Raw genomic sequence first — 110003 nt, 5'->3', positions numbered from 1 at the left:
CTGGAGAGGAAGAGGAGGGAGGCAGAGACTCTGCTGCAGAGCATGGGGATAGTGGACGCCTCCATGGGTACGAAACACAGCAAAGCAGCATGAGAAAAGCTTTTCTTATTAGTAAACTACAACCTAATGAAAAAAGGGGTCATATTGGAAGAATATATATATATATATATATATGTATGTATATTCTGTCACTTTCAGAACTCAAAACCTCCTTTCCAGTGAGAAAAGACTGTTATTAACATCATAAATCTAGTAGCAACATTTCTGTTTTTACATTTTTAAAAAGTCCAGTGGACATTTATGACGCTATACTCTGTGTTATATATTGCACAGAAACTAGTTAACGCTGCTGCGTGAATGTTGAGTGTTGATATTTTTTCCTCTTTTGGAAAAATCATAGAAATGCTATTGGTGGACTGGAAATGGGTCCTAAAAGGACAGGTCCATGACCTGTTCTGAACCTCTTCAGCATTTTTCTGTTCTTCAGACAGATTTACATACATGTTAAAGAGATTCTGGCATCATTCACTCACCCTCCACTTGTTTCATACCTGTATGAGCTTCTTTCTTCTGCTGAACACAAAAGAAGATATTTTGAAGAATGTTAGAAACCAAACAGTTGACGGTAGCCATTAACTTCCATTGTATCTTTTTCCATAATATGGAAGTCAATGGCTACCGTCAACTATTTGGTTTCTAACATTCTTCAAAATATCTTCTAAACAGGTTTGGAACACATGAGGGTGAGCAAATGATGAGTGCATTTTCATTTTTGGGTGAACTATCCCTTTAATCACGGCTAAAATCTTGCTCTGGGAGATAATAAGGAGAAATGATATGACCTGATCTGATGTGACCTATTTAAACCTGCCTAAGCTGGTTTGGCTGGTTGGTTCGCGGCTCACCTGTCCTGACCACCTGACAGAAACCCAAAACCTTCAAATAAACTCATTTGTTTAGTATGTTATCCATTTCTGGTTTCAATGTTCATTATGTTTTCTTTCTTGATGAATTAATTTGGTCTGGTTTGGAATGAGCACTGATCTCTTTTTAACGCATGTGGATCCTGCATGAATATTAACCACTGTCCTTTTTGTCTTCTCTTTTTTTTGCTCAATCCTCTTTGGTTTTGCTGCTTCATCGTGATTATTACACCACCCTGCTCTCGCTTGTTGTTGCTTACCTACTTTTTATTCTCATGTTTTTTTGCTCTTTTCTTTATTTCAAACACCCCCTTGGCTTTGCTTGTGCGTGTGGATGTGTGTGTACGTAGTGCAACCTCTGCATGTGGTAACAGAAGATACGTGTCTGTTTCACTATTTAGTCCCCCCTCCCATGTCCCCCTCCGCCAAATCAGTGGACACTCCCAGCGAAACGGGCAGCCAGGACTCAGGAGACGGCGGCACGGGGCCGAGGTGAGGCACACACATGTGTACACTGCCATCAGAAATATCATATCACGGTATCAGTACATTTATATCAACATAACTGTATATACACTACCATTTAAACGTTTGGGGCCAGGAAGATTAAAAAAAAAAATAATAATAAATTACTGCATTTGTTCAACAAAGATGCATTAAATTGATTAAAAGTGACTTTAAAGACATTTATATTTCTATCTCAAATAAACACTGTTTTTTAACTTTCTATTTATCAACAAATCCTAAAAAATTATTCTACTAAAATATGAAGGAGCACAACTGTTTTCAACATTGATAATAATCAGAATTGTTTCTTGAGCATCAAATCAGCATATTAGAATGATTTCTGAAGACTGGAGTAATGATGCTGAAAATACAGCTTTGATTACAGAAATAAATGACATTTAACTATATATTCAGATAGAAAACTGGCTTTTAAATTGTAATAATTTTTCACAATATTATGATTTCTACTGTGTTTTTGATCAAATAAATGCAGGTTTGGTGAGCAGGAGAGACTTCTTTCAAAAACAGAAAATCTTAATGACCTCAAACGTATGAACGGTGGTGTAGTTCATTTTGCTTGAAATTCTATTAAAATATAGTTTATACTTTAAAATACCACATGATAATGCCTGTTTTTTGGATAATTAAGTGAATTAAATAATTACAAATGAAAGATTCTGCATCCTATTTTTCATCATTATTCATGACAGCTTCACAATGCAAAACATAATAACATCATTATTTTAATATGTTGCATGGCAAACTTAAACAACTAAACTTTGCTTCCCGCTCTGTATTTCACATTCCTTTGATGTTTCACTGTAAAAATGTTTTCATCATTATGTTTTAACATCTTTTCATCTTTGTTCCCCATTCTTATAATGTCACAAAATTAGTATAAAATTCTAATAAATGGTTTGAGTTTTCAGAATTTTCTTTATTAGTATTTTGTTTTAAAGTGTTGGAAAAACGTGCAATAAACTCGTCACTGCAGGCTGACACTGTTTTCAGTTTTAGTGAGTTTATTTTTATTTTTTAGTCTATCAAAATGTCAAAATGTTACATACAGTACATTAAGAAAGTATTCATTTACTTTTTCACATCTTAAAAAACTGAAAATAAAAATCTTTAAAGCTTTTTTTTTTAAGCATAAGTCCTATCATAATGTTAAAAAAACATGAAAAAGAAGGGATTTTGATACTTTCTCCCACGGTGGACCTGTTACACCAGAAACAGTTGGCACATTTCAACAATCACATGTTTAAAAGGCCAAGACATGCAGATAAACTTTATTATATTACAAATGTGAGTTTCTCTATATTGTATTGTGTAGTATGTGAAGCGTGTGTGTGCATGCACAGGTATATTTGTGTATAACAGCACCTCTTATAACTGCTCTCCTGTGTAACTGTCTGCATGCGCGTCTGTGTGTGTGTGTGTGTGTGTGTCTCTAACAGGACTCTTCATTGGGACTCTGACCCCTCTACTCTACTGCTCCATTCAGACTCTCAGCTCGGGTACTTCTCTCTCTCTCTCTCTCTCTCTCTCTCTCATTAACCTTCACTCCTGCTGCACTTCTCCTGCATTCTCTTCTTCTCCTTCATTTATCCTTCTGTCAATCTTGCTGTCTTGCTTTTTTCATGGATGGACACCCTTAGCATAGCTAGCTAAATGCTCTCTAACTATGTTAAAGATAAGTTCTTCAGAATATAAAGATTGTTTTCGAACATGTTTCCATCACTCCTTCTGCTTGTCATTAAACAGAGAGTCCAGGAAGAGTGACTCATGATTTGTCAATATAGTGTGCAATCTTGTTTCCTGTTCCTACTGTTGCTGTATTTACCTTTTCTGACCAACATGAAATGTTCCTTGTGTAACATACCGAATTAAAACTATATTTAGCTTAGCATTTACTTCATAAGGCTCCCTCAACCTTTTGTTTTTGACATCCTTGCACAGGTTCAAGTCTCCCATAAACCTGTAATTCACATACTGACATTGTGAACATGTTATCACACCTCAGCAGATGAAATTGTATTAATTTCGGGGTTTTCGGCATGCTGTTTGTTTATTTATTTATTCGTTTTAAAAATGTAGTTATTTATTATATTAAATTTAATTATAATTTTTTATTTATTAATTTTAATTGAGTAATTTTTTTAACAAATCAATTTTAATTAAATAATGAATTTTAATTAATTAATTAATCTACTATTTATTATTTATAATTTTTTCTAATTAATTTAGTTATTTATTGTTTTTACTGTTTCGTTTTTGTAATTTATTTATTTGTTGTTTATCATTTATTTTAATCAATTTATTTAGATATTTGCATTTTTTATTGTTTATTTATTTTTAATTTAATTATTTATTGTTTTTCATTTAATTACTCAATATTTCTTTTCATTTAATTATTTATTATTACAGTATCCCACAGTTTTTTTCGGTCTAAACATATGCATCTGTGTTTTCTGCAGACGTGGCCCGCTGAAGTTGGGCATGTCAAAGGTCACGCAGGTGGATTTCCCGCCCAGAGAGCTGGTGTCGTACACAAAAGAGACCCAGACGCCCACACAGACTCATCACAAGGACGGTAAATCACACACACACTGCTTTTCTTTAATGCATACGTGTGCGAATGACACTGAACTCCTTCACTGCTGTCTGTAGATGAGGAAGAGGAGGAGGATTTGGCTTTGACGCAGCCTGCTCTGGAGCATCAAGAGGAGAAAGACTCCCAGAAAGAGGAAGAGGAAGGTAGCGCTCTCAAACATAGTTAGTCATGAAATATAGCTGAGTTGCAGCTTTTCAACTGCTGAAGGAAACTTCGTTTCTGTGTAGCGCCTCCTCATGAGCTGACGGAGGAAGAGAAACAGCAGATTCTTCACTCGGAGGAGTTTGTGACTTTCTTTGACCACAGCTCTCGGATCGTGGAGCGCGCTCTCTCCGAGCAGGTGGACGTGTTTTTCGACTACAGCGGACGGGACCTTCAGGATAAAGAGGGGTGAGTGTGTTTATCTGTCAGCAGACGCGGCTCGTCTCTGGTGTGTGATGTGTCATTTGTGGTTGCTGTTGATTTGTGTTTGTTTCAGAGAGTCTCAGGCTGGAGCCAAACTCTCGCTGAACAGACAGTTTGCGGACGAGCGCTGGTCTAAACACAGAGTGGTCACCTGTCTCGACTGGTCACCGCAGGTACATGATCATGCAAACTTAGTTCTGTGACTGGAAGCATGTAACACTGCTTTTTATGACTATTCCAGTGAAGTTCCCCTCTCTTGTCCTGTTTTCTGTGCTTCCCATCAGTACCCTGAGCTGCTGGCGGCGTCATACAGCAGTAATGAAGACGCTCCACATGAGCCCGACGGCGTGGCTCTCGTCTGGAACATGAAATATAAGAAAACCACACCGGAATATGTCTTCCACTGCCAGGTGATGAGCTTAATGCATATCTCAGTGAAAGATATGCATTAAAAATGTAAAGTATTGTTTTGTCTTGGCATTATTCTGATCTTGTCCTCAAGAGCACATCTTATTTATCTCATGAAAATTTTAAAGATTGTAAATCAGACTGGGGCTTTTATTTTTGCAATAGAAACGTAATAATGAAAAAATAATAAATATTAAAAAAATTAATCAATGAGTTAAAAAAGAGGACAAGCGGTTTGGATGGATGGATTAATTCAAGTAAATAAATAAATAAATAAATAATAAATAATATTTAAAAAATATTCAAGTGGTTTGGGGATGGATGAAAGAATGGATTAAAATAAAATAAATAAATAATTGATGAAAATGTGTGTTCAGTCTGCAGTGATGTCAGCAGTGTTTGCACAGTTTCATCCTAATCTGGTGGTTGGAGGCACGTACTCGGGGCAGATCGTCCTGTGGGACAACCGCAGTAACAAACGCACCCCTGTGCAGAGGACGCCTCTCTCCGCCTCGGCTCACACGGTACACACAGACAGACACCTCTTCATCTGCATCATCTTCATCATCTTCATCATCTGTGTCTGTGTCTGCAGCACCCGGTGTACTGTGTGAATGTGGTGGGGACGCAGAACGCTCACAATCTCATCAGCATCTCCACTGACGGCAAGATGTGCTCCTGGAGTCTGGACATGCTGACCACGCCGCAGGTAACACAGCTCATGTGAACGTGATGTGAATAAGCATAGCTAGCTAAATCCTGTCTAATCAGTCATTTCTACTGAATAAAAAATAAAAATAAAATAATAATAATGTTTTTGAACATGTTTCCTGTATGTTATTTATTTAATTATTTGTTGTTTTAATTTAATGTATTTTTTAATTTAACTATTTATTGTGTCAGTAATTTATTTATTTCAATTATTTAATTGCAAATAATTTATTTAGAATTTTGTTTTTAATTAATTAATTTACTTTCATTTATTTATAATTTATAGATTGTTAGTTACTTCTTATTTATTTATTTGTGATTAATTTAATTAGGTAACACACAAGGCCTCTAGATAAACTACTGTTCAAAAGTTTGGGATCTGTAAGTTCTTTAGTAAGTTTGATTTTTTTTTAAAGAAATTACTTTTATTCAACAATGGTGCATCAAAAGTGACCGTAAAGATTTAAATAAATGCTGTTTTTTCACAAATCTTACCGACCCACACTTTTCGCAGGCAATGCATGAACTGATCAAACATATACCTAAAACAAAACAAAACACATTTTAAAAAAAAATCTACCTAACGAATTAATAAAAAAAAAAAATATATACAAAAAAAAAACAAAAAAAACAGTCAGTAGAGTTTGAAACGGAGCCATTCATTGGCTGTCATTCATCCAGTCACACAACAGCAGTCAAACTCACGGCTCTTTGTGTGTGTGTGTGTGTGTGTGTGTGTGTAGGACAGTCTGGAGCTCATGTTCAAACAGTCCAAGTCAGTGGCCGTCACCTCCATGTCATTTCCTCTGGGTGACGTCAATAACTTTGTGGTGGGCAGTGAGGACGGGTCCGTCTACACCGCCTGCAGACACGGCAGGTGAGTGTGTGAGCGCTGATGTGTTTGTGTCCGCTTCACATCCGCACAAGTGATTTATATTGGTGCTTTGTGTGTGTGTGTGTGTGTGTGTGTGTGTTGTAGTAAAGCGGGCATCAGTGAGATGTTTGAGGGTCATCATGGACCAATCACAGGCCTCGACTGCCACACAGCGGCAGGACCGGTCGACTTCTCTCACCTGTTTGTCACTTCCTCTTTTGACTGGACCGTCAAACTCTGGAGTACCAAGGTGCCAAACACACTACTGATATAAACACTACAAACATTGTTTATACACTATTATACTATGTATTAATCATTTGAATTACCCTTTATTTTTTGTTTTAATTTTCATTTTAGTTAATTTGAGTAATTTTGTTAAAGTATGCTTTGTCATTTCTATTATTTAGTTTAACTTTATTTTTTATTTCAGTTTTAGTATTTTTAGCATTTTTCATTTCATTTACATTTACAAATTTAAGTTTTCACCTTATATTTATATTTTATGTTATTTCTGCTTTATTTTAATGAACACAAATTATTTTTAATAGTTTCAATTCGAAGCACTGGTCTGTTTGTGTCTCTTCTGACAGAACAATAAACTTAAATTTATTTTTAATTCAGATTTTGTAATTTAGTACTTCAACTTATTTTATTTCAGTTTTTAATTTTCATTTAACTTTTTTTGTAGAATATTTATATTTTAGTTTTATTTAAATTAATGAAAAAGTTTTTTAATAGTTTTAGTAATTTTAGTCCTTGAACTTATTTTATTTCATTTTCTAATTTTTCAATTAAATACTTAAACTTTATCTTTTCTTTTATTTATTAAATAAATTTATTCTTTATTTATTCTTTTATTAAATATCTTTTATTTATGTATACAATTAGCAAAAACAGTTTTTAATAGTTTTAGTTAACAATAATAACACTGGTCTGTTTGTGTCTCTCCTGACAGAACAATAAGCTTTAATTTATTTCTTATTTATTTCTAAAGTTTTTATTGAATAAAATAAAATCTTAATTTTTTTTTTTTTTTTTTTAGTTTGAGTCATTTTGGAAACTTAAACTTTAAATTTAAAAGCTCGACTTGAATGTAAAGGTTTTTTTTTCTTCCACTGAATATTTTTATGTAATATCTGCTTTATTTCAATGAACGAAAGTCATATGTAATATCTTTAGTCAACAATAACAACGCTGCTCTGTCTGTGTCTCTCCTGACAGAACAATAAGCCTTTGTACTCTTTTGAGGACAACTCGGACTACGTGTATGACGTCATGTGGTCTCCCACACACCCCGCGCTGTTTGCCTGCGTGGACGGAGTCGGACATCTGGACCTGTGGAACCTCAACAACGAAACTGAGGTACAAAAATATCATAGAAATACAATCTGAACAAATCCACGTCTTGACTGAATGATTATCTGCTGCTTCAGGTCCCCACAGCGAGCGTGATGGTGGAGGGAAACCCTGCGCTGAACCGTGTGCGCTGGGCTCATTCGGGACGAGAGGTGGCCGTCGGCGACTCTGAGGGCCGAGTGCACATTTATGACGTCGGAGAGGTGAGGATGCTTTCAGTTATCAAAAATGAAATGAAGTTTTGCAGCTGTGGGCATTGAAACACATTTATCGTTTATTTTTCCTGCAGCAAATCTCAGTGGCGCGGCAGGACGAGTGGACGAGGTTTGTGCTCACGCTCACCGAGATCAACGAGAACCGCGAGGACGTGGAGGAACTGGCTGCTCAACGATTGGCTGCATGATCACCATAGCAACCCCTGCTGACCAATGACGTTTCCCCTGCATTTGCATATCTCCACCCTCTCTGAAGTTATTTTAGCGACCGTCTCTGGCTCTTTTTTAATTCTAGAGACAAATAGATTATTTCAGACAGCAAGACTTTGCTATTAACAAGTGAAGCACTTAGTGTTGCTAAACATTTATAGAAGTAATAATCGTAATGAGATGGGATGTGAAAGTAGATTACTGTATATCAGGTGGGAATTATAATATTTTAATCTATTTCTAGGATTAGAGGCTGATTTGGAGGAAAGGGAGAATAACACTACCAATATGCAAACTATTGTACAGCATCTTCAGACACTGACGTATCCTGAGTAACAGGAGAAATGTGCTTTTAAAGGGCTGGAATATTTTTAACAGTCCCTTCTGTTGGATGAACTTTCATATACTGGATTATTTATAGCTTTTTAACAAATGCATTTTGTTTTCATAAAGACTGAAAGCACGTTTAGTAAAAACCAAATCAGCACACCTTTCAACATGTAACTCAGTTCTTACTTCTGGATGCCTTAAAGCTAATTTTATAACACACACACACACACACAAGTATCCACAATCTTCCATCACACAGCATTGTCCTTTTGGTGCTTGTTTATTGCAGCACTTTATGACTGAAAAATCTTTTTTTTTCCTTTGCAAAACATTGGTAGAAATCTCTAGATCACGGTTTTAAAAATATCCCATGATTTGTCATTTCAAAAACCGTGGTCCTTTGATTAGCATTAACCTAAAACTTCCCTTTGGCACATATTTAGACTAATAGACAGTGTTATTATTTTACCATTTTTCCTTTAACGGTTACCCAAGTCCGCATCCTGTTATATTTATGTATTTTTACCATTTTAATGTGTAATTTGACATTTATTTTTAATTTGAATTTAGTGACCTCCCAGCCAATAATGCGACTGCTCTTGCAGAAATTTTTAATATTTCAGTTTATTCCTCATCTGTGGATTTTAGTAGTATTTATGTAATTTGTGTATTTTTCTTAATATTGTATATGCAGCATTATTGAGTGACAAAATCTCGAGACCTAAAACAGCTTCCCGTTTACATTCATATAACTTGTAGTGTAAAATCATCATAAAAACACAGATCAGATCCGGGAAATTACAAAATCTATATATTAACAGCTCCAGGAAATTTGTGTAAATAAAATTTCTACAGCTTGGGCTGTCATAGTAATGAGCTTTTGGCTAATGATTAGTTGTTAAATAATATTGAAGAATTTAATACTAACAGCTTAATATCCAGACACCGTTAATGGGTTAATTTATTCATAATGAATAGGAAACATTCATAACTACACATGACAATGACAATATAAAAAAATATTAAAAGCACTTTAAAATATTTTAGGTATTTCAAATGCATATCTATTCATATTTGCTTAAATTTCCCTTATTTGGATATGATTGGACTTTCAAAAGCACACCGAGCACAGTCAAAAAAATCAATTACATCGCAATCTTGAGAAGCCTAACCATATGCAAAATATTTCCTCAGCTAAAAGTTGTGCTTTGTGCATGCATTATTTTTCAATCCAGTAAATATGAATGCCTGACGACATCATAGAAAATCCATTGGATTTACGTGACCAGGACAAGTGTGTGATCTTGCATGTGTGTGGTCCTCCAGCGACTTCACTAACTCACTTTATCCGACCTCGTTTGTAACTTGCAGTAATAAACTCAATAAAAACCATCACAAAATAGAAATAAAATTGAACTGTGTTGATTTATTTCCATAAAATACAAGAATGAAATGAATTTAAATTATTTTCTACATTTCAAATCAACCATGATTGCTCGGATCAATCAGTCAAGTTTTGAAACCTCTGTACATCATTCACTGGGATGCAGACAGAGAGAGAAACACGTCTCTGTGCATGAGATGTACGTGTATATACAGTACATGTGCAAGCTACGCAAAGCCTATTGAGCAAATGAAGAGCGCTACAGCATGCTCCAGTCACATCAATACATCATAATCATGAGATTAAAACTCAAAAGCAGCGAATGTGCATCTTGGGGATCAGAGGAACACAAAACCAACAGTACGTGTCATGGTTTTCCTTTCAGGAGTGTTTCATGAAAAGCTCTTTAGCTTTCGTTTCAGTGGCTGATGAACTTCTCTAGAGCCCTTGTTAGGTATTTCACTGCGAGTGTCGCTTTAGGTCTCGATCGGTGTGGCAGACGTCTACCCTGTGCATCAGAAAACACACTAACTATGAGCTTTAACCAGTGTTCTTCATCAAAACTGAGGCACTGATATGGGTTAAAGCCACCAGACTCTGAAAACGAGTATAATTTCCCATGTCCCCCACCTAAAAACTCAATGAAATGAAGAAGAAAAAAAGTGAAAAATGTAGGCAAATGTACTGCGGGAGGGAGGCATGCAGCCACTGGAGGACAAGGGTGTGGTGGGCGGGGCATGACTTTACAAAGCACCATCTTGTTCCTTGGGCGTTTCGGAGTGAATGGCCGTGACCCCGGAGGATTTGAACTTGGGCAGGTGCAGTCCGAACTTGTTCTCCACGCCGGCGAAGGTGGCGGCTGCCAGACGGTAACCGCCGACGTGCTCAGAACTGACAGGAGGAAGCTCAGAGATCCGGGATTTGGGCGTTGGTTCAGAACCAGTAGGGCGACTAGAAGGGGAAGAGAAGAAGAGGGTTTTTTTCTTACAGCAGATGCTTATCCAAAGTGACTCAACACGCCATATTTCTCAGTTGTTTTGAGTTGTTGCTTTACCAAGTGCAACAACACACTTTCTCCAAGAAAAAGACGACCGTTATCAGGAAACCTTTTTTTGGTCAAGTAATAGAGTCCATCAACAAACATTATTCTATGCATTCTATCAAATTTCAATACATGCACACACTAAAAATCTGCACTATTTTTTAAAATGCTTTTGAAAGCTCACATAAGACATGGCTGTATTTATTTGATCAAAAACATACATTAAAAACAGTGATATTGTGAATTACTGGTCTATTTGAATACAATGAAAAATATAACTTATTCCTGTGATCAAAGCTGAATTTTCAGCATCATTGCTCCAGTCTTCAGTGTCACATATTCTTTAGAAATCAATCTAATATGCTGATTTGATGCTCAATTAACATATCTGATTATAATCAATGTTGAAAACAGTTTATATATTTGTGATACATTTTTTCAGGATTATCTGATGAATAGAAAGTTCAAAAGAAAAGTTTGTAACATTACAAATTTCTTTTCATGACATTTTTCATCAATTTAATGTAATGAAACCTTGCATAATAAAAGTGTTAAGTTTCTTTCAAAATGAAAAATCTTACTGACCTCAAATGAATATATATGAATTAACATTTTAGCCATTTTAATGGATTGTAGCAGCAAAGTTGGTACATTATTAAGATTTCAAATGATGCGCAAAAACACTTGTGTATATCAGCTATTTTATAGCAACCATGAATGAAGCTCATCCATCATATATTATATTGCCTAATCTTTCCTATTTGCAAGCATGATGTGTGAATCTTCTCATGAGAGGTTACTTCACATTTTCTGCGGTCATGCAGTAAAAAGTGTGCTTAACTTGATCAGCACTTACTGTCCTCCGAAGTCAACGTAGAACCATCGCTGCAGGAGCTCGTAGGTCACCAGGGTCACACCGAACTGAGGGGACGAACGGAACACGCGAGCTACGGAGAACACAGAGAGAGGACTGTGTGAGTGAGTATGGATGTGTAATGACATCTGTGTCATGATGTGTGTGTGTGTGTGTGTACCTCCAGCTCCCTTCCACAGAGCTCGGAAACCTTCCTCGTGTAAGATCTTCCTGAAGCAGTCGATCACTCCAGAGTAAGTCGTCTGACCGGCGCGGGCAGCCACCTGCAGTCGTGTTTTGATGACATCAGCAGGGGTGACGAGCGAAGCAGCCGGGACACCTGTAAAATAAAAACATCCAGACATCTGTTAATACATAGGCAGATGAATGCAAGCTTGAAGATGGGGTTTAAGAACACTAAGTCGTCCAGCATACGTTATCTTTTTCCACAGAAGATCGAGCTCAGACATTTTGATCAAAACTACAAGGTCAAAAAAAGTTAAAAATTAGATGTATACATAAATTATTTATTCACAATAAGATTAATATTATGCATTTAAAAATATATAAGGGTGCATTTTCATTTCATGAAATTTAAAAGTTACAAAAACAATAGATCAAAATTGTTATTTTTAACACTCTGGTACTCTTCAGTCATTTTACACATGAAATCTTGCATTCTTAATTAGTTTTTTACTTTATCAGAATGTTATTGTACTTGGAGACTTTTGTGGCACTTGCTATGTGAACACTAAAAAAAAAATCATGCAAATGACTCAAAAATAGTAACTTGTACTGTTCTCGGTCAAAATTGATCACCATAAGAAATTCATGATAAATACGAAAAATACAAAGCGATTTTGGGGGGTACAATCTTCAAATCAGCCATGACACGGACAAAAAGCACACAGCAATGAAGCAGATAAACTCTGAAACAAGTGCAAAATAGACAACCACTCACTCACACATGCACGTGTGTGTGTACAGTCCTTAACTTAACTGGGTCAGCATCACAAAGTTCAAGCGAGAGTCATGTTCTGACCTGCGATGGCTCCAGCGGTCAGCAGCTGCAGAGGCCCCACCCTTCCATCCTCATCTGCCATACTTGCCTTCGTATGGGCATAAACAGGGAAATAGATGGCAGAGAAGGGGATATCACGCAGGAAACAAGCCTTCGCACCCTGAGAATCAAAACCAGTAACATTTATGTGTTACAGTTCACACCAAGTCATCGATTCGGGAACAGTGAGCTACAATGTCAAATTTGGTTGGATACAGCGTTTTAAAGATAGACGCTTTCCCACCTTGTAAAGGCCAAAGAAGCCAAGGTCTCGAACCACACTGAGCGCGCTCACTCTGGGGCCAGTAGTGATCTCACCGGCGACCTGCAGACGAATCTTAACAATTTCCAGAGGATTGGTGAAGATAACCTGTGACCCACCGGCCTGGAAAGACAAACACAGAAAGTTTAGCCATTTTAGTACAACATAACCCAGTTTAAGAGTTCTGTGAAGTTTAGTATACTCACACATCCACCAGCGAGAATCTCAGCAGCCAGAGGTATTGTATCTTCTTTTGTGGTAAATTTGTCTCTCACAAAGTCATTCACCTAGAAGACAGATACAGAGAGACTCATGTAATTGGCTTAACTGTCATCTGCTCAGAAACTGCTTTCTACAGCATGTTTAATGACACTCACAGTGAGCTTGATGGCTTTTTCTGGAGCCACTCCGATGAGCTGGGGTACAAGACCTGTAGAGGAAACACACACACACACACACACACACACACACACAGACAGACAGACAAAAAAAAAGAGTAGGAAAAAAAAAAGTGAGATCAAGGTTACGAAAGCTGAATACAAACACTTTATTTCATTTTGTTCTTTTGAAGCAGCGATGATAGCATAAGACAAATCCAACCTCTATAAAAGCCGAAGAAGCCCTCGTATCGCAGGACTTTCTTGGCGCAGTCAAAGCTGTTCTTGTACATGAGCTCTCCTACGAAGGAGCCGGTGGAGCGCTGGTTCTGCATACGGGTCTTGACCAGGTCTATGGGGTACACAGCTGTGGCACCAGTGGCTATAAACACACACACACACACAGGATCAACTACATTTCAGTCAAGTGTAATTACATACTCATCCATGTAAACCAAAAAATCTTGTGCATTCTTTTTTCTTTTCAATTTTTTTAATTCTTGTTGATTTGAAAATACAGTAAAACCAGCACTATTGTGAAACATTATTGCAATTTAAAAAAAAAAAAACAATAATATATTTTAAAATGTAATTTATTCCTGTGATCAAAGCTAATTTTTCTTGTGTCACCTGATCCTTCAGAAATCATTCTTATATGCTGATTTGCTGCTCGAGAAACATTTCTTAACAACAATGTTGAAAACAGTTGCTGCTTAACATCTTTGTGCAACTGTAAATTTTTACTATGAAGTTCAAAACAATTGTTTAACTGAAACAGAAATCTGTTGTAATTTTGTAAATGTCTTTCCTGTCACTTTTGAGCAATTTCCTGTGTTCTTCCTAAATGAAAGTATAAAATCAAAAAAGATAGCAAAAAAAAAAATAATATCATTCTATTAAATACCATTAATCTTTTAAATAAGAACTTTAAACAATTTCAACTAACTTTAAATCTATGAGCATTAAAGTCAGCCATAATGAAAATTATTTAAAATTAACTGTTTAAGACTTAAAAATTAACACACAAAAAAAAATGGATCAATAACTCGTCTTGCACACTGGCATATCCCAATTTTTGCCACTAAAATGCTTTTTAGAAAGGTAATGACCCTCCTCCTGATACCACCTGAACAAATCATGGTTTATAACTTTGATTTGAATTAAAAGAGGGAATGACCCCTTGACACGTCCTGTTATCAACTTCCTTTGTCATATGGAAATACATAACACAGAATGGAAAACTGTACTAATTTTGTGGGGTCTTTAAACATGAAAAACTCAAACCTCCAGCAATGGATCCCAGAGTAAATCTGTACGCTGACTCTGCTGCCTGCAGCCACACGGGCCGAGAAACATCCGCATGTGAATGCTGCAATGACAGAAAGACAGCAAGAAATAAGCATGTGAGGCACCAAACTACATGCACAATAGTTTTGGGCCGATCTGAATTTGAGACGAATGACTGAAAAGTCCTAAATATTCATTTTAAACCTGATTTTTAGAGTGGTATCAAATCCCTAGTAGTGAAAGTGTGTTTTGTGCCATAATTAGTGCTGCTAGATAAGGAAAGCTCACTGATAACATCACAATTTTCAACTTCCGCTCATCAAAACATCACAATTTTCAAGTATTAGACACATTAAAACAATAGTATCCTAAAGGTCTGTTATCTGGCTGTTCATACAGATAAGCTCACCTGTCTCTGCACCTCAGCTAGATTATATGGCAGGGCTCCTTCCTCCAGTGGTGCTATCCTCTCGATATCAGCCAGGTTTAATCGTCTACACATCATAACATACACAAACACATGATCAGCTGATAATGCTGCTTATGGTATGAGTGGATGAACTTGATTTTTAAAAGGAAAGTACCCTGTTTGTGAGTGCAGCCCTGCTAGCTGTGATAAAAATATGGGATGCTCGACGTTCGGAACAGTTTGATGTCCCTGACCAGTCGCTCTGCAGGATGTCGATTTCCATAGGGGTAATCTGACCAAACTTATTTTTAAGCAGAATGAACAAACTGTTTTTGGGCACACCAACGCTCTACAGATGAAGAAGATGTTAAAATAATAGTTTAATATCCTTGCGAGACCCAGCGAAACACCCACATATATTAACTATCATATCCCAGAAATGGATATGACAGACAGCACGCACCTTTAGTGACGAGCGTATCCTTGCGAGACCCAGCGAGAGTGCTGTAGATTTTACGTATCAGTTCCATGAAGCAAGAGCTGGGTTCAGGCAGGAGAGTATGAAGGAGTACACAAGATTGAAGTAGGAGAAGCTCACCATGTGAGAGGTGCCGCCACCTGCTGCCTAAGAGGACACAGACATTTAAACCTTTTACAACAACATCGCAACAAACATCTTACTAGATGGAAAAGAGAGCGGGACACTTACAGACACAAGGTTTTCTTCCACAAAGGGTGTGAGCATGTGGTGTCTGATGGTGGACATGATGTCACTGAAGTCCAGGGCAGAAACAGCGCCGCTCTTGACCTTGTCTTTCTGCGCGAACGCCTGTCTCGCATGCTCCAGCTGCAGCTCCTATGACAACAAGCACAGAAATAAGATTTTTGTTAAAGGATGAACTTATACAGAAGTTTTGCTAAAGAACAAAAGGTCAAAATTGTGCTGGTACTGAAAAATAAAATATTGTAGTATAAAATTAATATTACATTATTATAGTAAAAATCATCAATATTATATAAAAAAAAATATTTTGTGAAAAGATTTCATTTAATTGTATTATTAAAATATAAAATATTATTTTTATAAAAAAAGAATAATAATTTTAATACAATTATTATTAATAAAAATACACGTTTTAAATATTAATAATTTAATATGGAATATTTAGTCATATTAAATAAATTATATAAATTCTACAATTTATTAAATCACGGTAACATTTCATTAAGTTTATTATATATTAAAACTTCATTATATTAAATGTATTATTATTAAAATAATAATACTAGATAATTATATCACAATATAATTATATTATTTTTTATCAAGCATTATTTAAAACTTAAATAATTAAAGTATGAAATATTTTATAATAACAACAAAATGTAATATGATATTCATCATGACTCGGAGTGTGTATAATTGTTTGGGTGTTGTACCTGCAGGAATTGGGTGAACTCCAGGTAGCTGAGACTTTTTTTTCTGTCATTGCCGAAATGCAAGCGGATGAACTCGCAGTCCCAGTTGAAGGGGATGTGGTGGTGCACGGTGGTCTGGCTGAAGATATCACGCACGTTCTCTGTTAACACACGGATAGGGGCAGATTTACACTCATGAAGAACATAACGGGCCTTGCAACATTACTGACAGTGTTTTAAAGGTCCTCTGAACACGTGAACATGTGAGAATGAATGTCTCTGTGTGTTCAAGGTTAAGCTGCTTGTCTGTTTAGCATAACTACATTATAATCAGCTGACTCTGTAAAAGGAAATAAAACACTACGGGTCATTTCAAAAACAGTGTCTACATACTGTAGGCAGCCTTAAATGAAAATATGAATGAACTGGAACAGCATACATACAAATCTCCATACACCACACAAATTCTCAACTCTGAATTGATTTCAATGGGGTTTGATGTTAGCATGTACAAATACAAAAGTCCACTTTAAGTAAGACTGAACATTTCTATACAGTCAATACTGTTCTCACCGAAGGACACATATCCAGTGCCTGTCTTGTCAAACAGCTGGAAGGCCACGATGAAGAGGGCATCAGGGACACACAGCACCGACTCAAAGGCCAGAAACTCCTGAAACGAGATCAGCCTGAAAAGAAAAAACAGAAGAAACATTAAAAATACACAACTTGTGGTCATTCTGCGATCTCTCTCACACACACCCGGCAATTGAATACATAACACTTTAAAAGTTTGGGGAGAAATTAACACTTCTATTCAGCAAGGTTGCATAAGATTGCAGGCAGAAATGAGAATAAAGACATTTATAATGTCACAAAAGATACAAATAAATGCTGTTCATTTTCACTTTTATCTAAGAATCCTGAAAAAAAAAAAAATCATGTTCCCACAACAATAAAAAGCGTTTTTTAATGTTAATAATAATTGCTCTTGAGCAGCAAATCAGCATATTAGAATGATTTCTGAAGGATCATGTGACACTGAAGAGTAATGATGCTGAAAATTCAGCTTTGCATCACAGCAATAAATAACATTTTAAAATATATTCAAAAAGAAAGTTTTTTATTGTAATAATATTTTAGTTATTTTAAGTACTATTTCACAATTTCTCTTTTTTACTTTATTTATAATCAAATAAATACAGTCTTCTATAAAATCACTAATTTTTCGAATCGTACCGACCTCAAACGTTTGAGAAGTATTGTATATGCAATACAGAATTTTCTACATTTTTTGCCATATTCATCTGGCTGCTACTGCAAAAAAATAATGTACACAATTTAATGAAAGTGGGAAAATTTCTTGATCTGAGCTGAAGTTTAGGCGTCATATCAAACCATTAAGAATTATAACACAGAACGATTACACAGATGTCCGTCTCACCCATCTTTTGTAGTATCGGCCACACCGGCGAGCAGCTGCACAGTTTTAGGGTTGTAGTGGAGCTGCGTGTGGAGGCCCAAATACTTCTGCACGAAATCATTGGGTGTCATGTACCGCTCTCCATCCTTATCCACCACACTGGCATACTGAGAGAAAACAACACAAACATAATTACAGCAGCAGCTGATCAAAAACCTAAAGCGAGATGCCCCCTGACCTTATCGAGACATTCTTCACTCATCCATCTATTGCCCTGACATTCATGTCTTCCTCCAAACATCCATCTCACACGCTTGCGTCCTATTAATAGAGCCACATCGCATCTGTGTTACCAGACACCAAAGTGGCACAAGAAACAACTTCTCTCAGCTGACAGAGGCACACGATCTCAAAGGCGGAAGTGATCACAACAATTAAAAAGCCCTGACTGACAGTTAATGAGGGACACATATTGGTATTTCCCTATTCGTGATACAAAATGAAACATACACACAATAAACTGTTGTCCCACAAACACACACAGGTGTCTAGACTTTCTCGAGCATGCCAGTCTCTTTAAACTGCTTTGGAAAAGAAGAGACGAACACAGAGTGGCAATTAAAAATGCAGCGTCACTAAGAAATAAAGATTTAATGACAGACAACGACAACATCTACGGTTGCAGTTTCTCATTGGAATTGACTGCGGTGTAAAGGTTGGGGGGGATACATCCTAACCTGACATTACACCAAAATTAGGCTTTCAAATAAAGGGTTTCTGCGGTTTAAACTTACCTTTTGAAAGATGCCCTTCAGCTCATTGGGGTCGGCCCTTTTAGTTAACTGCACCTGCAGAACAACAACAGCACAGAATAACAGTTAAATAACACTATAAAGATGAACTAAAGAGCTACGATCTATAATTATAGCCACAAAACCACAACCACATTGAACGAAATATAGTGCAAGTTTTACAGAGCTATCTGTATCTATTAAATGTTTCTCAGTGAATCCCCAAATGACAAGGTTTTAATGAACGAATATCATTTCTGTTGTTCAAAATTGCATTTATTCCCAAATGCTCATGTATATATCAAATGCATGCATTCAGCATTATTGGGACTGTCTGGCACAGAATGTATGCAAATCTAAATTAGCTTAATCTTTGCAGTACGCAAAGTAACTAGTGACTAATCACTCAACACAAATACACACGTGAGTGTCGAGCCCCTGCAGAATAAAATTAGCGCGATTTCGCCCACAGCATGATCCTCACACGCCTGACTACACTTTACGAACAATTCTTAACCTCTAACGACACAACAGTCTGCTAAAGAGCTGATTAATGCTGTTTGACACACAACTCTGATATTATTTATGATTTTATGATCCTCACAGACAGTAAATTCAGACAGAGTCTCAGACCGAGCGCAGCGATAAGCTCAGTGATGCTCGCGCCGGTCCGTTAAAAACACTCGTCGCTGTCTCTACTCATCCCAATTACGGATCTATTAGACCTTCTCCCGTTAATAATCAGCAACTGTGATTAAAAGTCGTTGGCTATAAAAATAAAAACAAAAATTTTCAGTCAAACGCGGTGTCGCCGGAGTCACCTTGGCCGCCATGCTGCTGTCTGACGTCACGTGGGGTCGCGCAGGCGCGTGGCCGATGAGAAGAACCGCTAACAAGATATAGTCAAGTGGGATACGATTATAATAAGGTCTAGTCACCAAGAGTCTCTATGTCTGGGTTCTAGTCAAGTGGGATACGATTATAATACGAAAATAAATACTGCTTGAAATTCATTTTAAATCTATTTCAGTGAATGAATGAATGAAATCTTATCTGATTTATTTTTTATGTAGTTGCTAATGTATCCTTGTGTGTGTCTTGAGGACCTACTGGAATGTTTTGTATTTTTAGAATTCAACTAGATAAAAAAGTTAGTCGACACACTTTAGGTTGGCATGAGAAAGCCTAGCCTAAAGTTTAAAGCAGTTGTAAAAGCTTGAAGTTTGAAAATTTAGTTAGATTAGACAGATGATAGCATGTTTATAACATGATTAGCATGTTGCTAGCATGGTTATCATGCTACTTTCGCGTTGGTAACAGGATTACCATCTTGTAAGCATGTTGCTAGCATGTCCCTAACATGATTAACATGTTGCAAGCATGATTAGCGTGTAGTTAGCATTTTGTTTATCATGTTTCTAACATGATTAGCATGTTTGTATGAATAGCATGTAGTTAGAATGTTGCTAGCATAATTAGCATTTTGTTAGTATGTTGCTAGCATGTGTCTAACTTGATTAGCCTGTTACTAGCATGTTTTAACATGATTAGCATGTTGTTAGCATGACTGACATGTAATTATCATGTTGCTAGCAAGTTATTACGATTATTAGCATGTTGCTAGCATGATTAGCATGTAGTTAACATGTTACTAAAATGTTTCTAGCATGATTAGAATGTTGTTAACATGTTGCTAATGTTTCTAACATGATTAGCATGTTGATAGCATGTTTCTACAATGATTAGCATGTTGCTAATCATGTTTCTAGCATGTCTAACATGTTGCTAGCATGTTTTTAACATGATTAGCCTGTTACTAACATGTTGTTAGCATGTTGCTAGCAAGTTTTTAACATGATTAGCCTGTTACTAGCATTTTGTTAGCATGATTAACATTTTGTTACCATGTTTGCTAGCAAGTTTCAAACGTGATTAACATGTTGAAAGTATTTTTCAAAGACAATTAACACGCTGTTAACATGATTTACATGTAGCTAGCATGTTGCATAAGATAGATGATAGCCTGTTTATAACATGATTAGCGTGTTGCTAACATGATTATCATGCTACTTTTGTGTTGCTAGCAGGATTACCATTTTGTAAGCATGTTGTTTATCATGTTTCTAGAACAATAGCAATTATTTAAAGAATATCATATAATAATAATCATTCTATCAGTATGTTGCTAGCATTTGTCTAACTTGATTAGCATGTTGTTAACATGTGTCTAACATGATTATCATGTTTTAGCATGATTGACATGTAATTATCATGTTGCTAGCAAGTTATTATGATTATTAGCATGTTGTTTCGATGATAATTGTATTTTGCATGTTGCTAGCATGATTAGCATGTTTAGTTAACGATGTTACTAAATGTTTCTAGCATGTCATGATTTAGAATGTTGTTAACATGTTGCTAATGTTTCTAACATGATTAGCATGTTGATAGCATGTTTCTACGATGATTAGCATGTTGTTAATCATGTTTCTAGCATGTCTAACATGTTGCTAGCAAGTTTTTAACATGATGAGCCTGTTACTAGAATGTAGCTAGCATGTTTATAACATAATTAACATGTTGCTAACTTTGTTAGCATGTTTTAACTTGTAAGCATGATTTTTTATATTGCTAGCATTTTTAGCACACTGCTAGCATGCTTTACCTTTAAGGTGCATCCCGAATTGTGTACTTCTTAACTATTCAATGACACTTTAGTAGCACATTCACACTAAGAAAGTGCACTTTAAATACCCGGATGATGCACTCAAATAACCAGAAAAACGAAGTGTGGAATGTTGGACACTTCATGCACTCAACTGTTGCGTTAATTATGTCATGAAGGGGGAGGGGCTATCAGACTCCATTATGAATGACAAAATAACCTTATATTATTCATACACTACATGCATAAGTACATGGTGTATGTGTCACTACACACAACGCAGCTGTTGATACCATGATTAGCATTAGATTAGAAACATTATAATGGAAGCTTAAGAAATAGTACACAGAAGGGGATTTGACTGAGTCTCAATGAAGTCTTGGCTCATCTGAACATTCCATCAATGTAAGTCTATGGGATTTTTAATCTTCAGTTGTATGAAAAGCCTAAGTCGGATCAGTCTAAAAAGATAAAGCAAACTAAATCAGCCGAGTTTGGTGGTTATAGCTTGAAAACTCTAGGAGTAGCATTTAGAAATTTAGTCCAAGAAGAAGAAGCAGCAGCTTAAATAGCAGATCAGTAGGTTGACTTTCTCAAGCCAACCTTATAAAAAAAAAAATTAAATAAATAAAAAAGAGAATCCTTTACAGTTGTCAATAAGTACCTGAATATGTTATCATATATGCATCTGCCAATGGAATAATAAATTTCATGTGACTGAAACTATATGCATACATTTACATTTCATGCATTTTTAAATACATTACAGGACAACACTAAACAAATTAAAAATCTGTTTCTTTAAAAATATCTTTATTGTACACGTTTTCACAAGTAAACAGTGCAGCATCATCTAAGATACTGAAACTTTTCCCCAAGCTTGCGTTTTCAAATCCATGTCACAACATTTAATGAGGCTTGGGTCTCAAATTAAGAAAAAGAAAAGGTTCATGACACCGTAAACAATTGAAATTCTTTTCCTCTACAACCAAACAGATATTTACAGATTATACAAAAATCATAAAGTCCCAAGAGCGACAACACACTTTCCATCATGTGTTTTGCTGTCCTTTACTGGACCCTGTGCTTGTAGAACCAGCAGAGTCCTTTAGTGAAGTTCCAGCCGAGCGAAATGGAGAGAACATACAGGAGCCCGAGCAAAGCGAAGGGATACAGAAGCACCGCGGTGTTCTTTAAGAACGGAAGTGCTAAAGAAACAAGGGGAGAGAACCAGAGACAATGTTCAGCTTGTAGATACATGTCATAAAACACAGGGTCGTGACCAGAGATCGCATCACTTACCATTGTAGCCCAGGAATGTGATGTAAATATAGTAACCGATTGCAATGAGCCACAAGGTGTTTCCCACAAAATAACCCAGGAACCAGTCTGAACTTATGACCACAACATCTGTCAAGAAAGAGTAAAAGATGTGTTCACAAAGTCCCTGTTCATCATTACACACATGTATCCACCGGTTCACTTACGGTTGATGAAGAACAGCTGTAGAAAGTGCAGAATGACCAGGAGAGGGTAGAAAGCGTTTAGATGGACGTCAAACGCGTAGCCCCACTCCACATCGTAATCTCTGCTGGGATGTTTCAGTAGATATTTATTTGTGACAAACCTGGAGAAAAAAAAACAGGGATTACTGTACAGTGATACAGTAATAACTCTTCATGACTTATTCTAGTAAATTAGGCTGATTTATTACCATTGATACATGATCTATTACGGTATTATACATCATCTAGCATTACATATGGCTGATATATTGTCATTATTATTATTGTGTAAAGTACTTGATTCTGACTGGTCAGTCACAGCAAACATTATTGTATAACCACCACTAAACTGTTCAATCTGGCAACCCCAGACAAATGATTTCCTGATTATAATCATATTGAAAAACTAAGTCACACCAATATTCCATGTCTATTTATTTATTTGGTAAGAAATTATGTATTATACGGCCAAACAATAAAAAAAAAAAAAAAAAAAAATATATATAATAATAATAATAATAATAATAATAAATATATATTGTATATATATATAGGTCCTTCTCAAAAAAATAGCAATATATATATATTATATATATATTGTATATATATATAGGTCCTTCTCAAAAAAATAGCATATTGTGAAAAAGTTCATTATTATTTTCCATAATGTAATGATAAAAATTAAACTTTCATATATTTTAGATTCATTGCACACCAACTGAAATATTTCAGGTCTTTTATTGTTTTAATAACATACAGTCTCTGAGATTTTAATAATCTCAAAAAATTAGCATATCATGAAAAGGTTCTCTAAACGAGCTATTAACCTAATCATCTGAATCAACTAATTAACTCTAAACACCTGCAAAAGATTCCTGAGGCTTAAAAAAACTCCCAGCCTGGTTCATTACTCAAAACCGGAAATCATGGGTAAGACTGCCGACCTGACTGCTGTCCAGAAGGCCATCATTGACACCCTCACGCGAAAAGCCGGAGAGGTAAGACACAGAAAGAAATTTCGAACGAATAGGCTTGTTCCCAGAGTGCTGTATCAAGGCACCTCAGTGGGAAGTCGACTCTGTGGGAAGGAAAAAGTGTGGCCCAAAAACACTGCACAACGAGAAGAGGTGACAGGCCCCTGAGGAAGATTGTGGAGAAGGACCGATTCCAGACCTGGGGTTACCTGCGGAAGCAGTGGACTGAGTCTGGAGTAGAACACAATCCAGAGTCCACCGTGCACAGGCGTGTGCTTTTTGAACCAGAAACAGCGGCAGAAGCGCCTGACCGTGGGCTACAGAGAAGCAGCTTCTGGCCTGTTCTCCTCAGTGGTCCAAAGTACTTTTTTTTGGATGAAAGCAATTTTGCATGTCATTCGGAAATCAAGGTGCCAGAGTCTGGAGGAAGACGGGGGAGAAGGAATAAAATGCCTGAAGTCCAGTGTCAAGGGTACCCACAGTCAGTGGATTTGTCTGGGGTGACCATGTCACAGCTGCTGGTGTTGTCCACTGTGTTTTAAATCAAGGGCAGGGTCAATGCCCCCCAGCTAGCTATCAGGAGATTTTTGGAGCTCTTTCATGCTTCCATCTGCTGTGAAAGCTTTATGGAGATGAAGATTTTCGTTTTTCCAGCACGACCTGGCAACTGCTCTCAAAGTGCCAAAACCACTGGTAAATGGTTTACTGACCATGGTATTCTGTGCTCAATTGTCCTGCCAACTCTCCTGACCTGAACCCCATAGAGAATCTGTGGGATATTGGTGATAAAGTTGAGAGACGCAAGACCCAACACTCTGGATGAGCCCCCCTTACGCAGGGCCGCTTCGAAGCATCCTGGGCCTCCATAACACCATCAGCAGTGCCACAGGCTGATTGCCTCCATTTGGTCCACGCCGCATTGAAGCAGTCATTTCTGCAAAAGGATTCCCGACCAACTATTGAGGTGCATAACTGAACATAATGATTTGAAGGTTGACTTTTTTTGTATAAAAACACTTAAATTTTTTATTGGTCAGATGAAATATGCTATTTTTTTTTTTAGATAGGAATTTTGGTTTTCATGAGCTGTATGCCAAAATCATCAGTATTAAAACAATAAAAGACCTGAAAATATTTCAGTTGGTGTGCAATGGAATCTCAAATATATTAAAGTTTAATTTTTATCATAACATTATGGAAAATAATGAACTTTTTCACAATATGCAAATTTTTTGAGAAGGACCTGTATTTATATATGGTATTATATATATATATATATATTACAGCATTTATTAAAACGAAATTTAAAACTAAAAAATTTTTTAGTCATTTTGTCATTTGCTTTTGCCATTTTTATTAGTTTTGGTATTTTTTTATATTTCTATTTAACTTCATTTTTTATTTCAGTTTTAGTTATTTTAGCACTTTAACCTAAATGTACTTATTTCAGTTAGCTGCAGTTTTTAAAGTTTAATTATTTCATTCAATATTTATATTTTATTTTTTTATATGTTTTTTGTTTACTAATTTTTTTTTACTTTAATTTTTTTTTTCAGTTTTACTAATTTGAGTACTTTAACTTACAAACTTTTTTCAACCAGTTGCCAAGGCAACACTATTTATTTGAGTTTTTAAAGTTTAAGTTTTATATTCAGCATTTATATTTTACTTGATTTCAGCCATATTCCAATAAATGAATAATACTTTAATTTCAGTTAATGATAACAACTTTGCTTTGTGCTGGGGTCATAACCACCCTGTCCGGGTTTATTTTATGACAATGTAAACTTTTAATAAAAAGTGAAAACTTAAAAAAACCTAAACAATAAATATCCATCATCAACCAAAATCTAAAATTAACAATAAAAAAAAATCAATAATAAAAAAAATGCAAAAATCCATAACCCAGAAATAAAAACTGAATCAATACCATATCAGCAAAGTCAACATTAAGGAAAATGGACACATTATTATTGTGTTTGTGAGTGAGTGTGGCTCCTCACCACATGAGTGTAGATATGAGCAATCCGACTCCGACGCAGTCGATGAAAACAACCCACAGCAACAGCTTCAACGTCTCCACAAAACCCATTTCTAGAACCAGACCAAAGCCCACCGTCGACACTGCAGAGAAAACATGATTACTGAGCTGATGCAAGTTTACTTTCTAAACCCTTCCTATGTTTCCATCAAAAGTGCTCACCACACAGCCAGACGCTGAGCAGCACCAGGAACGCCGGGTCGTCCCGGGCCCACTGGTCTTTAGTCTGTTTGCGGTACTGGAAGTTGCGGTAAACCTTCTGCGGTGATGTGAACAGGTAGAGCATCTGCCATATGGCAAACTCAAAATCCATCTGTCTGAAATGCAGCAGTCGCCGCAGGTACTTGTAGCGCTTGGCGCCGGCCGTGTGCCGGGCCGCATCCCGCGCGCTCAGACTGCCGTTCCGGTGGATCGGCACGGAACTCGTCGGCAACATACTGTTGAGAGACGAGAGAGAGAGAGATTTAGTTATTACAAACACAGCAAGGCTGCAAATAAACATTAGAGCAAATCAGAGAAAGATCCATTCATTTCTAATTGATATAATAAAAACAGAAGCCCAAGTATAACACAAACCTTCCTAAATTTATTCCTAAATCACATTAGGAATATATTATGTGGCTGACAAGTCAAACTTATTTTTTATTTCATTGCAGTAAGTGCTGAAGTAGCCAGTACAGTAGATCTATTAACTATTTATGAATTTAATCTGAAAGAAATCAGCCTGAACTGTAATCTATCATCAAGAATTCAGCTTCATAATCAAATGTATTGTCAGTTCTTCAGTTTTTCTGCTTCCTGTAAATATAACCTGCTATGTAAACATGTAGAGCTGATCCAAGATCAGTCCTGTTACTCTTATTTGCTTTAGACAACTGACAGCAATGCTACAGTAGTTCTAAAACCACAGCAAACTCAAATCACTGTTTTAAAATCAAACTAGCGATTGTAAATGTCTCGGTGAAAGGTGATGCTTTATTAAGAACAAACAACGTAACACACCCGAAGCACTAGAGTGGCTCGATGCCACATAATAACCTGATAAACACGTTAGCTATCATGTCGCTTCTGCTCGCTGTGTGTAAATACGACACTCACCTGCTCTGCAGCAGTATCAGCAACTAATAAAGCTAAGCCCTTTTTAATCAGTGAGTAAAAAACGATGCAGCAACGGTGACATGTCAACTTCCTGCCTTGTCCGAACACGTAGCAGCGCAACCGATACAGTGACCCAGCTTCCTGTGTCAAGGCCTTCTGGGAAATGTAGTTTTGGGGAGAGAGCTGCGTTTCTATTGGTCCGTCATCTTTGTTTGTGTTCTTTCTGAAATATTCGCTGACATGTTATCTTTTGAAATATTTCCTTAAATGTTTGGTCGTCTGATGCACTGTAATATAAACCAGAAAAGATAAATTATACAAAAGAAAATGCTTTGTTATAAGGAAAATTATGTTAGTCATATATCAATTTTTTGTGTTTTTATTTTATATATATATATTATATATTATATATATATATCTTATATATATATATTATATATATATTGCACTGTGAATTAACATGAACTTACAGTGAACAACTGTCTTTTCATTAACAAATTGATAAATACTGTAATAAATGTATTGTTTTTCATTGTTATTATTGTTATTGTATATATATAGTACAGGTCAAAAGTTTGGAAACATTACTATTTTTAATGTTTTTGAAAGAAGTCTCTTCTGCTCATCAAGTCTGCATTTATTTGATCCAAAAATACAGAAAAAAACAGTAATATTGAGAAATATTATTACAAACTTAAAAATAATAGTTTTCTATTTGAATATACTTAAAAAAAATTAATTTATTCCTGTGATGCAAAGCTGAATTTTCAGCATCATTACTCCAGCCTTCAGTGTCACATGTAACATCCAGTCTATCACATGATCATTTAGAAATCATTCTAATATTCTGATTTATTAGGAGTGTTGGAAACAGTTCTGCTGTCTAATATATTTGATGAATAAAAGGTTAAAAAGAACTGCATTTATAAAAAAAAAAAAAAAATCCTAATAATATATATTCTAATAATATATTTTCTTTACTATCACTTTTTATCAATTTAACACATCCTTGCTGAATAAAAGTATTGATTTTATTTAAAAAAAAGAAAGAAAAAAAAAAGTACTGACCCCAAATTACACCAATATTTATATTTTTAAAACAAAATATTTATATTTTAAAAACATTTTTTTTTTTTTTTACTTTTTATTCATCAAAGTATCCTAAAAAAGTATCACATGTTCTGAAAAAATATTAAGCAGCAGAACTGTTTCCAACTTTGATAATGAATCATCATATTAGAATGATGATTTCTAAAGGATCATGTGATAATGATCCTAAAAATTCAGCTTTGCATCACAGAAATAAATGATAATTTAAAGTATAATAAATTTAAAAACTATTATTTTAAATTGTAAAAATATATCACAATATTAAATTTTTTTCTGTATTTTTGATCAAATAAATGCAGGCTTGATGAGCAGAAGAAACTTCTTTCAAAAACATTAAAAATAGTAATGTTTCCAAACTTTTGACCTTTACTGAATGTATATATATATATATAATATATATATATATATATATATATTATATATATATATATATATATATATATATATATTCTGATCTGTGAAGATGTAAAAGACACTGCAGGTTTCAAATAACTGATTATCACGATTGTGATGATTAAAATCATTTTAATAAGCCATTGACAAGCTGCTTGCTGCATGTTTAGAAACAACAGATGGCGCTCAAGTATTTTATACCTTTCCTTCCTGTCACTTTGATAACGTTTTTCATGAATAGCCATGACTTTTTAACAGGCCTATAAAAGCAAAAAATTATGAAAGTTATGATTTAAAACAACAACAACAATTCTGAGTAATAATTCTAAAACAAATCTTGATTGATTTCTTAATACTGAGAGTTATAATATAATAAGATGAAATACTGAGAGTTAAAAGCAAATAGTTCACCTCCTGTAAACCTGTATTTTGATCGCTGACAGATTTTTAGTGAGCAGTGTGTTTAGTTTACTTTTCCCCTGCAAAAGAGTAAATTTCTGTTTTAAGTCTATATTCACATGTCTGTAAAAAAAAAAAAAAAAAAAAACTCCCAAAAAACTCCTTTATTTTTACCTCCACATTTCTTGCAGGAGCAGAGCTCACCTGAGAGAAGAGCACATCACTTGGAGCAGTTCCTCTTTCAGAGGCATTTAAAAAAGCGCAGTTTGATGTTTTCCTCATATTTATTTAATAAGCACCACCACTTCATTCTGCTATCCCTCATGACGACCCGCAGGCTATTCATGTGGTGGATTGTAAAACACTTTGCACATCACTTCAGAAACAAGGTTTATTCGTGTCATTGTGGAACACTGACACAGTTTTCAGTTTCCATCACAATGAATGAAAAAGTCCTTCTTAGTCTTTCCATCTTTCAAGTGTTTAGTTTAAACCTTCATATTTTAAAATATTTAACAAAATAGGGAAATAAAATATAAAATGTATTAACATTATCATTAGTGAACATTAGCTAACATGAACCAGCATTTATTAATGTTAATTCCAACATTTACTACAGCATTATTAAAATCAAAAGTTGTGCTTGTTAACATTAATGCACTGTGAATTAACATGAACTTACAGTGAACAATTGTATTTTCATTAACATTAACAAATTGATAAATACTGTTATAAATGTATTGTTCATTGTTTGTTCATATAGTTAATACATTAACATTAAAGGAACCTTATTATAAAGTGTTACCAATTGTGACCCTGGACCACAAAACCAGTCTTAAGTGTCAATTTTTCGAAATTGAGATTTATACATCATCTGAAACTGAATAAATAAGCTTTCCAGTGATGTATTTGTTTGTTAGCATCGGTCAGTATTTGGTCGAGATACAACTATTTGAAAATATGGAATCTGAGTGTGCAAAAAAATCAAAATACTGAGAAATCACCTTTGAAGTTGTCCAATTGAATTCTTAGCAATGCATATTACTAATCAAAAATTAAGTTTTGATATACAAATATAACCAAAATAACAAAATATCTTCATGGAACATGATCTTTACTTAATATCCTAATGATTTTTGGCATAAAAGAAAAATTGATAATTTTGACCCATACAATATATTTTTGGCTATTGCTACAAATATACCCCAGAGACTTAAGACTGGTTTTGTGCTCCAGGGTCACAAATATATAAATTTTCCTGACATATTTATGAGCATTTATCTGTATAACACACAGAGAGTCAATTAAAATTCAGTTTTATGTGTATGAGTGGACATTTATTTATAGCCTAATATTACCCATAGAAAGCATCAAAATGATTATGATTACATTAATAAACCCAGTCAAAATGAGAGTGTAGTTTATTTTGGTGAGCTTAATGTGCTTTCAAAGACTTCAGAGCAAAGCAGCTTCTTGGATTAATTGAGCTGTTTTAACATGTTCCAGTTCAGTTTACTATAACTATGACACTCTTTCTTGTCCAAACCTGTTTTATAAACAGTCCTGGAGACTGATATGAGAAAATATGATTTTTCAGCTGCAAATAAAATAATGAAAATAATTTACAAAAGATTTGTTAAATGTTGCTCATTTTAATTTAATTCTTGAAAGGGAAGAATTGCCCTTAATCTGATGATGGGACAGATCAGTGAATGACTTCACTGTGACAGAGACACATGTGAACATCATCAACAAGCCAGTTATTTTAGTTTGTGCTAAATTTATAGCACATTTCAGCTCCAAAAATACAGTCTAGATGAATAAACCCTCTTATTCATTCCAGGCTCTTATAATTTTTGCAGTCATGTGTAGAATGAGATCACAAAAGTTAGCAAATCACAAAACAACATAGGATTAAGAACGTTTAAAGCATTTAAAATAACTTTAAGCTTTAAGTTTAAAGGTTTTACTCAGAGAATTCAGAGAATAAAATATTACCAACATGTTTTAAGTCATTGCAAACATGTTTTGGCACACTGCTAGCATGTTTCCAGCATGTTTTAACACATTACTTGGATGTTTTAGCACATTGATAGCATATTTTAACATGTAGGCTAACAAGTTGCTAGCATGTTTAAACACTTTGCTAAGACATTGCTGTATGTTTAAACATGTTTTTGCACATATCACGTGTGTTTCGGCACAGTAAGCGTGGGTAAGCACATTGCTAGTAGGTTTTTGCACATGGCTAGCAAGTTTTAACAAGGTGCTATCATGATTTAGCATGTTGTTAGCATGTTTTAACATGTTGTTAGCTATGAAAGATAGATAGATACACATAAATACTGTGTAAATGGGGCAGACATGAATCTTCATGTTCCTGAAATCTGAAGTTGAGAAGGTTTACCGCTCCTGTACCTCTAGTGATGTCCCTGCATATGCTGGTTAGGTATGTTTTGACGCTGGGATGCTGGTTTATGCTGGTCCTATGCTGGTTTATGCTGGTCCTTTGCTGGTTTATGCTGGTCCTTTGCTGGTTTATGCTGATCCTTTGCTGGTTGATGCTGGTCCTTTGCTGGTTTAAGGCGGTCCTTTGCTGGTTTATGCTGGTCCTTTGCTGGTTTATGCTGGTCCTTTGCTGGTTTAAGGTGGTCCTTTGCTGGTTTATGCTGGTCCTTTGCTGGTTTAAGGTGGTGGTTCCTTTGCTGGTTTATGCTGGTTGCTGGTTTTGCTGGTTTAAGGTGGTCCTTTGCTGGTTTATGCCTATCCTTTGCTGGTTTATGCTGATCCTTTGCTGGTTTATGCTGGTCCTTTGCTGGTTTAAGGTGGTCCTTTGCTGGTTTATGCTGGTCCTTTGCTGGTTTAAGGTGGTCCTTTGCTGGTTTATGCTGGTCCTTTGCTGGTTTATGCCTATCCTTTGCTGGTTTATGCTGGTCCTTTGCTGGTTTATGCCTATCCTTTGCTGGTTTATGCTGTTCCTTTGCTGGTTTAAACTGGTCCTTTGCTGGTTTAAGATGGTCCTTTGCTGGTTTAAGCTGGTCCTTGCTTGTTTATGCTGGTCATGTACTGGCAAAGGACCAGCATAAACCAGCATCCCAGCATCAAAACATACATAACCAGCATATGCTGTTTTTTTCAGTAGGGGTTAATGTCGACACATGTTAAGAAATGGTTTGATCACACAAATCTATCACGGACGGTCACCTTTCAAAGTATGAGGTTACTAAAGTACAGAGAGGTGAAGATTAACCTGTTTTGCTCTTGTTTAATTCCCATGTTGACAGCAATGTTGTGTCGGTGTGATACACATTGCATAAAGTGGCTCTCTTTTGACTGATCTATGGCTTTGTCAAACGGGCCAGACACTGAGGCAGTAGAAATCTGGGTATGACTTGAAAATATCAACAAGAGATGTTTTTAAAGCCAAAGAGGTTCATAACAACTGGAACTATCCCTTTAGAAATTGGTCCTCTAATTTTATGCCAAACCATCAGCTTTTATTTTCATAACATTCCCCTCTTAATTTTCCTCAGAATTGCTTTCTGAACTGACAGGCTCAGAACATTGACATTAGTTATGAAAATTAGTAGCAGAAGATTTAGCTGTAATGGCTAACTAATCATCTGTCCACCCAGGACCAGAAGGGAGTTTTGATGGATAATACACTATTTGACTGAAAAAGAATGATCAGTATGTAAGCACTGCTCAACATTGCTAATATTATTAATCACAGTCTGTGTTGTACTGTGAGACTGGCCTGGAAATCACCCAGCAAACTCTTTCTGGAGGTATTTGAGTTTGCAGTGGACTGTGGACAGTGAACTTCTCTCCTCCTGAAACACTGCCAAACTGGCTTTGACTAGTTACTAATAGCCCACACAACCTATTAGATGTCAGCAAGAGAAGGAAGATGTTTCAGGGTGGGGCAAGTTTTAAATTTTGATGAAAGATTGAAAACTAACATCTAACTGATGAATTGCACACAGTAAGACCAATGCATTTTAAATACACTACCATTCAAAAGTTCGGGGTAAGAGATATTTTTTTAAGAAATTAATACTTGGTTTAAGCAAGAATGCATTATACTGATCTAAAACAGAGGTGTGCAAACTTTTTAATACGTAGGGCCAAAAATCAAACTTGACTGAGTGTAACGCCACGCCAGAAGAGGGAGCCCTCGCCTGAGTACTGACTGTGTGCAGCTCCCTCTGCTTCACCTGTCATTTCCAGTTTGGTGGACATTTAAGCATGGCCTTAGCCATGGTTACTTTGCGAAGTATTGCCAGCCTGTCTGCCTTACTGAGCGTTATGCCCATTGCCATTAGCATTGTTTGCCTTCGTCTGTATGATCTTTGCCTGGTTACCCTGTTTTCTTTTGGATTGCCCACTGTTTTGTTGCCTGGATTGGACTGCCTATCTGTGTATGTACCTCTGCCTGCCTCACGTTTCTGATTCACTGTCTGCTGTTTTGGATTTGTTTGCTGTGGATTTCATTAAAACTGAAGCAGAAGTTATGAATCTACAGGCCGCGTTTGCTTATCAAAGCGACGTTCTCAAAGAGTACCGTGATCAACTGGCTAAAGCTCAAGCGGCTAATGACTACCTCACTCAGTATCTACGATCGCTGCCACCACCTACACCCACGAAGGTAAACTTTGCACTTCCTGACAAATTCAACGGTTCTGCTGAGCAATGTAAAGGTTTCATTCGCCAAGTTGAGATCTTTTTCATGCATCAAGGGAGTAGCTTTGACTCTGATGATAAGAAGTGTGCTTTCCTCATGTCATTGCTAACGGGCAAAGCGATCGAGTGGGCCGCAGCAGTAAAACAACTCAGAGATGTGTTTGAATACCCGGCAGGGGGTAAGGATGTTTCCACTCGTTTGATGTAACTAACTCAAGGCCGCAAATCTGCCGCTGAACATGCTATTGAGTTTAGAACGATTGCTGCTCAGAGTGGTTGGAATGACGTGTCACTCAAGGCCATGTTTCATCGCAGTTTGAATATGGAGTTACAGGCAGAGCTCGCTTGTAAGGGTGAGGATCATTCCTTTTCTGATTATGTCACATTAGCCATCAAGATCGATAAACTCATATGTACTCACCGCCCTCAAAGCAAGTCAACAAGCGTCATGCATATCCCTCAAGTTATCCAGATGTCTGAATCAAGCCACGCCAATGATCATGCTAGTCCCGAGCCCATGCAACAAGGAGTTACAAGGCTGTCATCTGAAGAGCAATCGAGACGAGTCGTTCAGAATTTATGTTTCTATTGCGGTAGTGCAGGCCACCGCAACGCAGTGTGTCCACTCAAGTCCCGGAGAGACTTCGCCGACAACAGCCGGGTGAGTGTTGATCACATCTCCATTACCAACGCTAAATCTCTCACTACCATTGTTGAGATTACTACTGAAAATGACTCGTTTGAATTCACAGCGCTGATTGACTCTGGCTCAGCATTTAACCTCATTCATCAAGACCTTATTACAACATTCAACATTCCCGTACTACAATGTGATCCTCCTATCAAGGTGAACGCTGTGAACAACAAACCCATTGGAAGTGGCATAACTCAACAAACTCAACCCATGAAGATGCAAGTAGGCCAATTTCACCGAGAAACCATCACATTCTATGTCATCGACTCTCCATGCCATGAAATCATCCTTGGATATCCCTGGTTATCTGTTCACGACCCAGTCATCTCTTGGCAGAGTGGTGAGATCAAACATTGGTCACAATTCTGTTTTTCTAAGTGTCTAAATAAGCCTTGTCTCACTACCAGCATGGAAAGTCCAGAGTGCAAGCCCGTCACCATACCATTCCATTAGTGACGTGACATTCAGCCAAGTATGGTGACCCATACTCAGAATTTGTGCTCTGCATTTAACCCATCCGAAGTGCACACACACAGAGCAGTGAACACACACACACACTGTGAACACACACCCGGAGCAGTGGGCAGCCATTTTATGCTGCTGCGCCCGGGGAGCAGTTGGGGGTTCGATGCCTTGCTCAAGGGCACCTCAGTCATGGTATTGAAGGTGGAGAGAGAACTGTACAGCACTCCCCCCCCCACAATTCCTGCCGGCCCGAGACTCGAACTCACAACCCTTCGATTGGGAGTCCGACTCTCTAACCATTAGGCCACGACTTCCCACGACTTATCAAGACCTTCAAGAAGTATTCAGCAAAACCAAAGTTACTCAACTGCCACCTCATCGTCCTTGGGATTGCACCATTGATCTCTTACCAAACGCCATGCCACCCAAAAGTAAAGTCTATCCACTGTCACGTCCAGAAAGTAAAGCTATGGAAACATACATCGAGGAAGCTCTCAGCTCTGGTTTCATCCGTCCATCCACTTCCCCAGCTGCAGCAGGATTTTTCTTTGTGGAGAAGAAGGATGGAGGACTACGCCCATGCATCGATTATAGAGGTTTGAACAATGTCACAGTCAAGTTTCATTATCCACTACCACTAGTTCCTGCCAGTGATGGAGTACTCTAGTCCTGGACTCGGACTCGAGTCCGACTCGAGTCACTATTCTTTGGACTCGAGTCCGACTCGAGACTCCATTCTCTGGACTTGTGACTCGCGGACTGATGACTCGTACTTGGACTCGGACTCGAGGATATATAAAATCGGACTTGAGCATTCATCACTCTGTTTTTGACTAAATATGTTATAAAAAATTATATAAGGTGTTACACTTTTCCTGTTTCGTCCCCAAGACCGGCCGAGACCGGCCCAAGACCGGCCGAGATCTATTTTTTCCCCTCACAGACACTGCTACCGCTCGCTCTCTTTGCTTGACAACACACTCACTGACGTCACTCACTTTACGCTCGTGCATGTCAGATCAGATTACACATTTTTTTTGTCTGTTGCGATGGTCACTGTGTCAGATGGATGACGCAGTTTTGACTCCTAAAATCCTGTGGTGTCGTGAACAAGAAAAATGTCAGACTAACGTTACACGTTGCTTTCTGACCAGTCGCGTGCCGTCACACACACACACACACACACACACACACACACACACACACATTCACTTGAACACATACAAACGCACTCACGCTAAATCACTCGGTCACTCACACACAAACGCTCTCTCTCTCTCTCTCTCTCTCTCTCAAACACACACTCTCTCTCTCTCTCTCTCTCTCTCTCTCTCGACATATCGTATTGGTTTTTACGTTTTTACGGGTATTTCTGTAATACAGTGTTAAAGGATTAGTTCACACAAAAATGAAAATTTCCTAATCATTTACTCCTCCCAATGCCATCCAGGATATCCATGGCTTTCAACTCAATACATTTTATCAGTTCTTTGAAGGTCCCAGAGTGGAGACATGTAGGCACTGGGAGCTCGAGACTCGAATACGGGACTCGAGACTCGACTCGGACTCGAACTCTGGTAATGGTGACTCGACTTGGACTCGACTCGGACTCTTCTTTGGTGACTCGGACTTGGACTTGGACTCGAACACTGGGACTCGAGACTCGACTCGGACTCGACAGTTGGTGACTCGACTACAACACTGGTTCCTGCAGCACTTGAACAGCTCAGAGAAGCTAAGATTTACAACAAACTAGATTTGAGAAGTGCCTATAACCTCATTAGAATCAAGGAGGGGGATGAATGGAAGACTGCATTTCTGACCACTAGGGGGCACTATGAATACCAGGTTATGCCATATGGGCTGGCAAATGCACCTGCGGTATTCCAGTCCTTCATTAACGAAATTCTCAGAGACGTCTTGAACAAATTTTTGGTGGCTTATATAGATGATATCTTGATCTATTCCAAGTCAGAAGAGGAACACAAGGGTCATGTCAGAATGGTACTTACCAGGCTGTTAGAGAATCAACTCTGTCAAGGCGGAGAAATGTGAATTCCATGTGCAACGAACATCTTTCCTAGGCTACAACGTTAGCCATCAAGGTGTGGAGATGGACAAATCTAAGATCACGGCAGTCACCGAATGGCCACAACCCACCACAGTCAAGGAGCTTCAACGCTTTCTGGGATTTGACAAATTCAACCAAAGATTACTTTATTGAACAACAACAATCAACATGAAGTGTTCAAAACTATTGAAGGGTAAACCGTGAAAGTTGAAATGGACTGACCGAGCTATACAAGCATTCATTAACCTCAAGCACAGCTTTACCACTGCACCAATCCTAAAACACCCTGACCCCAACTTGCCATTCGTGCTGAAATTTGATGCCTCTGACTGCAGAATAGGTGCAGTGCTCTCCCAACGCCACGGACAACCAGGCAAGCTTTTTCCCTGTGCTTTCTTTTCGAGAAAACTCACGGATGCTGACTATAATTATGATGTCGGAAACAAGGAGCTACTGGCTATGAAGGCAGCCGTTGAAGAATGGAGGCACTGGTTGGAGGGTTCCACTCACCCCTTCCAGGTAATCACTGATCATAAGAACCTTGAATACATCAAGAGTGTTAAAAGACTAAATCCTCGCCAGGCTCGCTGGTCCTTGTTTTTTACCAGGTTCCAATTCACCGTGACCTACCGTCCTGGCAGTAAAAATAGCAAGGCAGACGCTCTTTCCAGGAGACGTGACCATCCACTGACAGATCACCAACCTGAATCTATCCTGCCACCGTCTATCATCATAGCACCAGTCACTTGGGACTTGATGGATGAAATTCAAAGAGAACAACGCAACGAACCCACACCTCAGGGTTGTCCCGCTACCAAACAATATGTTCCTTCCAGGCTTCGACTACGTGTCATGCAGTGGATCCATACGTCACTTTGTTCCGGGCATCCAGGTATCTCTTGCACACTACATCTCACGCAAAATTCCTTCTGGTGGCCAGCTATGGTTAAAGATGTAACAAATTACGTCAAGTCATGTTTTGTGTGTGCACAGTCAAAAACCCCCAAAGAATTTCCATCTGGTCTGTTACAACCATTGCCCATACCTCAGAGACCTTGGTCACACCTATCAGTAGACTTTGTCACCGATCTACCCCCATCTGACGGATTTACCACAATCCTAGTAATTATTGACCGCTTCTCCAAGGCTTGTAGACTCATACCTCTGAAAGGTCTTCCCACAGCTATGGATACTGCTCAAGCAATGTTCCACAACGTCTTCAGGATTTACGGTATCCCCGAAGACATTGTTTCAGAGTTCCTTCCATGGGCAGAGTATGCGCAAAACTCATTGAGGCATTCATCCACTGGTCTTACACCGTTCCAATGCGTGCTAGGATACCAACCCCCGTTCATGTGCTAGGATACCCCCCCATGTTGGTCTGGAGAACCATCACTAGTACCTGCAGTCAACGACTGGATTCGCTGTAGCGAGAGGGTGTGGGACAGCGCTCATGTACGTCTGCAAAGAGCTGTCAGAAATCAGGAGATTCAAGCTAATCGACGACGTCGCCCACATCCTCCCTACCAACCTGGACAAAGGGTCTGGGTCTCCACACGGGACCTCAAGTTACGTCTGCCTAGCAGGAAGCTCAGCCCACGGTACGTAGGCCCATTCAAGATCTTAAGACAGATTAATGCGGTCACTTATGAACTTGAGCTTCCCGTTAACTATCGTATCTCTCCCTCCTTCCATGTTTCCTTCCTGAAACCGTTCCACCCGGATGCTGACACCAACGTCAGGACATTGATGGAACCCCGGCATAAGTGGTAAAGGAGTTGTTGGACTCCAGATGGAGAGGGGGTCAGCTCCAATACTTGGTGGACTGGGAGGGATACGGCCCAGAGGAGAGATCATGGGTAGCCGCCCACGACATCCTGGATCCTTCATTGATTGAGGAATTTCATCGAGCCAGACCCGATCGTCCAGCACCGCGACCACGGGGACTTCCTCGCAGATCTAAAAAGTATTCTAAAAAGTATAACGTTTAAATTGAGCAGCATATCGGCATATTAGAAGGATTTCTGAAGGATTGTGTGACACTGAAGACTGAAGACATGATGCTGAAAATTCAGCTTTGCATCACAGGAATAAATTATTTTTTTTAAATACATAAGGGATTTCTTTCTCAAGCATTTTGAAATCTTACCGAACCCAAACTTTTCAACCGTATACATTCTGACTTAACACTCACATTAACCCTGATGACCTGCCTTCTTATCTACAGTGTGTGCATTACGTAAATGCTTGAATAATCCATAAATCAGTGTAGACATCTTGAAGATGACAGACACACTTTTGATTTGCTGACCACAGCAACTTGAGTGAGGAGCAGCTGACAGGGTTGATTTTACCGCTGGAACTGAGAAAGAGAAAAGTGCAAGATCAAAAACAAAACAGAAAATCCATCTTCTCTTAACATAAAAAATGCGGCAAAAAAGAGTCACTAGCAGTTAAAGGTATGGTTGAATAAAATAAATATTTAGTCCTTATGTTTCTTTGAATCATACATGGCAAACAAATGGCAAAAAGCACTATAAACATATCACAAAAGTAGTCCATATGACCTATGTACAGTATTCTGAGTTGTCTCAAGTCAAATGATAGTTTTCTGTGAAACTGAAGTCAGTTTAAGTTATTATCTGACAATATTTCACTTTGTCATACCTCTCAAATATCACGCATGCTTGGGTATATTCAAAACTTAGCACCTCAAGTTCACTCTGAAAAAGCTTCATCCATTACTTGAACTAATTGCAATGAACTGGCTAAAGCACGTGACAACGAACCTTCATAAATCTCCATGTACATCACAAGGTTAGAGAACAGCTGTGAATCGTGCCAATTCATTTTTTCTGAACTATTATCATCCCTTAAACTAAATCACAGACAGAGGAATGAACAAATACATTCAGGGGACTAATGCTCAGTCTTTCCTTCTCATGTAATATTAATGCCTGTAAGTGCAGAGGAGGAGAGAATGATAAGAGAAAGAGTGCTGACCTCCTAATGACGCCTACTGTGCCTTACTTCTGAATGCTTTCAGATCTAAACACCAACACATCTCAGCTCAACACAATGATTCAATCAAATGCATCCCAGGAGAGGAATCAGAAAACTATCACTGTCATATTTAGGAGATGCAATCCAAGAAATAACGAAGGAGGAGGTGACGAAGAGGAATTACATCATTTCTCTTTAGCTACAAAGAGTCTGTGTGTGTGTGTGTGTGTGTGTGTGTGTGTGTGTGTGTGTGTGTGTGTGTGTGTGTGTGTGGGATGGTGAGATCATGACATTCACTCTGACTCTAGTAAATTATACTTTTGGCAGTGAACGAGTGACTGGAAATGACACACCCACATAATCTCTCACACACACACTCCTACATGCCTCACTCATAAACACACTCTGGCTCCAATCCATCCATGCAGTATTCCAATACGACATCTCTCTTTGGCTCTTGCTGTCAGCTCTGATTAAAGAGGCTAATCACTGCGACTCTGAAAATAGAAGGGCATCAGTGCTGTGTGTGGGTATAGAGACGGACGTCCTATAATAATCATCCATCAGAATTTCTCAGCCAACACATTTATTGCAGAATATTTGTGCCTGTATATGTGTGAAAGCACTTAGAGCTTGTTTGACTACATCAATGATTCTCAAGTGGTGGGTTACAATCAAAACAATGGGTCACAGGTCTTGCAAAAAGCAAATAATATAACTAACCATATAATCATTCATGCACGGTTAGGATAGAAAATACTCAAACTTCATCGTCATTTGGTAGAAGCTGTCCAAACAAGTCAAATGGGCAGGTTGCATGATCCCAAAATCTGAAAACCAAACTTTGCATGGTAAAAGAAAATACAACCTAGATTTGTTTCTTACAAACACAAAGCTTTACACTTCACAAGATGTTAACTGATGGACTGGAGTGGTGTGGATTACTTGTGGATTACTGTGATGATTTTATCAGCTGTTTGAACTCTCATTCTGATGGCACCCATTCAGTGACAGTGACGTGACATACAGCCAAGCATGGTGACCCATACTCAGAATTCATGCTCTGCATTTAACCCATCCAAAGTGCACACACACACCGTGAACACACACCCGGAGCAGTGGGCAGCCATTTATGCTGCGGAACCGGGGAGCAGTTGGGGGTTCAGTACCTTGCTCAAGGGCATCTCAGTTGTGGTGTTGCCGGCCCGAGATTCAAACCCACAACCTTAGGGTTAGGAGTCAAACTCTCTAACCACTAGGCCACGACTATCCACTGCAGAGGATCCACTGGTGAGCAAGTGATGGAATGCTACATTTCTCCAAATCTGTTCTGATGAACAAATCAAACTCATCTACATCTTGGATGGCCTAGAGTGAGTAAATTTCAACAAATTGTTCATTTTGGATTAACTATAACTTTAATTGTAAAAAAAAAAAAAAAAATAGCCTTAACTCACTTTCTATAAATATTTTATACAAAAATATTTCTCTCTTTTGATTTTGGGGTGAAATACAACCCGGACATGGTTTTGATGTTAGATGCTTCTGTAGATGTCTTTATGTTTCTTTGTGTCTACATACAGACACACACACACACACACACACACACACACACACACACACACACACACACACACACACACACACACACACACACACACACACACACACACACACAGCTGAGTTTTATACAAGCTCACAAAACCAACAGGGATAATCAATCAGATATCAAAGATGAGCTTCGAAGCAGCTTTTGATTTGTGATGAATTAGTTAAAATAATGTAAAGACAATCTCTGGCTGTCGAAGGTCCATTGATTGACTGTTCTTATAGAGATCTGTTTTTAATACTGAAGGCTCAGAGGGCGTTTAGGACTCCAGTGCATTTATTTTCATACCAGCTTGTGATTTCCAGGCATTTCAGTAAACTTTATCATTCAAATATTTTAGAAATGAATAGTGAGCTTCAATACACCTGTGGCAGCGTGTAATGTGACTGACAGCTCAATACTTCTCATTTTAAACTGACATAAGTGCCTGTACTTATTGTGATGGATGGTTGCTGATTTCTAATTTCCATTTTCTCAGATCTCAGGCGAGTAAATCTGTCAGTCAAATTGCAGTATCTTATGTGCAAATTCAAATGTATCATTTTTCTAATCAGTGACATTTCTCTGTTGATTGGCAGGTCTGAGAGAGAGAGCATGCATAACATGAGAACAATGAACATATCTGAACACATCCCTCAGCAGCACTTACTGCCTTTGAGAATATAACACAGATTTTTTTGTTCAAGTAATCCTTTAAAAACATCTGATTAGATGGTAAAAAGGGCCTTGATGGCTTTCCAGTTGGCAAATTCCCTGTAATAGTGTTTGAACCCCAATTCCTACCTCAGTTCCTTTGCCAAATGCCACATTATCCAACCTCACATGATCTCTGAGCCTTTGAACCAGCTCATTCTTTGTCAAAGCATGTTTATGTTTCCATCACTGAATGGTATTTTTTTTTTTTTTTTTGGGGTAATATTGCTTGTCAATGGGCATTATTTATATGAAAATTTAAGTATAAAATTATATAGGAGTGTTTCTTCAAATTTGGGACTTTGATTAGTGTTGATTAAGGAGACAACTGTGTCAGTGAAGAGCAGTCTTGAGATGAAGACATTTGATACAATTATGAAAAAAAGAAAAGAAATAGATTATAAATTCAAAGTAAAGAAAAAAAATATTGGTTAATAAATAAAGTAGTTATTTATCAGAAGCATTTATCAGTGAATGATTGTTGTTTGTAAAGATCCGTGTTGGATCAGTCCCACCATTTCATGTCCCAGAGGTGAATGTAGTACTTTTAATTAGGGATGTAATGATTCACGCAAGTCACGATTCGATTCGATTCACAATTTTGGTTTCATGATTCGATTCATGATTTTTTTAAGAAAATGAGATTGAAGACGAATTATAAATTAAATGTGTCCTTTTATTATTGGTTGGACAAAATGCTGTACGTTTCTTTGTGAAATTGAAATATAACACTATAATAATATACTAATATAGGACTTGCACTTGCTGTATTATACTATTATAGCACTTGCATTTCCTTCAGGGTGTCTTGGAGGGGTGAAGTTTCTAAGTTACAACTTCTTGCTACTGGGGTTCCTCAAGGCTCAGTACTTGGACCACTTCTCTTCTCCATCTACATGACGTCATTAGGATCTGTCATTCAGAAGCATGGCTTTTCCTATCAGTGCTATGCTGATGACACTCAACTCTACTTCTCATTCCAACCAGATGATCCGACGGTAGCTGCTCGCATTTCAGCCTGTCTGAGTGACATTTGACTAACTGAGACTTGTCATGGCACTTGTATACTGTTGTCGTTCTCTCGTTGGTCTGATTGCTTCTATTGTTCTCATTTGTAAGTCGCTTTGGATAAAAGCGTCTGCTAAATGATTAAATGTAAATGTAAATTGCTCTTTTGCTGGTTTTGATTGGTTCTATTTCCCTCATTTGTACGTGAGTCGCTTTGGATAAAAGCGTCTGCTAAATAACAAAATTTAAATATAATGTAAATAACAAAACTAAATAGAATTGTTAAAACAAGCCCCAAATCAAATAAATAAGTAACACAAATAAAAGAAATCTCTTCATATAAACAAAATAAGGCTTTGTCTGGCATCTTTCCATTTAAAAATTAGAGATAACCACTGCATTTTAATCATTATCCAAACAAAGATGCTGCATGCATTCAACATGAACAGTTTTTAATCTAAATTAGATTGTATAATTTCGAAATTTGATGCAAAAACAGAACGATTTGACTTCAGTTTTGTGAAACTATACATAAAAAATATTTGCATGAAACAGAAACAGCAGACGAGCTGAACGAGACGCAGATTCACTCTCTGCGATGCACTTAGGAGCTTTAATATGCATTAAACAGAGGCAAGATGAAACGAAAAATACCATCTAAACATTTCTAAACACAGTAAGTTCTCCTCAGACATGCATTCATATAAACTCCTACCCCTAACTGAATCTCGACTCAGTTATAGCATCTCAACCGATTTGAATCGTCACATATTTGAATCGATTTTCAACCAGCTCGCGGTTAATCGTTACATCCCTAGAAATGTTTGTTACTTAATGTTAATGAGCCAAACCGTAGCTATACGCCTACGAAGCGACGTCAGCACAACTTTATTGATATTCATAGGCAAAGCTTCCTGATAGGCGCGTTACGGAGCAATGGCAAGCGCGACCTAATTAATATTCATGAGCAGCAGTAGTAGGATTCGTCCCGGTCTGAGGCGGTGCTGTCGAGAGCACAGATGCCTTCACAGAGAGTCTTCTGAACACTTCATCCCCTGAAATCACCGCTGGATCCACCTGACTGCAGAGGTAAGATCATTCCTGTGGGTTTCCTAACAGCAAGCGTGCAAGATAGTGCCATGTACACAAGCAGAACTCCGTGTTGAGGTAGCTTACGGTCGTGACTGAGTTTGAGAGAAAGTTGTTTCAGTAGATTATTCAGCATGATGTGTAATATTTTTGCGTGGTTTTGAAACATTGGTCTCCATTGGCCATGTCTGTGTTTATTCACTTTACAATTAATGACACTGATTGATTGGAAATGTAATTGTTGTGGTGTAAATAATAATGTAAGCGCAGGCCAGTAGAGGGCGATAGCGAGTCTACAATTATTATAATACTGGGCTTTGCGGTGATGATTAATATTACCAGTTATGATTTACAGATAGTCTGCCTTTGTTTTGTTTATGTTTAATGACATTGTGTCTTGCATATAAATTATACATCAGAATTCTTATTTGAAGTGTTTAGGTGTTTTTTGGATGGTTTGATATGGATTTTTGTTTATGCTAATTCTCCATGCAGTGATGGTGTGATCTGCACCTGAACTGTAGTCTCATCTTATAGATGTCTAGACATGAACAGACAGTTTTAGTCAAGAGTTTAGGTGATGCAGAGCTTCAGCACTTCACAGAAACTGTTAGATGAAGCTGTATTTTCTCATACATCTGGACAGACCACCCTCATATTTTCATTAATAATTGTCATAATACCTCTTCATGTGATAATTACCTCTTCATGGCTCTCTTCAGCTCCTCGTGAAGTTATTTGTTAATGTTTATTCCATCAGAATGCTTACAAAAAAATGACTCGAGGAGCACATTTTGCTTTCCTTTTTGTGTTTACTATTAACACAGGAATTTGTTGCTGGACATATTTTAATTATTATTATTATTATTTTAAACAGTCAGTAGATTTCAGTTTGCATTAAAGCCATTTTATTTATTTTTATTGTGCATTTTGTATATTCCCATTCAATATTTATAGTCTGTTTACCCGGAAGAGCAAGATTGTAAATTTGAAATATATAGGCCTATATTTGCTAAAAAGTCAATTTTTAGGACTCATGTAGCATAAAAGACACAAATGAGATAAATGTTGACATGCGGTAAAAGTATAGAGCAATCAGTGTGTTTAATAGCTTATCATTCGGTTTTGGAAAATCAGATGAGAGAGTTATAATTGATATTGTCATAATTAGATGACTTTAGATTGCAGACTTTTGAATTTAAGCATAGTTGAGACATCACTGAGATCTCTTTTTAAACTCTAATGGAGACACGTGTGATATTACACGAAACAGGAGAGCAGGAAAACTAATTTCTTCTCATTTAATCTCATTGCTGTTCAGGAGAAACAACTGGTGCGATAAAGAGAGTTGTGATTTCTATTTTTTGATTTCTGAATAAGTAACTTTCAGATGAACAAAACTCATGATCTCTTCAAGTGTAGGTCAAACTTAGTTACAGATGATGCTTTCCACATGCTAATCAGCATCTCATCAGCACTAGTTGGCTGTAATAGGGGTTAGTACAGAGGTTATAAAGAAATACCCCAGTTACCATATTCCCCAACGGCTGCGAGCACCGTTTCAGCAGTTATTAAACATTTAGAGGTGCATTTTAAAAGTCCGTTGCATGAATTATTGCTGCAGCAAGAACAAAATCATTAATATTTCATGTTGGGGTAAATTAACAGAACTGACCCAAGAGTCATGCTGTCGAACGCTGACAACAAACCTGAATATCTTTAGAAATGCAGGTAAACAACTAAATTTTATTTGTTTACTAAATTTATTGAATGTATGCAATTAAGTTGTACTTATTAATTATGATCAAAAATATTTAAGTGTATGTTTATATTTATATTAAACCCATTTACTTTCTTAATGCATGTTCCTGGGCCCGGTTGCATAAAGCACCTTAAGTGTAATTTTCCCTTAAGATTGCCCTTAAGTTTCTCTTACACTTAAGGGCGTTGCATAAAATATTCCTTAAATGTTACTTAAGGGTTTCTTTAGTTGAAACGTCATAAACCCTTAGAATTTCTCTTAAGTATACCTTAAGTGTTGCATGAAGCCCCTTAACTGTCATTTTCCTAAGGATAACATAAGGGTTGGAAAATGTTACACAAAAGTCTTCTACAAGTCATGATCGGCCGCTTTATATGTTAAACAGGTTTTAATTCAAGCATTTATTCACATATAAACATTGATCAAATTACATACAGCACATGATTAGCTCAAACGTGAGTGCGTCACACTCGAGAGCAAATTTATATTCCATAATATTGGTGTTTTTGTGAATGATTTATCAATGCATATATTCAAATACATTTCTGATGGAAACAATTCCTGTACATTTTTCTCATTCTATACCCTGCTTCAGTATGTTAGATTATGGAAGTAAAATAGGTAGTAAAATTAGTATTGTGTAATTGTAAGCTGCTGGGGCACTTCTTGGTGGTTGTTGGAAAATTTTAGGTAGTTGTTAGTACTAAGCAATAGTTCACGCAAAAATTAAACTTTATTTGCATCAAGTTTACTCATCCAAGATGTTTGTTCATCAGAACAGATTTGGAGAAATGTAACATTCCATCACTTGCTCACCAATGGATGCTCTGCAGTGAATGGGTGCCGTCAGAATGAGAGTCTAAACAGCTGATAAAAACATCACAATAATCCACACCACTCCAGTCCATCAGTTAACATCTTTTGAAGTGAAAAGCTGTGTGTTTGTAAAAAACAAATCCATCATGAAGCCGTTTTAATTTAAAACAGTCACTTTTGGCCAGAATATGAGTCCATAATCCATAATAACAGTGAAAAAGTCCATCCCCTGTTGTCTCTCACTTCAAAATCCACCCACATATTTGTTTAGAGCTGTTGTGGTCTGTCTTGTAATTTGTAAATGGTGCTGGATCTGTGCATATTTCTCTCCTGATTCAAACCAGATGGCTTTTTCACTGGAGAATTATGGATAAAGGATTAGTAACGGTTTGAAGTGTTGTTTAAAATTTCACAATGTTATTTTAAACTCTTGTGGATGTTTTTATCAGCTGTTTGGACTCTCATTCTGACGGCACCCATTCACTGCAGAGAAAATTTAAATTTTTGGGTGCCCGTTCCTTTAACAGAACAACTCATGGAACTAAGTTTTGGTCTTGAACCATTAAATGTAAAAGTTTACTCAGAAAGATTTGGTGCTGTCAGGAAGTGGCCCCTGTAGAGTCTCAGTGATTCTGACAGGTCACCAGTGAAATGTGATTCCAAAGTAATGACTTCCCTCTGTCAGCTCAATTAGTCTCCGCAACATGACCCTTCAACCCCATTCTGTCAGCCCTCGCTCTCTGTTTCTCTCATATGAGACCGTGTGCAGTTTGAGAAACGCAAACCTTGCAGAGTTGGACAAGGACACGGTGGACAAGTGTTTGTAACCTCAAGGTTCTCTCAGAGAGCCCTTCGAGCTCAGAGTCTTGAGTTAAATCACCGTTCAGCAGCCCCTGGTCCATTAGCTGTCCTAGACACCCTTATTTTATGACACAAGACACAAAACTATTACTGAAGGAAGAGCTTGGAGTCTTTCCTTGAAGTGGATGTTTGCTAAACTACAGTTCAAAAGTTTGGGGTCAGTAAGAATTTTATTAAAAGAAGTGTCTTCTGCTCACAGAGGCTCCATTTATTTGATCAGTTATACATGTAAAAACAGTAATATTCTAAAATATGATAAAAAATCTTTTCTATTGTAATATATTTTAAAAAGGTACAGTAAAGTTTTTTCTGTGGTTTTCAAAAAGCTGTATCTTTGTTTTCAGCATCATTACTATATAATTACAGTCTTCAGTGTCACTGATCTTCAGCAAATCACTCAGTAATAGTGCTGGTTCTGATATAGAAATAGAAATATTTTAACAATTCTGATTATCAAAGTTGAAAACTTTCATACTTTTGTGGAAACTGTGATACATTTTTGTTTCAAGATTTTCTGATGATTACAGAGTTCAAAAGAACAGCATTTATTAGAAATAGAAATATTTTATAGCAGTACATGTCTTTACTGTCACATTTAATCAATTTATTGCATCCTTGATGAAAAAATCTTCTTTGAAATACTTTTGGTCGGTGATGGTAATGTGTTAAAGGGATTGCAGTATTTAAATAATTGTGAATGATGTTTAAATGAAAATACTAGAGACTGAAAACATTACAATCTTTCTCTAGTGTAACAGTCAAATTTGGAAGTGAAATTGTTTTATTTCAGATGAATAGGGGAAAAATAGTGTTCATAAATAGAAATGCTGATCGGGGGAATCATCACATCGAGAGCATGCAGTGTAGATAATGTAGAATATGTTGATTATAATGAGAGTGTCTAGTTTTGTTAGAAGCGTGTCACGTGCATCCAGAAATGGTGTAACATATATCTTCATGTTTTAATTCTGACTAAATATGTCATTTTGAAGATACAAGGGTCTGTAGTGCTGTGCTCATCTCATGAAGTTTCTGCATCAGTCATACATTTGATAAATGTAAAGTTCTCCATTCATTCATGAAAAATGTCTGATAAAGACTCAAGTGTTTGAAAGCTTTCCTCAGGGTTCATAAGAGCATGTCTGGGGAAGCGGTTTAATCAGAAGCACAGGGAAACACTGGGTTGGGGATATTTTCCACACAGGAACGCACGTTTGGGGCTTTTGGGGCTATATGCTCCAGATATGATGAAAAAGCACTTTGTAAGTATGATTTACTGAGAAACAGCTCAATTGTCTGTCTGTCTTTTCCTCATACAGAGTTACACAAACACATCTAAAGAAATACTACTGAAAACGTAAAATACTGTAATTGTATAATACTGTTATGGCTTTTTTTTTTGCCATGGTAGGAGCATGATATAGTCCTGGTTACATTTCCATTTTATTGTATGGAGAATAGCTGAAATATCACTCAAGGAACTTTTTTTTTAAATAAAGTAATCAAGATACATTCTCTTAAAAGATGTTTTAATACATTTTAAAATTGTAGTGAATTTGTCTCGCTTTAAGGAAAATAAGGACATTTTACTAAAATAAATAGGCAATAGAATTTTTGCTGTGGATGTGATAATTTTTTCAATGTTGTTTTACTGTACATGAAAGCTTATGAAGGTAATTAATATGCCTCCTCCATATGTATATGGAAAATTATGCATGAATGCCATGGTAAATATTAATTTGGAACAATGTAGAGATTGTGCATGGACTCAAAATAGAATAAAAGATGTGATCAGGGCAATCAGAACGTATTATTCATTAAATTGTTCAGCTAGATGTGCAGTTATCAAGAAATTTGGGTACAGCTGGAGCACACTTACATTTGGACAGACCTGACTGAATTTGTGTTTTTCATGATCTTAAAGACATTTTGATTAAAAAAACTTATGCTTAAATTCTTGAAATCAGTTTTGTAGACAAATATAAATTGTGAGACCATAGAAATTAGTTTATGAAAATAAAATGAATATGAATGAATGAATGAATAAAATTTAGTTTTTTTTAGTGGATGAATTGGACCACATTTGTGAGCTTTAATAGAATTATCTCTGCATTGAACAGGTGTGTGTGTGTGTGTAACAATAGAAGGTCTTTTTATAGTTAATGTTAAGTAGTTAGTGCATGATTGGGTTTAAGTGAAGCTACTAAAGGTCAAGTTCACTGCTGCTTTGAGGTCAGGTTAATCAAGTCAGTGAAAATAGAGCCAAATTAGACCCTGCTTCTCCTAGAAATGGCTTTTTTTTTGTTGATTACAATGGAAATAATTGCAGTAATTCCACCATGTAGTGAGATTTATGCTTAAAACAAGTGACAGTGTCTGCCTAGAAGAAGACGAAATGCGTTTGGGAAGATTTGATTTAAAATGCAAGACTTTTTATTGGCTGTCGAGCTCAAAAAATGTGGAAAGGATAAATGAGTGCATTAAACAATCACAAAGTAAACATAAGAATAATTTTTATATTGTCAGTAATATTTCAAGATGAACACTACTGGACTGAAGCAACTTATGTTTACTTGATTATCCATGCATTTTTTTATGTTTATAAACATGTTAAAATCATGCTTCATCTCACAATCATCATTGTATCGAATTGCATTTTATATATATATGTATATATGTATATATATATACACACATACATATACATACATATATACATATAGCTTTGTAGTTTTGAAAATATAATGCAAATATATGCATTTTATAATGCACATATAATGGAAATATAGCCTATATGTTTTTAATGCAAACATATAAAAAGATGTGCATTTTATGTAAGTAGTCTGTTATTTTTTTCTGCTGATTTTTATGTAATGTGCCATGCTTTACAGGGTTAATTTAATAGTAGTTGAACAATGTGTTAATGAATGTTTTTTTTCATGACGTTTAGTTTTTAAATTTAATTTTATTTTATAAACTCCTGGTCAGACAGGTTTTGATGACTTTGTCATTATAAAATATGGAAAATAGTAATGTAGAATGAATACATAGTGTCTAATCTGCCCTCTCTCGCTAGCGTTTCCTCCTCACCTGCCCGTGTTCCTTCCAACCAGAAACCTCAGCTTAAAGTCAGCACCCTTTTACGGTAATCTTAACCACTAGTGGAGCACTAAACCTCAGGTTAGACTGAAAACACATTATCCTATACTAGCACCACTGTTCTTCATTTCAGCCTGTGTCGCTTGTGGTCAGGAAGTGGAGAAAAGATAGACTCACACCTGTGATGAGGAACTGCTGGTTTTCATATCAGCTGCATCACACTGGGATGGTGACTGGATGAACTGGAGGAGCTGCATTAGGGGCTGTTTGTGGAAGCTGATTGTAGTAAAGCACAGAAGCTCTGCAGTGAGACCCGAGGGGCTGGAGGACAGCACAGCCAAGCTTGTGTGAAATGGGTCAAGCTAAATGTTTTAAATATTAAATCAAATATTGCCGTTCCCAAGGCCTGGCCGCACAGTGACGTGCTCTGTCAGGCACAAGAGGGTCATTGATGCCTCTGGCTGCGGTGGGGTGTGTTGTGTTTTAAGGGGGGTCTCTCACCTCTGAAGAGTCTCTGCACCTGGTTAGTCAAACAAACAGGTCTTTTTTTAAGAGGAAAGTGTTTTTATAAGACACCATTGCTCTCTTTTTTCCTATCTGTCCATCCATTTTATTAGTGCAGAGAACATTTGTGACCCTGGAGTTTCAATTTTCCGAAATTGAGATTTATACATCATATGAAAGCTGAATAAATAAGCTTTCCATTGATGTGTGGATTGTTAGGATAGGAGGACAATATTTGGCCGAGATACAACTCTTTGAAAATCTGGAATCTGAGGGTGCAAAAAAATCTAAATACTGAGAAAATCACCTTTAAATTTGTCCAAATGAATTCTTAGCAATGCATATTACTAACCAAAAAATAAGTTTTGATATATTTACGGTAGGAAATTTACTAAATATCTTCATGGAACATGATCTTTACTTAATATCCTAATGATTTTTGGCATAAAAGAAAAATCTATAATTTTGACCCATACAATGTATTGTTGGCTATTGCTACAAATATACCCCAGAGACTTAAAACTGGTTTTAATAAAATCAAATAACAGCATCTCAATACTAAAATAACACTGCTACAATGCTGGTACTTGTTTAGAAGTGAGAAGGTATAAATTAGAAGATATAAATATATATTTTTTCTATTTATAATATATTTTCTTATATTTATATATTTTAGAGTATTATGGGTAGTTATTAATGGCCAAGTACAAACCCCCAAACAAACTGCTAAACTTAAAACTTAGCTTTAAGTGCTTAACTCATCCCAAACGGATGGACACTTGAAATCTTCTGCCTTATGACCCATTCCAAGAACAATAACTATATAGATAACTATAAAGACGTTGAAAGTATGGCTGTATTAACAATATTCACCCTATTTTAATTGTAAGTGCGGTTTGGCCATTTTTAACTTGAATGTGTGAGGCTTCTGTTATCATTCATTTCCAGTTATTTTAACCACACAAAAACAGTCTGTTATGCTGCTTGATAATGCACACTGGTATTTTAAATTTTTTTATCATATTATTTTATACAAATTATCAAAATTATAAACACATAGCAGCCTCCTATAGAAATATGCTAACAAGAAGCATTCAGAAAACCTTCTGGCAACCGGCGCAAACACTCTGGGATTATATTTGCGTGTTTTGCTCTGTGAGTGTTGTAGAGCTATAGGTTTAACTCGAAATGTGTTTAATGGATTCCTAACAGATTTCATCGACTGCTGTCAAAGTGTGAATTGCAGTGAAACGTACAACTCTGCGGTCAAGATTCACACTTTCAACGCCGGTATTCCCAAGTTAATTCGCAAGTTGTTTGACATCGTGGTGCCACACAGATGAGTTATGACGTTTTTTAGCAATGTAAAAAAAACTTTACACCATTAATGTGCTGTATGAGAGTGTTCACCGTTTTACATGAATACCTTAAAATGAACATTCTGGCCTCATAATATTGACTTTCTTCTCATATGAAACACAAAAGGCAGTGTTATTTTAGTTTCAGAGGTACTATTACAGTTTTTACAATAAAATTTTTGTTTTTCATAAAATGTAAAAAAAAAAAAAAAAAAAAAAACTTTTTTTTTTGTTTAATTTTATTTAGGTCGGTTTTAATAATTTTGTTGTATGTTTTAATTATTTTCATTTATAATTTTATAATATTAAATATAAATTAAAATATTAAAATATTAAATAATACTATCTATCTATCTATCTATCTATCTATCTATCTATCTATCTATAGTTGTTATATTCTGTACTGTATATATATTTTATTAATTTTTATTTCAGTTTTATTTAAATTATTTTACATCAATCCAGACTAAATTAAAATGAGATTTTTTTATGGTTTTAGTTTTAGTTATCAATAATAACCCTGACAGCAGGAGATGTTTTATGGAATGTCCAAGCTGCTGCTTTTTCTGACATGTGAGAATCATTGTCTTTTGACGTCAAATCTTACATATTTTGAGCACGTAAAATTTACAGTTCAGTCTGTTTTATTTTCAAACCTATTTCAGAAGACGTGAAATATCGTGCTCAACTCATATGAACTACTTTTGTAATGCAGTACTTCTATGGTGTTTTTTGTCCTTTGTGGGACTTGACAGATCATGGTGTGCTTTCATTGCATGGATGTTCTTCAGAGCTTCTCCTTTAGCATTCAGTGAAAGTCATATGGACCTTGGATGACATGAGGGTGAGTAAATGATGACAGAATTTTCACTTTGGGTGAACTGTTCTTTTAAATAAGATGTGAATCATACTTCTATGCAGTGACCTGTCAATCAGTTATGGATGGTGCCATTTTTTTACCGCTTCCAAATGTGACATTAAGTTTCCTATGTGCATAGGAACAGTAAGTTTAGTGTGAGTGATTTCATGAGCAAGGGCAGGAAAACTGCGTCTGTTTTCACAAGGGAGGAAAAACAGCGCTGCATTCATGACTTCCAAAGAGCCGGTCCCAAAAGTCATAAGTTTGATCCCAGGTCGTGTGACCCATGCACTGTAGAGTTTCTGAAATCTCCAATAATCACAGTGCTCTTGATTGAGGCACTTAACCTCACTTTGTCCCAGATGGGGGACGGCCCCTACTATTAGTGTACTGCAAATCGCTCTGAATGAGTTGTATCTGCACACCCAATGTTCTTGTGCTTTCTTTTCACTGCACGTTCACCTCCCTAGTCTGCATTTGTCTCAGTCCTACTGAAATTGGTTTAACATAACTCTTTCTGCTGGGATGTCCCACTGTTTTGTCTGTTTTTGGAGCGTTGCAAAGGAAGATGAATGGCGCTCTTGCTGATGGCTTTAAAGGTTAAGAAAATGTCAGAACAGCAGAGCTATTAGTCTCCTGTGTTTGGACGGACCCTTGAAGGGGCCGCTGACTTCCTCCTGAGATGTGGGATGTGATCTGTGCGTGCTGGTAATTGCTGTCGTGTTTGTTGTGTCTGACAGGTCAGGCTGGGCCTTGTGCTCCTTTCTCCAATCAGCCATCTGGTTTCAGGAATGACATTTCACTCTGTCACTTAGTTGCTGTAAGTCATGCAGGAACACTGGTGAGGGCTACAACTAATGATTGATTTGATTTGATTAATTTCTCAATTTACTCAATTCAGAATTGATTTATTTTTAAATTAGGAAGAGTGCATGTCAGTTTTCCTCAAGGAAAAAAAAACAATTAAATTGCACAATGCAATTTTTATCAAATAACTTTATAATAATTACTTTCAGTGAAATGAGTGTTGTTTCTACTCCAATTAGTTTTTGAAATATAAACATTTAAACAGTGGTTGTCATAAAAACTTATTTTCATGATGGGTTTATTCAAACATACATTAAGTACAGTTGAAGCACATATTGAAGTATACAATTTAAGTAAAAAAAAAAGAATATATTTAGTAAAATGTTCCTCTCTAGAGTTCATTGATCTAGCTAACTATAAAGTTTATGGACACTGAATGGCTTTTCTGAGGTAATGTAATGTTCTGTGACATATCAATCCAAATGAAATTTCATAAAAGAATTTGAAAGCTGAGACTTGTTTTATATCAAAAGTAACAAAACACAAAGCTTATTGTGATTTATTGGATGGGAGGCATGCTACTAGATTAGAATCAATTAAAACTGAGAAATCGATATTACGATTTGACTGTTTTGATAAGAGATCAATCTGTTGATTGAATGTCAATTTGGATTGGATGAAAAATCCAAAAATGATTAATTATTAAAAAATAATGTTCATTTAAAATAAATTAATTTTAATCCATTATTTACAAAAAAATGTGAATATCTGAAAGTGCAAATGGGATTTAAGAGTTACAGCCGAGTGGAAAATATGAACTATATGCACTATGTAGATTAAATTATGTTATATTTTCCTGGCCCTCTCTCTGGCTATTTCTCTTTCTTGCTGTTTGGATTTAATTTGCTTTATTAATGTTTTTGTGAAGAGATCACTTACTACTTTTTTTCAGTGGGGGAATGTTCATTCATGTTATTTTCTCTTATCTCTGTCGTCTCTCCGTCTCTGAGGAATGGTAGGCTGTGTAGTTACTGTGTGAATATCTCTGTGTCTCAGGAGAGTTTTTTCCTCTCTGGCAGAGCTCTCAAACCTGACTGAATCCCACCTGAATTCTCTAAATCATTCACTCTCTCCTCCTGTTTATGTTTGGCTGGTTCTCCAGAGGATTTTATTGCTCAGCAGTTGCTCTTTCACAGCTCAGGAGACTTAAGGGAGTTCACATTTGTGCTTTATTTACGTATTAACTTTATTTGTGATGTTTCTTCTTAGGGGAAATAAAAATAGGTGTATATGAGACAATCATTGACGTACAGTATGAGTATAGAGCTATACAATGAATGCACTGCAAAATCTGTATTTCGGTCTTGTCGAAATAATTTTTTTAAGCAACAATTTATTAAGAAACTTGATAAAAGTATATAAATCTATAGTTTATGCCAGTGATTCCCAAATGTTTTTGCCAGCCAAACACATTTTATCTAAAATATTTATTTGAAATCTCATATCTGAGGTTTTAAGTTAATATTTGAATAATTTGAACACAAATTTGTTTTTTTACAGTTATATGATGTTGGTTAATGGCCAGGTAAACAAATAAAACATATCAAGCATTAATATAAAGTATGATGTATTTATTTAAAAAATTTTCTTCTTATTTTCCATTTTTATAATTTCATTTATTATTAAATTATAGCTCACAAACCCCTGCAGTAAAATGTTCTTGTTTTATGTATGTTTAGACATTTTTACATCAGCATGATGCAAAATGTTAATGCATTAATGCATGTAGAGATCTCTGACTTTTTATTGCTCTCCTTGACACTTCTGGTTGTGACATGCACGATTACAGAGGTCTTTTTTTCAGGAGACACATCTGCAGGAAACTTCGGCAAAAGTCTTAATTTGCTCTCCATTTAATCTCACAACGCAAGTTTGAGTTTAAATGAAAGATCTCTTTTTTCACCTTGTATATGGGTCCTCATCATGAGTTCCTCAAAAAGAAGATGGACTAATGCCGCGTTCCAGGCAAACTGTAACCCATGTTTTCCAACCTTCACCCATGAAAGTGCACTGGAACCCGTGACTTCCCACCCGTGAACTCGTACTAGATCGATGTACTCCCAGTTCCGAGCCCTGGCGTCACATGGCTCACAAAAACAACAATGTCAGCCCCCTACGGATAATATTGCCTACGGATGCAGTGTTTATGCAAGTGGTACACGGTGAGAAATAGAATTTAGGACAATATAACGTCACAATAAATTTAATAATCTAGCTACAGTTCCTTGCGCTCAGGCAGTTTGGCGTGACTTGCTTGGAACGCTACAAAGTCGTGAGTCATGGTTTGAAGTCGTGATTTACGGCTCAAAAACCTGCCTGGAACGCAGCATTAATCAACTGGTCTCCCGACGCTGTGCTGTTTTGTGGACATCTTGTGATTGCAGCCATCAGATTGACCACAGGAGCTCAGAAATGAACTGACAGCACTGTGAGGTGCACGTAAATGAGTTCAAATAACCCAAAATACATAGCAAAAAAATGCTGTACTCTTGTCCTTGAAATACTGCGTGCTCAAACACCCTGACTTTATATATGACAGGAATAATCCTTTTATTTATTTAGTTTTAGTTAGCTTTCCAAAAGTTTTACCTCATTTCCCCATCTATTTCAATCCGGCTTTCTTTTACAAACACCCACATTCAGTGCCTGCAGAGAAGAATATGGCACATATCCAGCATACTGCTTGTTTATAAAGAATGATTGTGAAGAATTAAGTCAAATCAGTGAGAGAAATGGCAAATGGAACGAATAAAGTGTCTAAAAATGTGTGCTGAATTGAGATGATTACAGCATAAGTCATGTATTTCACGGTGAGATCATGTTGGCTAAATCTGTTTTGTGTTTCTTCATCCAGTGCTCTAGCATGACTTACGGTACTGGCATCTGTTCAGATGTGACATGTTCTTAGTGAACCCCTCGAGAGGGAACACGCCTGTGAGGGGCGGAGCCAAGACTAATTAACAACAGACTACCTCGACGCTGAATGCTAACATACTGTACAACTCTTGTTTTAGTAGTATTCCTCTTCTTTGTGATTTACATTTGTGTGTCCAATACAAACGCAGTATATCTGAATAGAGATTCATGACAAATAAGTTGGTCGCTCTGTGTGTATTTTATTTTCATATTCTATTCTATTCTGTCCTATTCTATTTTATTCTATTCTATACATATATTTTTTTTTGTTTCATATCTTTTAATATTTTTTTAATTTCCATGTAGGTCCATGCTTCGTTTTGGTTTAGAAATGTGGTTAGTATTGTTTTGGCACTATTTGGGGCTGGTTTAGTGCATTTAAGTACTGGTCTGATGCTTGTCTAACTGGTCCTAACCAGCTTAGACATGTTGTTCACTAGCAAAACCTGGTAAACCATCAAGGTTGGCTAAAATGCTTTGATGATTAAGCTAGTAAATCAACAGGTTCTTGCTGGTTATGTTGGTAAGCGGTTGTGATTTTGCTGGTTTGGTACTAGTTATGGCTGGCTAATGCTGGTCAATATGGAGGATTAACAGTAAAACAGTAAAACAGCATGGTCTTCTTCATCAAGCTGGTTGACTTTCTGGTTAAATCAGTAAAGCAAAGGGTTCTTGCTGGTTTAACTGGTCAGTTAATGTGATTTTGCTGATTTATAAGTTTGGTGACCTGGTTTATGCTGGTTAGTGCTAATCTGGAGCTGGTTCATTCTAAGTTAGAGTTGAGTAGAACTAGTTTGGTACTTGTTATGGCTAGTTAGTGCTGGTCAAGCTGGAGAATGAGCAAAGCCATGCTGTCCGAGAGCAAAACAGCATGGTCTTCTTCATCAAGCTGGTTGACTTTCTGGTTAAATCAGTAAAGCAGAGGGTTTTTACTAGTTAAGATGTTTAGGTAATGTGATTTTGGTGCTTGGTGGCTGGTTTAGGCTGGCTAGTGCTAATTATGAGCTGGTTCAATCTGGTTTAGTGGTTAAGTAGTACTACACTGAACAAAATTATAAACGCAACACTTTTGTTTTCGCTCCCATTTTTCATGAGCTGAACTCAAAGAAAAGCTCATGAAAAATGGGGGCAAAAAAAAGTGTTTTGTTTATAATTTTGTTCAGTGTAGTTTGGTGTTATAGGTATTTAGTACTGGTCAAGCTGGTTGACTTTGTGCTTAAATCAGTAAAAATAGCGGGTTCTTGCTGGTTAAACTAGTCAGCTAATATGATTTTGCTGTTTTAGAAGTTTGGTGGCTGGTTTATGCTGGTTAGTGCTAATCTGTAACTGGTTTATTCTGGTTTAGAGTTAAGTAGTACTGGTTTGGTGCTAGTTGTGGGTGGTTAGTGCTGGTCAAGCTTGTTAACTTTCTGGTTAAATACATGAAGCAAAAGGTTCTTGCTGGTTAAGCAGGTCAGCTAATATGATATTTGATGGTTTAAATGTTTGGTGGCTGGTTTATGCTGGTTAGTGCTAATCTGTAACTGGTTCATTCTGATTTAGTGTTAAGTACTGAATTGTTTCTAGTTTTTGCTGGTTAGTAGAGATGCACCAATTTCTGCAGATTCAGATTTTCTTTCTAAGAACTATAATTGACAGCATATACAAACAAAAATCAATTTTTTTTTTAATGCAAAAAATATTTACATAATAAAATAAATCATTAAACATTACAAATTCCCTAATCTGGACTAAGATACAGTTGTTCTTTCACTTAAACAAAAAATAAAGTACAGTCGTGGCCAAAAGTTTTGAGAATTACATAAATATTGGAAATTGGAAAAGTTGCTGCTTAAGTTTTTATAATAGCAATTTGCATATACTCCAGAATGTTATGAAGAGTGATCAGATGAATTGCATAGTCCTTCTTTGCCATGAAAATGAACTTAATCCCAAAAAAACCTTTCCACTGCATTTCATTGCTGTCATTAAAAAACCTGCTGAGATCATTTCAGTAATCATCTTTGTTAACTCAGGTGAGAATGTTGACGAGCACAAGGCTGGAGATCATTATGTCAGGCTGATTGGGTTAGAATGGCAGACTTGACATGTTTAAAGGAGGGTGATGCTTGAAATCATTGTTCTTCCATTGTTAACCATGGTGATCTGCAAAGAAACGCGTGCAGGCATCATTGCGTTGCATAAAAATGGCTTCACAGGCAAGGATATTGTGGCTACTAAGATTTATAGGTTCATCAAGAACTTCAAGGAAAGAGGTTCAATTCTTGTAAATAAGGCTTCAGGGTGTCCAAGAAAGTCCAGCAAGCGCCAGGATCGTCTCCTAAAGAGGATTCAGCTGCGGGATCGGAGTGCCACCAGTGCAGAGCTTGCTAAGGATGGACAGCAGGCTGGTGTGAGCGCATCTGCACGCACAGTGAGGCGAAGACTTTTTGAAGATGGCCTGGAGTCAAGAAGGGCAGCAAAGAAGCCACTTCTCTCCAAAAAAAAAACATCAGGGACAGATTGATCTTCTGCAGAAAGTATAGTGAATGGACTGCTGAGGACTGGGGCAAAGTCATATTCTCTGATGAAGCCCCTTTCCGATTGTTTGGGGCATCTGGAAAAAGGCTCGTCCGGAGAAGAAAAGGTGAGCGCTACCATCAGTCCTGTGTCATGCCAACAGTAAAGCATCCTGACACCATTCATGTGTGGGGTTGCTTCTCATCCAAGGGAGTGGGCTCACTCACAATTCTGCCCACACACTCCAACAGCAACTAAAGAATGGTACCAAAAACACCCTCCAACACGCAACTTCTTCCAACAACCCAACAACAGTTTGGTGAAGAACAATGCATTTTCCAGCACGATGGAGCACCGTGCCATAAGGCAAAAGTGATAACTAAGTGGCTCGGGGACCAGAATGTTGAAATTTTGGGTCCATGGCCTGTAAACTGCCCAGATCTTAATCCCATTGAGAACTTGTGGTCAATCCTCAAGAGGCGGGTGGACAAACAAAAACCCAACAATTCTGACAAACTCCAAGAAGTTATTATGAAAGAATGGGTTGCTATCAGTCAGGATTTGGCCCAGAAGTTGATTGAGAGCATGCCCAGTCGAACTGCAGAGGTCCTGAAAAAGAAGGGCCAACACAACTCTTTGCATAAATGTCATGTAATTGTCGATAAAAGCCTTTGAAACGTATGAAGTGCTTGTAATTATATTTCAGTACATCACAGGAACAACTGAAACAAAGATCTAAAAGCAGTTTAGCAGCAAACTTTTTGAAAACTAATATTTATGTAATTCTCAAAACTTTTGGCCACGGCTGTACTCCGTGACTAGAAAGAAGTAGAAATGAGTTGCTGTATATTACAAAACAGATGTAATTTTCCACTGTTTATAATTGTACTAGCATGTATTTTAATCTATTAGCTCAACATAACTGGCTGAATTTCCCCTTGTGTAATCGAGATATCTTTTGACTCTAAGAAAACCTTGTTATACTGTGAATCTAGCACAACTCTTGCATAAAATATCATCCTTTCCCTCATTCACCTCAGAGAATAAATGATTGAATAACTCATTTCAGTCTGCTGAATTAAGCGACTCCGCTGAATGGAGCCACAAATGTATGGATGGATGAATGAATGAGTGAACTGATGGATCTCAAGAGAAAGTCGAACAAAAGTTGAACTCGAAATCAACCGCCCACTTGCGTATTGTGTTTTTGTGTGCGACGGGGGCCTGGAGATGGAAGGAAACGGAATTATGACAGAGGGGATTGAACATGTTTCTTGATCTCTTTTCTCCTATTCTCATTGTGAAATGTCAAATTTGAATTGATTAAAAGGAAAATTACAGCTGTATTATGGGATGTCATGGGGGAGGGGTGTTGTTGCCACAGAAACTAAATCACTGCTTCTCAAAGTGAGTGAGCAAAGGTCTCATGTCAAATATACAGTGGCCCCAAAGAGTATTCGGAGACTTAAAAATGCCTGAATGTCAATGCATTAAATAAAATGTCAACCCAAATGGCATTTATTTTAAAGAAAAAAAGTATACTTATTAAGAAGAACATTTGACAGACATTTGTCAAGTTTTAAGTGATAAAATAGGGGCTTCAGGGTAGATGCATCTGTGATTTGACATAGACGGAAATCTGAAGGATGTTCAATAGGTTTTAGGTCATATTTAGAGATAGTTGTAGTGTTTTATTGACTCAGTGAACACTAAACTGCACAACAGTCCTACTCATTGAATGGACTTGACAGCCATGTTTTTATGTGATTCATATTATGTAATAATGACATTTAAGATCAACATATTAAGGCTGGCCAATACACAAAAATATTCACAGTGATTTTACTTGCTATATAAAATAAGGCAGGATTGTGAATATTGTGATGACAGATGGGTTTTATGACTGTGGTGTTAAACCCGCTTCACTCGTTTAAACTTTAGCCAAGTAGCAGTAATTTCGTTGAATCAATTCAAACTGTCCATTTCAGTAAAGTGATACAAAACTGATTTAATAGTTCATTTTTCTCTAAAATATTCTCAGAAGTGTTTTGCGTTTTACATTTCAGAGGAAATACACACATATACACTACCTTTCAAATGTCTGGGGTCAGTAAGATTTATTTAATTAATTAATACTTTTATTCAGCAAGGATACATTAAAATGATCAAAAGTGACAGTTAACACATTATTTATTAATGTTACAAAAAAGTTATATTTTAAATAAATGTAGTTCTTTTAAACTTTCTAGTCATCAAAGAATCCTGAAAAACGTATCACAGTTTCTATAAAAATATGAATCAGCTGTTTTCTACATTGATAATAATCAGAAATGTTTCTTGAGCAGCAAATCAGTATATTAGAATGATTTCTGAAGATCTTGTGACACTGAAGACTGGAGTAATGATGCTGAAAATACAGCTTTACATCACAGGAATAAATTACATTTAAAAATATATTCATACAGAGAACAGTTATTTTAAATTGTAATAATATTTCAGAATATTACTGTTTTTAATCAAATAAATGCAGCTTGGGTGAGCGGAAGATACTTTTTTTTTTTTTTTTCAAAAACATAAAAAATTTGACACGACCCCAAACTTTTGAACAAGGTTTCAATATTAATTAAGATTAATATTAATAAAGGCCAAAAGTATAATGACACTTGTGAAACGTGAGTGAATCTTTTTGATCCGTGAAAAAGTGTAGTGAAGTGAAAGCTCCTACAGCATTTGAGCACAGAAGACACTTACGTGATCTTATTTCGTATCAAGCATAGTGCATCAAGCATACTTCTTATTTCGTATCAGACTTTTTCAAGCATAGCATCAGTGTTGAAATACTGGGGCTGCTGTACGCATCTGAGGTGCACCAGTCTCCGTTTGGGAACAATTAGAGGAAGTTTAACCCTTTCGTTCCCCACGTCAGCTCGTCACACATGCCACACACATGCGTTCTCGTGCCCCCAGCAGCCTCCCTCCATTGAGAAAGTTAACAGTTTGTTTTTCACAGGGCTGAATGCTTCACTGCACACATTACTGAAGCCCCTTCATCTCCCCCCTTTCCCCAGGACGCAGAGAGGCTGACTAAAATGATTTCTCTCTCTCTGTCTGTGTGTAAGGATTGCATTAAACAGATCTGAAGTCTATCGGATGCGCTCCTCTGGAATGAGCTCTTGCTGACACCTTCCTCCTGGTAAGTACACTCTTTCTGTCCTCATCTGTCCATCTGCGGACAAAACTATCCACTTCCTGTGAGTCTTTTCATCCTGTTGCTCTGTGCTTTCCTATCTTTTTTTTTTTTTTTGTCCTGAGAGCAGTTTTGCCCACATGTCTTCCCTCCCCTCGTGTCCATCCCGTATCTTTTCCAATCTCGTCCTCTCTCTCTGCGCTCCATCCCGTCTTCCCTCTCTCTCTCTCTCTGTCTGTCCCCTCCCTCTCTCCGTGTCTTTGTTGAGGTATGCTGATAAACAGTTTGGCCGTCATCTCCAGACCTCCCCCATTGTGTGTGTCCAATTCTCTTTGTTCTCTGAGCCTGTGTGTGTGTGTGTGTGTGTGTGACTGACCACTTCAAGTGTTTGTCTGAATAGACGGAGCTACTATGCAAGAATGTAGCCATATTGTCCATAGTGTTGCAGCATTTTGATTGTTTTTGTGTCTGTCTGTGTATCCTTTTCTCAGTTCAGTTCAGTTTCATTTCAGTTAATCTGTTTTTGTTGTCATTGGAGTTAATCTTGTCATTTCTGTTTGCTTTTTCTGTATATTTCTCATAACTTATTTTAGATTAGTTATTTTTACTTGCTGTAATTCTTTTTCATTTCAATGCAATTAAATTAGTCTTTGTTGTCATGACAGTTCATTTTGTCGTTCTGTTCTATCTGTGTGTCCCTATTCTGTTCCTCTCAACTCTCATTTTAACTCAGTTTAATTTTAAATTAAATCATGTTGATCTTCATTGTTGTCTTGACAGTAATTTGCACTGCAGATATGGAGAAATAATAATTTGAAATATTAAAAAAAAAAAAGAAATTAAATTACATTAATCAAAAGTGACATCATAATTCAAAGTAAAATTTAAAAAAAAAAAAAATTTAAAACCACAACTGTTAAATGCACAACGTTGATAATAATCAGAAATTCTTCTTTCAAAAAAAACCACAACAACTAAAAAAACAACAACGATAATAATAATAAAAGTTATTTTTCAACTTTCCATTCATCAAAGAATCTTGAAAAATAAATTTATCATGGTTTCCATAAAAATATGAAGCAGCACAGCTGTTAAATGCACAACATTGATAATAATCAGAGCAGCAAATCAGCATATTAGAATGATTTCTGAAGATCATGTGACACTGAAGACTGGAGTAATGATGCTGAAAATTCAGCCGCGCATCACAGTTATAAATTACATTTCAAAATATATTCATACAGAGAACAGTTATTTGAAATTGTAATAATATTTCAGAATATTACTGTTTTTAATCAAATAAATGCAGCTTGGGTAAGCAGAAGAGACTTTTTTCAAAAACATAAAAAATTTGACCTGACACCAAACTTAAATAAAAAAAATATATTATAAAATCTAAATCATATAATAATCAAAAAAAAAATATAAAACACACTATACAACAAATGATAACTATTGCATTAACTAACATGAATTATGTGAAAATTTTTTGTTAACCTATACAACATTTATTGTTAAAAAGTTAACTGTTAGTATATGTAAAAATAAAGATAAAACTCACTATTGCATTAACTAACATGAATTACTGTGAAAAGTTTTTACAGGAAAGAAACTGGAAGAAACTTATTTTTTTGTTTTGTTTTGAAAAGTCTGAGAAATACTATAAATATAAATAGGGTGGCTGTTGGATTTATTTCATAACACAGAATTAAACAGAAAACCTAAACAACCATTATAATGAAAATGCATGGATCTGCAACTTTGTGTCTAAGTGCATGTTGTGCATTATTCAGGGCCAGCCATCGATGTGCAACGATTCATAAACAGATATGCAAATTTACAGCTGTGAGCTGTGATTTTTGTTTCAAGCTCATAACGTTAGTTTAAACATTCTTTTTTGCTTTTCTATCTACTTGAATATATTAAATCATTAATACGCTGTTGAGACAGATGCTTCTGTCACAAACCTGATGTTGTCAGTGACACAAAGAGAGAGAGAGAGATGGACAGAGAAATGGAGAATGAGTGAAACGTGAATGGCGTGAGGATGGACACAATAAAAGGCCGGTCTTGTTGGAGTGCTGTTTAAGATTCTGCCTGGCGTCGGGTCCGTGGTCAGGGCTGAGTGAAAACGCTCAGCTTTGGCGGATGACCACGTACTCGCTCAGAGCGCCCGTAAAGCTCAACGGACTTCATTCACGTGCTAAAGAGCCTCTGCTTTGACAGATAGTTGGCCAGTCGCACAGAGAAGGCTTTCACGCAGAGACAGTGAAGAAGTGGAAGGTTTAGGGGGGAAAAATAGCAAACAAGGACGCATCTGAAAAGGCAGACACTTTCAGAAATACAACAAATATCTGTGGAACTGCTAATTCTTTGGATCTGTCTCACTGTACATCTGTCTCTGGATGCTCAGGTTGGCGTTGGCTCTCGGTGGCAGAGGTTACTGGCCCGTATTAGTGCCCTAACGAGGGTAGTGTACAGACCACCAGCTGCGTGAATGGGAATACAGTTAATTCGGGGTCTCTTTTAGGGGATAAAGGTTTCGGTTTTGTGACCCCTTTCAGCATTTAGAGAAATGCTGGCGTTTGAGGGTGGCTGGGCTCCAAAGGGCAAAAACTTGTTCTCTGTGGGCAATGTTTGTTGAGAAGTTTATTTTTTTTCTATCTGGTATTTTTGTCAATGAGTCCAGCAAATAATCAAGTACACCAACAACTCAATCTACAAGACAGAAGGTCTTAATCCTGTGCAGATTTGAAGACAGTTTCTTGTTTTCTGTCACTTTGACAATGCTTCACATGAGCAATCACAGACTACGGACTTCATTCATGAAATGCACACAGCACGGATTTCTCTGTAAATCATTCATAAACCATTGTTTGAAAATTGTTGCACTGAATGGAATGTGACAATTTATGTGAGGATGGTTTTACAGATGATTTATACAGAAAATTGTGCTTGCATTTCATGAATGAGGCTGTAGATGCATCGATTACAAAAACAACAAACAACATGCTTTAAAAGAGTCAATTTTAAGGCACTTCAAAATGATATATCATACACCAAGATTTCTCCCGCAATATTATTGGCTGTAACTGTGTGCACACCTTGTGTGATTTCCTAAAACAATCCCTAAATAGCTGTTTTTCCTTTGATTAAGTAAATGCAGACTTAGTGAGAATAAGATTTTTTGATGGTGTATAGTGTACATTTACACTTTAGTAGTTTGTAGTGTATATTTTATTATTTTACAGCATTTATTAATCTTGGTTAATAATAATGTATTATAATCATTATAAATGGCTCTTTATTGTTTATAATATAATTTCTAAATTCACTACTTCATGTTGGTTAATTGACTAAGGTTAACCTATACAGCATTAAAAAAAAAAAAACGGAAGTAGAAATTAACATTAACCAAATTTGTAAAATGTTGTAAAAGTAATGTTCAGTTTTGTGCAGTGTTAGGAAAATTTATATAAATTGCATTCACTGTGCAAATGGAATATGATGATTTACATTATGACTTTCAACATGCAATGTTTTTAAAAGAGATCTTCAGATGATATATTGTACAGACAAGATTTCTCCCTAAATATTATTTGCTGTAACTGTGCTCAGACCTCATGAAATTTGCTAAAACAATCCCTAAATAGCTGTTTGTCTCTTGCTTAATATTGGCCTGTAGCTTAAGTTTTTATTATTTTTTAATGAAAGGGTATGAAAAAAAACACATTATTTGAAATGGCATACGTTGATTTAATAATCACAATAAGACTCAAAATGTGCGTTAAAAAAGTCTCTTGAAGAAAGCCCATAAAAATGGGATAATTTTTAAATTAAATCAAATTTAACAAAATTATAACCATAAATTAAAATAACCAAAAAAATTGTAAATGAGTTCAATTTGGATTTAATTTTGACTTTAAATTAAAGTTACCAAAAGTAGAGGCAGACGTTATTATATTTAATGAAGGATTTGAAATGATGTGTACCAATGAATCACTCTCAGTTCAGGAATGTGTATTAAATAAGTCCATTTGATTTCATATGGAGTTTAACTAGTTTAATAACTAAACTTTCTTGCTCTGCTACAGTATGTGGGTAACGTGACCAGCTCAGTTATTTTGTAACATCTGGACTAAACTGATGGCTCCAGCTGTCTGGACTTTCCTGAGTTCATCTTGAAAACCTTCTTGCAATCCCAGCTGCTCTTATCACTTGTCTTGTCTTTCTTTATGACTTCCCTCCATCTCACTTTAAAGATGAGTAGAGATGTATCAGTGCGCTGGTGCTGCAGCGGTTGGAAAGCGCTGTGACAGTGAAACAGTGTCTATCTGAGACCATCTAGAGTGGATTAGCCTTAATCTCTGTGTTTATTCCAGACTGTTAACATGGATTCGTTATCTTTCAGTAATGTGCTTGAGGACAGCTGTGATGAAGTGATCTGGCTTTTGGCAGAATTTTCCTTCAACGCCCTTCATATTTGCTCTCTCACTTATTGACCTTGTTACATGTGAAACTTAATATCCAAGGAATTCAGTTGTTTATGCATTGCATAATCTAAGTGTGTTGAAGGAATGTTCCGGTTTGAATACCACTACAACAACTTCTATCGAAAGCATCTGTGGTCTGCGTTTGATTATCACATCAGTTTTGACTCGCCCCTTAGTTTGTAGAAACGAATGTTGTGTTTACGTTACATCTCTTACAGTGGAAGTCTGTGGGGCAAGCGGGGTTTCAAAACGTATTTTTCGTGTTGTGTTGGTTTGCTATAAAGTTCTACATATAGGTTTGTAAAATCTACATCATACTTGTAACAGCGAGAGTACTTTTCTAGGCAGATGAATATCTAGTTATTATACATTGAAGAGTTTGGTTTATTACTGGACAGTACTGTGCAAAAGTTAGGAAATTAATACTTTTTTAGCAAAGATGCATTCAATTGATCAAAAGTGACAGTCAAGACTTTTATAATGTAACTGAAGATTTGTGTTTCTAATAAAATGCTGTTCTTTTGAACTTCTATTCATTAAGGAATCCTGAAAAAAAAAAAATTTGCAGTTAATGTGTCGCAAAAAAAATGTCACACTAAACTTTTTGCTTGCATGTAAAAACCTTATTTCATAACTTCCAAATTCTTTTAGAATCATATATCATTATGTTAACTAGAAGTTTACCTTTCATATACTGGTCAGTATGATTTTTAATGTTTTACTCACCAAGGATGCATTTAAAAAAAAAATACAGTAAAACAGTAATATTTTAAGTTATTATTACAATTTAAAATAACTGTTTTCTGTTGTAATATATTTTAAAATGTAATTTATTTCTGTGATTGTAAGGCTGAATTTTCAGCATCATTTCTTCAGTGTCACATGATCCATCATAAATCATTCTAATATACTGAATTGCTGCTCAAGAAACATTTTTATTATTAATGTTGAAAACAGTTGTTCTGCATCATATTTTTGAGGAAATCATGGAAAAAGATTTTTTGATGAATAGAAAGTTCGTAAAACCAGCATTTATTAGAAATAGAAATCTTAAATGTCTTTACTGTCACATGTCATATGGATCAAACAGACAGAAAGTATTTCAACAAAACCTGAGTAGAAGTGAAACCACATTTAGGATTATTTTTTTTTTCAAGATTTATGTTATGACTGGGAGATATTTACACACTTTGAAAAGTCTCTATTATATAATAACATTAGTTGATAATCTCATGCTCTCGTTAATCACTGATTGTTTTGGTGGATTTTATACTTTGCAAGGACAGGACACAAGTTGCTTCTAATCCAGGCATGACCTCGAGCAATGTCGCAATATTGTATAGAAACAACAATGCATGAGTATTTGAGAGGAGTCTGAAAAATTCCCTTGTGAATTACCCATAAACATGCTTGGAAGTCTTGAGTAACTTCAACACACATTGTTTGAATTGTTCACTCATAATGTAATCTAGTTAGAAGAGCTGTCAGCTCATTATTGACCTCGAGGATATCTGTGTGTTATTGAGCACATTTGTGTCTGTCAGCCATCTTTGACCTTATTTATTCATCCCGTTCTTTCATATCTCCTCTATTAACCCGAAAGGAATCGTCCCAGACGGGCCGTCAGTGGCCCACCTAGTCTGCTCATTGTCTGACCCTGGCCTCCCCTCCGCTGCGTTTGTCACTGCCATCATTGGCTTTCATGGTTCTCCATCTCTCTCTCTCCATCATCCCTCCGTCTCGATGGCCTCTGATGAGTCTGAGAAGGTGGGCATGAATAGACTGAATGTGGGAGTGCTGAGGGTATTAAGAGGGATTTGGGGGATTGAGGGTCTTTTGCTATTGAGGTGCATTAGACATGGTCGGCGATGAAGTGTCTACCGCACAGCGTCACACTCCCGAAGCCAAGAATATGCAAGCGGAACCTGCTGCCAGACAATTCCACAAAAACTCAATACATTTCCAAAGAATTCAGATACATGCCATTCATAAAATTCTACACAGCCCCTCCCCTTGCTGTGGCTGTTTTCCATATTAACTGGATTTTTTTGTATAGGCCTACAGTAAATGTTGTTTAAATGTGCAAGTGTGCAATTTTTTGATACTGTTAATAGTATCACCAAGTGGAACCGTAAAAATAAGTACTGTTTTCAAAACAGTTTCGTAAACAGCCCCCCGATCTGCTATTGGTGGGACCCAGTGATAGCTCCGCCCCAAATCATGCCATTGGTCGAGCCAGTGTTGCTGTTTAGGATGGGAAGTTTATATTGTTTTGGAGTTAAATCAACTTATGACTGGCTTACTTTTAGTTGTTTTCTGCATATTAATCTGGTATATGAAAAAGTGTTTTAACCCTGAAAAAATGACACACATCAGCTTATTGAATGCCATGTAAATGTCATGCCATGTTTTTTTTTTATATAAATTTTATATTTTATACTTTCAGCTGAAAGTTTTCCCAGAATATCTTATTTTGAATATTTAGGTATTATTAATGTTGTTTGGACAGGGTATAATTTTTTTCCCTTCTAATAATATAATATTGATAGTTTTGAATAAAAGCTGTTTAAGTTTTTTTTTTTTTTTTTATAATAATAATAAAAAAATAATGCTTAATTAATAATGCTTTCAGCTCAATGTTATTGTAGTATAATTTATATACTATGATATTTTTTATTTTATTTATATTTTTACATTTGCAGTATTTATTTTATTTTTAGTTTAAAGTTTGGTCATTTTGTTATGTGCTTTTATATTAAATTTGTACTCACTTTATTTGTATTTCAGTTTTAGTAATTGTACTTAAACTTATTTCAGGTAGTTTCCAAGGCAGCTTCTTTTAATCTTTACATTTAATTAAAATTTTATTTTAATTTCAATTACTGAAAACTATTTGCACACACAAAAGGATCACTTGTTGAAAAATTAATGTGAAAAATTTTAACATTCACTATGCCAAAAAGGCCAGTACTTATTTTGATATGGACATCAGTTATTATTTTTAACTTTTGACCAAGAGGCAACCTTCCGGTTTCTCTCGTGAAGCCAATAAGGAAGTGACTAAAACTGCAATTCATCGACTGGCCGCTAGAGGCTGGCTCCAAAAGGGAGTCAGTCCCATAGACTCCCCATGTTAAAATGCCCAACTATACAGCAGAAAAAAATATATTTACATCCTGGTACAAAAAGTGGTTTTGGTCTACAATATATAGCTAATTTTGCCCTTCACGACAACTGTGAGGGGGGTGAATTTTTTATAACTCATCCATTTAAAAAGCGTCTGCTAAATGATTAAATGTAAATTATATTAAGCCTAAATATTATGCATAATTAGGGGCGTGGCCACTTGAGTGACAGGTGGATTGCCGCTGCTGTCACCACCGTCAGCTCCCGCCTCTTTGCCCTTTTTCGATTATCCGGGAGTGACGCGCGGTGATGCTCTGCCAAGATGGCGACGGTGGGCTCCGCCCACTTTAAGCTTCAGAAATGCTCTTCAGAGACCTACGGGTGAAATCACGGATACTACGTCCATGTTTTTATACAGTCTACGTTTTTGACATGGTTTTGGAGATGTCAGGCTTTCCTTTTTAAAGTAGTTTTTCTAAATGGAAAATAGCTCTTTGGGGGTATTTCTAAGATGACCCGAGTGGACCGACTTGAATTTTGTTTTTAAAGTATATAAGTATTTCCATTTGATACCATCATATGGTATCAAATTTAAATGAATCAGTACAAAAATATGAAAAAGGTGGACCTAGTTACAGATGCAGGACATCAGACCACCTCTCTACAGAGTGGCCAGTGTTTGGTGTGTGTGTGTGTTTGTTTGTGTTTGTGAAAAACCAAGACAGATGCTGCAGTGGTTTCTCAATGACGCGTCAGGAAGTAAAAGTTTAAGTGTGATTGAGCATGTGTTAGTGTGTGAGTTTGTGTTTACTGGAGAACTTACAGGGAGGTTTGTGTTCAAGTGAAGCTGTGTGTATGTATATATTCTGAGCTTATAAGATGTCAGATGTGTGTTTACATGTTGGGTTTTCCTGAGCCTCATGCGCTGTCCAACACCTACTGGAAAAATTAACCGTTTTAAGCTGTAGGGAGGTCATCACAGAGAGCCGTTGATTTCCATGACAGGCTGAAAATCTATCAAAATCTTTTCTTCAACTTATAATTAAACTTTTAATGATCTGCTGGCTCATCGTCCACAGGCTGACAATTACAGCAAAATCAATGTGATGTTTAAGAATAACATTATGTTGAACCGCTGCGGGTCTTGGAAGAGCTCCAGTCGTTCACTCTGATGAGAGATGGAGGATAATTAGATTAGAAAGAGCAAGACTTACACCATCTAAGCCATCAGGAGAAGATGAAGCCGTCTCTCTGCGCTCTGTCTGTCTGCTCACTTGTCTGGATGTCCATCTGCTTTCTTTCTGTTCTTCCAGTTTTTGGTTTATTTTGTTGATTTGTCAATCTGTTATCTGTACTTTCGGTTACTTCCAGAAAACATTTTTCCTATAGGGATTTTGTAGAAGTGTTGAACTAAACCAACCAGCTACGAGGTAAATCACAACATTACAAACTTTTATTTGAAGAAAAAAGTATTTAAAAATCAAGCAGAAAGACAAGACTTGATGGCTTTAAGGGAAAGAACTACAATCCCTTGAAGCATTGTGAATGACATAATTCAATTTAAAATGGTGAAATTTATAACTATTCAATTAAAGTTGTTGATTATATCTATATAAGCAATATATTTTACATTTATTGTAAAATATGCATATACATATAGAAATATTTATGTATTTTGACAGACTCTATTATGTCATTCCCTGCAAGCTCTTTTTGGGCGCTGCAACTCTGATTGTTTTGTGCAGAATCATGGGTAATGTAGTTTATCACCACAAATTCAGCTGTTAAACATGATTAATCAAAAAATAAGTTGAAATAAAGTGAACAGATGGCTTCAACGAAAGAATATACTGTTGATTAACCTCGTAGCTCACAGCTGGTAGAAGTAATTGCTAAAATCAGTTTTCCCTTTGGGAACATGACTGTTGCACTCTAAACCGTGATTCATTTTTCATCTCTCCTCTTCTCAGGACTCTCTCACTGTTTACAAGTACGGGAGTCGTTGTTGCAGTAACCATGACAGCATTGCTGTTCCGGGTCGGACCGCTGTCCTACGCTGGACTTGTCATCTTCCGCCTCCTCTCTCTGCCTCTCGTCTCGTCACAGACGCCATCACTCCCAGCGACCTCTGACCCGGAGTCTGCGCCCTCTCTGTCTGGAGAGTGCCTGAGAAAAATGCACCCTGTTACCTCCTACACAGGTGGGTGTAAAATAGCTCACTCTCTCCTGCCCTTTCTATAATCGCATTTGGAGCCAAAGGTTAAAACGATAAGCCTTTGAATCATTTTTTTTTTTATATTGGTTGAGCTAGTAAAAACTGCTCACATTGCAGCTACTGTAGATCAGAAGAGACCATCTAACTGAAACCAGAGACAGTATAGGGAGGATAAAAACAGTAAAATGAATGGGAGAAGTCACATTGCTCACTATGATGGCTGTAAATTTCAGTTACAAGAGACTTTTTGAAAAAGACATTACTTGAGTTTTAATAGCTTGTATGTATTTATTCAGCAGGGATACATTAAATTAATCAAAGTGACAGTAAAGACATTTATAATGTTGCAAAAAAAAATCCATATTAAATAAATGCTGTACAGTTGATCTTTCTGTTCATCAAAGAATCGTGAAGAAAAAAAAGTTCCTGCAAATATACGAAGCAGCTTAGCTGTTTCAACCTTGATGATAAAAATAAATGTTTCTTAAATATTAAATCATTATATTACAATGATTTCTGAAGGATCATGTGACACTGAAGACTGGAGTAATGATGCTGAAAATTTAGCTTTGCATCACAGGGATAGATTACATTATACAATATATTCAAATAGATAATAGCAATTAAAACTTGTAATAATATTTCACAATATTAATGTTTTTCTACATTTTTGATCAAATACATGAAGCCTTAGTGAGTAGAAGACACTTCTTTGAAAAACATTTTAAAGAAATCTTTTGAACAGTAGTGTAGCTTGATTTAGGCCAAAGAAGTTAATGACACAGTTTTAGTCAGATTTTATTCTTTCTTTGACACATTATTGAAATATACCCTTGACAAACCTTGTACTAGCAGGACTAGAAAGCTACGTTCACACTGCGAGCCTCAGTACTCAATTTACTCAGATTTTTTTGTATAGCTGTTGACATTGTTGTTTTAAATGTGGCCAATATCAGATTTCCAGTGTGAACAGATCATGGTTCTGAACTGATCCACATGTGCAAAAGAACGATATGAACAGGATTGCCAGGTTTTCACAAAAAATCTGCTCGATTGCTTCTCAAAACTAGTCCAAACCTAGCCCAGTTGCGTTCTGGGGGTTATATATCGTGTTAGTAGGGTCGCTTTAACCCACGGAGTTGAAAAACAACCCACGGCAACAATGAGCAGAGTTTTGAAACTTTTATGACACGAGCCCTTATGTTTTGCTTGTATATAGAGTTGTCACTGCAGTACTTATGAGTTCTGACTTGTCACTGTACTTCCACTGACTACCTTGCGCAACTGTCTTGATAGCTTTGAGTATGTAAAATCTTTGAAGTGACTCGCATGAGCGCAGAATCGTGACAAATGTTGATCTAGAGTGACGTAAAAAAGTCGCATGAATTCCGATATGACTGTTCACACTGCGGTCACATTCCAAAACATCTGACCTGTATCGGATTTATTACCACATATGGAAGTGGCACAAGTCAGAATTGAAAAGATCAGATTCCATGTGGTTTTTGCCCGCAGTGTGAACGTAGCCGAAGATAACTACCAATGCAAAGACGGCCACCAAGTGAACCAACTTGCTTTACAAGAACTTTGTGGACATGCAAAGCAACCAGCCAACTTCATTTGTTAAAAACCTGTGCACTTTGACTCCTGGAAACTGCCTAAAGCCAGTCATTCAGATTAGAGCTGTCTGATTTGAGAAAACCTTGTGTGCAGTATGCCTCGGATGGTCCATTAATGGCCTGTTGCCAGTCCAGGGTGTGTTTTCATCTGAGACTAGTTAACTGCCAGCAGCCTTTCATTGGTACCTGTCTGTGTTTAACAGTTTTAATCATATGCTGGCCAGTGTTAAAGGTTAACACAGCTGTGTGTACGATCACGCCCTGCAGTTTCTAATATCACACATTAATCGCCACAGTCTGCTCTGAAAGTATGCAGGCAGGGCTACAGTGTAAGTGTTTATATTGTCCTCTATTATAGAAGTGTTAGTGAATTGCTGTAGTAGCAGAAGCTGCTGAACACTAAAGACATTAAGAGAGTGATTTGCCCATCGAGAGAGATTCAGGAGCATTTATTTTTTAAGTGTGAGACAGCGAGGGTGTAGTCGTCTGTTTTTGGATGATAATGACCCTGATTTACAGCAAAGCTTACTTCAGCTCTGTTTGGAGAACTAAATGGACTGCATACGCAGTGTTTCTTCTCCTCAGCCGAGCTGCTCCTGAAATGTCTGATCATTTCATCATTAGTCACGGTTTTCTTTTTGCCGCTAAAAACTCACACATTTTAAAAGTGCTACAGTATAAGCAATTTAATTTGTTTTGCTGACTTCTGCTAGACTTACGCCTGATTTACACAGTATGATTTTGGCCACGATTTTGCCATCTCAGACAAATTTTTGGAAATCATGAAAGATTAAAAGAGCAAAATCGGCTTCTGAGATGATTGTAGAACTGAAACAAATGGTGACTGAAACCTTAAAGGGATAGTTCACCAATACAAAAAGAAAATTATGTCATCATTTACTCATCTTCATGTCGTTCCAACGTTAGTCCAAATTGTTTTGGTTCCTATTGACTTCTATTGAATGGCAAAAAAATACAATGGAAGCCAAAGGGAATTGATACTATTTGGTTTACCAACGTAATAGATGATATTTTGAAGAAGGTTGGTACCCAAACAGTTTCAGTTCCCTTTCTCCTAAATGAATAAATGTAATGTGGACAAATAAAAAAACAACACAAGTGATTTCTGAAGGATCATGTGACCCTGAAGACTGGAGAAATGATGCTGAAAATTCAGCTTTGCATCACAGGAATAAATGGCATTTTAAAATATATTAAACTAGAAAACAGTGATTTTAAATTGTAAAAGTATTTCACAGTTTTACTGTTTGTATTGTATTTTTGGTCAAATCAATGCATCTTTGGTGAGTGTAAAATACCTACCAACCACAAAGTGTTTAATTGCATCAGTGCATAGTGCATCTTATGATGAACAAGACTATTAATGCATGAATCAAACTCACTTAGTTCCTGACACGGTTTATTGAACATCTACACTGTATGTGTGCAGAGACAAATCACACAGAACAGTGCAATCGCTGAGCAACAGATTATCTCACAAGACGAATGCTGGTAGTCACATCACATTTGTTTTGTTTTTTTGCTAACTTGTGGGATTTTTCTCAATTCATGGTATTAAAAACAGTGGAAACCAGCAGCTAAACAGCAGATCAGACGTTTCGATTCACAGCTAACTGCCTAAATGTCACCTGTGGCTCTTTTCTGCCGTAGCTTTGAGCCCGTGGCTTTCCTCTTTCTCTCTACCTGGAGTGACTGACTACTCACCGCTCACACTCGACCTCACCAGGAATCAGCTGATAGTGGGAGCCAGGTAATACACACACACACACACACACACACACACACACACACACACACACACACACACACACACAAGTACAAGTCCAGCTGAGCCTGACAAACCTAAAGCATCTCTCTCTGTTTAGGAATCATCTCTTCCGGTTGAGTTTGAGCAACATCTCTCTCCTGCAGGTAGGACGTAATTTTCTTTCTCTCTTTCTTTCTTTATTCTCCTTCCCATCTGTCCATCCAATCATCTTGACGTCTCTAGCAATGCAGCACCGGGACCAGCACTGTCCATTTAATTCATCCCATGCCAGACACACACTCAGACTCTTTCTTTATTAAGATTGCCCACATGATCTAAAGTGCTGATGCACAGAAGCAGAAATATCCAACAAATCAAACACATACACACACTCATGTTGATATTGGTGGTTTATGGGGAGTCTTCATAGGCGTAATGGTTTTTATACTGTACAAACTGTATTTTCTATCGCCCTACACCTAAACCTACCCCTCACAGAAACCTTTGCATTTTTAGATTTTCAAAAAAAGTATGTTTTTATAATCCTTAGAGACCCCAAAAACAACCTCAAAATTGTAACAACCATATCATACCCAAATAACTATACAAAATCATTTCCCCATAAACAAAACAAAACATTGCAAAATCACACACACACACACACATTCAATAGCATCTGGTAGTTTGCAGATTTGAAAAGCACTGACTTCCAAGACAGCTGCATCATGTTCAGCATCCTTATTTGAGCTCCTCTTCTCTGAATCTCTTGAAAGGAGGAACCCAAAAATTTAATTTTGCAAGTAAAAAAAAAAAAATGTAGAGTATGTTTTGTGCATAAGGATCAGATAATGTCTGTTTGGTACCAGGGTTATACTAATTTTTTTTAATGTATTTATTTAAAAAAATTAAATAAAATCTTCTAATCATTGTGTATGTTTGGAACCAGGCTTATTTTACATTATTTTATTTTTTCAGAACAGAACAGAACAATTCATCCCGAAAATGCAAATTTTGTCATTGTTTGCCCATCCTTGAGAGTATGTTTTGGTAGAAAATGGTTATGGAAAAACTTTCTGACTGTTTTTGGTGCAAGCAATCTTCGCTAGCACTGTGGATCAAATAAAGTGTAGAATGTGATCCGTTCAATATGCAGATATCTGTATGTTTGTCTACTGCTGCAGATTGTCTGTGTTTGAGGTGAGGAGCTGCCTGTAGACTGCAATCTCATCTGGGAGTGGGTTTAAATTGGCCTTGTTTGTCTTGAAGGATGATTCGAGACCACCTCTGCACTTAGCGTGTGGTGGGAACGCTGAGATTGTATTGTGCTTGCGTGACAAGCCTGTTGAAAGCTTTGAGCACTTGTGTGATATTAAAGAGTGACTTTGCTGGCGTTTGTGGAAGACCCTGCTGGTGAACCCTCTGAAACATTCACCGTAACCCTAAAAGGGGGTGACGCCTTGGAGGCAGATCTCACAAGAATCTGTCAGAATCCAGTGATTTAGGGTGACCTCATGACCCTGTGTCCACAAGAGTGACCCACAGTCACCCCCGGAGCAAACACACACGCACACACACACACACACACACACACTGCAGCATGACAACTTCCTCACTGCGCTCCTCTATATCTCTGTTGTAAAAATTTTAGAACAGCATATTTGCAGGAACTAAAGATACAGTTTTGACAGTCTGTCCTTCATGAACGAATGACATTTCCAGCCAGTCTCAAATAATCATTCATGTTGTGGTGCAAATGACATTTTAAAAACATTTTAAATAAAAAGGCAGACACTTTCACTTTGTTCAACTTAATTTTTTTTTTCAAAGGTGATTTTAGTCATCTTGGTAAACACCTTAGGAAGTAAATATGCTAACTTTTGAAAAAAAAAAAAGAAAAAAATATGGCCAGAATTGTTGATTGTGGTAGAAATTATGACAAAAACAGCTGAAATGTGGTTATAGTAAATTATAGTAGAATTAAAAATGTCATTATTCATATTTGTTTGATGGATTTTAATATTTTAAGATAGAAAGTCTGATTCTGGGACAAGGATAATAATAAAAGCAATACATTTGGATATTTTGTTTTGTTTTATTATGATTATTATTATAATAAAATGTATTAAAAATGATTAATGTCCAATGATATGAAGACCTTAACTGCTTAAAATAAAACTTTTTTAAAAAGCTGCATTGAAGCTGTGTAATTTCTCAGCGATTAGCATCACAAAATGGAGTAATGACTGTTTTCAAACAGGTTTCCTGAAAACTCGCCTCGTATTTTATCAGTGAAACATACAGAACTCACTCCATTGGCCACTCCAGACAGTGAGATTCAGCAAAGTTACACACTTCAGCCATGTCAGTAAATGAAAGATATGATAATGAGATGCTTGGATCTGTTGCATCTCATGTCAGTGATTTATTATATCTGTCTTGAAATTGTCTGGTTTAATGATGGTTCTGTGTCAGGAACAGGCCGCAGAAAGAGATAGAGAGGGCAGATAAGAATGTTTTAACTGAGGTCAAATGATCGTGCCTGGATGAGCAGATCTTGAGTGTGTTAGAGAAAAAACACAACCTCACAACCTCCAGAGGTGACACAAGTCTGACCCCTCTAGATCATTCAGAGTGAATCCTGCTCTTCAAATGCAAGCGTCTTTCACGTGTTGTTCAGTGACTGACTGCAGAGGTACGGCGAGATTGATGATTGCTTTCTAAACCTTTGTGCTCTCTTTGTATCTCTGTCTTTTTCTTAAACAACAAGCATGAAATGTAGTTTGCAAAAGTCAAGTGAACAGATGTAGTTTGTCAGTACGTGTGTAATCAGCTCCGTTTGTAGATGAGTGTGTTCATCAGAAGCGCCTGCTGCTTTTCGAGAGTGCAAAAGCACAGATGTCACTTATTAATCGCAAAATATGCACTACAATCCATGCACTCTTTTTATTTTAGTGAAAGCAATGTTGCTCCTAAAACCACCACTAAACAGCAAAAGCACTTAAGGAAAATAATTGATCATGCTCAGAACTGCATTTTTACAATATTTACAAATGGCAACAGGAACAAGATTGCATTTTTAAATTTCAGGCTGTCAGTCATGTTATGTATATCACTTCCATTGTTGACTGTTTGTTGCATAGTTGTATTTGAAAGCATTGAACATCAAAAGCTCCATTAAAGTCAACGCTCAATAAACTCTTAAAGTTTAAATGGGGCTCTCTCCGGGAATTTTAATTTTTTGAAATTTCCCCTTTTTTTGTATCCTCAGTGGTGACTCTCATTACTGTAATAAAGTTCCTATATTATAGTAGAAAATACTGTAGTACAGTGATATACTACATTTAAAGCAGCATAAATTCAATGCAGTATCAAGTACTATGAATACAACTATAATGTACAAATTCTTTACAGTTAAATAAAGTATCTTTATTTTTTTTCTCTTTACAGTAATAATAAATTTACACTTTGCAATTTTTACAGATATATTTGATAAAGTTAGATAAAAAAAAAAAACATTTAAAGTCTCTTCTGCTCACCAAGGCTGCGTTTATTTGGTAAAAAATAATACAGTAAAACAATAATATTGTGAAATATTATTACAATTTAAAATAACTCTTTTCTATGTGAATATATTCTAAAGTGTAATTTATTCCTCTGATCCAAAGCTGTATTTTCAGCATCATTACTCCAGTCTTCAAAGTCACATGATCTTCAGAAATCATTCTAATATGCTGATTTGCTGCTTAAGAATTAATTATTATTTTTAATGTTAAAAAAGTTGTTCTGCTTCATATTTTTGTTGAAAACTAATTTTTCAGGATTATTTAATAACTAAACAAAAAGTATTTATTGGAAACAAATCTTTTATAACTTTATAAATGACTTTACTGTCACTTTTGATCAATGTAATGTCCCCTTGATGAATAAAAGTATATATATATATATATATATATATATATATATATATATATATATTTAATCTTTAAAAAATGAAAAAAAAAAAAAAAACTGTATAGCGTATATCTTGATTTTAGGGTGAAGTTTAGCCCAGTTCAACGTAATGTGTATTAGTGTGAGTTTAATAGTCTAGATCTGGCTGTGATTGTCTTTGTCATAAAACATCCTCCGGCACAGACGTTAATCTGTGAGGAGCTCTGGGTTTTATCTGTGACCTTTCCACTCCTCTCACTCCATTCAGGCTCTGCTGGGATCCTCACAGTTCTCCAGCTGATGCCTTCAGGAAGGGTCACATCCAATACAAAATCATGCTTTATTATTTCAATGTGTGTGTGAGACACTCTGGTCTACATCATTATTTTCAAGCCAAATGACAACACAGATAAACATGACAAAGCAGTCTGTGAAAGGAGAGGGAGGGACAAGGAACAAAAGAGAGGAAGGACGTCTAAAACGAGTGAAACAACACATTCAAGGGTTTTCGTTTCAGATAAGAGAACAAATGCGATTAGGACAAACCATCCAGTGTTCCCTAATTAAATGTCACACAGCTGTTTTGCCTCGCATGCAGCGAAACTCTCCATCTTCCGTCTTTTTGTCTTGCATTATTGTGTGTTTTGTACCTTCTTCACATTAAGGAAAGAGTTTGAATGAATGGAAAAGCTTCCCATGACTGAATATCTTTCATAGTTTTAGTTCATTAACAACTTCTGCCTCTTAATCATAATAACGAGAAAAGTTTAGGTTTGTTGTCATGGCTTCTGAAAGCTAAAAGGAATGTCGATATTTGAACTTTACAGAAAATTTGTTTGTTTGGACAGTTGATTTAAATGTGAACAATTTACAGATTTGTTTGAATCATCAGTAAACGGCAGTCTCTGTGTGACCTTTAACAATTTTTGTTGTGAACTAAATATTTAAACACTGTTGTTTATGATTCCGAGTTCAGTTTTACTCACTACTAGGGTTCTTACAGCTGAGCGATGAACATGTTGTGAATCAGTTCAGTCGAATCATTAAAATGATTCCTTTGCGAATCTGAAAACAGGGAAGCTTTACTTGTAAATATGTCTTGCATCTGAAACATTCCCTATGTAGTCTGGACTGACTTGAGTTGTGAGTGTAATAGTTGCTACAAAAAAATGCTTATATTCTTAATAATAATAAATTCTTATTTCCTTTAGTTTAACTTGATGTACTTAACAAGGATAAAAACATTAACTGAAATAAAATATAAAAAATTGAGTTCTACTAGTTCCCAAGGCAACATTCTCATTTTCATTTAGTATAACTTCTAGACATTTTGTTTAATGTCTATTTATATAATATATATATATATATATATATATATATATATATATATATATATAAATAACCTAAAAAATGACGCTAAAATAAAAACACAACAAAATTACTGAAACATTAACTAACATCAAAATGAACAAAATATTAAAAAACTAATTAAAAATATTAATAAAATCTATTATAGTGATCTATAATAGTTTATTCTAAAATAACACTGTTACTTAAACCAAAACTTAAATAAAAATGACTAAATGTGACCCTGGACCACAAAACCAGAGGGTCAATTTCATGAAACTGAGATTTACACATCATCTGAAAGCTGAATTAAAAAGCTGTCCATGATGTATTGTTTTTTAGGATAGGAGGACAATATTTGGCTGAGATACAACTATTTGAAAATCTATTGAGAAAATCACCTATAAAGTTGTCCAAATGAATTCTTAACAATGCATATTACTAATCAAAAATTAAGTTTTTATATATTTACACTAGGAAATGTACAAAATATCTTCAAGAAACATGATCTTTACTTAATATCCTAATGATTTTTGGCTTAAAAGAAAAATCAATAATTGTGACCCATACAATGTATTTTTGGCTTTTGCTACAAATATACCCCAGAGACTTAAGACTGGTTCTGTGTTTAAGGGTCACAAATAGTCTTAACACATTAAAAAAAAACAATAATACAAATGACAAAAACACAACAAATTTACTAAAACTTTAAGTAAAATTTAAATTAAATAATTTTTTTTTAAATATTTTAAAATGATATATTTATTTATTTTAATTATTTTTTAGTTTTTCATCAACTCATGAACCCCTGCAGTTCCCTCATGAATCCCAGAGTTAAAGGATGCATGTAAATTTTAACAGGCAAATGTCTTGATAACTTAATTTCTAGCCGTGATGTTAATTGGCTGTTAATTGCAGGCCACAGAATGGGGGGTAGACGAGAGCACCAGGAGGTCCTGCCAGAGCAAAGGAAAGACAGAGGTGAGAGATGAACGCTGGGATGTGCTCTGTGAATGATTGTTTGTTATAAAATGCATCAGTGGGGTTCTGGAAGTAAACTGTGATGTGTGTGAAATGAAATAGTTCTTCACTTCGTCTCCTTCTGTCAGGATGTGTGTCAGAACTATGTTCGCGTCCTCCTGTTGAACGGCAGTCGTCTGTTCACCTGCGGCACTAATGCTTTCCTGCCCATCTGTACCACTCGCCCTGTTACTGACATCTCCAGCGTCCTGGAGTCCATCAGCGGTGTGGCCCGCTGTCCCTACGACCCTCGACACAACTCTACAGCCATGATAACTGAGAGTGGAGAAGTCTACGCAGCTACAGTGACTGATTTCTCCAGCCGCGACCCCATTATTTACCGCAGTCTGGGGAACATGCCGCCCCTGAGGACCGCACAGTACAACTCCAAATGGCTCAGTGGTACAGCAGGACAACACACAACTTGAACGAATCCGAAAAATTCTGAAAAGAATATGTTTAGGTCATATTTTACATTAAAATCAAAATAACACCTGTATGTTAAATTACATTTTGTTTAAAGAAAATCTAGCATATTTTAGGACCTTTATGACTTTTTTTTTGCATTATAACTTAATTTTCATGACAATTAGGCTCATTTTAATTTATATTCTCATTACTGAAAAAATGATAATTTATTTGTATTTTCTTATTTAGATATTATGGTAGTATTTTTTTTAATTACCTTAATTTATATATTAATATTTGCCAATTAAAACAAAATAACTTGTTGCATATAATGAAGTATCTAAATATTGTGTTAAAAAATGGAAATTAAACACAAACACAACAGTTAAACATCTGGATATTGTTTATGATTTAAAAATGCATTAAATATTTCATATTACAACATTTCATTACAACATAATTTCACTGTGATAACTTTTTTTTTTTCAAAAAACATTATATTAGCATATTTTATTCATGCAGCAATGCTGCATAAGAAAATGTAACAATGAGACATGACAAAAAATAAATAAACTCAAAATTTAAGCATCTGAACATCTTTTTTTTTAATTTAAAAATGTTGCATTAAGTATTTTATTACAACATTTTTACTGTGAATTTTTTTTTTTTAATTGTTGCAGTATATATTTTATTTTTCACTGTTATAATTTTTTTTATTAAAGTGATGAGAATGAAAATGTAAAGAATTTTGAAGGAAATAAATTCAAACATCCTAATAATCTTAAATATTCTTCAGTTTCTTTAAATAAAACTTATTTTTCCTTCTGATTTTGGTGTGAAAAGTGACCTGGCCATGTTTTTGTGATTCACCCTTATATTTAGATCTGTTTATTGAAATTATTTAAGGAATTATGTTTTGTCATGTCAAACCGCACCACTGTCAGTGAAAGTAAGACATCTACTTCCTCCCCTTCTTCTCTTCAGAACCTCAGTTTGTCTCTGCATACGAGGCGGGCCGCTTCACGTACCTCTTTCTGAGAGAGAACGCAGTAGAACAGGACTGTGGGAAGATGGTCTTCTCTCGTGTGGCGCGCATGTGTCAGAATGACATTGGTGGTCGTTTCCTGCTGGAAGACACATGGACCACCTTCATGAAGGCTCGACTCAACTGTTCCCGCTCTGGAGATGTTCCCTTCTACTACCACGAGCTGCAGAGCACCTTCTACCTTCCTGAGCAAGATCTCATCTATGGAGTCTTCACCACCAATGTGTGAGTGGATGCTTTATGAATTACTGAATTATATATACAGTGCCCTCCATAAGTATTGGAACAGTAAACACAAAATTGTTCTGTTTGCTGTGGAGTCAAGCAATCTGTAAATATGATTAAAAGAAGAATATGAGACAAAACTACAGAATGTCACATTTTATTATTGGGTGATTCAACACAACGATGTTTTACCAGCTAAGAAGATCAGAGCTTTTAGAGTTTCATCTCCCTATCTGATGTGAGCATAAGTATTGGAACAGCTGCCTCACAGATCTTTCTAAGTGTTCACCTGTGTCCTGATGCATTAATTCTTCAGATATTAAAAGCAGGGAATGTTTCTTATCAGTTGTATCCATTGCTACTGCATTCTAAGTCTTGCATTCGACGATGACACACACAAACCAGGATGAAGACGAGGAAGCCAACTCTGAAAAAAAAAAAAAAAAGAAATTTGGATGCTAAAAGAAAAGAGGAAGTCAATTAGAACTGTAGGAAAAACAAAGAGCATGGAGAAATCAAGAGTTTGGAAACTACCAGCGACATCAGCAACCAACGACAACCTGATCTGCTGAGAAAAACAACAGTAGTTGATGACAGACAAATCATAAAAGATGTGAAAATGAAACCTAAAATACATGTCTATAAAATCACCAACCACCTCCAGAAAGCTGTGGTTAATGCTCTGTCAATCTACAGTCCGCAGGAGAATTTGACACAGAATTACAGAAGCTACACCGCAAGATGCAAAACTCTGATCAGCACCAAACATAGAAAGGCAAGATTCTTCACATATGAGAGCCAGTAGAGTTTTGGATGAGTTGATTCACCGATGAGACAAAGATTAACCTTTATCTAAGTGATTGGAAAACAAAAGTCTGGAGAAAAAAGGGAACTGTGAATGATCCTAAGCTCACAGCCTCATCTGTAAGGCTTGGTGGAGGTGGTGTCATGGCATGGGCATGCATGGCTGTCTCTAGAACAGGACCTCTTAATTTTAATGATACTTTAATGTGTGATGGCAGTAGCAGAATTAATGTGGAAGGTTACAAAATCATCTTGGCTACCAATATTCAAGAAAATGCCACCTAACTCATTAGAAAGCACTTCATATTGGATCAGGACAATGACCCAAAACACCCTGCCAGTTCAGTCAAGGACTTTATCAGGGCAAAGAAATGTAAAGTCTTAGATTGCCCAAATCAATCTCCAGATTTAAATCTGATTGAACATTAATTTCACCAGCTGAAGAGGAGACTAAACACAGAAACTCCCCAAAACAAGCAACAGTTGGAATTGGTTGCATTAAAGGCTGGGGAAAAGCATTTCAAAACATAAGACCAAGAGTCTGGTGATGTCTATGGGTTGCAGACTCACTGCTCTGATTGCATGCAAGGGATCTGCAACTAAATATTAGCGTTTAATCTTTTACATCTGCCTTAAATTCAACTGTTCCAATACTTATGCTCACATCAAATAGTGGGATGAACTCTAAAAGTGCTGTCCTTTTTATTAGGTAAAACATGTATATGTCGAAAGTCCTAATAATAAAATGTGACATTCTGTAGTTTTGTTGCATATTCATCTCTTAATCATATTTGCAAATGTCTTGACTCCACAGCAGAGAAAGTAGTTTTGTCTTTACTGTTCCAATACTTATGGGAGGACACTATATATATATATATATATATATATATATATATATATATATATATATATATATATATATATATATATATATATATAATCAGTGGGGAAAATATTTATTTGATCCCCTGCTGATTTTGTTAGTTTGTCCACTTACAAAGAAATGAAGGGTCTGTAATTTTTATGGTAGGTTTATTTTAACGTATAGAGACAGAATACCAACCAAAAATCCAGAAAAAACACATTATATAAAGGTTAGAGATTGATTTGCATCTTTCTGACCCCTAACTTCTGAACACTACTGTTTTTCTATTAAGATGTAGAATGTTCAGCACCTCACCATCCTTCACTTCTTCCTCTCATTTCTCTTCACAGGAACAGCATTGCTGCATCAGCGGTGTGTGCGTTTAACCTCAGTGCCATCACGCAGGCCTTTAACGGACCCTTTCGCTATCAGGAGAACCCTCGGACCAGCTGGCTTTCCACTCCCAACCCCATCCCAAATTTTCAGGTGAAGGAAATGAACTGCTGCAGTTTCCATTTCAAAGCATTTTAACTTTTACCCTGAAGCCAGCTCACAATTTTATTCAAGACATTTGGCACCAAATGCATTAGCCAATTCGATTTCGATTTACCGTTTCTCCAATGTGCCGTTCCTCATCACCTATCTCCGGCTGTAATGTCCTCTTTCTCTGTGCCAGTGCGGGACAGTGAATGATTCGGGTCCGGGCGGTAATCTAACAGAACGCAGTCTCCAAGACGCCCAGCGGCTCTTCCTCATGAGCGAGGTGGTTCAGCCAATCTCCACGGATCCTCTGGTCACGCAAGACAACATCCGTTTCTCCAGACTGGCTGTGGACATTGTTCAGGGGAGAGACAGGCTCTACCACATCATGTACATCGGCACAGGTTATGAAGGAAGAGAGTTTGACATTCACACTTTCATCCTCTAATATTGTGCATTGTGGTTCTAATAGTTTTCTTTCATTGACCAATCAGAGTACGGCACCATCATCAAAGCCTTATCCACAAGTAATAAGAGTCTGCGTGGATGCTACTTGGAGGAGATGAACATTCTCCCAGAAAACATGCAGGAGCCAATCCTGAACCTGCAGATTCTGCACAGCGATAGGTCGCTTTTTGTGGGACTTCCCAGCAGAGTGCTGAAGATCCCTCTGGAGAGATGCTCCAACTACAAAACCGAACAGTGAGTCGCACTCGTGTCAACTAGAACATGCACATTAGTCAACTACTGTAGGTACAACTGACTAGTTTGCTAAAATGTTTTGAAAGAAGTATCAGTAAAGATGCATGTATTTGATCAAAAATGCAATTATATTGTTAAATATTATAACAATTTAAAATAAGTGTTTTCTATTTGAATATAATTTAATGCATCCTTGCTAAGTAAGCTGGTATTAATTTCTTAATAAAAAATTATACTGACCCTAAACATTTGAATGGTGCTGAATGCAACAAGATTTTCAGTTCCCACATCTTGAAGAATAATTGTGTCAGAGTCGCTGACAACAGACTCATGAGATCAGAGCGTCCTAACCATGAACATGACTGAACTGTCACATTCACATAGTATCAGTACAGAACTTCCAGATCCCATTTGCCACCATCATCACCACAGTGAGTACCTGTTCACACATGACATCAAAATGCACAGTTGCTGTTAAATACAGCAAAGGCTGATTACAGCGCATGTCCTTGCGAGTTGCTAATGCCCTTGGAGTCAGACAGGAAATGAAGCTCAAGGAGATGAAGTGAATGACAGTACTTATGAGCAGTCACAGATATTATTATCTCATAAATCCTCCGCCACTGGCCAAGAGGCGGCCAAATGATGAACTAGGTCATTTAAAAAAAATCGCTGTCATGTTCTCCATCGCTGCTATGAATAGAACACCTATAAATTGTCGAACATCATTAAAAATATATAATGCATGCATCACTCCTCGCAGGAAGCGACTGCATTTACTTTAGAGAAGTAATTAGATTTCACATTCATAGACTCCAAATGGATGAATTGGGCTTCAGAGCTGGATTTGTAAGAGCTTTGTGCAATTTTGTACCTTAATGCTTGGTAAATTGAGTTATAAAATCAAACAAAACATTTTTTTTGATCTGCTAAATGCCTTCAAGCTCTCCATGACACCGTATTTAAAATACACCTTGTGATATAACGGAGATGTTTGTTTTTCGTCTTCTTACAGCTTGTCACATCAGAAGATATTTTCCATGTGATCTATCAGTTTAGAGGCACACAAGTGCTTATGATTGGAGGAGGTCGGTAGTTACTTTAGAAGTAGAAGATTGTCTTTATATGGGGAATGCGATCTATTGAAGACTCTCCCTGACTTCCTGCCGCAGATGTTGTTGCACAAACACTCAGAGCTACACGAGGCGGACACATTTGATGTTAGAGGCGATTATGGGACATGATGGAACTGTGTGTGTGTGTGAAGCCGCTCGGTGTTTAGCATGCCAATGCAATGGAAAGAAGTCATTTCATTACATATTCTCCCCCACGCACGCATACACACAAGTGGCAAAAGGTCAGATCTCACAAGATGTTGCAAATAACTCTAATTATTTTATACCAGTTCTCATCTGTAGAGTTTAATTGAGCTGCAAGCATTATAATTTTATATAACCTTTAATGTATTCAAATGTATTCTCTTTATGCATCTCCAGCACATTTGCCGTTTTCTAATGTTGCCGGTGTTTAGTTGTGAGTGAGATGCTGAGACTCGTTGTTATATTTGATTTGGTTGTAAAATATGAGTTTATACAATTCCGTTCCAAAGTTTGGGGTCGGCTTACCAAGGCTGTGTTTATTTGATTAGAAATAAAGTAATATTGTGAAATATTATCGCTATTTAAAAGAACTGTTTTCTATTTGAATTTTTTTTAAATGTAATTTATTCCTGTGATCAAAGCTGAATTTTCAGCATCATTACTACAGTCTTCAGTGTCACATGATCCTTCAGAAATTATCATTATATGCTGATTTGATGTGCAAGATTTTTATTATTTTTTTATTATTACTTTTTCAGGATTATATGATGAATAGGAAGTTCAAAAGAACAGAATTTATTTCAAACAGAAACCTTTGTTACATTATTATGAATGTCTTTACTGTCACTTTTAATCAATTGCATTATTTAATCCTGAGTACATTTCTTAAAAAACAAAACAAAACAAAAAATCTTTTTTGAACACTACCTATATATGATTGTATGCTTGTGCTTGTATTATACATTGTTTGCTTTTTCAAACTTTGTCCTTCTTAAGAATGACATCATTAAAACAATGAAACATGCTCCTGAATTAATAACACAGTCCCGCTCCACTGAACCCAAAGGACACAAGGAGAAAATGATAAGTCTGCTAGCTGTAATAAATCACAGAGGTTCTGTCAGATGTTGTTTATCTCCCAGAGCAGGATCTGAGGTTTATTGTGTCTTCTCTGTAGTTCCTGTAAGTCAGATCATATCATTTTCTGATCAGATGCTTAGATTATATTTACACTTCAGCTCAGTCTCTGACTTTGATCTCAATATAACGAAAGTTATGTTTATACTATAGTGTTTATATTGTAGTATATATTCAGTGTTCAGTGTGAGAAGGACAGTATTAGTTTTAGTGTTTATTGCAGTGAGATTTATTCCTCAGTTATTAAGCCCAATCTCTCTTATCATTAAGAAGATCTCATGAGCAGACGGGACACTCTTTATGGTGGTATTTATTAAGACCTTGTCTCTGATGTGTGATTTGGTAATCATAGGGACTGTCTGGGTGCCAGGGATCCGTACTGCGGCTGGGACCAGAAACAGAAGAGCTGTACGACGATTGAGGACAGTTCCAACATGAGCCAGTGGAGTCAAGAGATCACAAAGTGCCCTGTAAGTTACACTTTCAGACAACATCATCACACAGAAAAGAAAAATCACAAATTACATCTCTTTAGTATCTCAGGTGTTTTTTCAACACAGCAGTGAGATTAAATGGAGAGTAAATGGATTTACGTTTAAGTCTCCTGTAACTTAATTATTATCTTGAGCAAAAGACCCTCTGTTCTGTATCCAATTTTATTCTTTTCTATATTAATATATCATTTTCTGTTCTATTATATGCTTTTATGTTCTATTGTTATATTCTGTCATATTCTTTTCTGCTTTGGTATATCCTGTATTCAATTATTCTATACTAATCTACCCTTTTCTATTCTATTCTATTCTATTCTATTCTATTCTATTCTATTCTATTCTATTCTATTCTGTATTGTTCTGTACTGTATGCTTGTATTCTATTCTGTTCTGTTTTATTCCATTCTATTCTGTTCTATTCTCTTCTAAATTCTGTCCTATTATATACGCTGCTATTATTTTATGTTGTTTTATTCTGTTCTATTCTATACACTGCTATTCATTTTCATTCTGTTTTACTCTGCTTTTATTTTTATGTTCTATTGTATTTGATTCTGTTCTGTTTTATTCTATTCTATTATGTTCTGTTCTGTATGCTTATATTCTGTTCTGTTCAATTCTGTTCTGTATTCTGTTTTATTCTTATCTATACAAAAATATGATTTTCTGTTCTATTCTATTTTGTTCTGTTCTATTGTTATATTCTGTTCTGCTGTTATATTCCGTTTTCTATTCTGTATTCATTTTCTATACTAATCTATCATTTTCTGTTCTGTTCAGCTCTGTTTCATTCAGTTCTATTCTATTTTATTCTATTCAGTATTGTTCTTTACTGAATGCTTGTATTCTGTTCTGTTCTCTACGCTGCTATTATTTTTTGTTCTGTTCTATATTCTATTATTTTCTATACTAATCTATTTTTACTGTTTTGTTTTAGTTGATTCTGTTCTGTTTTATTCTGTTCTGTTTTGTTGTATATGTTTGTTTTATTCTATTTTATTCTATTCTGGACTACTCTATTCTGTTCTATGACATTCTGTACGGTTCTGTCACGTTCTCTTCTGTACTCTTGTATTTTCTGTTATTTTCTGTTCTATTTTATATGTTTCTGTTCTGTTCTAATCTGTTATATTTTCTCTTCTGTTTTATATACTTATATTATTTTCTGTTCTATATTGTTTTATTCTATTATGTTAATTCTGTTCTACTCTGCATTGTTCTGTTCTGCTATGTATTCTCTTCTGTTCTATACACTTCTATTCTTTTCAGTTCTATGTTCTGTTTTATTCTATTCTGTTAATTCTGTTCTACTCTACATTGTTCTGTTCTATTCTATTTTATTCTGGTCTGTTCTGTTCTGTTCTACAAACATTATTTCAAGAGCTTCTGCAGTTAAGATACATAGCAGCTTATTTTCTTTGAGTACACCAGAAATCGTGATTTTTATGATTTTTGAGCTGGTCTTGAAGAATCAAATTTCTGATGAAGAGCCTTGAAACAGAGGCTGACGGAACCCAGCTTATCTGAACCCTTTGTCTGACACTGTCAATTACACGCTGGTGTTCTGCATGAAGGCTGGGCAATGTCATTCCTGTTCCTTCTTTACACTTCATTAGGTCCATAATTAGACATCACAAATTTCCTATTATCTCTGATGGTTGATATCCTCTGAGGAGCAATAGTAAACAAACCTCATTTTCTACAACACTGTGGAAGCTTTGGCTTTGTCCCAAGTTGCATACTAATACTATGCATTAAAAGTACTTGCTATTATGCTAATAGGCAAAACCAGTTGTTTCCACAGTGAGTAAGTCTTTTTCCCAAACATTTGCAGAATGAGCGTTGGCTCCATAGTTATGGCATAAATCAACACTACGTTACAGCATGCACAGTATGCACTGCTAAATATTTGTGATTCAAAACATTAAACATTAAGCATACAGACAAAATATTTACATAAGATTCTAGTCAGAAATAACATTGGATAATATAGTGGACTGTTTAGATTGCATTGAAGTTCATGTTTTGCACAAAAGACTCTACTTTAGACTTATTTAATGATGTCGAAATGTACATTTCAGAGAAAGAACATTATGTGAATAACCTTCATCAAGTCGATGTTGTGCTGCTGCTATCTCAATAAATCACACTTTTATGTATAAACTGTACGAGCTGTTACTGTATTATATATAGTTATGGTAACATTGTACGATAAGGTTCTATACATTAATATCAGTATTTGTATTATTAACATTATTGTATTTAGTGTTATGAATTAAAAATGGTCAATATTTTTACAGCATTTAATCTTTATAAATATTGTATTGTTCATTGTTAGTTCATCATGCAAAAAATATTCATATATGCACACATTAACATTATCCAAGCTAATTTCTGTAAATTATTGTTTGTTGTGCTAATGAATGCAAACTTATGCAACCTTATTTATTGCCATGATTCATTTTACATAGGTTTCTGAATAATATTTACATATGTAAATATACTATTTTTGACTAATTATTTAACATTTTCTTTTTTGTGTCTCATTGGGAATTTAAACTATTCCTACCTAAAATGCACAATAAATAAATTAATTAATTAATAACAATCAGTTGCTGCCCTGTTCCCACAGCAGAGCTGCTGGTTCCTTGAACATCCTCCTCATTGATTGGCTGAAGCTGAGGATCAGAGGAACCTGAAAGGGAGTGAATTCATAGAAGGGCAAACTGTTGAGCATTACATTAATGATTTTTGTCATGCAGCAGGGAAAAGCCCTCAGTTGACCTTTTTTGATCCTTGAAGTACAGTGAAAGTGGATGAAGGTCTCAATTTCTTTTGCTATTAATTTTAATAAGATTTGAGCGCTTCTGTGTCCTGAACTATTGGATGAATGGCATTGAGTTCTGGTCAGTTGTTACTAATCCAGACTCACAGTAGATGTTGGTGTTCACCTCAGTGGACACGCCGCACACCTGCATGGAGATGTATTTTACAGTTTTTATCCTTAGTACCTGTGCGATACATGAACCAGCTTCTACTGCAAGCAGACACACGGGAGAACATTTGAATGGATTGATTTGATTTTGAATGAGATCATGTATGTGGAGACTTGGATAATTGTGGAAAAATCTTAAATTGTGACTTAATGTATGATTGCAAAATTTTGTCTTCAAATAAGGCATGAATACTGTTTTGCTCTTTTAATCATAAAGGTTAAGTGTGTAATTTCTATGCCACATGCATCATCAATTGAAATTTTAAAAATAAAGAATTAATGTTTTCAAGAAGGTTTCCCTTCTCTTCTATTGGTCAGCTAAGGAAATAGTCCCACCCTAAACTCACATCATTGGTTGAGCAAATGGTTACACTTTTACATTTCTTAAAAACCATTGAGTTTATAACAACTAAAACAGGGAGCAAAGATGAGACTGAAGGGTCACACTTTATTTTAAAGACCAATTCTCACTATTAACTAACTATGACTTCTGCCTCAGTAAACTCCTGATTTGCTCATCACTAATAGTAAGGTAGTTAAGTTTAGGTTTGGGGTACGATTAAGGGATGTTATTAATGTAACATGTTAGTAATATGCATGCTAATAAGCAAATAGTTAATAGTGAGAATTGGTAATTAAAATAAAGTGTTACCTACGGAGTTGGAATCTGTACGCTAAAAGGGTTTATGCAGAATGAAGTTTGAAAACAAGTACGATGATTTTCCATGCAAACACTAAACCTGTATTGTTTGCATTTACATGTATAGGAGCGTAACCTCACCCAGGATGGTGGATTTGGCCAGTGGTCACCATGGCAGGCTTGTAACCATGACGACGGAGGTGAAGGCACCAGCACATGTCAGTGTCGCACTCGGGCCTGTGATAACCCTCGACCCCAGTGTGGAGGGATGGAGTGTGTCGGGGCCAACATCGAGGTGGCCAACTGCTCCAGGTATACCTACTGTACACACCCATATATTTGTTAAAGGAAACTAACCTTGCTTGTTAAAGTTCAAATATGGCAGAGCACCGTAAAAGTAGTCCATATGACTTGTGTGTGATATTATAGCTTTGTGTGAGGATCAAGCTGTTATTTATGTCAATTTTCTCCTCTGATGTAGATCTTAAATGCCATCCGCACCTTGCATATAAACTTGACACGTTGTGACTGGTCACATGAGAACCAAGTCATTGAGCTTCATTGATGACAAACCTGGCGTGACTTATCGTGATGAGCCGTATTTGTATTGTTCTGAATTATGGAGTCAGTTCGATTTTTTAAAATGGTCTTTGAAAGATGTCTCTAATGCTCACCAGTGCTGCATTTATTTGGTCAAAAATACAGTAAAAACAGTAATATTGTGAAATATTATTAGAATTTAACATAGTTGGTTTCTATTTGGATATATTTTAAAAAGTCGTTATTATTTATGAATTTTCAGCATCATTACCTCTACTCTTCAGTGTCAGGTGATCCTTCAGAAATCATTCTAATATTCTGATTTGCTGATCAAGAAACATTATTATTGTCAGTCGTTGTTTTTTAAACTATATCTTCAATTATTATTGTCTTTTTTCAGGATTCTTCAAGTTCAAAAGAACAGCTATTTTATGAAATAGAAATCTTTTGTAACATTATAAATGTCTCTACGGTCACTTTCGATCAAATTAATGCATCATTTATGAATAAAAGTATTAATTTCTTGCATAAAAAACAACTTTTGAATAGTAGCTAGTACATATGATCGCTGTCGTGGAAGACTTGGAGTATACAGTTACGCAGATCATATGGATATAAAAGTTCATCTAATTTTTCAAGTTTGACAGCATCTTATTCACTGTCAATCCACAGAGAATGAAAACTCATGTGGGTTTTTATAAGAGTAAGAGAGTGAGTAAATGATTTAGTTTTTATAATCTGGGACTCCCCGTACTGAAGTGGCAGGTGTAAACAGTGTGGCTAGACTGATATATGAGAGCCAGAGAGATCAGCCTGAAGTCTTCAATCACAGCCAATCAAAGTGTCAGAGCACATAAATGTGTGATGCTTTTATTCCGTCTGATTCAGCTCTTCCGTGAGAGAAAGGCACCACCCAACGCTAACAGCTGCAGAGAGTGAGGCCTCGAATCCATCAATCCTGAACTCTGATACAGACGCGGCTTTATTCATTAACTTCAAGCGGCTGACGCAGCGTTTCTGGTCGAGCAGCTCCTCCTTTGCATGTCCCATTATCCTGCAGTCACTTTACGCCACTGAATGAATGTTCCAATTATATCCTCACCTAGAGAGCTTGTTTAAACACACACATCACCGGGTCTGGGTGCGAGAAACTAACAGGACGCAATGTTTCAGTATAACAGCAGAAGTGCAGCTGTGGCAGATCTATAATAGATGAGTAATGAGCTGCTAATACATCTTTGTCAGAAAGCTACTGTTAAGTTTAATAAAACTGATGTTACCTATCAGGCTCTAAAGTTGTGATCATAGTCCTGTCTAATAAGTCATTATCGGGCCCTTAGAAGGAGTCGCTTGACTTCAGGTGACTCCAGAGGGACTGTCCTTGTTATTAAAGGGATAATATATTTTGGACCCCATTGACTTCCATTGTATGGACAAAAACAGTTCCACAGAAGAGTGAAGTAAGTATCAGTGGGGTTATTGTCAACTTAAACGAAATGTATAAAAAAAATTGTAATTGAAATAAAGCTTTAAAATATAAATATTAGATGAAAATCTTTAAAAATAAGAAATTTTGTCTAAATAAAAGAAATTTAGAAAAAAAGTTTAAAACTTTATATTATTTATAAATTGTTACTTGAAATGAACTTTAACTGAAATAAAATATAAAAGGTTTTTATTTCAGCTAGTTAACAAGGCAGCATTTCTCATTTGAAAGCAATAAGACTAAACAGACATAAAAAATACTAAAATGACAAAAACATGACAAATTACTAAAACTTTAAAATTAAAATATAAAAATAAAAAACTGATTCAAAGTATTTTACTGACGTACTAAAATTACAGTAAATTCAAGCTGTATATTAAACAAAAAGTAAATAAATAAAGCACTTAACAAAATTACTAAAACTTAAATTAAATTTTAAATTAAATAAAAAATAAGTAAAAAAAATATCAAAAGAACGTGACAAAATTATTGAAATGTAAACAATATTAATTTGCAAATATAATAATAAAAGATAATCTAAAATATGAATAAATACTATAGTACATTGAAGAAAAAATACATTGAAAAGTATGGACAAAGATACATTTTTAAAACAATTTTGTTTCTACAAGAAAGAGGTCAAGCGTCACTTACAATTTCTTCTCAAAAATCTAGTTATCTGAACAGATAATTCTGATGTCACCATTATGACATCACAGCCCTTATCACATGACCACCCAGATTTACATATCAATACTTTGTTTACATATAGATGTCTAATATAAGTGTATTTTATTTAAAAGGACAGAGAGAAGATTGAAAATAGTCATGAAAACATGTTATTACTGTTTTTTGTCCAAGAAACATTGACTAACATACAGTACAATAACAAAACGTGACAAATCTGGCCTCTTTAATGTATTGTGGATAAACAGACAGGTCACCAGACTGTGTTACTGTGTGGTATCCATGCTAACCTGCTTCTGTTTGTTCAGGAACGGAGGCTGGACTCCCTGGTCGTCCTGGGCCGAGTGCAGCACCAGCTGTGGCATTGGGTTTGAGGTCCGTCAGCGGTCCTGTAACAACCCAGCACCCCGACACGGAGGACGTGTATGTGTGGGGCAGGCACGAGAGGAGAGGTGAGACGAGAGGGATTACAGGCTGTACCGTTATAGTTTTGATTTGATATGATTTAATTCATAAAAAAAATGATCTTAAGAGTCATTCGTCTGGGAGCCAGAATATGCTTTTAATTCACTACAATTGAATCAGAAATGTCAAGTGTTCAGGAATCAGTTGGACTACACTGGCTTTGCTTTAAGGTTTTGATTGATTAAAAAGAACCAAACTAAACTCATAACTGCCTCATAAGTGTGCAAGTGTTTATTTGAGGTGACTGGAAGATGATTCGGTTTCATTTGTGTGATTCAGATTGTGTAACGAAAACAGTCCATGTCCTGTTCCGGTGTCCTGGGTCTCCTGGAGCTCTTGGTCCAAATGTAGTGTTGCCTGCGGTGGTGGACTCCAGTCCCGCGTTCGAACCTGCGAGAATGGAAACACATGTCCTGGTTGCCCTCTGGTAGGGTCTTCAACAGGTCATATGAAATAAAAAAAAAAACTGATATCGGAAAAAGATTTTAAAACCATGTGTGTTGCTGCATCCAGGAGTATAAGGCGTGTAACCTGGACTCGTGTGCCGAAGTGAGGCGGACCACACCATGGACACCCTGGTACCCTGTTAATGTGACTCAGATGGGGGCGAGAAAGGAGCAGCGGGTCAGGTACACCTGCAGGGCTCTCCTCGCTGACCCTCACGACCTGCAGCTCGGCAAACGCAAGATAGAGACTCGCCTCTGTCCCACCAGTGACGGAGCTGCTGCCTGCGAGACTGACGGTACACACACACACACAGCCTCAGAGACGTCAGTTTTCCTGATAAAAATTGTGATTAAAATGTGATTTTAAAAATGTAAAAATCTATGTTTGTTTGTTGGTATAATTTGAGCCAAAATGTATTAATTATATATCAATATATTTAAATAATAATAATAATAATCTTTTTTATTTAGTAATAATAATAATAATAATAATTATTATTATTATTATTATTATTAAATAAAAATACTAAACAAAATATACCACTATTATTTTCATTTAATAGTAGTATAATTATTATTAATTATTATTTTTTACTATTATTATTATTGTATTATTTTTACTATTATTTTATAATACTATTATTTTACTGAATAAAAATATAAAATAAAATAAGAATTAGTAGTAGTAGTTGTATTTTAATATTAATATTTATATCTAATTATATTATTATTATTATTATTATTATTGTTGTTGTTAAATATAAATATTACTAATATGACTGCTGAAATATTTCCCTGTAAAATAAAAAAAATACTATTTAAGAAAAATTTAATAATTAAGAAAAAATAAATAATAATTGTGTTTTACAGTACAACTGTAGAATTACAATACTTATATTTATGGCTTGTTTAATTTCTTAATTTGCACACGTTAAACCAGCAAACTTTTATTTTGACGGAACACCACTTTCGTTGACAGCAGCTGGTTAATAAGCTCTTCACGCCACTTTGAGATGCTGAAAGCACTGTACCGTGAGCCGCTCGAGTGTAAATAAACACAGTGCTTCTTCACTTTAAAATGCACCATGCATATATTTATGAATTAAAATCGCAGCCTTGATAAATGCACTAATCCATATTGTGCAGCCCTACTAAATGCACACTTTTATATTTGTATAGGTCTAGTTGAGGATCTGTTGAGAATGGGTCGACCTGTGACACGAGTGCAAGGAGCCGCCTGGTCGTCATGGGAAACGTGGTCCTCATGTTCCAAAGAGTGCTCCAAAGGCTTCCGCACACGCAAGCGCTCCTGCGCCACACCGGATGGCAAGAGCACGCCGTTCGCCTGCAGCGGAGCGCCGGTCGAGCATCACTACAACAACAATCAGCCCCCACCACTTATAATACTTCTTATCATCCAAAGAAAGTATACTACTCTCCTCCAAAAAAAGTAGTATAACAACAAGTCATGTGTTTTTCATCAAAGAAGGCGTGCTCGATCATGCTGGTCTTCCTGGTCTCAGTGTTCTACTTCCTGTGGTGGTGGTCACTACCAGCGCTCCCGTACCTGCTCTAACCCTTCCCCTGCTCATTCTGGAGACATCTGCATCGGCCTGCACACAGAGGAAGCGCTCTGTAACACACACGAGTGTGAGGGTGAGAAAATCACATACTTTAAGCATTAAAAGAATATGTTTTTTTTTTAAAGGGGAGTTCTAATGCTATTTCATGCATTCTGACTAATTTACACTGTTGTAAGAATGTCTTCAAAGAAGTGTGTTTTTGGTTGTGAGGGAAAGATTTGTCCAGTGTGTATAAACACATTCCACAGCCCTAATTTTTTTTCATGTAAAATCTAGTGATTGTCCTTTACTATATCTATATATTAAACAACAATAAAAAAACAACTAAACAAAAGTAGCATATTGCATTAGTTTATTTATTTTTATATTTTTACTACTGGCAAAACCCCTAATGTGCAACTGTGTTTGATACTTTGATTCAATAAAAAGAACTGGCTCATGAGAGTACTTCGATTGAACTGAACCAGTTGTTTTGTATGTGACTGAATAACTGGTTCATAAGAGTCATTCATTCTGGAATTGGTTGAACTACACCAGTTGTACTGTATTTGTTTGATTCACTAAGAATAACTGGCTCATACGGCTCATTTGGTCGGGAATCGGTTGGTCTGAACTAATTGTACTGTATATGTTTGATCAACTTATCAAAATAGAATAGATAAATAAATAGATAAATAGAATCAAAATAGAACCGTTTCATAAGAGTCATTTGTTCGGGAATCAGTTGCACTGTACAAGTCATTTGTTCAGCCACAAGAGTCATTTGTTTGGAAATTGTGCTAAATGCTTTTAATTCACTAAGAGAACTAAAAGAGTAGTTTTTTTTTTCAGGAAAAAATTGGACTACACTGGCTGTGCTTTATGGTTTTGATTCACTAAAAAGAATCAATTTTTATGAGTCATTTGTTCGGTTCGTCTTTTAAATTACTACAAAAAAACAGGATTAAAAGAGTCATTCATTTGGGAATCACAGTACACAATACAGTAGTTGCACTGTATGTTTTTGATGCACTAAGAAGAACCGATTCACTCGTTTGTGAATCTGTTGGATTTCATTGGCCCTGTCCCAAAAGGCACACTTCTTGTGCACTTGTGGTCTTGCACACATACAGTGGCCGCCGTGTGTGTGTATCCATAAAGTCCACGAGACCGTAGGGTGTCCCGTTTGTCATTTAAGCTTTCAGAAGGGTGCTCGCAGGCGCCCCCTTTGCAGCCACTGTGGGTTTAGGGTGCGATTTGGGACAGAAATCCCCCACTTCCCCTTTAAATACTCTGCATGACTGTGTTAATGATAACACAACTGTGAAATCTGTGTTCTGTTTATCTTGCTCACCTGTGTCAGGTGGGTGGGGGGCGTGGTCAGAGTGGGCGGAGTGTAACGAGGAGGGGCTGCAGCTCAGGACTCGTACATGTGAAGTAAGCTCCGCCTCTTGCCAAGGAAACTCCACAGATCAGAGACTGTGTCCATCCAGTGACAGCGCAAGTTAGTTAATTTCCCTCTTTTTTGCTTGTTTCTGTCTGGCGTCTCAGACTACAGCACTGTTTCACATGCACATCTTCATTTTCTTAATTCCAGTGCTGTCAAAGGGACAGAAGAGGAGCACAAACTGTGAAGGTAAATCTGACTGACATCATCCAGCATTCAGGTTTTGATGTGTCTACTGACCCTAGTGAAGCATGTCTTTCTGTTTTGCAGGGTTTTCTCTGTTCCAGTTGGTGCTGACTGGAGCGTGCTGTTTTCTGGGAGCCGTTTTGTTGTCTGTCCTGGTCTATGTGTACTGCCAGAGACTCCGCAAACCCCCTCAAGAATCCGCAGTTATCCATCCCAGCACCCCCAACCACCTACACTATAAAGAGAACAGCTGTGCACCCAAGAACGACTTATACACACCCATGGAGTTCAAGGTATCCCATCATGCCACAGTGTTCTCTCTGTATTACACCTGTGCAGTGGTCCTTAACTGGTGGGTTGCAATCGCAACACTGATTAGTGCAGATAATAAAATGCACTTAATCATATAATCATGTGTTGTTAATATAGAGAAATGAATAGGATTTTTTTTTCTTTTAAAGGGAAGGAGAAAACAATTCCTACAATTCAAGAAACCAAAATAGTCATTATTAATTGTGCATACTGTTTGGCCTATGCAGTTCATGATTATTTTATTTTATTATTTTATGCTTTTATTTTATTTATTTTATAATAAATACAATAATATAAATAAATAATGTTTCAATAAAAAATGTTATTATATTTTATAAAATATTTTTTAAATGTTTTTGTATTATTAATACATTATTAATATATACTATTATTATATATAATATGTTCTAAATATAATATATGAATTCATATATTTTTTTTTTTTTGTTTAATAAATAATTCTCGCAGTTGAGATTGACAACGCTCCCTTTTGTTTGATTTTAAAAACATTATAATATATATTTTTAAATAATTATTATATTTTGTGTTATTTATATTATATTTTTAAATAATAATTAATCATGATAATTAAATAATAATAATAATAATAATAAAATATATAATATGAAATATTTTATATTTTTTAATAAATATATAGTATATAATTATTTAATAATAATAATAATAATTGTTATTATTATTTATATTATTATTATTTACTTTTGTTCACTAAATAATTCTCTTGACATCTGATGTGAAATCAAGGAGAATCCCGACTCTCTCTCTAATCTCTCTCAGAGGAAACGGCTCTCGTTCCTTCAGTCCGTCTTATTCTATCGTTCCTCATTTCTCGGTTCCCTCTCTTCTCTCAGAGCGTTGGCATCACAGGACCGCTGCAGCATGATGCAAAACACGCTGTGGCCTTTGAAATATTGAAGAGACTTACGACATCTCTTGTGCTCACTTTCTGTGCTTCTCTCTGTTCCCCGCAGACTCTGAATAAGAACAACCTGCTTCCACCAGACGAAAGCTGCAACTTCTTCCCATCAGCGTTACCTCAGACCAACGTCTACGCCACCACATATTACCCGTCTCCTCTGGGCAAATACGACTTCCCTTCCATGGATTCACCCTGCAGCTACATGCACAGCTGATGCACGGACACACATCTCATGCTTGCTTAGGGCTGTGTGACCACGGTTACGCACCCTCATCCCTCCATGCAGATGCATTGGAAAATGCATGGATCCACAGGAAGGCTGAGCGCATAATCTGCATCTCAAACGGTGCAGGAAAATGCAAAGGAGTGATGTTCGGATAAGACGGCCCCATGTAGTTTTCTTGTAGCATTTCCTTTCCTAAATGTCATCTTGAACTGGAAGTCACGGGTTAAGCTGATCACATGCTTCGTAATACCTACAGACTGACACTCACAAAGCATGCACTCTTCTTACAATGCAAAGGAGCAAGAGGAATTCTGGGATCAAGCTCAAAACTGAATTGTGACGTACTACTTTATGTGCTGGCGTCTTTGTGTTGTTTTTCACAATCGCAGAACCTCGCTCTGAGTCGATAATGCATGAAGGCTTCCAGACAGCTGTGACGTCTCACAGTAAGCCTGAACATCTGTTTCCCTTATTTGATCCTGGTTTACTTCTTTTTCTGCTCCAGATCTTCAAGAACTCCAAAGATGTGATACATGGGATCAGGATTAGCGCTAATGCGACTGGTTAACATCAGTGATGTATGGATGAACTCATAAAAGAGACTGTTCTCTTCAGTGTCCAATAACAGACCTGAGCTCGTGGATATATGGCCGTCCACACACTGTTACACATATGGCTGTGGATTTGTCTGTCAGACACTTTTAAAGGGAAAGTTCACCAAATATGACAGTTCTGTCATCTTTTACTCACCCTTATGTCATTACATACATTTATGGCTTTCTTTCCAAAGGCAAAACACCACATGAATGTTATTATTGTTATAAATTTCAACATATTTCCCCAGTTGATTAATACAGTACATTAAGATAGCTGTTTTGTATAGCAAGCTTTCTGAAATGTTGTTTTAATATGCAAACAAGGCATTATCTAATTAAATATGCACTCATTTGCATACACGCCAAGTACAGGAATCTGAACGTTGGATTATTTTGTTGACCTATTAGAGATTTCGGAGATCTTTATCAAAAAATTCACCAGATTTTTAGGAATAAAATGTTATATAAATCAGATGAATGCTATATGAACAAACCAAACCAAATGTGTAAAAACCTTCAGGATGCAGATGGAAATAAAACTAAAGTTTAATCTAAGTTGAGAGGTCAGTCTTTAAAGATGTGTATTGCAAAATATACAGACATAAGTTGATCAAATGTAATATAAAAAACACTTAAATATTTATTTTGGATGTTTTCTTTCCATTAGTCTGAAAGAAGACAAGTTATGGAAACAGAATAGCCCAAATTTACATTTACCAGTGCATGAAAACAAACAAAAAAACAATAGTTTTCTGAGAAACCGACTGAAATTTAAGTGACTTGTTTAAAGCTTTCAAAATTCAAATTCACATTCAGTCAAAGTTGGTGCATTGAGATTGTGTAAAAGAGTGTCTCACACATTCTGTTAAACTCTTTTTCACAAGTAATGAAATGATATGAAGATGAGTAAATAATGACAAATATATAGATCTTGATCAATGAATCATTTTCAAATTGTGACTGAAAGATGGCAGTATGAAATGACTCGGTGTGAGTTGTATTGAATCTAAAGGGATGTACATTTGTAAGTTTGTGTGTATATTTGTAGCTGGCATTATATATTTATACACAAAATCAGAATTTTTTTTTTTTTTTTTTTTTTTGATGGAATCAGGCATTTTTTTCTCACTATAACTCCACAGTGAACATGACAATGAAAGCAGTATCATTTCTTCAGAACCCTAAGAGTGCTCAGATTTGTTTGTTTTTTTTCTGTCTGGCATCATGTGTTTTCTGTCTGGCATTACTTGTTTAATGACATTATGTTTGATGAAATATCTGATGTTAATTCTTTCCAGTGAGCCCAATGCAAGATGCAGACAGTCTGGTTGGGTGTTGAATGTGGCATTGGAAGCTGGAGCTGGACGCTTGCCGATGACGCTTTTTTACGCTGATGTTGCATGGATGCTGCATCACCTGAATGCAGACAGTTTTCTATGCAATAAAAAAAGAAAAGGATTTTCCAACACACGATCACTGCCTTTATACACTGTGAACTTTTTGCTATGTTTTTATATGTTGTACATTGTTAAAATAAATAAATAAATAAATATCCAGCTGGGTGTCAAAACACCACAATTTACTTTTCTTTCAAGACTTTATTTGATCTATCTATCTAGCAGGATAACTGTTTGAGTAAAAAAACAAAAAAAACAAACAAAATGCAATCCAGTCCAAGGTCAATTCATCACTTAAGAAGCTTCTCAGGCTTTTTGCCCAGGAGTCAATGACTGTGACCTCCTGCAGATGTAGAGATCTGGAGATGATGAGGAGCTCACTTAAAATGGTTTAATCAGCTTGTACATTTCAAAGCCTCTGACACGAAAGCGAGAAGAAATAGCGGCCAGTTCCTGATATCTGAGGGGTGATGCTGGATTTTTGGAGCGTGTTACAGTATGTAGAAATCAGCTGCGATGGTCACGGATGTGTTGGTGATTGAACACAGATGAGACGTTTTGGAGCCACAGCCATCAGCTTGACACGCACGACCCAAACAACACACTCACACGAAGAAGAAACTTCTCAAGAACATCATGCGGATTCCAAGAAATGAGGATTGTATTGCCAGACTTGATTTCTACAGATGTAATAAACTCACTCAGTACACACACACACACACCCATGACGCTGGTGTGAGTAAAGACATCTTGTAGAGGTTATAAAAGTCCCTGAAGGACGCGTCCAGCATGATTTCATCAGCATCAGTGAGCAGACGGACAAAAACAGAGTGAAACATGCTCACAGCGTCCCAAACACAGGAATGAAGGATCTCTGCGCAGAGACTGTTTACTGTTCTACTGGACAGAGATATACGGGCTCATTAACATGCCTGATTGTTTACTGATTCATTTGTTTTCATTTGTAGTTTGTTAAAAGAGTTAATGGATGGGATACATTTCCGAGCACTTTATTAATTGCTTTGGAACTCCATTTAGACTCATTACAGGGCCGATCAGAAGCGCTTCTCATCATTTATCATCACAAAGAGAGTGTGTTTGCGCCTCAAATCTTCAAAAGCACAATTCAAGAGAAGCAGGGTGAATTCAGGTAATCAGAGACAGTTTTTATCATTGTGCCAAATGGTGAAATGTTGCCAAGTTTACCTGAATTTACCCTATGGTTCATAACTAATAAATTAGCATATTAAACACAGTAAAAGTCAGGTGAGGTGCACAGAACATTACTTAAGATTCTGTAAAATCCTGTTTTGTTGAATTTACAAAAAAATTTTTTGTTTGTTTTACAGAAATGTACTGTAAAAAATTAAGAAAACAAAACTTTTTTTATTTTTATTTATAAATATATTATTTTTAAATAAAGTAACCTATAATCAAATCATTCTTTGAAAGGTAAATAATACTGTTTTCTGTATAAAATATATTATTTAATATTATAAACATCATAATATTACTTAACTGTAAAATAAAATATACTATTAATAATATATCAGAAAAAAATAATAGTATTTTGCTGGAAAATCTTGTTAAATCTAAAATGTATATATATTTTCAGTTTATATAGAACAGTTACTTTTTACCAGGTTTTTACTGTGGCATTTGATATGGTTTTTCTTCTGTAGAATAGAAATTGTACTCTACTCATAAAACACAGACTAATCTAGAGCATTGTCTTCACACACCTGTCATGACATGAAGCCAAAATATGATTAATAGGTTACATATATTTCTTTAAAGTCGTTAATAAATGTCTGACCTTTACTTCACCATGTTGTTTAAAACTTGTGCCTTTCTAATGAGATGTTTTTTTTTTTTCTCAAATCAAAACTTTCAAAAACATGCGTTCTAATGATTCCTAGAGGAATTTGGAACATAATTCGGAACCGCTCCTAACTGGAATCAGATCCTGGATAAACTGGAACACCCTTTCCAGTATTTATGTTGCTGTTTGCTCTCAAGTTCTGACCAGGGTCATAAGAGCCAGTAATGCTGTCTCCACTCAGGTCCGGTGGGTGATGATTGAGTGCTGTGGAAATCCCTTCCACATTCCCAGCTCAACAGCGCCCCCTGCTGTCAGCACTCTCACACAGCGATTCAACTACTTCCTGCCTTTTTATGAAGCGACTGATTGATTGATTGATGATTCTGGGCAGACCCCAGCAGAAGACTGAACAGAACACTAAAGACAAAAAACAGGATGAAGGAGAAACAGATGAAGAACTAGGACAAACTGACTGCGTGCATAGGCTGCATTTGAAACAATAACATGAATCTGTGTGAGAGAGACTTTATGGCAATTTATTAATAAGCAAAAAGGGAAAACCAAAGTAATAAAACACGAATCAACATAGTTTGTATTACAACACATTTCCCATGCATTGACTACATTCACAAAAAATGATTATGCTGGTGGTAACAGTGCCAAAAAATACACAGTGTAGCTTTAAACATGGTACATTTTGGTATTTTGGGGATTTGAACAAACCCACAACCCTAAGATGGTAGGTGATGATTTTTTTTTTTTTTGGCACCATTATAATTAGGGATGCACAATATATTGGTACCATATTGGTTATAGGCTGATATTACATATGTTTTAACTGTATCTGTATCATACATTATATAGGAGATATATCAGCCGATAATGGATAATTTTACATTTAAATGAATATCCTTTTTTTTTGTTCATTCTGTACGTTATAATGCTGTGATGCCTAAATTTAATGTTTAGTGTTTTATTTTAAATTAATTTAGACAAAATAGTGCAGAATTTTAATAATGGCCATTTATCATAACAAAAATAATGATTTGCCTACATATAGGGCAAAAATGTAATGTCAGTGCTTCCTTATTATAATTAACTAAATAAAACCCCATTATAATTCTGTAGTACTCTTTATTGTAATAATGGTAAATGAATTTCATGACCTAGTTGTTCAGTCCTTATTTTTGACATCTGTCATAATGTCAGAGAGTCTGGGAAATCATCATATATGCAAGGCAGTGACATCATTCAGAAAAAGCTTTCACTGCCACTGTTTGAACAGCTTGACTCACCTTTTAGCTTTTGCATGACGTGTTGTATTAATGTGTCAGTGTGGTTTAGTATTAATAAATGAATCTGGTTCTACTCAGACTCGTTCCAGTCTATTCTGAACACTTGTTTTGTGTGTTTCTCTTTGTTTTGAATTAGAAAGAGCTGGGCAGAGTTCTGTCTGAGAACCACCAGAGACTCCAAAACCAAGAGAGAGAGAACTGAAAGACATGAAGAAACTCTTAGACACACTCACGGTAAATATTTATTGCACCCAAAAAACAAATCATTCATATAGATGACCAAACTGGAGGCCGAAGTCAATCAAAATGAAATAATTATTATTTACAATTCTAAAATAAAATGAAATTATAAAACATATCAATATCAATTATATATATAAAAAATAATAATAATTGTGCTATAAAATGTATTTTTAAAACACAAAATTAAAGTTATTTTAAAAACAGTGGTTGGTTGAGTCCTGTTTTCTTCTGTAGGTTTTATCATGGTTTCATCTATCATTTGTCTGTAATCGTGGTCTTCTCAGTTCTCTACTCTGTTTTTGCATTACAGTGTTTTCTGGAAAAGGAGCTAGAGCAACTCGTGCACAAGGTATGAAGAAAATAAAATTAGTGAATTGTTTTTTTATTTATTTTTTTGTCTTAGAGTTTCTAATGTATGTGAATATTTTTAGGACCCCCACCATTGCCTTCAGTAAGCACACGAGGTTCTGGTAAGATTTTTATTTTATTTTATTTTTTACTTATTTTGTCATATTTTCTTTTCTTTTCTTTCTTCAGTGAACACACGTGCACAGGCTGTCAGAAACAATGAGCCAAGAGGTGAGACTGCTGTGATTTGATTTAACTCTTTAAATGTGTTTTAAAATGATTTTGTGACTATATGTAGATGCCAGTAAGACGGGCGTCTCACACTTTTACTCATGTATATGTAATCATCTGTAGTTTGTCATTTATAGTTTCTTAGTCTACAGCTGAAAGGAGTCGAAGTTCATTGAGACCAAGAGAAACGCAGAGAAGACAGGAAAGAGAAAACAATGATGGTGAGAATGAGACATATTCATGAAGATATAAAGACAAACATCTGTCCGGTGTAGTTGTGCTCATTGTTTGTGGTTTCTCAGCAGACACCTGGAGTTTAAGTTCAGTGAGATCAAGAGGACGACCGAGAGGAGAAGACAGAGATCAGGGGGAGTTTTAGTACTTAGTTTTAATACTTCATAAACATAAATACTTTCTAAATGTAAATAGTATAGATGCAGCTGTGCAGATTAAAATGTAAATATGATTTAAATCATTAAAAACTTAAATACTTAAATACTTACTAATACTGATTAGAATTACTAACGAGAAAATGTCATGAAAATGTCAATGCAAAAAAAAATATAAATTTTCTTATTTTCCTCTTTTTCTTATAAAAAAGGAATTTGATTCTGGAGTGAAATATGACCTATCCTGACATCCACCCTAGTGTCAGTTATTTTGTTGTTCAGTTTTGTGTGTTTTATTAATATCATAGTAGTCATGGACAGAGAAAATCAGACCTCTCAGAGACGTCAGAGCACACAGAGCAGAAGTGCACGTGACGAAGAACAAGGTGAGGCTTAAATGAAAGATTTTCAATGTGGTGTATACTGTATATACATTGCGTAAACCAACCTCAGTTTTTAAAGCTGTTTTCCTTTTAATTATCAGTGGACTGCTGGAGTTTGAGTTCAGTCAGACCAAGACTGAGGAGAGAGGACAGAGAACAAGGTGACGTTTGATTCATGTCAAGTTTTTGGAAATTTAACACCTGCTTTAAAAATGACATCATGTTTGTGTCTGTTTTCCCTCCCGACAGTCGACGGAGAAACTCTGAGTCCCTCACAGCAAAGATCCAACGCTGTGGACAGACAATGTGAGCGACAGCAGCTCAAATTTTTAATCCCTTTTATAAATTTCTTCATTGTGTTCTTCATGAGCGGACAGATGGAGTCTGAGATCTCTCTTACCCAGAAACAGGAAGAAGAGACATGACACAGGTGAGTGCAAGAATACACAGTCTAAATGAGGACAAATGATAGACTAACTAACTTTTGGGGACAAATGTGTACCTGAAATATACTCACATAAACCCTCACACAAATAAAACCAAGCTTAGCTTGTTAAGAAATCTTTACTAATCATTCTGGTTTGTCTTGCATCCAGATAAATGCCTGTATTTCCTGCTCATGTGAACTGTGGTCTAAGCATATGTATCAAGTCGTCTTATTTTTGTCTGCACTTGTTGGGTTTTCAAGCATGTGTCCAGCAACACAGAGCTAAATGTGTCCACTGGATTTAGAAACCTTTCAAATTAAAAATGTTTTGTCATCATCATAACATCATCAAATTACTGCATGAAACATGATGTCATGTGTTACATTTCAACCACTCACAGTGAAAGAGGCCACACCCACTATACAGGAGGCGGAGTCAGTGAGACCTCGTAGCCCCTCCTCTGCCAGTGCATGTAAGTCACTCAGTGTACACTGACGATTCAAGAGTTAATTGAAATGATACATTACATTTTAATTCAAAATTCATAGAATTTACCATCTACATAATTCATAAATGTATTCAAATACAAATAACAGTGAGAGGATGAAAAATGGTCATGAAAAACTAAATTATGTTTAAATAATACATGAATAATAACATTAATAATTATTTTATGAAACAAATGCATATGCATTTCGTTAAAATGCAAATGCATTTGCAAATGCATTTATTTTATTAAGCAAGCTACATTGAATTGATCAAGTGACAGTAAACACATTTATAATGTTACAAAATTTTTTTCTAAAGGATCATGTGACACTGAAGACTGGAGTAATGATGCTGAAAATCATCATTGTAATTGTTATATTATTAATTATGTAAACTGTTGTTGACTGGATCTCTCTTCTCTCTATAGGGGGAGAGCCAACAGAAGGTAATATTTAGGTTTTTGTTTGTTTGTTTTTAGTTTTACAGCTGGTTAAATTGTAGTTAAATGTATTACATGTAGGGGAACGACTCCTAAGTGTACAGTGAATCCTGGGCTGTTCCTGGACTCACCTACTAACAGT

The 110003-nt window shown here is 36.1% G+C and overlaps 4 protein-coding genes across 7 annotated transcripts in view; 2 read left to right on the top strand and 2 right to left on the bottom strand.

The window, feature by feature from the left end:
• LOC109066206 (dynein, cytoplasmic 1, intermediate chain 2a-like) overlaps positions 1-10587 on the top strand; it is a 13005-nt gene extending 2418 nt beyond the window's left edge. Inside the window, exons 3-17 of one of the 4 annotated variants that reach the window (XM_042757508.1) lie at positions 1-67; positions 1325-1415; positions 2888-2947; positions 3908-4023; positions 4101-4187; positions 4272-4434; positions 4523-4622; positions 4734-4859; positions 5235-5381; positions 5453-5566; positions 6312-6445; positions 6548-6692; positions 7667-7807; positions 7879-8004; positions 8091-10587. The exon at positions 1-67 is cut by the window's left edge and continues 48 nt beyond it. In XM_042757508.1, coding sequence (XP_042613442.1) covers positions 1-67; positions 1325-1415; positions 2888-2947; positions 3908-4023; positions 4101-4187; positions 4272-4434; positions 4523-4622; positions 4734-4859; positions 5235-5381; positions 5453-5566; positions 6312-6445; positions 6548-6692; positions 7667-7807; positions 7879-8004; positions 8091-8204 — 1731 coding nt within the window. In that variant the 3' untranslated portion in view covers positions 8205-10587. Of the gene's footprint in view, positions 68-1273; positions 1416-2887; positions 2948-3907; positions 4024-4100; positions 4188-4271; positions 4435-4522; positions 4623-4733; positions 4860-5234; positions 5382-5452; positions 5567-6311; positions 6446-6547; positions 6693-7666; positions 7808-7878; positions 8005-8090 lie in introns of all 4 variants that reach the window. The other 3 variants (XM_042757507.1, XM_042757509.1, XM_042757510.1) reach the window with 3 other exon arrangements.
• Positions 9963-19725, bottom strand: LOC109066196 (calcium-binding mitochondrial carrier protein Aralar1-like). The gene is made up of 20 exons (XM_042757511.1): positions 19685-19725; positions 18867-18920; positions 18094-18239; positions 17223-17338; positions 16671-16810; positions 15940-16086; positions 15803-15855; positions 15690-15770; positions 15501-15556; positions 15406-15442; positions 15231-15315; positions 14819-14903; positions 13758-13916; positions 13535-13587; positions 13364-13444; positions 13140-13280; positions 12878-13016; positions 12017-12175; positions 11839-11929; positions 9963-10891 (listed from the first exon to the last, which is right to left on the bottom strand). Exons 1-20 carry the CDS (start codon positions 19694-19696, stop codon positions 10684-10686), a joined length of 2043 nt encoding a protein of 680 aa, XP_042613445.1. The 5' UTR covers positions 19697-19725; the 3' UTR covers positions 9963-10683.
• Positions 19726-22324: 2599 nt separating this feature from the next.
• On the bottom strand, positions 22325-27303 carry LOC109066217 (protein unc-50 homolog). Its single transcript, XM_019083233.2, has 6 exons — positions 27147-27303; positions 26211-26485; positions 26011-26131; positions 23016-23155; positions 22831-22938; positions 22325-22736 (listed from the first exon to the last, which is right to left on the bottom strand). Exons 2-6 carry the CDS (start codon positions 26482-26484, stop codon positions 22600-22602), a joined length of 780 nt encoding a protein of 259 aa, XP_018938778.1. The 5' UTR covers position 26485; positions 27147-27303; the 3' UTR covers positions 22325-22599.
• Positions 27304-44257: 16954 nt separating this feature from the next.
• LOC109096388 (semaphorin-5B-like) lies at positions 44258-103979 on the top strand. Its single transcript, XM_042757506.1, has 22 exons — positions 44258-44363; positions 63024-63097; positions 72681-72910; positions 76216-76315; positions 76431-76476; positions 82508-82570; positions 82699-83011; positions 84002-84287; positions 86307-86442; positions 86633-86840; positions 86931-87138; positions 89728-89845; positions 93632-93816; positions 96526-96669; positions 96962-97109; positions 97196-97424; positions 98308-98554; positions 98618-98784; positions 100054-100194; positions 100288-100326; positions 100408-100616; positions 101628-103979. Exons 3-22 carry the CDS (start codon positions 72727-72729, stop codon positions 101787-101789), a joined length of 3333 nt encoding a protein of 1110 aa, XP_042613440.1. The 5' UTR covers positions 44258-44363; positions 63024-63097; positions 72681-72726; the 3' UTR covers positions 101790-103979.
• The last annotated feature ends 6024 nt before the right edge of the window (positions 103980-110003 follow it).

Source organism: Cyprinus carpio, chromosome A6 (assembly GCF_018340385.1).
Source record: "Cyprinus carpio isolate SPL01 chromosome A6, ASM1834038v1, whole genome shotgun sequence".
NCBI lineage: Eukaryota > Metazoa > Chordata > Actinopteri > Cypriniformes > Cyprinidae > Cyprinus > Cyprinus carpio.
This window is presented reverse-complemented; position numbering and strand designations above follow the sequence as displayed.

Coding starts and splice junctions, on each gene's coding strand:
- LOC109096388 (XM_042757506.1), top strand. CDS start 72,727: ATGACAGCATTGCTGTTCCGGGTCGGACCGCTGTCCTACGCTGGACTT. Junction 84,288..86,306: donor GGAGTCTTCACCACCAATGT/GTGAGTGGATGC, acceptor TTCTCTTCACAG/GAACAGCATTGCTGCATCAG. Junction 100,617..101,627: donor ACACACCCATGGAGTTCAAG/GTATCCCATCAT, acceptor TGTTCCCCGCAG/ACTCTGAATAAGAACAACCT.
- LOC109066196 (XM_042757511.1), bottom strand. Junction 11,930..12,016: donor TCTGTGGAAGGGAGCTGGAG/GTACACACACAC, acceptor TGTTCTCCGTAG/CTCGCGTGTTCCGTTCGTCC. Junction 10,892..11,838: donor TACGTTGACTTCGGAGGACA/GTAAGTGCTGAT, acceptor TTCCCCTTCTAG/TCGCCCTACTGGTTCTGAAC.
- LOC109066217 (XM_019083233.2), bottom strand. CDS start 26,484: ATGTTGCCGACGAGTTCCGTGCCGATCCACCGGAACGGCAGTCTGAGC. Junction 22,939..23,015: donor ACAGCTGTTCTTCATCAACC/GTAAGTGAACCG, acceptor CTTTCTTGACAG/ATGTTGTGGTCATAAGTTCA. Junction 22,737..22,830: donor CACATTCCTGGGCTACAATG/GTAAGTGATGCG, acceptor TTGTTTCTTTAG/CACTTCCGTTCTTAAAGAAC.